This window comes from Dendropsophus ebraccatus, chromosome 13, assembly GCF_027789765.1.
Source record: "Dendropsophus ebraccatus isolate aDenEbr1 chromosome 13, aDenEbr1.pat, whole genome shotgun sequence".
Classification (NCBI taxonomy): domain Eukaryota; kingdom Metazoa; phylum Chordata; class Amphibia; order Anura; family Hylidae; genus Dendropsophus; species Dendropsophus ebraccatus.
Genome location: NC_091466.1, coordinates 35,866,345 through 36,010,523, shown reverse-complemented (window position 1 = coordinate 36,010,523; position 144,179 = coordinate 35,866,345). Strand labels below are relative to the sequence as shown.

At 44.0% G+C, this 144,179-nt stretch overlaps 2 protein-coding genes across 7 annotated transcripts in view; both read right to left on the bottom strand.

Moving 5' to 3' along the window:
- Window positions 1-7,150, bottom strand: part of LOC138770920 (serine/arginine-rich splicing factor 5-like) — a 15,140-nt gene extending 7,990 nt beyond the window's left edge. For all 4 annotated transcript variants that reach the window (XM_069950236.1, XM_069950237.1, XM_069950238.1 and 1 more), the window contains exons 1-3: window positions 7,047-7,150; window positions 1,292-1,422; window positions 45-115 (exon numbers count right to left, since the gene is read on the bottom strand). In XM_069950236.1, coding sequence (XP_069806337.1) covers window positions 45-115; window positions 1,292-1,422; window positions 7,047-7,143 — 299 coding nt within the window. In that variant the 5' untranslated portion in view covers window positions 7,144-7,150. The remainder of the gene's footprint in view (window positions 1-44; window positions 116-1,291; window positions 1,423-7,046) is intronic.
- A 21,735-nt stretch (window positions 7,151-28,885) lies between these two features.
- ACTN1 (actinin alpha 1) lies at window positions 28,886-115,538 on the bottom strand. Of its 3 annotated transcripts, XM_069950545.1 has the most exons (22): window positions 115,290-115,538; window positions 78,458-78,572; window positions 77,996-78,115; window positions 73,877-73,963; window positions 73,576-73,663; window positions 72,124-72,202; window positions 71,143-71,224; window positions 68,614-68,699; window positions 58,441-58,533; window positions 56,445-56,675; window positions 51,252-51,399; window positions 49,072-49,222; window positions 47,971-48,079; window positions 46,584-46,724; window positions 44,273-44,455; window positions 43,365-43,499; window positions 43,080-43,259; window positions 42,315-42,461; window positions 35,407-35,487; window positions 35,026-35,091; window positions 31,590-31,748; window positions 28,886-29,917 (listed from the first exon to the last, which is right to left on the bottom strand). In XM_069950545.1, exons 1-22 carry the CDS (start codon window positions 115,392-115,394, stop codon window positions 29,759-29,761), a joined length of 2,745 nt encoding a protein of 914 aa, XP_069806646.1. In that variant the 5' UTR covers window positions 115,395-115,538; the 3' UTR covers window positions 28,886-29,758. The 3 variants fall into 3 exon arrangements, with proteins under 3 accessions (XP_069806646.1, XP_069806644.1, XP_069806645.1); XM_069950543.1 differs by lacking the exon at window positions 35,026-35,091; XM_069950544.1 differs by lacking the exon at window positions 35,407-35,487.
- Window positions 115,539-144,179: the final 28,641 nt, after the last annotated feature.

The window sequence follows — 144,179 nt, the reverse complement described above, 5'->3', positions numbered from 1 at the left end:
CCTTAAGGATAAATGGGAATTTTTTAAATTACATGAAGTTTTACCTTTCATTACACAACTCTTTTCCATTCAGTTCATACACTGCATCATCTGCATCTCTGTGGTCCTCAAACTCCTATTGCAATGGGGGGAAAAAAGATTATTGAGTGCTCCGGATTGCAACTAAACCACGATCATGAATTAGCAAATGGCAAGCAAGTGGCTATTAGCTCCTTTACACTGTACTTTAGAGAGCTGTGCAGCTCATCTTCCTGCATCTAGCAGACCTCTAGCAGATCTAACATATCCATATACTTAAGACTGATCTATCCGCTTCTCAGGAATATACACTACTAACATCAGGCGTTAGTCACATTTTAATCTAAATGCATAAGTCCACACACCACCTCAAGGTTGAAAGCACAGGGTAAAGGTTTTTATCCACTCTGCTTCTATCCTGTGTGGTGGGGTCCCATGTGGCAGCCATTGCTGTGGTGGCACGGTGTCTGGGGGTGGTGTAGTTCAGAGCAGCTATGTCCGGCAGCACTGAGGTGGCCGTCATGTGGGGCTGCGCCATTTTTTAGTTAGGTACCCACATGTATCAGGAACCTTGAGGTGGTATGTGGGCTTATGCACTTTGGTCAAAATGTGACTAACACCTAATGTTAGTAGTGTATATTGCTGAGAAGCGGAGCAATCAGTGATAAATATATAGGTGTGCAGCCACATCTTTGTTTTCTCAAGTGAATTATATATCGCGGGAATGCACATGTCTTTCCTCGGCTGTTAATCAAATCTGACTTGTTCACTCCATTTCTGTACATGGAGCAAACAAGATGGATTTGACTGACAGCTAGGGATGGACATGCACTCCCCCTTGCCTTAAGTATCTTGGGATCGCAACAAGTCTCAGGAATAAGTCCTGATGTGGTCAGTATCTTTTGATATGTCTGACATACTAAAAATGCAGAGCATGGAGAGCATTATGGATGTGTAAACAAGGTTTTTAAAACCAGCAGAGGAAAAAAAAGACAGTAAAAAACTGTAACAAAGATCTGCACCAGTGTCTGCCTTTTGGCTACAGACACTGACCAAACCACTACATATAAACCCAGTAAAACAATAGGAAAGAGAAAAACTAAGTGGCAGTAAAGGCGAGGCTGTTGTTCTGGTAACAAGTCTATTTCTCCATCTCTCCAGGGTACGAGGACTATCATGGGGGGCAATTATTCTAGAAATACACTTGATAAAAACAAGTAAAGGTAACACAAATGTGTATAACGTAAAAGGTGCAGTCACCAATAACACTTACCACAAAGCCAAATCCACTTTTTAAGTTAATTTCTCTGATTCGTCCATATCCTTTGAAAAACTTCTCTACGTCTCTTTCACGAGCATGAGGACTAAGCCTCCCTATAAATACTCTACAACCACTCATTTTATCTATAGAAAAGGAGGAGAAAAAAAAAAAAAAAAAAGACATAAGTAAATATGCAATATCCTAGAAATAAAGATACAAAGTTCCATCTAACACATGACCCTCGTGGTTACTGGCCCAATATCCTTGGACCTGGTCTTGAGGAAAGATATAGCATATTACAGTATACATCACCTACATCCCTGTCCGTAATGGGTATGTACAGTTACCTGATACTATCCAGTAAAATCTTTTGCATTTTATATACCTTGATAGTTTGTAGGTCTCCAGCGCCAAGCAGAATATTCCATGGCTTGTCCTCTCAGTGTCAGGACCAGGAATAACACAGTGCACTCCCAGTCCTGCCACCGAGGGGCTGAGGAGGAGACACAAACCTCAGGAGCTTTACTTCTACACATACAGTGTAAATGTCAAGTAGTAGATTACAGGCACTTATATGTATTTTTACATTTCCAAGATACAGAGAAGGAACGGTAGCAGCACTCAACAATAAGGAGTAAAACAATGCTTTATTTCAGCAAACAAACAGCAAGTGTGTTCCACTAATAAAGCAATAACCGCTTCATGCTTCTGCACATGGTGAGAGCCGGAAGAAGCGCGGAAGCGTAAAACGGTCGTTGTTCTATTAGGGGAACGAACGTTTGTTTGCTGTACCCTAAAATAAAGCATCGCTTCACCATTTATCAGTGAGTGTCGCTACTGTTCCTCCTCTGTATCTTAAATGTTTAATTGCTAAAGGGGAAAGCACCAGAGAGAGACAGACCCCTACGTATCACCAATGGTCCGCACTATCCAGTTGGGGTATGCACATGGTAGTGCCAGCTTTTTTTTTTTATTTTGTTGGTGTATTTTTACACTGTTAGCACTACTGTGGTTCTTTTCTGAAATATGTATATGATTTGATGGCAGATTATCGGCAAGGAGTGTTGCTAGGAATATTCCTTTCGGCCGATAATCGGCCTGTGTAAAGTGTCAGCGATCAGCCCAGTAGTGGGAAACACATCTTTGCAGCCTCACAACAGGAAGACATTTCATGGGGCGCACAAACACGGCCAAGCCGCAAAATTAATCATCCCTTTTGAGGTCATTGCAAATGAGTGCCAATCTCCCCTGCGTCCTTGCACAGCCCCATATATGTAAGGGCTTGAACAATTAGCTGCCCTAGGCGCCGCCACAAAGTGGCTCTGCACACACCAGCTATCAATGATCACTCCTAGCGGTGCACACCCCTCTATATTAACAACCCTTTGAGGACCAGGCCCAAAATGACCCAGTGGACCGCGCAAATTTTGATCTTTGCGCTTTTGTTTTTCCCTCCTCCCCTTCTAAGAGCTCTAGCACTTTCAGTTTTCTATCTACAGGGCCATGTAATGTCTTGTTTGTTACAGCAGTAGTTGTACTTTGTAATGGCGTCTTTCATTCTACCATAACATGTATGACGGAATCCCAAACATATTATTTATGAAGATATAAATAGGTGAAATCGTAAAAAAGAATGCAATATGGTAACGTTTGGGTGGTCTACGTAATGCACTATATGGTAAAAGCGACATGATACAATTATTCTATAAGTCAGCCCAAACACAACCATATGCAGGTTTACACAGATTATCTAATGTTATATATATTTTTTTAATGAAATCCTTTTTATGGCAATTAAATATTAATAAAATGGGCCTATTGTGACGCTTATAACAGTTATTTTTTCACCTACGGGGCTGTATGGGGTGTCATTTTTTTCCGCCATGATCTCTAGTTTTTATTAATACCATATTTGTGAAGATCGGACATTTTGATCACTTATTAAATTTTTTTTATATGTAATGTAACATAAAATCGGTAATCAGCGCACCTTTTTCCCTCTTTTCGTGTACGCCGTTCACAGTTCGCAATGACGCTTGTTATATTTTACTAGATCAGTCAATTACGCACGCTACGGTATATTATATGTTTATTTATTTATTTTTATATGTTTTATTTATATAATGGGAAATGGGGGTGATTTAGACTTTTATTGGGGGAGGGGCTTTGGGGTAGTGTGTTGGTGTTTTTAACTTTTTTTTTTTTTTACACATTTGAAGTCCCTTTGGGGGACTTGTACATACAGTACTTGGGTCTTTACACTGATCATTGCTATTCCATAGGCATAGCATTGATCAGTGTTATCGGCGCTCTGCTAATTGAGCCTGCCTGTGCAGGCTCAGAGAACAGAGCGCCGATCGGACCGCACGGAGGCAGGTGAGAGACCTCCGGCGGTCCGTTTTACCGATCGGTGTGACTGCGAGGGTCCCAATCGGTAAGTGACAGGGGACGCCCCCTGTCACTTACATTTAAACGCCGCGGCGTTTAAGGAGTTAATGTCACGCTGCATCGTGTCATTAACGGTGAGGTGTCGGCTGCTGATTGCAGCCGACCCCACCTGCTATGAAGCGCGCTTCATAGCTCAGGACGTACCGGTACGTCCAGGGTCGTCTGGGGACAGACTTCCAGGACGTACCGGTACGTCCTAGGTCGCCTAGGGGTTAAAACATGAAGGGGAAGAAAAGGCACAGTATATGGGCAACACACATCCATAATACAGTCTTATGCACAAAGCCTTAGGGTCCTATTCCACCGGACGATTATCGTTTGCATAATCATTAACGATGTCAAACGACCGCTATTGCGAAAGACCTGAAAACGTTCACTCATTTCCATGGAACGATAATTGTTACTTATGATCGTAATTGCGATAGTTTTTTCTTCGCTATTTATTCGCTATTGCGTTCGTATCTATTGCAAACAACCAAACGATGTCTTATTCAATGTGAACAATTTGCGAACGTTTTGCGAACAAGCAACGATAAAAATAGGTCCAGGTCTTATAAAGCGATCAACGATTTCTCGTTCGGTCGTGCATATTTAACGATAATCTGAACGATAATCGTCTGGTGGAATAGGGCCCTTAGGCCATCTGATTTCTAGAGATGAGCGAATCTACCAAAAGTTCTGGTTCGCACAAACCTGAATGATCGGCATTGGAAACCCGCCGCCTGGAGAGGTGGATGCAGCCTGGAAAATTGGAACGGACTTTGTTTAAAGGTACCCAAGGCAGGAATTAATGATCATTAATTCCAGCTGTAGGTAGTGTTAAACAACGGCCGTTCCCATGAAATTGCTGTTATTTCTACAGCATGTGAACATAGCCTATACCTGTACTTTCAGCAGGTTCACTCAATGATATTTATTGCTAAAATGTTATTTCATTTTTATCTGCCCACTCTAACAAAGCCATGTCTGTGATCAAACCCTTAGCCTGCTGTAGGGCTTATGTATAACTGGCAACAATTATCCCAATTGCAATTGTGTTTCAGAAGCTAAAATTGCATAAGCGAAGGGCTAGTTCACTAAACCACCAGTATGTCTTTATGCAGCTGGGTCCTAGTGTCCCATCACGTGTGCCCGATCCACCGATACTGCGTAACGGGTGTACTCTCCTCCACTTCCTTGGTACAACGCAACTGGATATACCATAGATGTAAGTCTTAGGTCTAACACAAACACCTTTCTTTAGAAAGAAGGTCCTGGCCCCTTACAGCGTGGTTGTACTTATCGGATGTGACGGGGAAACCAAAAACAGCCTTTATGGGATATCGTGTGCATAAGGCATACGTTTCCCAGAGTTTAATACTGTGTGGCTATGGTCCCATGTTTTTGTTTTTTTTGTACTTTGTACAGCCACCTTTTTGGATGGGTTTCATTTCTGGAGCCAAAATATGTTCATGGTTTGCATAACACATCTATATATTGGCACCAAACTAAAGCTGTGTGAACAAGGCCAGACTGAAACAAAGGTAGAGCCCAACATGAGGCCCATATGTAATCATATGCTTCTATCTCGCTTCACTAAAACGTATCAAATCAACATACACTCTAATTTACAATAATAGTCTACGTTGCCACCAGCACACAGGAGACAACATCAGCAGTAGAATGACTGAGGAGTATAACAAACATAGCATTAGAACGCTATGGTGAATTAGGGTCCATCGGCCAGGACCCCCCACAGTCCTATCATTTATTATACGGTATAGCACCTTTCACAGTCTTTTCCCGGATGGCTGCTACTCAACTAAACACATTACTTTATCCATACACACACCATGAAGACGCATGGGTAAAATCCCATAACCATACAGTGTGGTACCAGGACCAGAATTTCCACTCTATTAGCTTATATAACTGCAGGCATTGTGGAAGAAACATAATAAAAGCATAATCATAGAGCGTGGCTCTCAGACAGCAACACCCTGCCTAAGAGGAGGTGGTAATGGTGGTGTCCATACACCCCACACTAAAGATGGACGAACCCACCGCCTTTGGCTTACTGTTTAAAGTGTATAGAGATTTTGTTGGTGGAGAGTTGCTGGCGTTCTTTCTGCTATATCATATTGTTCTAGGAAGGATAAGCCGCCACCAGAGAAGTTTGGCTCAAAGCTTTCACCAGAAAATTACTGTAAAGTAGCAAATTTGCAGAACCTGTATTTTTTTTTGCACAATGCTCTCAAATATTTGTGCAAAATCCAGAAAAAGTCACCCATTTCTGAGGCCTCTGTGATGCTGGTTTGCTCACTGCACATGTGCTGCTTTATCACTGGGATCTCCCTTCCAGTTTAAGATGGAGGAGTGGGGAGCTCATGAAGATGGCTCTATGTTCTGCTAATGATCTAACCCTAACATCTTCCATAATCAGATCCTCTCACTCTCACCTCCAAGACTTCTCTCGTGCTGCACCAGTTCTCTGGAACTACCCAAATACCTCAGACTTATACCCAACACACTCTCTGTTGGCGCTATACAAATAAATATTATTATGGATGGGCACCCTAATCTCTAATGTTTGCAAGATGACAAAGAACTGTCTGTAGTTAAAGGGACCACGTGGCGGCACAGCCTACACCTGGACTCAGCATAGCATAAAATAGCATAGCATAACCAGCACAGCATAAAATCTGCAGTGGATTATGTAAGTGTGAACAGACACCTTAAGGAAAGAGGTCACTATCATGTGGATGGGGATTATAATACACCATTATACAACAGACATGGGGGAGTGCTGTTCTTTCCTACCTCTATCTATTACATAGCTACAAGCAGGGGCTGTGTGGGCCTGATGAGAGTAGTAGTTATGTAACAGCTGGAGAGCCACAGGTTGGGGAGCTGTATTGAGGCCTGCACACTCACTTCCTGTATGCAGCCTGCACTCTGCGCATGCTCAGATACAATGATAAACTATGGGGAGGGAATAACTGCAGCAATTATGAGTCACACAGCCATGGGGAACATATGGCATCCTCAATACTGGCTCCACACGGCCTCAGCTCTGCCATACTACAACTCCCAGTGTGCACTGGCAGGAAGGCTAGAAGTTGTCCGGCCGGCACACACCGTCCATCTTCCCAGCACCGTCCGCTCCCCCCTCCTTCCCTGCCGTACTGTGACACCGAGCACATCCATTGCTAGTGCTCATATCTAGCCACAGGACGGAGAGACTACTCAGTCACAATGCACACGCTCCTCCTGTGTGCGGAACCGCCTGCGTCCCGGCGCTCCCACAACCACAGAGACCACTCTCCGCCGAAACACTCACCAACGCCACCGCTGCTTCCCGACAATGAAATGGCGACCGAGAATCTCCGGATATGACTCGCAACAAGATGGCGGCGCGGGGAGCGGCCTGTTGTCATGGAAACACTTACCCTCTGGTGTACTGAGGCTGGTCTGTACGTGAGCGCCGCCTCCTGCCCCGCTCGCGTTACCTCCAGCTGGAAAACCTGCTGTAAATCTGCGGGCTCTGCAAATTCTTTCTATGGGCTTCTATGAATAAATAATAATAATAATAATAATAATAATAATAATAAAGACTTGTTCAGCATCAGCAGGGAACACATCACCTCACGTCTATCCCCTCCAAGGCATGGATACAAAATGGTATCAGCAATGTATATGTCTATATAGACACTAGGTTCTGGTCATTTTCTGAGCATGTACATTTTATGTGGCTCTGACCCAAAAGCATAGCCGATCACAGTCCAAGTAAGACTGGGGTCACACTGCTTTGGAGACTCCATCACTGATTATGCTTAAAAGGGCACTTCCGCCATTTAAGCTTTTTGCTATATTGCTGGGGCTGCATAGAAAATTCCACTCAACTTTTCATATGTTGCTGCAAATGGTGAGACTTACAATTCATTCTATACTTATTATCTATTCAGTCTCCTTCCCCCAGTTCTGAGCTGCTGCTTTCTGCTGAAGACACAAAAACTGTGTGTGAGCTTTTCTTTCCCTATCTGCAACTTTGTAATGCTGGGAGGGATAATGATGGCGAGTTCATCAGCAACTTGACATGAGATTAACCCTTCTACCATTACAAAGAAGCTACAAAATTGCAGATACAGCCTGCCAGGAACTTGTTTACATCAGTGGTCTCAGAAGGGGGGGGGGAGACAGAGAGAAAAGTTCACACGCTGTTTTTTGTGTCTTCAGCAGACAGCAGCAGCAAAGAACTAGGAGAAGGAGACTGAATAGATAATAACAAGTATGGAATGAATTGTAAGTCTCACCATCAACAGCAACATATGAAAAGTTAGGAGCAGAATACCAACGGACCCCAAGAAAACCCATAGATTTTATAGGGTGTGTCATTTCGACAAGAATTTTTTTTTTGTCCCCGTATTTAACCCCTTCGTGCTGCAGCTAGTTTGGGCCTTAATGACCAGGCTAATTTTTCAAAATCTGACCTATCTCACTTTATGCGCTTATAGAATTAATCTAGGGGTATAATGAGCATTTTAACCCTACAGGGGCTGGAGGAAAGTATTCACAATTAGGCAGTAAAAAAATGGAAAATTTTAATTTTCCAATAATATATACGTTTAGATTAAAGTTTCTCATTTTCAAAAGGAATATGAGACAAAAAGTACCCCAAAATTTGTAATGCAGGTTCTCTTGAGTACAACGGTACCCCATATGTGGGCGTAAACCACTGTATGGGCACACAGCAGGGCTCAGAAGGAAGGGAGCGCCAATTAGCTTTTCCAATGCAAATTTTGCTGAAGAAGTTTCTGAGCGCCAGGTGCGTTTGCAGTGCCCCTGTAGTGTCAGCAGATAGAAAAACCCCCATAAGTCACCCCATTTTGGAAAGTGCACCCCTCAAAGAATTCATCTTGGTGTGTGGTGACCATTTTGACCCCACAGGTATTACAGGAAAGTATTCAAAAGAAGACAGTAAAAATGAAAAACTCGAATTCTTCCAATAATATGTTCTTTTAGTTTGAAATTTCTCAATTTTATGAGGAACAAGAGGAAAAAAGTACCCCAAAATTTGTAACGCAGGTTCTCCTAAGTGAAAAGGTACCTCATATGTGGGCATAAACCACTGCATGGCCACACAGAAGGGCTCAGAAGGAAAGGAGCGCCAATTAGCTTTTTCAATGCAGATTTTGCTGAAGAAGTTTCCGAGCGCCAGGTGCGTTTGCAGAGCCCCTGTAGTGTCCGCAGAGTAAAATCTCCCAATAAGTCACCCCATTTTGGAAAGTGCACCCCTCAAAGAATTTATTTTGGGGTGTTGTGAGCATTTTGACCCCACAGGTATTTGAGGAAAGTATTCAAAAGTAGACAGTAAAAATGAAAAACTCGATTTTTTCCAATAATATGTTCCTTTAGTTTGAAATTTCTCAATTTCACGAGGAACAGGAGAGAAATGTCACCCCAATATATGTAAAGCAGGTTCTCCTGAGTAGAACGTTACCCCATATGTGGGCATAAACCACTGCATGGGCACACAGCCGGGCTCAGAAGGGAAGGAGCGCCAATTAGCATTTTCAGTGCAGATTTTTCTGAAGAAGTTTCTGAGCGCCAGGTGCGTTTGCAGAGCCCCTGTAGTGTCAGCAGAATAGATTCCCCCCAAAAGTCACCCCATTTTGGAAAGTGCACCCCTCAAACAATTCATCTTGGGGTGTGGTGACCATTTTTACCCCACAGGTATTAGAGGAAAGTATTCAAAATTGGCCAGTAAAAATGAAAAACTCGAATTTTTCCAATAATATGTTGGTTTAGTTTGAAATTTCTCAATTTGACGAGGAACAGGAGAGAAAACGTACCCCAAAATCTGTAACGCAGGTTCTCCTGAGTACAACGGTACCCCATATGTGGGCATAAACCACTGTATGGGCACACAGCAGGGCTCAGAAGGGAAGGAGCGCCAATTTACAGGAGCAAAACCGCAGCTAGTAATAGTTATTAGAATAGCGCAGTTCCTAAAATAAAATAAAAAAAATGAGATTACAGGTAATGTGGGGTGGTTACGGGCAATTAGGGGTGGTGATGGGCAACCTGAGGTGGTTACAGGTAATCTGGGGTGGTTACGGACAACATGGGGTGGTCACGAGCAACCTGCTGTGGTTACGGCAACGTGGGGTGGTTACAGGCAACGTGGGGTGGTTACGGGCAACGTGGGGTGGTTATGGGCAACATGTGGTGGTCACGGGCAACCTGCTGTGGTTACGGCAACGTGGGGTGGTTACAGGCAACGTGGGCTGGTTACAGGCAACGTGGGCTGGTTACGGGCAACCTGCTGTGCTTACAGACAATCTGGGATGGTTACGGGAAACGTGGGGTGGTTACGGGCAACCTGCAGTGCTTACAGACAATCTGGGGTGGATACGGGCAACGTGGGGTGGTTACGGGCAACCTGCAGTGCTTACAGACAATCTAGGGTGGTTACGGGCAACGTGGGGTGGTTACGGGCAACCTGCAGTGCTTACAGACAATCTGGGGTGGATACGGGCAACGTGGGGTGGTTACGGGCAACCTGCAGTGCTTACTGACAATCTGGGGTGGTTACGGGCAACGTGGGGTGGTTACGGGCAATGTGGGGTGGTTACGGATAAACTGAAGTTCTTATAGGCAATCTGGGGTGGATACCTGTAATCTGGCATGGGCACTGCAATCTGGAGGGGGTCAATGGCAATTTGGGGTGGTCAGAGGCGACGTGTGGTGGTCAGAGGCGACGTGTGGTGGTCAGAGGCGACGTGGGGTGGTCAGAGGCGACGTGCGGTGGTCAGAGGCATCGTGGCGTGGTCAGAGGCATCGTGGCGTGGTCAGAGGCAACGCGCGGTGGTTACGTGCAATCTGGGGGGGTTACATGTAATCTGGCATGATTACGGGGAACCTGGGGGGGTTATGTGCAACCTGGAAGGGTTACAGACAATCTGGGATTGTTACTGATAAACTGAAGTGCTTATAGGTAATCTGGGGTGGGTACATGTAATTTGGGGTGGTTACGGGCAATCGGGAGGGGGTCACTGGCAATTTGCGGTGGTTGCGGGCAACGTGCGGTGGTTACGGGCAACGTGCGGTGGTTACGGGTAATCTGGGGAGGGGTTAGGGGTAATTTGGGAGTAAACTGCAATTATTACTATAATAAAAAGTGTGTGTTTTTTTTTTTGTATGTTTGTCACTTTTTGTACTTTACATATTCATTTTCACTGTATTACTATGATTACTGTGATATTTTCTATCTCAGTAATCATAGTTCAGTGACAGAGACCAAATTGGTCTCTGTCACTTTAAATTTTCAGAGTTGGCTGGTTGTGAAGCGCATGCGCACTTCATAGCCAGCCAGGACGTCGAGGAGGAAGGAGCTCCAGGATCAGGTGAGTATATGGGGAAGGGGGGGTGACTGGGGGACGGGGGTGACAGGGGGGGTGGGGGGCCACTTGGGGGGTGGGGGGACATCACTTTTTATCCCCTGTCACCAATCATTCATGGTGACAGGGGATAAAAAGTGCCAGGAGCACATGGTACAAGCGATCAGCGGTATATAGTATATACCGCTGATCGCTTGTACCGGGACCCAACAGGGGGGTCCCCGATGACTGCCCCATGCTCTCCGCTACCTCCGGTGGCGGAGAGCATGGGGCTTTCATTCATTTTAACTTTTCCATTGCTGTGAACCGACATTAGTCGGTTCACAGCGATGGCGGCGGCCATCTTGGAAATGATGGCCGCCGGGGGAGGGGGGTTAGTGATCGCCCTACTAGGGGGGGCTGATCTGAGGTCTGGGGGACACTTATTTTTTTTTTTTTTTCAGATTTAAAAGAGTTTTATTGTAAATTCAAAGAAAGAAGTACAAGTACAAAGAATCAAAGCAGGAGATACAGCCATGACATAAACATAAACAATGTCCAGGAAGTTGATCCCGCTCCCACAAGGGGAACGGAGTTCGTGGTGAACTAAGGGCCTGCACAACTAAACAGGAAACAACAACCGTAATCAAAATTATGAACCACCGTAACGGCTAAGAAGCATAGACCTATTTGCTTAGGCAGGAGAGATAAAGCCGACAGGCTCAACACAAGTATAAATCACGTGTATAGAGAGCAATACATAGATCAATCATATTGGAAAGGAGAATACAGTGAACCAAACAAGAGCAAGAAAAGAAGGGGGACAAAAAGTAGGAAGGGTGGGAGTAAGAGGGACAAAAGAGAACAAAAGGAGAGGGGGAAGGAATCCGAGTGCTCCGGAGGCCCCTTGGTAGTTAAAGGTCCGGGGGGAGGGGGGGGGGGGAGGAGGGTCGGGTTTCGGTGCACATTCATTCCCCGAAGAGGCGTCCGGGGGAGTCGCAGGTCCCAACAGCGAGGCCGGGGCAGTAATCGAGCGGTATCTAGGGGAAGACAGGAATTCCAGCCAGGGAAACCAGGATTTAGAACATGTCTTGGATGTTTGTGGGGTGGAGGCCAGCAGGTCTTCCATATGATAAACATGGGAAACCTCCGTAAACCACTCCTCTAGGGACGGTGGATCTGGAGATCGCCAGTGTCGCGGGATTACCGTTTTTGCAGCCTGCAGAAGGTGTCGCAGCAAGGATCTTTTGAATTTTTGTTGGGGTATGGGGAACATGAAAAGAAGGACAGCTTCTGGAGTGCTGGGGACGCAGGCACCCGTTATGTCTGATATGAGTTGAAGCACTAACTGCCAGAACGGTTGCACTCTAGGGCAAGACCACCAGATGTGTGTCATAGAACCTACATCGGAGCCACATCTCCAGCACTCCTCTGAAACCTCTGGATACCATCTATGAAGGGCCTGAGGGACCCTATACCATCTGGTCAGGATCTTATAACAGGTCTCCTGGGATCTAGTGGCAATGACAGCCTTATGGGTCAGGAAAAAACACTTGGCCCACTGCTCTTCCGTAAATTTCATGTTTAGTTCCCGTTCCCACTTATTACAATAAGTAGGAAGAGGCTGGGACCCGGAGGCCAATAATAGTCCATAGATGGTAGAGATAGAGTGAGAGGGACAGGAGGGGGCCAGGCAGAGGTGCTCAAAGTCTGTGAGAGGGCGGTGCAAATGTTTACCCCCACGGACCGTGGCGTAGAAATGGCGAAGCTGGAGGTAAGCAAAGGGAGCCCGAGGGATGGGTGTGTCTGCAGGGACAATATCGGAGAGGGGTCGAAGTGCACTGGCAGATAAAGCGTGATGGAAGCGCATAGGGCGGGATTTAGTGAAGCCCAAAAAAGGGGAAGTGGAGGCTCCCGGTGGAAAGTCCGGATGGTCCGTGACTGGGAGCAAAGGGCCAGTTCGGTCGACCAACGAGTCTCTGGCACCGATGAGATGGAGGCTAGCCACTGTGTGTCGCGTGGAGAATGACATGGCAGAGGTGTCAGAGAGAGAGGGGGTCCAGACCCAGGGCATGGACGTCAGGGCTTTGGAGCATAGGTCTTGGGCGATACGGACCCATAGCTTGTTGTGTTCGTTATGGAACATGTCCAGAATCCGGGTATGGACGCAGGAAAGGTAATACAGCCTGCAGTCAGGTAGCCCTGCGCCCCCCGACAACTTGGGACGAGTCAAGGTCTGTCTGTTGAGGCGGGGGCGTCTCGATGCCCACACGAAGGTCCCAAAGCACCTCTGAACCTGCCGAAGGTAGTGGGAGGGGATAGATATGGGAATGGTTTGTAGGAGGTATAGCAGGCGAGGCATAAGGGTCATTTTTACAATGCTAATCCTCCCGAACCAGGAGAACTCAGCGCGATCCCAGCTCTCCAGATCCTTTTGAAACCTGCTTAGGAGAGGGGAAAAGTTAGCAGCAAACAGGGAAGATAGATCGGGGGGGATTTTAATGCCCAGGTAGGTGATGCCTTGCAAGGGCCAGGTGAATGGGAAGGAGGCCTGCAGGGTGTGGACAGTCCGTGTGGGCAGAGAGACGCCAAGCGCCTCGGATTTTGAGAAGTTGATTTTAAAGTTCGACCAAGAGCCAAACTCGGATAAGCGAGCCATCAGAGAGGGGAGCGAGATCTGGGGGTTGGTTAAGTAAACCAGCAGGTCATCTGCGAATGCGGAACACTTGTACACGTTACCCTTAATAGAGATACCCTGTATATCCGGATCCCCGCGGATCGCCGCTAGTAAGTGCTCCATAACGAGGACATATAAGAGTGGGGACAGGGGGCATCCCTGTCTAGTACCGTTTAAAATTGGGAAAGGGTGTGAAAGGGCACCATTGATCTTTAAGTGTGCGGTAGGGGAGGAGTAGAGGGCAAGAATCTTAGATGTGAATATGGGGCCAAGTCCGACATGGCGTAAGGTTTGTGCCAGGGAGGGCCAGGAGATCCTGTCAAAGGCCTTCTCGGCATCAAGTGAAAGGATCATAAGCGGTAGCTTCTGGGATTTAGCATAATGTATGATGTCTAAGGTCTTAATAGTGTTGTCCCTGGCTTCCCTCCCCGGCACAAACCCCACTTGATCAGGATGTATAAGGGAGGGTAAAATGGTGTTCAATCTGTTGGCCAATAATTTGGAGTACAATTTTAAATCAACATTTAGGAGGGAAATGGGTCTATAACTACCACATTGCTGAGGGTCTTTTCCGGGTTTTGGAATGACGACAACATGGGCGGTGGTAGTGTGCCTCGGCAAGGGGGAGTCAGGGGAGACGTCATTAAAAGCAGCGAGCATAATAGGGAGGAGAAGTGTCGAGAGCTCTTTGTAAAACTTCGCCGTGAACCCGTCGGGCCCTGGACTTTTCCCCCCCGGAAGGTCCCCAATTGCCGAGGCCAACTCCACCGAGGAGAATGGTTCCTCCAGGGAAGTAAGAATGTCATCGGGTAGGGGCGGGAAGGGGGAGGGCGGGGGTGTCAGGTTCGTGGGGGGGGTAAATTATATAGTGCCGAGTAAAAGGAATGGAATTGCGCCGAGATGTCCTGAGTGGTGTGGGCCTTAGTCCCCCCTCGCGTCATAATGCAGGGTATGTGGGAGTGAGCTATGCGCGCTCTAAGGGCCCTGGCCAACATACGGCCGCTCTTATTGCCGTACTCATAAAACCGGCTCCGACAAACCTGGAGTATGCGGCCCCAAGATGATTCTAGAAGGCGTTTTACCTCTAATCTGGCTTGTTGGAGGTCTCTCAGTACTGCAACCGAGAGAGCTTGCTTATGGGTTAGCTCGAGTGCGGTTACTTTTTGGAGGGCCTTGGAAAGGGACTGGGCTTTCGCTCGCTTAAGCCGGGAACCGTGTTTAATTAATACCCCCCTTAAAGTGCATTTCAGCGCCTCCCATTTCAAGAAGGGGGCCGTAGGGTCGTTGGCGTGGTCCTGAGCAAAGTTCGCAATGGATTGTTTTAGGTCAGCCATGCAGGCCGTATCCTGCAACAGGGATTCGTTTAGTCTCCAGGACCACGTTGGTCTAGTGAGGTGGGGTAGGCGAAGTGAGCAAAATATGGGGGCGTGGTCTGACCACAAGATGTTGCCGATGTGCGCGAAAACCAGCCACGGGAGCGCGCTATGTTGCAAGAGAATATAATCTATGCGACTGTAGGTGCCGTGCGGGGGGGAGTAGAAGCTATAGTCGCGATCCGAAGGATGAAGCAGCCTCCAAGAGTCGCATAATTGTATTTGAGAGAGGCCCCGTTTCACCTTCTTGATTGAGGAATAGGCGATGCTCGACCTCCCAGACGAATTGTCCAGGGTGGGGTCGAGGGTGAGATTAAAATCCCCGCACAGCAGTACAGTCCCCTTCAGATGTGGGAGGGATATGTCTATGAGGCGCGTGAGGAATTCAGCCTGACCAGCGTTCGGAGCGTAAACGTTGAGGAGGGTGAACTCCTGGCCGCCCACAGAGAGACCCAGGATGATATAGCGGGCTGAGGGATCAATTACCGTGTGCAGGACTTGGTGGGGCAGGGATTTATGGATTGCGATAGCAACCCCTTTAGATCTGGAATCAGGGTTATTAGCAAAAACCCATGTGGTGTAGTGCTTGTGTTTGATATTAGGGGCATGACCGGTTTTAAAGTGGGTTTCCTGGAAACAAGCTATGTGTGTCTTTTTGCGGTGTAAATGGTGTAATACCTGGGCACGTTTCTCAGGGGTGTTCAGGCCCTTGGCGTTGAAGGAGGCGATGTTGAGGTCTGCCATATGTCGGAGGGGAGGGGAGGGGAGGAACGACCGGAGCACTCAGAAACCTAGAAGCTGGAGGAGAGGAGAAATCAGTCCTAAAAGGAGGGAAAGAAAACGTACACGTGAGACAACACAAAGAGAGGGAAAATAAAACAAAACAAGCAGTAGTAGAGCAACTGCAGCTGTATCTAGAGGTAAAACTAGAACTCAGAGTGTCTGGATATTCAAGAGAATCCAGACTAACTCCCACCTATTGGGGGGATTGTGGTAGGAGGGAAGTAATGTAACAATGAATACTCCGGGGTCTGCTCCCAATGAAACATATAACTGATAATCGAGTACATTGGACAGATATGTAGAGGAGGACCGGTGAGAGGGTCCAATTCCGAAATGGAAAATTCTGGCTAGGGGGAAAAAGCAAAGAAACAGCTAACGGTTAGATCATGCTATAAAATGCAAACAATGTGGAAACAACAGTATCAGAGGCGGGGCCGTCAGTCCCCAGGAGGGGGAGAGAGCCCCCCATGCAGAGGAGTACGCTGGGAGGGTATCGACGGTCGAGCGGTTCTTCTCCGGGACGATCTGGGGGACAATCCAGTCTCAGCGGTTGGGGACCGAGTCCGAGCTTGTTGGGGGTTTGTTCTGGGGCGTTTCCCCGCTAGTGGGGCGAGAGTGGGCCACTCTGGTAGAGTCACATGGGGCAAGTCTAGATCCTGAAGAAATTCCGGCAAGTCATCAGGGGTGCGCAAGGTAAAGACCCGCCCACCTCTTCGCACCGTCAGGGCAAATGGGAATCCCCATCTATATGGTATATTGCGGTCCTGAAGCTCCGACAGCAGCGGCTTCAAGGCTGCCCTTTGAGCTAAAGTGTGGCGGGATAGGTCCGAGAACAGGTAGATCTGTGTATGTTTGTAGAGTAATTGTTTCCTGCGTCTGGCTTTCTGCAGGATCTCTTCCTTGGTCGCATAAAAGTGCACCCTGCAAATTACGTCTCTCGGTTTTTGGTCGTCAGAGCTGGGTGGGCGAAGGGCCCTGTGGGCTCTGTCCAGCTCAACATGAGAGCCGGCGGGTCTTTCCAAGATGTCGTTGAAAAGAGAGGTCAGCACCGCAAAGAGATCGCCAGGAGGGACGGTTTCGGGGAGGCCTCGGATGCGGAGGTTATTTCTTCTGCTCCTGTTCTCAACATCATCAAGGTGTTGCTGTAGGGTGAACAACTGATCAGAGTGCTGTTTCACTTGGCTTTGGAGGGCCTGTAAGGTAGTTTCAGAAGAATCTTGTGACGACTCAACCCTGGTCAGTCTGTCGGACAATGAAGATATCTCGGAGCGCATCAGGGCAAACTCATGTTTACATTCTATCACGAGTTGCTTAGCCAAATCAGAAAAGTCCGCCTTGGTAGGTAGAGAAAGGGCTAGTTGTTGGAGATCAGCAATTGTGACCAGTTTCGCTTGAACGGACAAGGTCCCAGCAGGGGATAGGGGGTCTGGCAGCATAGACATGTCATGGAGGCCGCTCGGTAGCAGGGTAGAGGGGAGCGGGCGAAGTATCGGTGGGGTGTGGTCCAGGCTGTTCTGGAGTGCGGACCCAGAGGAGGACGGGGAGACATCCCGTTGTGGCAAGGGCGGCAGGGTGGAAGCGCCCAACACGGCATGGGTGGGCGTACGGTGGGGGGATCCCCCGTCCCAGGAGGAGCCCGTGGACCAATGTGGAGAGGCCTGGGTCCCTATGCATGGAAGGGAGGCGGGGGCAAGTTGTTGGGGGGGGATCGACCAGGTCTCCTGTGGGGATGGTGTGCAGGAGATGGAGGCCCCTCTAGGCAGCAGAGGAGGAGGCTCCAGGGAGAGGAGGGCCTCTGTACTCACAGTGCCCTGAACGTCCATGGTCCGGGCCTCTGAAGGGGTGAGCTGCCGCAGCTGAGAATCTTGCAGCTGATCCACATCCCGACAAGGGGGAAAGGCAGCCGGCATCACATGTCCCGGGGTCTGATGGAGAGCTTTCCCGGGAGGATCGGGGCCTGAGGCGCATGTCCCGAGCAGCGGGCGGCCATCTTGGACGTCACGTGGTAGCCTCATGGCGGCGTCCTCCACCGGCCAGTTCAGAGAGGAGGACTGCCGTTGTGAGGAGTGGAGCGCAGCACCGCAATCTCCGGCGGACTGAAGTGCGGGTCCCGGAGGCCTCCCGCAAGCCGTGGTGAGTGGCGGGGATGTAGCGGAGGTAGGGTAGGCCGCAGGCGAGGCGCTGCAGAGGCGGGGGCCCGCGGAGGCTGCGGCAGGCTCGGGGATATGCCGTGCAGGGTCCCGCTGCGGGCCTCCTGGCGACACGGTGGTGGGCGGCGTGCGCTCCGGAATCGGGGCCAGGGAGGGAGCGGATGGCAAAGGTGAGGCAGTCGGGCCTACCGTATCCATGCCGGCTGGGAAGATGGCGGCTCCTTGCATGGCGCGGTCCTGGTGAGTCTGCTGGGACCGGGTGAAATAACTTTCAATGTCACCCGCAGGAGACGCAGGGCGAGTAGAGGGCTTCCCCTTGCTCTTTTTAGCTGTTTTCCCCATGTGTAGCAGCTTGTCCAGGGCAGATGGGAGCAGATTGAGGTCGGAGCTCAGTAGCTGTGCGTCCTCACACTTCCATGGCTAGCCACGCCCCCCCTGGGGGACACTTATTTCATCTCCCCCCGCCGTATATTCACGGCGGGGGGAGATGAAAGGCGGCGGCAGCATCGGTAATCCCCTTTACCGACGGCCGCCGCTATAACGTTAATAGCGGCGATCGTCGGTTAGGGGGAGGGGGCCGGGACGGACCCCACACACTGCCCCAACCCCTCAGCTCCCTCCGGTAGCCGGGGGGATGGGGTGGGGGCCGTCCCGGCCCCGCAGCCTTATTCTCTGCCATCGCCGTAAAAAGCTGATGGCAGCAGAATAAGGACCCTTAGTGACCGCCGTAAAAAGCCGTATTGGCGGTCACTAAGGGGTTAAAGTGAATGTACCAGCAGGTACATCGCTTTAAGATTTTTACATCAATAGACCAGCGTGGGGATGCCGGTGCCACGGTCCTTTTTTGAACCGCAGCCCGGCTCCAGTGCACAGTGCTTGTGTATTTCCAGTCACTGGCCCAGTATGAAGCACTAGAGGTAGACCAGCCCGCCCCCAGTGTGATGAAACCCCTCCCCTTTGTAAAGTGGCTTCATTGATTCTAACGGAGCTGCATCAGAGGGGAGGGCAGAATGTCACACTGGGGTCGGGTGGGCCCACCTGCAGTGCTTCAGGCCGGACCAGTGACCTAGAATAGACCAGCGCCGTGCACAGTAACCAGGCTGCGGTTCAAAAAAAGGACCACGGCACCGGAATCTCCGCACCAGCACTGGTCTATTAATGTAAAAATCTTAAAGCGATGTACCTGCTGCTTTAAACAGAATCTGCTTTGGAGTTTAATTGAGCCAAAACTCCAGACTGGGACTGAAAATCAGCCTTGGCATTTCAAAGCACACAGGACCATGGGGTCCTGGTGTCAAATTCCACCAAGGGTAACATCTGCAAATAGTTTGTATGTTCTCTCTGTGTTTGCGTAGGTCTCCTCTGGGTACTCTGGTTTCCTCCCACACCCAAAACATACAGATAGGTGAATTGATGCGGAGTCAGTTGGCGCTATACAAATAAAAAGCATTATAAAGGTGAGTATAAAGGGTTCTTTTTGTTTTTTACTGTACAGGGGGCATTGTCCACATGGGAGAGAGGAGGGCTGCCTACCAGAGGGCAATGGCTACCTGAGAGGGGGAGGGGGGCTTAACCCTTAGGGGACACAGCCAGTTTTCATTTTTGCGTTTTCGTTTTCCCCTCCTCGTGTCTATAAGGCCATAGCGCCTGCATTTTTCCACCTAGAGACCCAAATGAGCCCTTATTTTTTGCGCAACTAATTGTACTTTGCTATTCGCAATGAGAAGAAGGGTGAGACGGTCGGCACTATTAGTTCACAGGTGAAACTCTTTGAAGCGCAAGGAAGGTGACTCTAGAGGGACTTGCATACGGGGTGCTACCGTGCACTATGTGAAAACAAGTTCATTCCAATAGTGATACGAAGAAAAGAAAGCGGCAGGGTGCACTCACCATTTTGCAGTAGTGTAGCTTTATTTAGGATTAAAGTTCAATCCATGCGGGTAGTGTAGACGCCAACACCCTCCACTGGGATGACAGCCGTTTCACGCCCTAATTCGGCGCTTCGTCAGATCCCGCCCTCTTCAGCTACGTCACTGAAATACCCGTGTTCCGTGACGTGTCTGGAGTGGGGCGTTACAATACTTCATAAAAACAAAGGTGTGTTATTACACATTAACAGTACACAATATTTTCAAGACGTGCGATTTATAAGAACATGCTTAGGTCAGTGCGTTCATTTAAACCCATTTTACCTTGGGCATTAGTGGCCAGGATCCAGCGCGCTTCACATTGAAGCAGGTACTTATTGGGATCACCTCCCCCTTTACTTTGTACTCGCTGTAGCCCCATAACTTTTAGGTCTTTTATGTTACCTTTATGTTTTGTATTCATGTGCTCTATGAATCTTGGGGCTCCTAGGCCAGTTCGTAATGACCTCACGTGTTCGCTGAAACGTGTGTTTAGTGGTCTGATGGTCTTACCTATGTAGTATAAGCCACACGTACTTTGCTATGGCAGATGTAATTTTTGCCTAAAATGTGCCGGGAAACCAGAAAAAAATTATATGTGTGGTGAAATTGAAGAAAAAAAAATGTTTTTTTTTTTTTTTTTTTGAGGGGGTTTGTTTTTACTCCGTTCGCCCTAGGGTAAAACTGACTTGTTATATATGTTCCTTAAGTTGTTACAATTACAACGATATGTAACATGTATAACTTTTATTTGATTTGATGGCTTGTAAAAAATTAAAACCTTTTAAAGAAAATATATGTTCCTTAAAATCGCACCATTCCCAGGCTTATAGCGCTTTTATCCTTTGGTCTATGGGTCTGTGTGAGGTGTCATTTTTTGCGCCATGATGTGATCTTTCTATCGGTACCTTGATTGCGCATATACGACTTTTTGATCGCTTTTTATTACAATTATTCTGGATTTGCTGCGACCAAAAATGCGCAATTTTGCACTTTGGGATTTTTTTGCGCTGACGCCGTTTACCGTGTGAGATCAGGAATGTGATTAATTAATAGTTCGGGCGATTACGCACGCGGCGATAGCAAACATGTTTGTTTATTTATTTATTTATTTATTTTTATTTATAAAATGAGGAAAGGGGGGTGATTCAGACTTTTATTAGGGGAGGGGATTTTGTGTTATTAAAAATACATTTTTCTTTTACTTTACACATATACTAGAAGCCCCCCTGGGGGACTTCTAGTGTATGCACTCTGATCTCTCATAGAGATCCATGCAGTATAGTTATACTGCATGAATCCATGAGATCGGTGTTCTATTGCTTTTGGCTGCTGCAGCCAAAAGCAATAGAATGCCGAGCCGGGATGGATGCGGGGATCGCCCCCCCGCAATCGCGCCGCAGGGGGGCGATCCCCCCACTAGACCACCAGGGATGGAGATGAGCAAGTATTTAGAAGCAGCTGTCAACTTTGACTTAATTAGCGGGCACGGTCCGATAGCCGCAATCCCGGGCTACATGCGGCAACCGGGATCGCGGCAGTTCAGAGGGGGGTCTCCGCGCGACCCCCCTCTGAACTCCCATAGCGGCACGAGGACGTTCAGTAACGTCCTGGTGCAGCTATGGGTTAATACCAGTGGACAATGGCAGCTGCATACTGCTCCACAACTACAGCCCCCAGCATGTCCTGACAGCTGCATACTGCTCCACAGCTACAACCCCCAGCACAGCATGTCCTGACAGCTGCATACTGCTCCACAACTACACCCCCCAGCATGTCCTGACAGCTGCATACTGCTCCACAACTACAACCCCCAGCATGTCCTGACAGCTGCATACTGCTCCACAACTACAACCTCCAGCATGTCCTGACAGCTGCATACTGCTCCACAACTACTGCAGCCCTCCAGATGTTGAAAAACTACAACTCCCATCAGGCCTGGATATCTAAAGCTTTGTCTGTCCAGGCATGATGGGAATAAAAGTCTTTCAACAGCTGGAGGACTGCAAGCCTGACAGACAATGCTCTGTGAGCTGCAGCTGCTGCCTGTTACATGTTATATATACTGGTACACCGCATACAGCTCAGACTGTACAGCACAGGACTGGATATACATTCTCTATACTAATACACTGTGTACAGGACTGGATATAGGTTCTCTATACTGATACATTGTATACAAGACTGGATGTAGGTTCTCCAGGGGGCCTTACTACCAGGGTACAGTGGCTACATGGGGGGGGGGGGAGTACTTATACACACACACATACATACATGCACACTCACATACATACATACATACATACATACATGCACCCTCACACATACATACACCCTCACTTACTCATACACACATACATGCACCCTCACTCACTCACTCACTCACACATACATACATACATACATACATACATACATACTCATATATACTTAGATACATGCACACTCACTCACTCATACATGCACATACACATGCTCAGTTATACACTTAACTCCTTGATACTGGTCTCCTTACTGGCAGACATCCTGGCTGTGCAGGGTCAGGACCTCAGATAAGGACAGCTGTAGTCAGACAGTGGATACAGCTCTGCAGGGGGCCTTCCTGGTGGCTGTGCAGCGTGTCCTCTCCTGCCCCATCTTTGGACTCGACAGCCAGGGTAACCTCAGGGACAGCAGCAGACAGTGGACGATACACACCATACAGTGTAAGTGATGTTGTGCATCCTCTGCTGTTTGATTTTCTGCCACAAACCCTGCTACCGGGTTCAGGCTTGTGGAGGTCCCTATGTATTGGATAGAATAGCACCCCCTGTATTTCACCACCAGATGGTGCCCTAGGCCATTGCCTACCCCTGCCTACCCTTTGTCTCGGCCCTGATATAGAGTTAGACCCAGCTTTACATAGATTCTATACACCATACAACTGTTTACAGTGCAGTTACATTCAGTGACTCACAGGGGGCATCTTCTCTGATCAGAATTGCTCACTTTATCTTTTCTTCTCCATCCGGCCTGACCATCATGTGGACTTCTCTCAGCTATGACTTTACAAATTCTGCCAAACATATTAGGCTCCTCTCTCTCACATCCTTATTTCTTTACAAACTTCATATCTGTATTGGTCCTTTTGTGTTCTCATATAGTGGGTAGGCCCAACTCTATGCACCTATATAGTATTAGGCCCCTTTGTGTAGTACTCATATAGTAATAGGCCCCTTTGTGCAACAATACTAAAACAAAAAGACTCGAGTTCAGCGTGTGTTGAAAACCGTATCCAGGGCTTTATTTCCAGTGCACACAAAGTGACATGCATGATGGTAATTGTAACTTTACAACAGCTGGAGCTCCCAAGGTTCCCCATCGCTGCTTTTAAGGAAACCTGTCACTGCTTTCATGCTGCCTGAACCAAGAGTAACTGAGTTAGGGCGCTCCCTGGTGGCAGAAAGAAAGTGATAACTGGTTCTCTTTAAATATAAAAGGTGTGATTTACACCAGTGTTTCCCAACCTACGGCTCTCCAGCAAAACTACAATTCTCTTTATGCCTTCACAACATGATGGCGGTATAATTTTGCAATGTCTGGGAATCAAAGCTGTATATTATCACTTTCTATGTATCTAAGTATTCTCCTGTATGAGACCATAGCTGCCCTATTACACCAAAAGATTTCTGACAGATTATCTGACAGATTTTTTTCAGCCAAAGTCAGGAACGGACTATAAACAGAGAACAGGTCGTAAAGATAAGACTGAGATTTCTCCTCTATTCAAATCCATTCCTGGCTTTGTCTGAAAAAATCTGTCAGACATCTTTTAGTGTAATAGGGCCTTAAGTCTCTGTTCAAATTAGATGATAGGTGCTGTTCCCAGTGGGTCAGCCATGGGTCCACTAACACTTGTTGCCACTCACCTGATGTGCTGGAGTGTGTGCTTGCCTATGTATGTGGACGTCTGGCTGAAGATCAAGCGGAGGGCCCTGCGTGCTTGCCTGTGTGTGGGCATCTTGCTGAAAGCAGACCGGGACCCGGACTGTACTTAAGACACTGCCCAGTGAGTTAGCAGTACACAGACACCGTGTGGTTTGTTGACATCGACCCATGGTACTGTAGAGTATATATTTTTCTGAGTAAATCTTTCAGTGTGAATCCCTTTGAGAAAACTGGAACAAGGAGAATTGAAAGTGGCATCAAGGAAGAGACTCCGGCACCACTGTGCTGCATCATTAGAGCGGATACAGCAGGAGAAGGAGCCGGTTGTTTAACAGGAAGAGAGAGGGCGCAGCCATGTTATGCTGCAATAGTAGAATAGCCATGCTGGGAACCAAGAATGGGAGAAGGACAAAGACTGATGTGAGCCAGGCTGGGGATTAGAAGTGAGACTGGTAGCCTTGTTGGGGTACTATTAGGGCCTGTTCACACAGAGTAAAATTGGCAGAATTTCACAGCTAAGCTCTCCTCTGTGGAATCCCGTCTGCCGCCTGTTTCAATGGGGCGGCTCTCCGCTCAAAGAACTGACATGTTCTGTCGATTTTACTCTGTGTAACTTGGCCCTTAAATGGGAAGTGATTCTTCAGTAGGTACAAGGAATGAGAGGGGTGAGGTGGGGTCCAGTCATTTGACACGATAAAAGATTTATCAAGCATACAAACTCTTTGCAGATGTCGCCCTTGGTAGGATGTGAACCCAGGACCCCAAGGCAACAAAATTAAACACTTAAAGGGAACCGATCAGCCCAATTGGGCTGATATGGTTCTCTGGAGTGCTGCACAAAGCTCCTGAATAGCCCGTGGCACATACCGGCCGCAGCTGCAGCCAAAACTTTATACGGCAGAAAAATACGTTTTATTACCTGGGTGCGGCCATGTAAAGCTTCTGCTGCAGCTGATACATGCCGCAGGCTGCTCAGCTTTATACAGCGCTCCAGAGAACTATACCTGTGCAGTAAAGAGGAGGTTTCATTAGTGTTCATCCCCAGCTGGGGAATCAAGAAAGGCAACAGTCGGTTGGCTTCTAATGTGCATATTCTGTTCACATGCAGCAGTGTGTTTTGCCTCTTTGCACAACTATCCCAGGTCAGAGCCTTCCAATATGGTGATATTATATTGGAGGTATATCTGCACTTTGGAGCGGTGTCTTTTCGATGTTTACTGGTGGTATCCACAAGGGAGCTTTCTACTGCTTGGCTGCTTGTAGCAGAGGTTTTCTTTCCCTGCCACTGGTGATGAGTTTACAGAAGGGATGAAGAAGAGGTGGCCCATAGCTTCCACCTTGTCCTGGTACAGAGAATCAGCACCCTCCCCTTATTACTACATCCCCATACCTCCCAACTTTTGCAAAGAGCAAAGAGGGACATGTGCGCCGCGGTTCCAATAGCCACGCCCCCATAGCGACCCTCCATAGCCTCGCCCCCATAGCAACCCTCCATAGCCACTCCCCTACAGTCACCACATGCTGCTGACTGAATAGTGCCCTATACAGTATCCAATCCCGCCAAAAATGCCCTATATAGTATCCAATCCCCCATTATAGTGCCCCACATAGTATCCAATGCCCCCATATAGTGACCAACATAGTATCCAATCCCCACATAGTGCCCCACATAGAATCCAATCCCCACATAGTGCCCCACATAGTATCCAATGCCCCCATATAGAGCCCCACATAGTAGCCAATGCCCCCATATAGTGCCCCACATAGTAGCCAATCCCCTTATAGTGTCCCACATAGTAGCCAATCCCCCATAAAGTGCCCCACATAGTAGCCAATCCCCATATAGTGCCCCACATAGTAGCCAATCCCCATATAGTGCCCCACATAGTAGCCAATCCCTCCATATAGTGCCCCACATAGTAGCCAAACCCCCACAGAGTGCCCACATAGTAGCCAATGCCCCCATATATGCCCCACATAGTAGCCAATCCCCCATATATGTCCGACATAGTAGCCAATGCCCCCATATAGTGCCCCACATAGTAGCCAATCCCCCATATATGCCCCACATAGTAGCCAATCCCCCATATAGTGCCCCACATATTATCCAATCCCCCCATATAGTAGCCAATCCCCTATATAGCGCCCCACAGAGTAGCCAATACCCCCCATTTGTGTGGCCCCAGCGGAAAAAACAATAAACCAGTAACTCACCTGTCCTCCGGTCCCAGCAGCTCCTCTCCCTGCAGAGCGCGCACTCCCGTCATCCTCCGGGGCGGGCAGCGGGGTACAGAGTCACTGACTGTATCGGAAGTGATCTGCAGCCTCCATCATGAATCACTTCCGGTACAGTCAGTGTCTCTGTACTTCGCTGCCTGCCCCGGAGGATGACGGGAGTGCGCGCTCTGCCGGGAGAGGAGCTGCTGGGACCGGAGGACAGGTGAGTTACTGGTTTATTGTTTTTTTCGCTGGGGCCACATATAATGCGGGACACGGGGGGGGGGGGGGGCGTTCCGGGACCGCGGGACAGAACCCCGAAAACGGGACTGTCCCGCGAAATCCGGGACGGTTGGGAGGTATGCATCCCAGGTCCCTACAGTTATCCAGTGGCAGACAGATCACTTGTGCAGCCGGTTTAGTTGCACAGGCCAACAGAGGGGCCCTCCAGGCTCGGACTCTGATCCTCAGCCTAGTGGGCCCCTCCACTGCCCGGGTCCCACCAAATGATATAGGTGGGTGATATGTGTTGTCAATCCACCCATGTACCAGGAGCCTGATCAGATGTCCTGCCACCCACGGCCCGCCAAAGCAGAGATGCCAGCAGCCCCTGCCCTGCCTCAGGATGTGTGCACCAGTGACGTCACCTAGCGGTCATACATTGGCGATTGCAGCATTGGGCTTTCTGATGACCTGGAGGACCACTGGGGGGTCCGGTGGGGTATTGTGTGTTGGAGGGGGGCGGGGCAGCCAGGATGGGTAGTGTGTGTGTGGGGATAAGATTTAGTCAGGGTGTGTGTGTGTGTGTGTGTGTGTGTGTGCGTGCGTGGGGATAGGGGTTATTCAGGATGGGTAGTGTGGGGATAGGGGGCAGCCTGGATGGGTAATGTGAGTGTGGGGTTGGGGGGGGCAGCTAGGATGGATAGTGTATGTGGGGTAGTTTGTGTGTCTGTTTGGATGGAGGAAAGCCAGGATCGGTAGTGTGTGGGAATGGGGGTCAGCCAGGATGGGTAGTGTGTGTGGGGATAGGGGTAAGTCAGTATGGGTAGTGTGTGTGGGGATAGGGGGGGGGGGGGCAGCCAGGATGGGTAGTGTGCATGTGGGCATAGGGGTTAGCCAGGATATTAATGTGTGGGGATGGGGGTCAGCCAGAATGGGTAGTGTGCGTGGGGATGGGGGTCAGCCAGGATAAGTAGTGTGTGTGGGGATGGGGGTCAGCCAGGATGGGTAGTGTGTGTCGGGATGGGGGGCAGCCAGGATGGGTAGTGTGTGTCGGGATGGGGGGCAGCCAGGATGGGTAGTATGTGTGGGGATGGGGGGCAGCCAGGAATGTTGCCAGGGGGCCAGGCAATTGTTTTGCACAGGGGCCCTATGCAGTCTGTGTCCGCCCCTGCTCCAGTCACATTACTGTCGACAGGTTTCTGAGTTTATTTGTACGTAAAATTATAACACAGCCTACAGGCTTTTCTCCAATGTATTATAAATAGAGATAAGAGAACCCCAGCATATGGCATTTGATTACGGGTGGCTGAGGAAGTTGGATGTAGCCCTAGGAAGTACTGGAAAACAGAGTCCTGGAAAACTAGGAATGGGGCGGAGCTGCAGCTCATGTAGTCATGCTGCCTCTGCCCTCTTCTTAGTCGCTCATGCGTGAATGGCAGTGCTGTGCTTTGCATTAAGTTCCCAACACTCAGGCTGCCAATCAAGCTTGAATAGCTGGGAAGAGGGCAGAGGCAGCGTGACTACATGAGCTGCAGCTACACCACATACCTAGTTACTGGGTGCCAGGATGGAGGATTAAAGATTGATAATTTGAAATTGCCGCCCCACCGGAGTCTGCCAGGCACAGTGCAGTGAGCTTAGCTTACCTTAGTACTGGGGCCAATCAGGTTCCCTCATCATTGGTTCTCTTTAAGGTGCTCAAAAAACAGATATTATACGGCTGAAAAATATTCCTTCATATAAGTGGCCTAAAGGGAAACACTAGTCAGCCTGATATCCTTGTGAGATACTTATGATATCACATGGGTAAAGTCTAAACTTGGACCACCACTGACTATTAAACGGTTAATAAGGGAAGGCCATGAGCAACACTTTATTGCACAAAACTTCTTTCCCATGTGTGCTGGGAAAATGAGCACCAGAACATCTAATTCACAATCCTATTAGCTACACGGCACACCAGTAGTGGATTATAATAGGGGCGTTTGGGGCGGCAGCCCGGGGCCCTGAACTCCTGGGGGGCCCATGACCACCCAAAAAGACTTTCAGTGGTGTACTGTCTCCTGGCTACACTTCTGCCATGATTTGCAAAAAATCACAGTTTTTTATGGCAATTTTGCACAAATCAGGACATCATGACATTATCTATCCTGTACTATGAACGCCAGGCTAGTGCTACCATAGTTACAGTGGGATGGGGGGGGCCCAGGCTTGGTGAACAGCCCGGGGCCTATGGTAAAGTTAATCCGCCCCTGCGGCACACTATATTGATGGAGAAATGCCCCTGTAATATATACTGTCCTTTCATAGAGCGGCAAATCTGGTACACATAACTCTATACTGTATAAACAACTGGTTATGAATCCTCACATCATATGAGGTCTATGTGCATAGGCTAAAGCCATTGCTAGTGGATGGAGAGTTAAGGTCCGATGCGTCTTCTAGTACATATTCGCCTTTCAGAAAAATAATGACAAAACCACCAATAGTAACAATTGTATTATTAAATGTCATTTATTTGAAAGTAACCAATAACACAAATGATTAAAATTTAAACAAGAATTTCTTTAATAAGGTTTGTGACAAGCAGATAATGAAGACAAATTATTATTGAAGCTTCATGTCTCAAAACAATCCATGTTTAGCAACATAAAGGGGTTAGAACCTCAATATTAGATCAGTGGGGGTCTAACATCTGGCACCGCTGGGTGCCGGGAGAGGTACCCCCCGAGCCGATCTATTGTTGATGGTCAATTCTAAGGATGGCCCATTCATTTTTAAAGGCTGGATAACACCCTTTAAAAACAAGTTAATGATGGTGACAGGACGCTGCATTCCTTATATTACATTAAATATTGAAAACATATGAAATGTTCTTGCTTAGAAAAATATGGACGCTTTCCATGAAGATGTATTTCCACCTTGACGTTGTTCACTTTAACCCAGTTTGTCAAAATTTGCATTCGGTGGATTGAAAAATATCAGGGTAAGCCATAGCTGCTGACAGCTAAACAGTCATTGCTCCCCTTACATGGTAGCAAAAAGACGACGGGCGAAGGAGCTGGAACCTTCATCTATTCTTGTCAGACAAACTACAAAGAAAAGTTAATTGCTCTTTGTGTTGGCAGAAAAATACATTTAACTTTTTTTTTTCTTTTTTTTACTCTCATAATAAAATATGCATTTAAAGGTCTTTAGTAAAAACTTTATTTGTAAACCATTGCTTTAAGGTCAAAGATGGTTACCCTTCCTGCAGCAGCAGAGCAACAAGGGCTCTGAACCCTAAAGGGGTGAAAGAGTGACTTTTCATCTGGTGAGCTATGGAGACACAGAAAAGGCGTGAAAGCTGAAACCACATTGCGTACAGGAGTGATGGAAAGTCAGCGCTGCAGTGACATCCAGGTGAGTAGCAAAGAGTTAAAGGTCACTTTCACCATACAGCGCTGTAGAGAATGACATATAGTCCAGAGCTCCTGGGACAGCATCGTGCCCCAAGTAAGGTGCCATCCTGGCAATGCAATACTCTGCTTGGTCTGGAGGAAGTTCCCGGCGCAGCTCATCAGCAGTAATGTAGTTCTAGAATTTAAAAAAAAGCTATTATTGACTGGTGCACAAGCATCATTCGTTATCACATGCTTTGCATTTATATGACACGCACAGATGAAAAGCTGCTGAAACACTGATACAATTCTGCTTACAAGGAGAATTTACGTCTAGCAAATGTGAACGTGTTTTCCAAGCAGATCTCAGGTTTACGAGACATAGGCTGACAGATTCAAAATGTAAGGCCATGTTCACACAGCGTAAGTTTTGTATTAATCATGGCCATTGTTGCCGATTTACAACAATGACAGTGATCAATACAAAACTTTTACGTGCATACGCTGTGTAAACCTGGCCTAAGTGTGCGTGCACACTGAGGAAAATTCTTTCAGCGTAGAGCCGAAGAGAGCGAAGGCGCCCTATACTTAACATTGAGACAATGATGCAGGCGGAATTCCTCTGAGTGGAGTTTGCGGTGGGAATTTACATAGTTACATAGTTAATACGGTTGAAAAAAGACACATGTCCATCAAGTTCAACCAAGGAGGGGATGGATACAGGGAAGGGGGAGGGGTGATAGGTTCTATACATATGCATTTATATTATTTTGCTCTAAGAACTTGTCTAGGCCGGTTTTGAAGCCCTCTACTGTTTTTGCTGTGACCACTCGGGATTTCCACCTATTTTATTTTCCTCAGTGTGCAAGCACCCTAAGACCCTAATTCCTAATTCCCTGTATCCCTGCATTGATAAAGAACTCCTACTAAATGGAGCAGATCAGCTAAAAATTAATTATAGGGGAAGATAAAGGAGTATGCAGTATAGAGAACCCCTTTTCAGTTTGCTTTTTTTTTTTTTTTTTTTTTTTTTTTGGTCCTGCTGCATGGTAGGATCCCAACAACTCATGAGAATGAAGGAATAACAGCTCTGTTTGTTGTATTTCCTTTACTGGGAAATTGGAAACAGTTGATGGGAAATTAAAAAATAAAGTGCCATAATGATCTATGTTACTTCCTAGCCATTGGTACTTAGTGAGCTTTTACATACTATATGCTAATGAGAGACTAGGCAGCCCTGTTGAGACCTGGGTAGTAGTAGTAACCATCTCCTGGGCTATCTAGGCCCTCAGTAACATTGGGGAAAGTTATTATCTAGGGAATGGTAGTGACTAAGGTAAAAAAAACAGCAGATCCACATTACAACAGCACAAGATTATTATTATTATTATTATTATTATTATTATTATTATTATTATTATTTTAATTACAGCTCTTAAAAAATAAATGTGTGTTATTTATTTTACTGATTAAGGCTATGTTCACACTACATATATTTTCGTAAAACTATGGCCGTTGTTGTTGATTGCAACAAAAGCCATGATTAATATGAAAATATATGTAACATTGCCGCCTATGGAATCCCGACTGGAATATATACACAGTTTACACTACGGCCGGGATCCCGAGCAGCGCCGCGAGAAACTGACATGTCAGTTTTCTGCGGCCACTTTTCACTGATTTGGCAGATAATTGTTCTATGTAATCGGGCCCTTAGACTAGTTTTAGTCTTGGTGGTCAGAAGAAAAATTGCAAGATTTCTGAATTATTTTAAAATACATAGTAAAATGGAGAATTTGAAAAACAATAGGTAGTTTTCTAATGACACATTCCCTATAAAGATAATTTAGTAGATAAGTGGTACAAACCTTATCACCAGCAAGGACCTTAAATGAAGCCATAACTTGGTCAGCCGTGTCTGTATCTGCGGTTTCACGAGACATGAAGTCAATAAAGGCTTGAAATGTCACCACTCCTAGTCTGTTGGGATCTACAATTCCCATGATGCGGGCAAATTCTGCTTCACCCTAGAAAGCAATGTCATAAGAATTAATAGGTGCTGCAGTCTATAGCAACATAACAGATGTGTCTGTGATCTAAACTGTTTACTTATAAGCTACCCATACACATTAATAACTGCACACATTATGTTGGATGAATAGTAAGTTGAGTTGCAGATGACTGAACAGGCCAATGATCGGCAACTATTTTATGTTATTGTAAAAATAGTAAGTTACCCTTTAAACGCTACTCCTATTGATCTATAGAATTATTTAAAAGGAACGCCAATGTGATGAGCAACAACAAAAAGACTGCATTTTTAACTGCAATTTGTAGAAATTTGCAATTTTTGGGGCAATTATATCTAATGTGTATGAGCAGCTTCAGATTATAAACTTTTACAGGAAGATGGACTATACTGTCAGATTTTATTCTTTGTTCTGTAAAAAGTAACAATATTGTATGTTTACTAGAGATGAGCGAACCGGGTTCGAGTCCATCCGAACCTGAACGTTCGGTATTTGATTAGCTGGGGCTGCTGAACTTGGATAAAGCTCTAAGGTTGTCTGGAAAACATGGATACAGCCAATGACTATATCCATGTTTTCCACATAGCCTTAGGGCTTTATCCAAGTTCAGCAGCCACCGCTAATAAAGTGCCGAAAGTTTGGGTTCGGATGGACTCGAGCATGTTCAAGGTTCGTTCATCTCTAATGTTTACTGTTCCCCTGCTTTCCCACTTCTTATATACCCTTGTACTGGATGAGATCAGACAGTGAAGATAATCAGACCATATAGAACCTGCCCAATGTTCAGATAAACCAGCAAAAATATTTACAGTGAAACCTCTTTGAAACCCAAATTACATTGAGAAGTGGTCTTCACAAGAAAAAGGGTCACCATGCACTGTCACCTTCCAAGAACAAAGTTTCAGATCCAGTGTGCAGATGGAAGTTATAAAGTAAACTTTATAAGTCCTGGCCTAAATCAGACAGCATGGTAGCCTTAGGGGTCTCTGTATTTAGCCAACGTGTTTCTGGTGCATTAAGTACTTACTCATTGCTACTAAAATAACTACTTTTTAGCTTCTGACTGATTTTGACTACATACCTAATGTGCCATTCCATGCATTCAATGATATATATTAGGGTACAGTCACACAGGCAAAACCTCTGTCCCCAAGCCACAGTTAACACAGGGAGGGCCACGCCTGATCTACTATTAATCTCAATTTAAGCTTTATAAAAGTGATGTCACCTGTTTTTGTATGGTTTCCCACCTCCCATTGAAGTCAATGATGGAAGTTTATAAAGTGACACCACATGGCTTATGCACAAATGAACATACTCTTAAATCGCTCATATTGTTGTTATGGAAACTTTCAATCTGTAAATTCTGACTTCAAAATTTGATTTAATATAGCTTCTTCCCCTGAAAGCCTAAAACTGTACATAGCGATGAAATAGAATACTGTAAAAAGCCCAAAGAACCGGTGATATAGTGTCCCCTTCTGTGCCAAGAATAAAGAGTATAAGTACAGCTACTTGGCTTGATGTCAAAGGCTTTTAGAATTGTGGAATTCACCCTTGAAGGATGTGTAAATGTATTGGGCAATGTAAGATCTTTGTGGATAGTTTAGCACAAATAGTTTCAGGTTGTAAGTGTTTCTCTAACTGCAATACCAATAATGTAATATAAGTCCTTGAATGTAAGGAATGCCAGATAAGGGGTGTGGGCAGTGCCAGCAGGAAGAAGAAAAATCCATACCCCAGAAGATCCAGGTACTCATAGTATATTACGGCATTTTGTGAACCAGCATAAAGATACATAAATATAATGGTTAGTTTCTTGTTTCCATCTGCACTCTGGGTGTGATATTTGTTGAAGGTATTTATGTGCAGAGGGCTGGAGTGTGGATGCCCGAGGGGCACTTGGAGGAGGGGGTGAGCTGCCTAATATTTTCTACCATTTTGGATCATTATGTGTGAGGCTGGGTTCACACTACGTATATTTCAGTCAGTATTGTGGTCTTCATATTGCAACCAAAATCAGGAGTGGATTAAAAACACAGAAAGGCTCTGTGCACACAATGGTGAAATTGAGTGGATGGCCGCCATTTAATGGCAAATATTTGCTGTTATTTTAAAACAACAGCTGTTGTATTGAGATAATGGCGGTTATTTACTGTTATATGGCGGCCATCCACTCAATTTCAACATTGTGTGAACAGATCCTTTCTGTGGTTTTAATCCACTCCTGGTTTTGGTTGCAATATGAGGACCACAATACTGACTGAAATATACGTAGTGTGAACCCAGCCTGATGGTGTATAGTGAACTGAAATAGTCCCACAAAGTGATGAGAGCCCTCCCTCGGTAGCGGAATTCGTAGGGAAGGTCAACTGGTTGATCGGCATTGAGAAGTATGCATATGAGAAACGGAAAGCTACCACTAAATTTAAAGAGGACCTTTCACCCCATGTACTGGGCAGACCCCGGCCGACCCCCCGGTGGAGACCCTAATACTTACCCCGTGCATGAAGTCCAGCTCCTGGACCCGCTCCCGTTGCCGAGATATTGCCGTCAGAAGCCCAGTGCGCACTCATCAGAGATGAGTCTGACACTCATAGAGAATGAATGGAGCAGTTATTCTCTATGAGCGTCGGACTCATCTCTGATGAGCGAGCGTTGGGCTTCAGACAGCTATATCTCGGCAATGGGAGCGGTTCCAGAAGTGGGACTTCGTGCACGGGTTAAGTATAAGGGACTCCACCGGGGGGTTGGCCAAGCTCTGCCCCGGCACGGGTGGTGACAGGTCCCTTTAATAAGGAGCAATTGGAGCAAATGGATGAATACTCCTGATCTTGCGCCCTCAGGTCTCCACCTATGAGCCATATTATCTGTATAGTGTGATGATGATTTATTTGCTTCTTCAGTTTTCTGATGGCAGGTACTATTATTGCTTAACTTTTGATACTTTCTTTGTGCAGGCTGAGGAACCAATATAACCTGTGTTAAAAGTTCGGAAACTAAAGTATTGCTACACATGCATTACTATTTAATGTATTGGATGGAAGATTTGGGGGGAGGGTTGGGGAGGGAATGGGATTAGAGGGTATGCCCTCTCTGGGTTTTGTTTGTAATGGGAAAAAATGGGTGCAGTTGTGATCTGATGGGTGCAGTTGTGATCTGATGGGTGCAGTTGTGACCATCAGGATTATCTCAGTCAGACAAAGCCAAGAAAACATCATGATGGGTAAAATATTCCTGCACAGTTTACATCTTAGCGGAGGTTTTACTTTACCATGTTGTACCCCATGGAGATAAGACAGGCTCGGAAATCCTCACCATCCAGCATACCAGTCTTCTTCTGCAGGGTAGTCAGTGAAGAATAGGGCAGAATACAGGAAAGGGGAATGCAGAAACAGGACAGTCAGAAAGACAAAGAAGTAGCGGAAAGTATATAGTAAGCAAGAATACACATTAATATAAAAGAAAGTATTTACAGGGAAATAGTTTACAGGCAGAAACATGTGAGAGGAAAGAAGATAGAAACACACAAACATCAAGAAAAAAGACATTATTCCTTCTGAATATGCAGTAAACCAACACTAGTCCAATGCTCCTGGAAGGCAAAGGCAGGCGGTTATACAGTATATCTGCAACACATGAGATATTTCAGTACCTGAGAATCGTTTCCAATATCGTAACCCAAGCTGATGAGGCAGGCCTTAAACTCCTCTGGGCCAAGTGTGCCGGAGTGCTCCTTGTTACAGAAAGTGATAGTTCAGGTGTCCGGGACATGCCATGCCAGTGGTGGGCGACAGGGTGAAAGCACAGAGAAAGGTGGGAGGGGTGTGAATTTGGGATCATGCAGAAGACATGCACAGGGCAGAGGAGAAAAAAAAGAACATAGTTAATATTAATCTTGGTGATAAGGGTGCATTGTACAGTGACTAATATAGGGGTCATGCACATTGAGTACATTCTTTCTACTATTTGTTTAAAATGGACCTATCAGCAGAAAAAAACAGGGTTGAAATAAACTCATTGCTAGTCACATTTTAGGCATACCTTTAGATCAATGGTCCTTTCTATTGGTCAGGCGAGCCTCATTTGCATAATAACAAAAAGACTTAGGTGCTCATAGGGCGCTCCCTTGCATGGCAAGAGCCAAGGTAAGTCCTCTTTATTACTGTCCACTATGCGACCTGCATCCGTTTGGCTGACAGGCAGTAGATAAAGAGGGCATGGGCTGGACTCACCTGGGGAATACCACCTGGTCACTTAAGCCTCATATGCATAATAAGGAAAAGGTTTATAACTTGCCTCGAGAAGACTATTGCAATAAAAATGTAATGCCCAGAATCCTGACATGAAGCCATAGCTGGCCTTGGACTTATGTATACCCCTGCTTTACTGCTGACAGGTCTGCTTTAAATACCATTACAATATGTGGTCATTGAAGGCAACATCAATACACCTACTAAGCATTTTTTTTAAAGGGGTTATCCAGTGCTACAAAAACATGGCCACTTTCTTTCAGAGACAACACCACTCTTGTCTCCAGTTCAGGTGCGGTTTGCAATTAAGCTACATTCACTTCAGTGGAACGGAGTGGTGCTGTCTCTGGAAGAAAGTGGCAATGTTTTTGGAGCGCTGGATAACCCCTTTAAAATTTAAAGCAAAAAGTTGCAACATGTGGCCCTTTCAGAAAAAGGAGAAAGAAGCATAAGTAAGCTATAGTCTCCATGTATGCCCTGTGTGACTATGACCTAAATGCACTTATCCCTGCATCCTTATTCTCCTACCAGCAAAAGTACCTTTCAAGCTAATTTCTTAAGTTCCCTGTTCACTCTAAATGTAAGATGGTTGTAGACAGTCGGGTCATAGAGGTCCTCAGCAAAATACACATACCCTTAATATAATGAGGTTCACAAGCACTGCCTTAGGGACTTTATTTATAGAGCACCCACATAGCAGATCTCTAAAGGTCAATACTAATGTATGTAGGACAACCTTGACCCAACAAATCCATCACATTTTGAATCCAGAGCACAAACATACCAATATCTGGCCTAATATGAAAGCTTTAGATTGACAAGTAGAATAGAAAAGGGGTAATATTTATCCTTAAGGAGACTGGAATAAGAAATATGTAGACTTTTAGACCACTCATGTTCCACCGGGAATTCTGGGTGAAGCATAGCTCTATGATGTTACCTTAAAGAGGAAATTTTCCCTGCAAATAAATGTTCAACTCCATTAAAAAGCCTTAGGACATGACTAGATACTTAATAATAATAGGCTTCTCTGTACTAGCTCCCAGCTCTGTACTGAAGAGAGGCAGGAACCCTAAAACAGCTGTCTACAGAAGGGCCAACTTTCCTTCTGAGGAGTGTCTGGCTTGGCTGATTAAATCCCCAGTCATGTCCCAAGGCTTCTTAATGGAGTCGAACACAGACTTGTAAGGAAAGCTACCTCCAAAAGGTGGTGGCAGAGAGCTGCGCTGCATAGCCTTCTACCCTAATAATATAGTAGATGAGTCTACAAAACAGCAGACTCAGAAGAATGGATGATCAATCAGCACATTATTCCTTCAAACCCTATGCTTTAGAAGTAAGTATATACCTGGCTATTCACCATCCATTTACAAGAAGCCATAAAGTGTGGTGGATTACAGGGCACCTCAACCCAATCTCTTTGTAGTGAGACATTTAATGTAGACCGTGAAAGGGGTTTAGCGTTTCATCTAGATACAATTACCCTTACAAGTCACTCTCTATCCTGTACGCATGCTGTGAGGAGAGCCTACACACCTTCTAAATTTCCCTGGAAAGAGGCTTTTACTTTAACTACATGTTAACAAAATAACTGGTAATGATTCACTCCATTATACAAGATGGATTCGGCTCTAGAAATCATTAGCAGAAATGTGAACAAGTGAAAGGGTTCTTATTATTTTTACATAAAAGAGGCACATTTTCCTTTATTATTCAATATATAAAATGTAGCAAACCAATATAGCGGGCAGATATAAAAACATATTAGGATATGAAAGAGGGAAAGAGGACAGTGCTATCTGTGTGGAGTGGCATGCATCCTATTCTGCAGACAGCAGTGCTCTGACAGTCAGACTCATGCATCTATGTCCTACAACATCGCCCATAGAGCTTGTTCAGACAAGATTGGTATAAGTGGGTATAAAAGGCCATTTCTTGAGACAAAGACCTCATAGTATTCTGAGCATTCTACATCACTAGAGTAATTTTTAACATGGGTCCACCAATACAATGATGTACACTGCTCATATTAAGCAGGTGATGCAGTTATTGTCCTAAAAAGCAACTTTTAGGCTGGGTTCACACTACATATATTTCAGTCAGTATTGTGGTCCTCATATAGCAACCAAAACCAGGAGTGGATTAAAAACACAGAAAGGCTCTGTCCACACAATGTTGAAATTGAGTGGATGGCCGCCATATAACAGTAAATAACTGCCATTATTTCAATATAACAGCTGTTGTTTTAAAATAACTTCAAATATTTGCCATAATATGGTGGCCATCCACTCAATTTCAACATTGTGTGAACAGAGCCTTTCTGTGTTTTTAATCCACTCTTGGTTTTGGTTGCAATATGAGGACCACAATACTGACTGAAATATACATAGTGTGAACCCAGCCTTAAACTTGAAGCCCTGTGTCAGATTGGCGTGGCCTAGAGTGTCTGTGCCCTTGGCCTACAACGCCTCTCAGTCCCTCCTCATCATTAGGAATGCCCCTAGGAGGATTTCTCCTATTCATCACTTGTCTGAACACTGCACATGTGCTAGATCATTAAGGCTCATGTGCAGTGTTCAGACAAACGGTGATTAGGAGAAATTCTGCCCAGGGACATCGCAGGCCTAGGGCACAGACACTCTAGGTCACGCCAATTTGACACAACACTGCAAGTTTTAAAAGTATTTTTTTTAGGAGAATAACTGCATCACATGCCAAACGGATTCCAGGAAAGATCTTGGATTAAAAGCAGCTGACAGTACAAGCGGTTTGGGAGGGGGAAGGGGGGTGCAGATAGTGGACACAGTCTCGCTTTAAACTGCTAAAGCTTTTTCCTCAAATGCCTCGGCAATTAACCAGAACACAATTTCCAGTATGGACACCAAGGAGGAGATGTTCGATCAGTTTTCCTTTATGCAAGAGTCGTGGAATTATAGAAACCACAAGATAGATATGTTAATGGTATACATATAAAAATAATAATAATAAAAAGCTAATATTTAGAACATCTTGCCTTGACTATCAATAAGATTATTAATGGTTATCTCAGCAATGTTCTGCCATGCTGAATGCACTTGTGCAAAGAAACCATCCAGAACCAGCGTTTCTTTGAATCCGTAAAGAACCAGTGATACGGCCAATTCTCCAAAGTCCCAGGATGGGACCACAGTGTCAGCCTACATGTACCTCTGGTTATTGTTAGCAGTCTGCCTGGACTAAACCTGCTACCATGGACTGCAGCGTGTCTCGACTTGTCTCCTAACGTGCACGCCAGGGACGTCATCCACTGGCAATTACAAAGGGAGCCGCCAGCAGTGGATCGTGATGATTTGTGTGCCCAAGAGAATTCAGCCTGGCAGAAAATTCCTCGAACATTAATAACATGGCAAGGTGTGTAAGCGTATGTATTTCTGAATACAAATTAAGATGCTATGAATATTTTGTTTCCATTTTCCATTATTTGCAAATCATTAAAGTGTCACTGTTGTTTGTAAAAAAAACGTTTAACATGTCATAGAGACATGTCATAAGTTTTGAGTCTGAGTGTTCAAACATGTACCAATCGGGAGAATGAGGAGTCAGGCTCAATTGTTGACTTACGGAGGCTCATAATGTAAGTCTATGGAACAGTACCCTCCCCACTTATTCTCCTGATTGGTTAGGGTCTGAATACTCAGACCTGGACTGATCAAAACTTTTGACATGTCTCTATGACAAACCACAGCGACACTTTAAAGTGTCCAATAGAAGGACGTACCCCATAGACTTTCATTATGAGGCTGTCTTGTCACGTGACACAGAGCCAGGAGAGGAATGTCCTGAGCGTGGCTCGTTCTCACGATTGGTCCCAGTCTGAACACTTAGACCTTGACCAATCACAACTTTCTAACATGTCAAACGTTTTGATCCGTGACAGTATCTCTTTAACGTTCAATGATTTATATAATTCCACAATTTTTCCATCTAAATATTGTAATTTCAGCACTGAGGAGTGTACGGAATTATAATTTTTACAATTCATTGATGGGGTTTGCAAAATATGTCTGCATAATTGTCTGCTGGGTCAAGCCATAGGCTCTACATCTCTGCAGAAAAAGCGGAATTTGGGCAGTTGCTTTTAAAATCACCCAGAACTGTGGCATTGCCTATGTCACAAATGACAATTGTAATTCCCACTTTTTGTAAGCATGACCCCAATTCTGTACATACTAAATGCAGAAAATAAATGGAGCCATACAGGGCCAGGTATGGGCACATGGCTAAAAAATGAGTTGCCTTTATATAAATAATAAAGTAGGAGAAACCCAATAAATCAGGAATCAAGACTGAAGGGCTTACATCATATATGACATCATATACACTTAGCTGTGGTCACTTTAGTACCATAGCTCAAAGATTCAATCTGCAGTCTAACTGGGTATGTCTAAACAGTGTCAATTTTTCTAGGGCCCTATCTACCCTGGGCGGAGATAAAAACACAGACAGTTTAAGGTTGGGTTCACACTACGTATATTTCAGTCAGTATTGTGGTCCTCATATTGCAACCAAAACCAGGAGTGGATTAAAAACACAGAAAGGATCTGTTCACACAATGTTGAAATTGAGTGGATGGCCGCCATATAACAGTAAATACCTGCCATTATTTCAATATAACAGCCGTTGTTTTAAAATAACAGAAAATATTTGCCATTAAATGGCGGCCATCCACTGAATTTCAACATTGTGTCAACAGATCCTTTCTGTGTTTTTAATCCCCTCCTGGTTTTGGTTGCAATATGAGGACCACAATACTGACTGAAATATACGGAGTGTGAACCCAGCCTTATTTTACACTAGACAGTCTAGGAATGCACCAGATTGTTAAAGGAGTATTCCACTCATACATAACTTTTCATATATTGCTGCCCATGATAAGAATAATAATTCCTTTCCTACTTGTTATTATCTTTTCAGTCTTCTTCCCCCAGTTCTGAGCTCCTGCTTTCTGCTAAAAACACAAAAATGTGTGTGTTAGCTGTTCTCTCCGTCTCCCCCCCTTCCTTCTGAGACAGCTGATGTAAACAAGTCCCTAGCTGGCTTTATCTCCACTTTTGTATTTTCTTTGTAATGCTGGGAGGGTTAATCTGAGGTCAAGTTGCTCACTGTAATTAACCCTTCCAGCATTACAAGGAAGCTACAATGTTGCAGATAAAGCCAATCAGGAACTTGTTTACATCAGCTGTCTCAGAAGGAAAGGGTGGGGGGGAGACAGAGAGAACAGCTAACACACAAATTTTTGTGTTTTTAGCAGAAAGCAGCAGCTCAGAACTGGGGGAAGGAGACTGAAAACTTAATAACAAGTATGAAAGGAATTATTAGTATTACCATGGGCAGCAATATATGAAAAGTTAAGACTAATAATTCCTTTCATACTTGTTTTTATTTTTTCAGTCTCCTTCCCCCAGTTTTGAGCTGCTGCTTTCTGTTAAAAACACAAAAATGTGTGTGCTAGCTGTTCTCTCCGTCTCCCCCCCCCCTCTCCTTCTCAGAGTGCTGATGTAAACAAGTCCCTGATTGGCTTTATCTGCAACATTGTAGCTTCCTTGTAATGCTGGAAGGGTTAATTACAGTGAGCAACTTGACCTCAGATTAACCCTCCCAGCATTACAAAGAAAATACAAAAGTGGAGATAAAGCCAGCCAGGGACTTGTTTACATCAGCTGTCTCAGATGGGAGGAGGGAGAGAGAGAGAAATGTTCACACACAGATTTTTGTGTCTTCAGCAGAAAGCAGCAGCTCAGAACTGGGGGAAGTAGACTGAATAGATAATAAAAAGCATGGAATGAATTGTTAGTCTTGCCATGGGCAGCAACATATTAAAAGTTATGTTTGAGTGGAATACCCCTTTAACAGTGGCTCAGACAGACTGCTTTATAAATCCCCCCCCCTTTATGATGAACAAATGCAGTCACAAATAGACTATGCAACCTTATGGGCACACCATTAGTATGCCATAGTATGTTGTACTTTTATGCTCTTACTCCAACATACACAGGTGACTAAGTGTTGAGGAAAGGTGCGGACACACTCTCAAACCTCATTCTCATTTTGTTAACAGAAGAATATACCGAATAACATAACATAAATGTACTTTAATGGCAAAAAGGGGATAAACTGAGATGGTCAGTATGTATGTCTATGTGCTGCTGTTTACGGCACCAAAAGCAACATTTCAAAATATATTGTGTATATTAGAGCCACCTCTGTAAGAGAAAAGTCCCCCCCATACAATATATATATATTATATGTCTACAGAACCGTGTGTTCTTACCCTGTCAAAGTGGTTGAATGAGTTCCTGAATTCATTCATCTGCTCCTGGCTGATGCCTTTGGCGTCTCGTGTGAGAATCTGGTTCTCTACCTCATTGATGGTTCTGGCAATGGTGGTGAGGAGTTGTTCCCATCCCACACGGATGTGCTAGGATAATGAATATACACAACATTACATCAAGTCTCCAGTAACAGAGGTGTAAAATTATTGAGAAAAAAAGAACTAAATAAAACCTTTTGACATGTCACAGGAAAATGTCAAAAGTTTTGACTGGTTAGGGTCTCACTACTGAGACCCCCACTGATCAGGAAAATGAGCAGGAACAAGTGCACAGTGGCACGCTTCACTTCCCCACTGACAATCATTTAGTTCCAGCAGGCCCATAGACATATAATGGAGTTGCTGGATAGAGATCGCTGCAAACAGTGGAGTGAAATGTACTACTGGCGTGCTTCTCTCTGCTTCTTCTGATCAGTGGGGGGTTCAGGAGTGAGACCCTGACCAATCAAAACTTTTTATTAACAACAGCGCCCATTATACTCTAAAATACACTCATCATCCTTCTGTCAGAAAAATCCCCCTAAAATACCCATAAGGCACAACCGCAGTCCCATCTGTAAAAATGGGGCAGACACCTGGAAAACTCCAGGTTATTAACCAATATACCACCCTATTAATACATTATATAGAGACCTTTAACCATTTATAGTAACTTTAGTGATTGATGAACATTAGGGTACTAATGAAATGAAGACCCTGACTTACCTCCATGGTGTAGTTGGTGTGCTTATTATCAAATATAAGTGCCTCCTGTATCTGCTGGTGATCCCCTTCCAACTGGTCAATCTTTGGTTTGTAGTTCACAATGCTCTTCTCATACTGTCGCAGATGATTGATCTGATCTTCTAGTGTGCCATGCATCTCTATAGAAATACGCCCAATTTCCTATGGAAGAACAGCCAAAATGGATTGAAAAAAATTAAGTTTGCCAATTGAAGCAAAGATTTTGCCGGTGGAAATACTCTATATAGAAGTCTGTGAACTCCGTACCTGCATCTTTGTTTGTATCCACGGACCGATGACATTGGCCTGTGCTGCAAATTGCTTCCGCAGCCGCTCGTTCTGCTGCTGCCGTGCATGCTCCTCCATCAGTGCCTGGTCTCGACGGGGAACCAGCTGTCTTACCTGTAATAAACGGATGACCATAAGATAAATTGGGGGGCGCTCTGGAGTGTAGTGGGGAGGGGAAAAAAAAAAAAAGATAAATTATGTGTGGTGCAATAACTGGCTTATCTATGATAAAAACTATTGGTTAGAACCAAGGGAGATTTCTTTGTAACCTATATAAAATTGTATTCCCTTTCACCAGCAATTACTATAAGGGAACACGGTGGGATTGTCAGACTTTTCTCTAATGTATAATGTACAATGAAATTGGAACGTGTCCAACTGAGGTCAAGTAACTATATTTATAGTCATTTTGTATGATTCTTAAAGAGACTCTGTCAGTAGGTTTAGGCTGTCATATCTAAGTTTAGAATAAACTAGAGACATCCTCCTAAAAAACATGGATGATAAGTAGTCCTCTTCATTATGTGCATGAGCTCAGTAGTCCTCAATATTCATGAAAAGCAGAAAACCCCGCCCACCAGCTGCTAATTGGCAGTTATCTATCCATGCTGTGCGTAGGCAGTCAGCTGTCAATCAGCAGCTGGGGGAGGGGGTCTGGCAAGAATACTATTCTCCTGCATATTAGGAGAACGGTAGAATAAAATTATGTAGGTAATACACTGATCTGTTTAGTATTTCTCTCACTAGTTTATGACACCCTCATTTAAGGCAGCATAAACCTAGTCACATATGTCACATATGTTTCATCATATGCCAGTATGCAAATTCTCAATGTCTTTTGAAGATAACAATCACTTTACATGGGAAAAGTAAGTGAAAAAACTCACATGGTCCCACTTGCTATTAATTTCTTGTGGAGAGATAGTGGAGTAGGGGTTGGTTCCAGCCATGTTGACGTGGTAAGTCTGAGCTATCTTCAACACCTCATTATGTATTCCAAGGATTGCTTGTCGTTCCTTATCAGCTTCTGGAAGTGTCGCTTTGAACTGTTCATGTGCCGTGCTCAGTCCCTGGATGGAGAGAGGATTCATTTTGCTTATGTTTTATGCTTTTCATTTACCACAGATTTAAAGCATACCCATTCCTTCAAGTTTTTTTTTTAATGATCTTGGTTATATTTGTAATTACAGTTCTCTGCTGTTACTGAGCCCTTGAGAGTCCCCTCCATGGTGCACAGCTCTTTCTCATTTTATACATTTAAGGGGGAGATAAGACCAGAAATGAACTGTTTGCCAGTAATACATGTACAGTTACTTCCTTCCTAAGTCACTCACAGCACAAGAAAGCAACTCTATGCTAAGTCATTAAAAAGAGCTGGTAAATGTACACTGGATTAAACAGGCTTACATTGTGCTATGAGATGACTGACAACGCAGTACTATAGATGGCATGCGGGGGATTCCTTTCCTTCTACTATAAATTTTCAGATGTTGCTGCCCATGGAGAGACTAACAATTTATTCCATACTTGTTATCTATTCATTCTCTATCTGTTCCCACAGTTCTGAGTTGCTGCTTTCTGCTGAAAACACAGATTTTGTCTGCCTCTTCCTCCTCCATTCTGAGTTGACTAATGTAAACAAGTCCTTGGCAGGCTTTATCTGCAACGTTTTACCTTCTTTGTAATGTTGGAAGGGTCAATCTCAGGTCAAGTTATTGAACTTACTGTGATTATCCCTTCTGGCATTACAAAGTTGCTACAAAGTTGCAGATAGGGACTTGTTAACATCAGCCATCTCGGAAGGGAGGGGGGGAGGAGGAGATGGAAAAAAACCAGCTCACATACTATTTTTTTGTGTCTTCAACAGGAAATCAGCAGCTCAAAACTGGGGGAAGGAGACTGGCATTGGCAGTAGCATATAAAAAGTTATGTTTGAGTGGAATGCCCCTTTAAGGCACTAATAGCAGAATGATCAGCGAAATCATGGAGACCTAATATAACCATGCTGCTCCATACACCAGGCACCGCATTTCTATGTGTATGACCTATTCTGAAGATAAAGACATCAATTTTACTAGCAAGAAAAAAGTCAGAAACTTTCCAATGTTTTCTGCTATTTGGAACATATTTCACAGTTTTTGAGAAGCTTTTGGATAGTTAACACTGTGTGGCCTCCAGTAAAAACTACATCTTAAAAAACAAAAAATTGGGGATGATTATGTCTTAAAGTTTTAAAGGTATTTGGCACATAAAGGACCCATGTCCAAATTGAAAATCAAATCGAGTGAATCTGTCACCAGGTTTATGTAGCCCTATCTGGGGGCAAAAAAAACAAAACAAAAAACAAAGACAGATTCCCTTTTAAAGGCTTGTTTACATGGGCAAAATCCGCACCACACTGATTTGCACATCAAACCATACAGTTTTGCAGCGTCCCAGTTCATCCATGTCTGCCTACACTCTATGCTGAGAGGAAAGCTCAACTCAAGCACCTTATCCTAAACCAGACAGGAAAACTTGGGGAAAGTCAAGAGAGGTATCAGATTATCAAGGACTCTCTTGCGAGTTAAAGGAGAACTCCAGTGACAGTGACCTCACACCACAGCGCCACTGCTCACGGTCACCTCTGCAGTCACTACCTGGCTGAGCAAGTAGTTCCTGTCGGTTCGTAACAACACAGGAACTGGGAGAAAAATGGAGACCAGAGGATAACACTGAACTGGAGGCGCTGAGGCTGCACCGAGACGGGTGGGTAAGCATGACTTCTATTATGTTAAAAGGGTTTAGAAAAACATGCCCACTTTCTTCCAGAGACAGCACCTCTTGTCTCCAGTTTGAGTGGGGTTTTGCAACTCAGTTCCATTGACGTGAATGGAGCTTCAATAGAACTGAGTTGCAAAAACCCACCCAAACTGGAGACAAGAGTGGTGCTGTCTCTGGAAGAAAGTGGCCATGTTTTTCTAACGCTGGAAAACCCCTTTAACAAACACCCCATTTCCCTCTCCACCTCCCCCCTTCACTGGTGGATTTTTACATTTGACTCAAGTTCTCCACTGCTCAATCTGCAACATAACAGTTGCCTCTCCTTGCTTACCACAGTTTTAATACAAAAAAAACTAAAATCAATTGTAGCTTTAAAAAACGCATGAAAAGCCACAAAGAAAACCGCATCAAAAAGCCGCATAACACTGGGAATACCTGGATCTCCTCAATGGTATGAACAATGAAGGTGTCCTGCAAATCTTCCATGGCTCCTTCCATCCAGTTGTTAAATGGTGCAGCTCTTTTGGCATATTCCAGGTAAAGCTGATCAATGGTTTCCAACAACTTCTCTGTTCTCTGTGTTATAATCAGACATTAAAGACGACCATTATATATTAAGATTTCACACTATAGAATTGAAGGGATTATCCAGGCTTAGAAAATTATGTCTGTTTTCTTCCAGAAACAGCACCTCTCCTGTGGTTGGTTAGATGGTTGGTGTGGATTTTGCAGCGCAGGTCCTCTGAAGTAAATGGAGCTGTTATGTAATACCACACACAACCTGAAGTCTGGGGTGGTGCTGTTTTTGCAAGAAAATACCTGTGTTTCTTCTCATTCTGGATAATCCCTTTAAAACTTTTTTTTTTTTTTAAGAACAAAGCCTCTAGAGCAGCGTCCCTCACTCAGCCTTTGGAGCAATCACATAAGGGAATTGCAGAAATAGCAGGTATCAGCAACTATCAGCAACAAATAATATGAAGCCTGATAACTTTCTACCAAGGAAAACATTTATTATTAGATTTTAAATAGGACGGTGGTGTGTGGGAAATCCTATTCTCCCTAAGATATAGCACTAATGTGTTCCAAAATATACCATGGTGAAGGCGCATTGATTCTAATACACACAGTCAACTGGCCTAAAAAATGAACTTACACGTGAGTGCAATAGACTAAATGTAGTCAGCCAGTTAAACTTTTATTTTTTTCAAATCAACTAGTGCAATAAAATTACACACAGATTTGTAAATTACTTTAATAAAAAAAAAAATGTTCTTCCAGTCTGTGTCAGATGTCCTGCAAGAAGTGGTATATGCTTGCTAATCTGACACAGTGCTCTCTGCTGTCAGGAACTGTCCAAAGCAGTAGCAAATCCCCATAGAAAACATCTGCTGCTCTGGACACTTCCAGATATAGACAGAGCTGTGTCAGACTGAAAAGAGTACACCACTTGCTGCAGTACATACAGCAGCTGATAAGTACTGAAGAACTGAGATTTTAAAATATAAGTAATTTACAGATCTGTATAACTTTTTGACACCAGTTGATTAAAAAACTTTTTTTTTCCTCCAGAGTACCAAAGTACACCAAAGTATACGTTGGCATGTCTTTTTGGCAGATTGTCTATGTATTCTGGGGGCAAACTGGTTAAACACAATGTGAATCTATGGTAAAAAAATAAAAATAAAACGCTAAAAGAATGAAACCTGTGTCTACCCTTTAATAAGCAAGAATAATATTGTATTTGGTGTGCCCATAAGCCATAATATATCAGACATCCCTATATAACTATATAGCAGTGTTATAGAAAAGAATGAATTGATACCTCCAGAGCCTCTCTACGTTTCTGGGTGAGTGCACCAAGGTTATCCCACTGGTCGCAGATTTTTTGGCACCTAGCATTCACACTTGGAGAGTCGTAGTAATCCAGCTCACTACACGGAAAAAAGGAAGCAGAGTTCAGTGAGCGCATAGTAAAATCAATAATGTGTCCAATACAACATCAAACCACATGAGTCCCGATACAAGAGAGCCGACAAGCTGAGCAGATTACTTGGATTGTGTATTGACTTTTCCATTCACACATTTCTCATCTGTTAAAACAATTCAATGAGTGCAGCAAGATAATGGACATAAATAACCCTATACATACAGTGCACACACAGCATTCTAGTTATCAGCAAGTATCTGATTATAATCTAGCATAATGGGGAAATGTAATGTTTGGAACAAGTGCTATTATTTTACAGAACTAGATCAGCATTACAAATAACTTCATACGGACGTGTCAAAAATTTTCTCTAATATATATATATATATATATATATATATATATTCCTTGAAGGAGAAGTCTGGCCAAATCGATCTTTTTAAGCTCCAGCGCTGGTGGGTGTGTACTTCAGCTCCAGTCTTCGTGTCCCCGGCTGCTTCTTAGAGTGGGGACCCGGGTCATGATGTGTGCGGTCCACTCAGTCAGTCAGTGGCCATAGCGGGTCCCGCCTCAGCCACTGACTGGCTGAACAGACTGCACACGTCAAGACCGAGGTCCAGCTCAGACCAGGAAGCAGCCCTCCCCAGCCCTTGTTAAAAAAAATCTATTGGCCCATACTTCTCCTTTGATAAATAAGCCCATTTCCTGCCACAAGAATAAGAGAGCAGTGAGCCACAGAGAGAGAAGTGCTCAGCCATGTGCTTCTCCCAGCTTGTTCTATCAATTTTGGGGGGTCTGAGTGTCCACACCCCGACCAATAAAAACTGTTAACATGTCGTACGTTTTTTTCAATTGATAGTAACACTTTAGGAAAATACACATATAAATAAGTGAAACACAGGGGCATCACAATATTTTTCTGTGTGCTACCAACTCGTCACTTTATAACCTCTACAAAGAGGACCAGTAAAATGGTAAAGCCAGTGCCAGACATACTTGAGTTCCTGGGCGATGGCTGCTATCTGCTCTACTCGGTCCTGATGTGCTGCCAAATCACTTTCAAAGGCCTCATGTTTCTTCAGCAGCGCCTTGATTTCTGACAGACTCGCCGTTTCATAGTCTCTCTTCTGCAGCATGCTTTCCTTTCCTGTGAAGAAAGTGGAGAACATTTAGTGCTTGCACCGGAACGTGTCATGACCGTGTAACAGTCAGAAGGGAATCTGCTATTTTCTATTCCCATATCCACTATAACATTCCCACTGTAAGGCTGGGTTCACACTGCGTTTTCAGCATACGTCATTACACATACCTCATTTCAGCATACGTCATTACACAGAACCGTTTTTTTTAACAGACAAAAAAATAGTGTCAGCAACGTTTTTGTGTCAGTCAAAAAAAAACGGATCCGTTTTGATCCGTTTTTTTTAATAATGGAAGTCAATGGAAAAACGGATCAAGACGGATGCACACAAATGCATCCGTTTTTTGCAATCTGTTTTTCATCCGTTTTTTGCAAAAAATGGATGAAAAAAAACTGATTGCAAAAACGCAGTGTGAACCCAGCCTAACACTGAAAGATATTGCAATCTTCTGAACAAACCCATAGAGCTCTGAGGTTCTACAGAACATCGCTTGGACTTATACTGGGCCTATGTAAAAAAGATGAATAACACTACATAGATACTATTTATCTCTTTTGTCAGTAGTAGCCATTGCTGATAGAGCTTCCCAAGTGGACCATGTACTACTGTACAAAGAGCTTCTCCAACAGCTACCATGTATGTGCCTGAGCTGCTTCCAAACAGCATAGTACACACCCAAGATGTCCTGCAGCAGCTGAGGCGGGTATGATAAGAAAAAATGGGCTTACTACTAATAATTATTAAGAAGATTAAAATGTCCCCATGGAGTTCTGTGACCTATATAACCGCACATATCTTGAGGCTTCCTACTTTAATACAGTATTAGGCCATGTTTACATTTAGTAAAACACCGTCCGTTCTGTGACCCGGCCAGGTTACAGAACAGATGGTGTCACTGAAGATCATCTCGGACGGTAGTGCAGTACTGGCCGGATGATCTTCCCCACTGCTGAATTCGGATGCTGCTGCATCAGTGCGCGCCCGCATCCGCATTCCCGGCTGCACACAATGGAGCGTGCGGCTGAAGCTGCAAGCTCCATTGTGTGAACTGACAGGTTCTCTGTGGTCGCTATTCAATGAACAGCAGACGCAGAAAACTGACATGTCAGTTTTTTGCGGCGCCACTAGCGATCCCGGATGGAGTGTATACTATGTGTATACACTCTGGCCGGAATTCCCTCTAACTGCACTGCACATATGGATGGATATCTGGCCTTGGTTTTCCCCTTGTCATTACACTGACTTATAGGGCCACTTGGTGTGGTGGTTTCCTTACAGGAGCCACCCCTTGGCTGGGTCCTTCCCGGAGGGATGTCTGGCTGGTCCTGTGTTTCGAAACTCTTCGATGAAGCTCCACAGGCTCTTCTTTTGCACTGCACATAGGTTGTGTATTAATCACGGCCGTGATTAATACACAACTTACGTTGTGTGAACATAGTCTTACTGTATATTACATAATTTTACATGAAAAATTAAATTTACCCTGTCACTTAAAAAAAAAAAAACTTTTGATCTATCCTAGAGACAAGTCAAAAGTTTTAAAGAGTCGGGATATCAGCACCATCGATTATTAGATTTGGCCAGGAGAAGTGTTTCAGGCTAAGTGCTTCACTTCACTTTTTTCATATTGTTGTTTTTTAACACTGTATACTGCCTATCCAAGGTGTATGGCAGCTGTATATCACATGATATACACCTTCAACATATATCTTATAATACACATGTTAAAAAAAAGGCTTCCATGTGGTGTACATTTTTTGTCTTTTACTGTATACTGCTCTATACCACCTATCCATACCACCAAAAAATAGGGAACCTCTATGGGGTAATAAAGGAGTCCATGGTTACATTTACGATATAAGCGACAGCATTCCTGATGCATAGAGTAAGTGGGTACTGTGTAAATAACTTAGTGATCATCATATAGGTACATTTATCCACACTTCTATATCTCTCTGTAGTATTTTCATCATCATACTGAGAACAAGTGACAAGTCAGATCTAGTACAGAGCGTATGGGCGCGATCACATTACCATCAGTCCAGGCTTCATGAATAGAAGCCTTTTGGCGAAACTTTTCAGCCAAGTGGTCTAGTCTTTCCAACCTCCGGATCTCATTCAGCAGCCACTCCTCATAGCCCTTCTCTGCTTGTTCCAAACCACCCCATGCATTGTTTATATCCTGGGAAGGAATAGAGAAACACGATCAATCTTGTAGCTAGAGAACAAAGTCACCAAGAAAACGCAGCGAGGCAGCAATGAGCTGGATATAGTAATGCTTCCCAGGACATGAGAATATACAGACAGACATCCTAAACCTTGCATTGGTCCAACTACTTATTGGAGAGGGTGGATTTTTTTCCTTGCAGATGGTTGTTATTATTGGACTGTGGTATGTAAATGACAAGCTGCTAATATTTTTTAGGTCTTTCCAGTATTGTTACAATTTTACCCAGTACTAAGTCATCCGGTGATTTTCCGCATTCCAAATTACTTTGGCTAATTTTCTGTGGCAAATAGAGTGTTAAAGGAGACCTATAGTTTGATATATAATATGCAACCAACTGATCATATACCATTACTTTTTTGTTTCCAGGTTTTCAGACCTAAAAGCAGGGCTGTGGAGTCGTACAGTCGGAGCTAGTTTTGGCTGGAGTCGGAGTCGGAGCTAGTTTTTGCTGGAGTCGCAGTTGGAGTCGGAGAAAAATGTACAGACTCCGACTCGGACTCCAGCTTTAAAAAAAAAATCTTTTAAAAATTTTGAATTGAGTTTTGACATGAATTTTATAAGTTTTGCTCATCAATATATTTTACGAGCAACATTCTAATAGGACACTGCCCCTATTAGATAAGGGTGGTCGGGGAAAAGTTGTCAGCCACTATTTGGCAGTTTGTTTCTGAGCTGAAAGAGTCCATTGTGTGGGGGGAGATCTGTGCTGGTCTCTTCCTGGATGCTGGATGACTGTATATGAGCAGCAGTGTAATATGGAGATATCCTGTGTAATATAGAGTAGTAGGAGAAAATATAAGTAGTGTAGCAGTAACCTCTGTCCTCAGTGTGGTGTTTCCTCTCTGGGAGAAGATTGTGTGTTTTTCTTCAGTGTTCTGTGTGTGTGTGTGTGTATGTATGTGTGTTCTGCGTGTGTGTGTGCTATGGCTGAAGCAGGCTGTGTGCGTATGCTTTGGCTGCAGCTGGCTGTGTGTGTGCGCACGTGCTATGGCTGCAGCAGGCTGACCGCTATATTACAGGGATCTGGCATTGTTAGCAGTGTTTCTTTAAGTATGGTGAATATTTAGTTAGAAACATAGAAGTCTGTCAGCAGGAAAAATCACCTGCTCCATCTAGTCTAGTTCTGAGTTGTTCAGGACATGGAGGCTGGAGACTGGCTGAATCCTCTGCACACGCAGGAGAATCTGCTTTATATACAGTATTCCTTTATTCACTCAGAAGTTGCACCAGGATCATGTAGGACATTAGGGAGAAGCTGCTGAGCCAGTGTCATAAATAACTCCCCTGGTATATGACTGGCCATTTATGAAGGAGCAGGAGTCGGAGTCGATCCTGAAAAAATTCAGGAGTCGGAGTCGGTCCTGATAAAATTCAGGAGTCGGAGCTGCGGCTTACCGACTTCACAGCCCTGCCTAAAAGGAACCGCGTAACGTTCCCTGAGCTCCGTATCACAATAGAGTCTTTATGCCTAATGGTAAATGTAAATAAACTTCAGTTTGGAAGTTGATGCATCATTGGATTGTGTACACACGATCCGCTTTATGTGTTTGTGATTTTAAGAAGTCACCTACGCCCAGGGAACGTGGAGTGGTTACTTTTAGCTCTGGTCTAGGTCGCTTTCTTGGAATATTGTGTATGTCAGGGAGTAAGGAAATCCTCTAGATGATCCACAGTGACAAATCATCCAAGCCATCTATAGAGTTAGGGTACCTTTACACGGGCTGATGAAGGCCCAATAATAAATGTAAACGAGCGCCGATCTGCTAGATTGGCGCTTGTTTACTAGGCCTATTACACCGCCCGATAATCGTTTAACAAGGGCTGCAGGGACATAGTTACCGATGTCCTTTCAGCACTTGTTTAAACTTTATACATTACCTGTACAGGCTGCAGGGCTCCTCTTGTTCTGTTCTTCTCCCTGGGTCCGCGCTCTCCAGCTTCACAGCGGCCTGCTTCAGCTGACAGGCTGCTCAGCCAATCACTGGTCACGGCGGTTCCGGCCTGTGATTGGCTGAGCGGCCTGTCAGCTGAGACAGGCCGCTCTGAAGCTGGAGCGCGCGGACCCGGGGAGAAGCACAGAAGAGGAGCCCTGCATCCTGGATAGGTAATGTACTCTTCTTTGCATATCGTCAGCGTCGGCTGCGCACCGCTATTACACGTAGCGGTGCACGGTCGACGCCCGACAATTATAGGTCAGAACCTATATCAACAATCAGCTGATGATCGTTGTATAGGTTCTGACCTATAATTGTTGTATTTATTACACGGAACGATAATTGGACGGATAGGGCCGATAGGAGCTATTTTTTAGCATAACCACCAAAGGTGAGTATTTCTATCCAAGTATATACTCACCCTCATCTATCAAGGTTTTGTTACACTGTATTTTTTCCTGTAGTATATAGATCTTTGCACAATGATGGGCTGCCGAACTTCAAGTTATTAAATATAGGAGAAACTAACTATAATGAGGTCACATGGTGATGTCATTACACATCAACACACCAAAATCTCCTCACCAGTGTAACACAAAGAATAACACAGTGGTTCAAAGAGAAGTGAATTGTAAGGTTTGTTACTCTAAAAACAAAAATTATAAGTCTTTGAATAAAAGGTAGTTGTACAGGCATTCAGAAACACATCTGCTGTCTTGCAGCACTGGGGTACAAGGATCAAATCCCACCAAGGACAATATCTGCATGGAGATTGTATGTTCCCCCCAATGTTTGCCGGGGTTTCTTTTGGGTACTCAAATTTCCTCCCATATTCCATAAACATGATGAATAGTGAATTTGGAATTTAGTTTGTGAGCTGATACAGAGGCCGATCTGAGTGATGAATATCTCTGTACAGTGCTGCAGAATATGTTGGCGCTATATAAATAAATATAGTAATGTTATTACTGCAGCACACAGTGCCTGCAAATAGGATTATTATTAATACAGCTTCATGGTGTGACACAAAGCATGGCATGCTATAACAGGCACATTAACAATCAGGGGGTTTGTTACTTAGCCTTTGGAAGCTCTTCAGAGGGATTTCCTATTGCTGGAAACCTCCTTTAGGCTGAGTTCACACTATGTATATTTGAGACTGTATTTGGTCCTCATGTCAGGTCCTCATAGCAACCAAAACCAGGAGTGGATTGAAAACACAGAAAGGCTCTGTTCACACAATGTTGAAATTGAGTGGATGGCAGTCATATAACGGTAAATAACTGCCATTATTTCAATATAACAGCCGTTGTTTTAAAATAACAGCAAATATTTGCCATTAAATGACGACCATCCACTCAATTTCAACATTATGTGAACAGAGCCTTTTTGTGTTTTCAATCCACTCCTTGTTTTGGTTGCTATACAGCCTCAAATATACAGCCTCAAATATACGTAGTGTGAACCCAGCCTTAAAGGGCATCTGTCCCTTAGATTACGTCTAACCGATTAGAGGCAGAAACATGGTCATTCTTTCTAATTTGTTTCTATTTTATATTTTTTGTCCATTATTATGGGGGCAGCCATATTGCTTGATTTTTCAACGCAGCAGGGACACACTTTACAGCATGAACCATGCACAAAGAAAACAATTGACAATGTCCAATTAAAAGGGTTATCCAGGCTTACAAGAACACGGCTGCTTTCTTCCAGAAACAGCACCTCTCCTGACTCCAGGTTGGGTGTGGTTTTTGCAGCTCAACATTGACATAAATGGAGCTGAATTGCAATACAACCTTGGGACAGGGATGGGGCTGTTTTTTGCAAGAAAGTAGCTATGTGTTTTTTTAATCTGCTCAATTCTCTTCAATGGAACTGAGCTGCAAATTCACATCTAAACCTTGGACAGGAGAGCTGCTGTTTCTGAATGAAAGTCAGGATAAACAGAGTATAGAGTGAGTGAACCCTTCTTTGGTGTTTACCTATGGTACGGCATAGTTTAGCTAAATTTTACAGGCCTCTCAAATACCTTTTATTACTTTGGCCTGTCAAATCTTACCTGCTTCAAAAAAAGAAAGAGAAACAACTCCACCTTGAACAATTACATCTAAACAGAATATTGCAGCACTTTCTATAGAAACACTGGTTTCACCCTTTTGTGTTACATGATCATTTCATTGAAAATTGTGTAAAAATTTTAAATTGCTCTGGTTTTCTGAGAGTAGAAATATATGGTTTAAAGCTGTATTCTGAATTTTTTTTTTTATTTCTTTCTGAATTATATACCTTTCTTATTGATTAGCAGACGCAAGGGGCGAAAAAGCCCCTTTGTTGCCACCAATGACTGTGTTGGGAACTGCAGGGCTGCACAAGCCTCCCCTAAAGTCTGTTCTAATGTATGTTAGAATTAGAACTGACATTAGACTTGGTAAAAGTAGTCTGCGTCTCTAATGCTGAAGTCGCAACAAAGTGTTGCATAGCGACTGAAGACAACAGTGAATCACTACTCGCCCTGCTTCACTGTGCGGAGTCTGCATCGCTACTGATACAGACAGATTTCCCAAGTGTAGTGTCTATTTTAATGCTAACATTCATTATAACAAACATTAGGGGAAGATCTGTATTGCTAGTGCTGCATGCAGCAGTATTAGCAATATGTAACTGTGCTTGTGCAACCCTGCACTTCCTGGCACTAAACAAATTTAATCAATAATGTTATATTACAAGTTTGCACAGCAGGATTGAGCAATTCACCGGTTTACCACAAAATGTATACCATATGTATATGTTATATATGTTAAAGGGAACCTGTCATCACTTTTATGCTACCTGAACCACAAGTCATCGGGGGTCCTCTGGGTGATCTATCAATCTAGCCTGGTGGGGCAAGTAGTCGTCACTGGGGATCACCCTGATGACTAATGGCCCAGGCAGCATAAAAGTGATGACAGGTTCCCTTTAGTTGCGAAGAGAATTCAGAAAATCATGAAAAACTTGTAAAGTTTCTTGAAATCATTCATCTATTTTGATATATGATTCATAGGTATAGTTATCAGTACTCACCGACACCATCTTGCCCTCAGAAGGCATAAACGCTGGCCTGTTGCTGAGCCTGAGCTTAGTCTGGAGAGTGTTAAAGTTGATCTCTAGCTGGCACTTTTCTTGGACCTTGGGGGGCTTGTGAAGACGTCTGTAATCTCTGAAGTCCTCCAGCTTCTGTTGCATGGCCTGCATGGTATTCTCAGGTGCACGGTTCTCCAGCCAAGGAATGGTCCGTCTGATCCATTCTAACAGCTACCAAAACATAAAGAAGATCATGCACGGCACGCTGGATATATGTAATAATCACAAGACACATCTGCTTGTTCCCTGAATTGTTATCACAGAAAATCATGAAGTTAACACATCCAAATAAAACTGCTTCTATGTTATAGTAATATTTTTCAGTTTTATTGGACACTGCACTCCCCATAATTATGTAACCTTTCTCAATTCTGTTTCTGCATTTAGCTTCCCTTTAACTTTCTCTTAACTATACATTATTACATCTATTATTTACATTCAGAATTTTAAAGGAGCAGAGATGTTCATGTGCCCAATAACAGCCCCCAAGAAAAGATAGTCCAATGATGCGTCTGTGATGTGCATATCTGATACAGGCCCCAAAACCTGCTGGGCTGATCTAAATATTTCAAATTGACAATTATGCCTGTAGGGTTTTTTTTACCATAATTTGGTCCAGGGATGTGGGTTATACCCATAGGGATCTGTGCACATATAGAGGTGCTCTGGCAGTTACTGACCTAAAAAACTACTTTTAAACTTGCAGCCCTGTGTCAAATTGGTGTGGCCTAGAGTGTCTATTGTCCTAGTCCTGTACCGTCTTTCTGTCCCTCCTCATCATTAGGAATGCCCCAGGCAGGATTTCTCCTATTCATCACTTGTCTGAACACTGCATATGTGTTGGATAGTTAAGGCCCATGCGCAGTGTTCAGAAAAGTGATGATTAGGAGAAATCCTGCCTGAGGCTTTCCTAATGGTGAGGAGGGACGGAGAGGCGTTGCAAGTATAGGGCATAGACACTCTAGGCCACGCCAATTTGACACAGGGCTTTAAAAATTGCTTTTTAGAATAATAACTGCATCACCTGCTGAACGGACCCCAGGACAGATCTTGGGTTAAAAGCCGCTATCTGATGGTACAAGTGGTTTGGGGGCGCAGATTATGGGTACAGAGTTTTAGTTAGTATTCCTAGAAAGACTCATGCAGTAGATAATTAGCCACTGATAAAGAGCCAGTGATCAGGCAATGAGCAAGCTAAAAGCCCACTCGCTCGCCGATTTGATCTTTTGTGCCGTAAAATCATTGGTTTTGGCTGCACTTCTCCGGAGAGGTGTGGTCAATAACAATCTATTTTAATGGCCCGATGTTTAATCTTGTCTTGTAAAGACATTGCAAACGAGTGCCAGTCCCGCTTAATGGCACTGTTTTGTGGCTGCATATTGGGCCATTTGAAAGGGCCCCTAGACAAAACTCAGACAAACCCACCTAACTTAAGTGTGTGTGTGTGGGGGGAGGGGGCACAACAAACTTTATAAATTCTGTAGGGACTTCCCTAAGTTAGAAAGTGTCTGGGTATGAGGATTTTATGCCTGATACTTTGTTTCTATAAATACTGCAAGAACAGTAATTTATGAGTAATATCTATCGGACAGACCACAAAAAAGAAAACTAAAACCTTGCCTGACTTATCATAGGGGCATTTTTATGGCTTTTTATGTGCACCAAAATTTGGTGTACATGGTATATTTAAGCCATGCCCTTTAAATGTAAACATGCCCACTTCCTACTAAGCCACTCCCCTTTCACAGATAAGGGGCAAAAGGATCTAAAACTCATCAAAAATTTGTAAGTCAGTTTTCGTTGCCTAAAGTTTTATTTATATTTCGTAATATTTTTTCTTTCACACAATTACAAGGGGACATGAAAGTAAAGCAAGAAGGTCATATAACTTCACCATTCACCAGAGCTTTAGGGGATGGAACCATTTAACACTTACATCACTTGCTAGCTTCTCATAGTCTTCCATTAGCTGTTCATTCTCCTGATTGACAGCCAGCACTTTACAGATACGATTGGCCGCCGTCTCCGCCTGAATATAAAAGAATAGTTAGGACTGCAGAACATAGAGTACATAGAGCGTTCTTCATATACCAGTGGAAGAGGTTTACAAGCCACAATATGAATTAGTTATAGTTTGTGAGTAAGGTAATCTCTGTGGAGATGAATGACACAAAGAAACATACATGCCATATAGAAAGTCCCCATCTACTCTGCGGTTACTGGCCCGCATATAACCATGTAGCCTATGGTTCTCTTCTCCCCAAACACAACTACAATCATGCACGGTATGGGGGATTTACAAGATAAATAAAACATTTTTTTAAAAGCTTTTGGGTTTTGGAAATAAACTTGCAAGGACGTTTTGACATTCCAAAAGTTGCACCCATTCTCTACACCGATGCCCCTGGACCTAAAGGTACCCACACACCTTAGACTGCCCCTTGTTACTGGCAATGGTTTATTCCCCAATCCCCATGGAAATTAACATGCATGTTATAAGTAGGAGAGTGATCATGGTCAGGCTATAGTTATTCAATGTGTATGGGCAGCTTAGGATTGCCAAGGGTCTTTTCAGAACATGACAGTCTGGTGGCCCAAATAGCAAGGGTTTATTATATACCCTTTGATCTACATATATAATTTCTCCCTCTAAAGAGTATGCATTAGTGTGTATTTATACAGAGACAGGTAGATGAGGCTACTACACTAAAAGCAATGAATACTGAACGGAATAAGACTGGATCAATCCGAAGGTAAGGAAAGGCCAATAAAAAAATCTAAAAAGTCAATTATTGCTTAAACAATCCAAAATAGTATTGCATTGCAGGAACAGTCCCTCGATTTCAGTGGACTAGTACTTCACATCAGTAAGTACAACAAGTGATCTCCGACATCTTCATAGAGGTTGTATGATACCAACACCAAACCCAATTCTATTGACCTGAACTAGCCTCTCATATGGATTGAAATGGGCCAAGTCATGCTTGGGCTGCTTTATAGTAAAGTTGTAATCCGCTTAATGTTATCAATAGTCCCTGTATAAGTATTCTAGTAAAACACAGACTGCAAACCACACACACATATTAGTTAGGATTAGTTTCAGATATTTATATGTAAAAAAAGAGACAAGAATTAGTATACACAGGTCTTGCAGGACTTAACCTATACCTTTAATACTTAGAAGAGAGAGAGTTGATCAAGAGCCTGTAAGCAGCATGAGAAAACACACAAATGAAAACAAATAGTATCTGACTATGCAAAGGGTGTGAAAATAAAGCGCAAAAAAGAAAAAAAATATATATATATTTCACATACATGCCAGGATAGGTTTGTCTGTAGTACCAACCCTGCCGGACACTTCTGTGCCCTCTACTAATTCAGATCTGAGATGGACCAGCTGTTACATCATACATTTTTGGGGTGTTTTTGACAAAAACTGGCACTGACACAAAACATAAACCCAAAGTAAGACACCCCCCAAGAAATAGGCATTGTAATTATAGCATTTTATATATCCCACATTCACTGACAAGGAGTGTACATGTAACCCTAAAAAAAAACGTCATGACAACCCAACCAGTCACGTCTGGTCTCAGTGTTCAGGTTCCAACTGCAGGGCTGAGCACTTCTCCCGTAGACTTAGATTAGGAGTCCGTCTCGGTCGCAACGCACAGAACTCCTTTTAAAGCATGTATATATTTTACTAAGAGAATAAGGACTCATTATGGTCCGGACTCTGTTCTGCACATTGTCATGAAAAAAAAAAAAAAAAAAAAACTTGCCAAACTCGAATGTTTGGTATTTGACTCCTGGCGGCTGGAGAAGTTGGATGCAGCCCTAGACAGGAAAATGTGGATGCTGCCTATGGTTGTGTCTATGTTTTCCAAGACTCCCAAGGATGGCATCCAACTTCTCCAGTCACCAGGAGTCAAATGCCGAATGTTGGGGTAAGTTTACTCCACACTACTCACTATGTTACAAATACATGAGAAATGTCTTAAGCACTGGCACGTATCTAGACATCCTTACACCTTCATTGTCACAAACTACTGAGAACTAGAGTCCTCTCCAAACTATTGTTTGATCTTGGAAGAGATCTTACATTTACAGAGACTTATTACTTCATACTTTTTTATAAAAAGACAGAGAAGGGCTACAAAAGAAAAAAAAATGTAAGGCTTGAACGCAATGTGAATGGAGCCTAACAAAGACATCAGCAATCCAGGGGGATAACAATAGCCTATTAATGTATTGTTTGATAAAAGAGGAATGATATTTATTCCTCTGTGCATTAAGGTGTGACCTACTTTACAGTAAGTGTGCGCCAATATACGGGAAAAGTCACTGCAGTTGCTTGGCAACTATCACCTAAAATACACAAGATCTCACATTACAACTTCATATAATAGAAGCTGATAAACTATGCCAATAAATTCTAACAGGGTTAACTATTACCATTAAAAGTTCTAAGGCAGATGTATCTCAGGATCAAATATTCTGCATAATACATGTAAACTAGGCATAGAGGAGCATAAGAACAGGAAAATAATATCATTTTCAAGAGATTCTATACAGTAAAATAAAAACTGGAATTATGCAGCGTATTATGTGCCCTTATTTATTATATAAAAGGGAAGAACATCCCCCCCACAAAGAGTGATCTAAGGGGCCGAGGCTGCAAGAAGGGGTCATGTATACAGGTGTGAAAATTTATATCCACACTGACATATAGATAAGGAATTGTATGGCTGATGGGAAGCAGGAGAATGTATGGAATGCACTAAAGCAGGAACAAAGGGAAGAGTCCTCACAACACAATACAGTCTTGGTAGTAGCCCAGCTCAATGAAACATTTATTACTCTGAAATGTATCAAGGTGGTGTCTACTGAAACAATATAGGTTTAGAATCCGTCCCGGTTCCATTGAACATGTAACAGCCCTCAACTCGGGAACGTCAGTGGAGAATCTAGAGCATGGGTCTCAAAACTGCGGCCCTCCAGCTGTTGCAGAACCACAATTCCCATCATGCCCAGACAGCTAAAGCTTTGGATTTGGCTGTCCTGGCATGATGGGAAATGTAGTATCGCAACAGCTGGAGGGCCGCAGTTTGGAGACCCATGATCTAGATGAGGGTTGTCAAATGCAGGCCCTCCAGCTGTTGCAAAACTACAAGCCCCATCATGCCTGGACAGCCAAAGCTTTAGCTGTCCAGGCATGATGGGAATTGTAGTTTTAAAAAAGCTGGAGGGCCTGAGTTTGACACGTCTGATCTAGATGGTAAGACTATTCACAGTAACACCACTAAAATACAATGTAATATAAATCTTTTCTGCCCTGCATCACCTTCCATCTATTAACGCCGCTGTCAGATCTTAGCGCCGATCTTGTCTGTCTCTACCCTTTGTGTATTGTCCAATTACATTCAAATTATAAATTTGTGTTAATAGACATTATATAACAAATACAAAAAAAAATCGGAGATCATACATTTTTAAATTACAAAAGATAAAGGGGTTCTCCAGGAGTATATAAATAAGGTTGAACTCACTGAATGCCTTAATATCTTTACATTGGTTTTCTGAGCTACTGACATTGCTAACAAGCCATAAGAGTCAGGAGTAGGTGTTCCGCCCCAGTGATGGTAAGGACCTGCCATTGACTATACTGACACAGTTACTTCCTCACTGCTATGGTAGTACGCTCAGATATAGGTTTGTGGAATTCACATGAATTTATTATTTGAGGTTGGATACAGAGGACAGTCAGCAAGCTCTCAACTATGGCCGGTCTCCAGGCATATGTAATATTATCCAAGGGAGGATGAAACCTATCCAGGTACCAGCACTCCAACACAATAAAAATAAATATTCAGCTTACTGACCTTATAGTTAAAACATGTTTTCTGCATGTTTCAGATCAAAATGCCCCCTCACCCCCGACTCTTATGACATGCTGGACAAGTAATTTGACGATAAGGGATCACAGTCCCCTGAAATTTACATCTGCCTGGATAAATCCTTCATTACCATGAGCAATAATGAACATAAGCTAGCATGTAGTCCCAGTCCGCCAAATCATACCGAGATGGAAGCTTTATGGGAATAGAAGATGATAAAATAACACTACATTAGGCTGTCAAATTTACAAGGCTGTGGTTGTACAAAAATCAGGGATACTGGGACTAGTAGCTACTTGGAGGGATACAAATTTGCCACTCTGGAAATAGATGGATAGTGATGGTGCATGCCTATTCAACTGGAGGAGATATTAATGTACAGGTGGGTGGCACACACGTAACACTTAAATGGCATGTGAACGATAAGTAGGGGACATATGTACCATTTATAGAGAGATGTAAAGCACTTTTGCATTCACTCGGCGAGACAAGACATAAGGTCCTTTGCCAAGGATGCAAATTTGTGCATAGTCAGATTTATTACGTATTATATCTCACCTTCTGGGCACCTGAGAAGGCGTGGTAATAACATGACACATAAGTCATTAAAGCCTTCATATCCGGCCTTAGCGTCCCTATAATATCTGTACAGGAAAGGAAAAGAAGAGGTTTGAAAGGATAAAGAGAAGCAAAGAGCAAAGAACAGTCACATGGAATGAGGAGAGCAGGGTTAAAGTGGAGAAGGATTCACAGCATGCACTGCCGCAATGACCAAGAAAATTTAAGTTACACTGAACAGTAGATAAAGAATACGACTCTTTGCTGGTCACAGACCTAGACATCTCAAAGGTTCTGATTGGTTGGGGTCAGGGTGCTAAGACCTTTACTGATGATAGCCTGTCCCCTACAGTGAGGAGAGAGACAGGGAGAAAACTATTCTACCATTCTAGCGATTGGTGGGGGTCTCTGCACAGGCTACAACTTATGACATGTCTCTAAGACACTGAAATATTTTTAAAATTACAATTTAAAACACGGTGTGGGCAGGGGGGTGCATGAACATGATAAAGAAGATATACTTACCAATATCTGTGCCCCGTGCAGCATTGTGTCAACAGGTCACAGATCACCACTGGACATTATTTTCTCCCAGTTTCCTGGTACATCATGACCCATTGAAAAGTAGCTGCCCAGCCAATCAGTGGCTTCAGCGGTGTCCCGTCTCAGTCACTAACTGGTTGAGCGGGCATTCTATCATTCGGGCCATGTTGTTGCAGGAACAGGAGCTTCAGGAGGCCAGTGGGGGTCGGTGATTGTGATGCAGCACTGCAGGGGCACGGGGACTGGTAAGTATACATTCGTTATTATGTTCCCGCACCTTCCTGCTTGCTCTGCATTTGTGTTCTGCTTCAAACTGTAAAACACAAAACTCAAAATTATGCACGACCACTTTCATACTCTACTGTAATAAAGCTTGCCACAGACCACTACTTAATCTATTCGCTGCCCATCCAATGTCTTTTATGGACATACACAAAATTAACATCAGATGCTACCAAAACAGGTGGCATCTGCCAGTGATCCACTTATAATATCTTATGACTAAGGCTCTGGAAGGGTTTTCTCTGCGGGAGAATATTGCCTGCCCTTACCTGGTAACTTATGTGTAACATGTAAACTTAAAGGGAACCAGTCCCACTGAAAATGTAGTCCAGTCTACGGACATCCCGTTACAAAGTAAGAGGAGCTGAGCAGATTCACATACATAGTTTAGTGGGAAAAGTTCCAGGATAACTTTCACTTATAAGAGTAAATCTTTTCTCATTCAGGGCTAAGTAGTCACGTAGGCTTTGCTTACTGATTATCCCTAGAATCTGACTGGTGGGGACAGAAGAGAGTGGAAGAATCTCATTTTACCTATGATGGCACAGCTGAGCTCCGTTCAGGTGCAGCCCGACGTATACTGCCTATAGGGCTTGGCACATGCCTACCCTTCCCAAAGTAAGCGGCTTATTTCCCATCTGTACAGCATTCATTCAAGAGAGAGAGTCCTCAGGTTTATGCCCTGCTCGGCATCTGAGTCCTGGTGGCTGGAGAGGATGAATGCAGCCACAGGACTGCCAGGAAAACATGGATACTGACTATGGCTGTATCCAAGTTTTCCAGGCAACCCTGGGCTGCATCCATCCTCTCCAGCCACCAAGAGTCACATGCTGAGCGCTTAACGTTTGCGAAACTGAACTTACTGTAAGTTCGCTCACTCCAACTACTGAGGTGTTATATACTGTATACACAAGGAACATATGCATTTATACAAATATAACATCTAAAAAGAGCACAAATCAGGTTCCTAGAAAAACCAGACCAGTGTGGACATGGTCAAATGATACAAAATGTATAATGGGTAATACAACTAAATGGATGCAGCAAAATTAATTCTTGGGACCCAGATAGGGACTGAACTTTACAAAGAGCTGATAGAGGTGAGACTTGTGAGACTCCTAGCAGTCAGATCTTACAAAATAAGTAATGTCTACAACAGAAATAAAGGATGAGAGACTAGACAGAAGTGCAATGTTATATTGATGTTGATTGAACAACAGATGATGTGCGACCTGCGGGACACAACACTCACTTCCGCCCCCAGACACTGTCACGCCATATACTCCTGTGTAAAAGAATTACAGCCTGGTTCTGACATCCATATTTGACTGCACACAGTAGTGGAAACAGCCAATATCTAGGCTGAACCTAGAAATGAGAAATGTTCATGAATGTGATAGCAAGTAATTAATCTAGCAGAGTGGGAATTCGAGGAGAGATTAGAGGGAAAAAAGGTCTGCAATCTGAACATAAACATCCAAAAAATTGGTTAAAGGGAATCGTTCAGCTCTTGATCATTCTCAGAGCTCAAGCGTTGAAGAGTCTGTACTTCTACTCCCTCCCTGTGAGACCAATTGATGTTCTCAGTGCTGGAAGACAGGTAAAAGGGGGAGGGGAGAAGGGAGGCATGAATGCTGCAGCTCAGCATGGCCTCTTTGACACTTGAGCCCTGAGCATGATCCAGAACTCACAAATTCCCTTTATAACACACAAAGAAAGAGAAAAAGAATACGTCATATATAATACCTGGCACTCCACAGTAAGCAATCAATTGTAATCGCTTTATTGAGTTATGATAAAATACACAAACACGCCTAAAACTAGTTTCAAAACATATGACACTAAACAGGACCATTTGCATGTTTTTTTTTATACTATCATAACTCAATAAAGCAAATGTTAATTTATTGCTTACACTGGAGTGCCAGTTATTATATATGACCTATTCTTTGTGTGTGTCATAATGGGAATCTGTGAGCTTGCCAGGACCCCAGCACATAAGCACAAATGTCCGCCTCCTATGTAACAGTTGTAAGTATAGGCAATAAATATAGACAATAAATGTGCCCTGCAAGTAATTGTGCTATACAACCTAAAGAGATGTGCAAAGCACTAGTTTTAAGTACTGTATGTGCAACTTAAAAAATATGGTAGAGGTAAAAAGATCAATATAAAATGTGCAAAACAGGCAGGAATGGAGACAAAAAGAAAAATATCACCCAATAAATCAGAATTGGGGCAGACAATGTTGGGGTCCACCGATCCCCAGGTGTTCCATCCCTCTGGGGGGCAGAGCACATACAAGTACTGTACTCTAATGCTTTATAAACAAATAATAACAAAATAAAAAAAATAATAATAACAAAAAACACACAGACAATATAACTGGGTGTAAAAAACAATTACAGAATCCAAGAAAGTGGTTATGCTATAGGATAATGTGTTTGCTCCATTCCCTCACTAGAGTGAATGGAGTGGAGGACAAGCATGCTGTCTTGAAAAAAAAACAAAAAAAAAAAACTTGGTTTTCCTCACTAAAAGAAATTATTACATATCCACAAGATGAGAAGACCTCTGAGAAATACATGGTTGGAGGAGCAATACTGCACCTGAGCCCCATGCTTAAGCGCAGTGTGCAGCTATGGAGGAGGCACAGTGACATGTATCATCACATCTCCTCTGTAGGAAATGTGCACAGTTCTGCATAAAGGGACTCTGGGGTGGAACAACATGATTATATAGACCAGGGCTGCAAGGAACACATACTATGACAGTAAGGCTTTGTTTATTCTTTTCTTATGCTAATAAAAAGGTGCCAACCCCTTTAAAGGGAATGTGTAGTCTAATTTTTTTTTCCCGATGAGAGTCCAATACTACAACATGTTATTTTTGTCTGATCTGTTTTTATTTTGTACATTGTAATGGGGGCTGGCATCTTGCCTGAGTGTTTTTTAACAGCATTTAGTGACATGCCTTATGGCAAGCCTCATGGACATAGACGACAATAGACAGAGTCTGTTCCCTTGAGATGACTGTGTAACATTATTGTGTACTCTGTGACCTTTGAAGAGGTCATTTCACAGGGAGCTGCTATTTTCTTATACTGGTGCTATCTACTTATGTCATATGTTGCTGTAATGCTGTAGAGATCACTTTACAGCAGCCTCCTTTTTATCTCCACAGACAGAGCAGGAAGTCACAGCTTAGCTTTAGACCCAGTGGTGAGAATAAAAACTGCAAAATTTCAGGATTTTATAATATAGATAGTAAAAATGTAAATTCATAAAAACCTGATTTAAACCGTAGGTCATCTTCTGATGACACATTCCCTTTAAAAAACAAGTGCCATGAAAAACTTTTTCCCAGTAATTGAAGCACATTACAAAGTTATATAACTCTGTAATGTGCTTCAATCACCTATCTGCCTCCCTTCCCTGTCTTTTCCCCCCTCCACCCCCCACCAGGAAGTGTCCAAACTCACACAGACCTCACCAGGCAGCTCCTTCTTGTGAGGATGAATCATCAGCAGGAGGGCTGGTCTAGGTCCTGTTACACCAGCTCCCCCTCCCCAGTCCAAGTGATGGCTTGCAGTTGTTCAGCCAATGGGAGCTGAGCAAGCTGAGTCACCTGACAAGGCAGGGGAGGAGGGGGGCTGCTGTAACAGGAGAAGGAGCTGAGAGAAGGGCTTGGCGACGGTGACGACAGTCATTAGGTCTGTGTGAGTTAGTGCACTTCCTGGTGGGGGAGTGGAGGGAGGAAAAGACAGGGAAGGGAGGCAGATAGGTGATTGAAGCACATTACAGAGTTATATAACTTTGTAATGTGCTTCAATTACTGGGAAAAAGTTTTTTATGGCACTTGTCCTTTAAGTACCCTGTTTTTGGAGCCCTGCCACTTCTGGTCCTTATCCTAGATATAAGTGTGAGTCCCAGTGGTATTGATAGGCCATAAATGTTTGGGATACCTTTAACTTTAACACTTCCCTTTCCTAGGATTCTTGCCCAACGTAAAGTACAAGTGACAATATACACTTAATGGCCTAAAATTATACATATTTTTTAGTGGCTGTCCAGTATCCCATAAATATAAGTAGACAGAACCTGTTAAACCTAAGTAGAAGAAATCTATTAAAAAAAAACAAAAAAGAAGCACATATCAAAATGTAGTAGAGAAGAATCTTCTATGATAAAAGTACACACATACTATTCTCTGCGGTTGTAAATCCAACCACTATCACTATTAAATTATCGACTTCCATGGCCGTCTCTCTAGAAGATGCATGGAAGGGAAAGTATCTCACGACCTTTCAACCTAAGTAATTGCTTCTAAAGCAACATCAGAACAAACCATGGTGCATTGTAAGTTAAAACTTGGTGGTAATTCCATTGAAATCTAGTAAGTGGAATGTCAATGCTGACTGAATATCACTTCTGTACAATGCTATACATTGCCACCAGTGCAAAAATAATATGATGGTGGCAAGTAGTGTCAGCCATATGGTGTTCATATAAAAATATACTATAAACTACTAATAGAAATAATAGGGTTCCTGTTGGCGCCCCCTTTAGCAGGGTCAGTGGATACACAAGTCACACACCCCTAAGGCCAGTCTTGCTTGGCATTGCCTGAATGGGCTTATTCTAAAATGACAGGAACTAGAATATACTAAAAGAAAGAACATTTGTACTTCGAGACTATCCTAAATATCCCTAAGAAACAAAAGGATGGATATCCCGGTGCTAAAACAGAGAAAGGGAGAAAGATTTGCACATTAGCCACAGGAAGAATGTGTGGACTGAAGAGAGAGAGATACTGGAACCCTGGGATACCTTCTGGGCTCCTGAAAAGGCGTGATAGAAGCTAGAAACGTAGGTCATGATGGCCTTCTCATCAGGGCGAGCTGTCCCAACAATGTCTGTCAAGAAAAGGGTTAAATCATGTTGATTCAGTAAATGAGATGGAAACACGGTCAAATGTAAAACAATGACATATATGATGTAGCAGATGTATACAGTGATTGGGAATGAACATTAAACCAATGTCTGACATAGAACAGGCACTCATCTTTTCTAATACTGTATTTGATATAGAGCACTATAAACCATGACACTGTAGAAATCGGACGCGGCAGCTACACCATGAATATGAACGGTAAGGCTGGTACCGATGGCTTTCCACCAACACAAAAGGGATGCCAATGTATATGACGGCACAGCGGGCCCATTCACTGTAATGTAGCTAGCGTCCACATTCGGGCCACTTTCCACACTTATACTTTTATATAGCAGGGCACAATGCACAGCAAACCATGCATTTGAGTGACACTAAACATACATATACGTGTGGTGAGCGTCCCAGACCTAGTCACTAGCTAACTACACTTGGGCAATGAAAGTCAATGGGCCTGCTGCAGTGCATCACAGTATATGTCAGCATCCCTTCCCCATCCCAGATGCCAGTATATACCTAGGATAGAACGATATAACTTGCAATCGGAATATAAGCCTCTCTGTCGTCCTGTGTGTGCAGAGCTTTCTGTTCTACATCATCCAACCCATACTGGTTGTTACCAAGCTTTTAACAGATCATTACTAGCATATACATTGTTAGGCAAATACATTTTATATTATTTCAGTAAAGGATCCTGGGTAAAAATACTATGAACTAAGTCATGGTATTCTACTGTAAGAACCCTATACTGTTGTCATTATGGTTAAAATGGTTTATCAGGATAGGTCCGATCCTCAGGATAGGCAATCGATCACCAACTGGTGAGGTGCTGACATCTGCTGATCAGATGTTTGGTACTACCATGGCACCCACATGTATATAGGGGCAGAAAGCTCCCTTCACAAGTGAATTGTAAAAAACATTCACGCAATTAAAAATGCGGGCCAAACTGCAAAATAGCCTAATGCATAGGATATTTTATGTTAACATGCTCAAAGTTCTTTCTTCTCTAATAAGAAACAAAAAATCCGACCATTCTCTTATATGCAAACTTTATTTTCACGCTTTAACTACTGAACAATTTTTCTTAGGAAAAAGATCATAAAAAGAAAAAGAACAAAAGAGATCATGCGAAATTGTCACCAAAGTTAAATATAATAAAGAGCCGTAAAATTCAACGTTCTATAAATGAAATACATTTAAAAGTGTGTTAATGGGTTACTCTGACCCAGTAAAGCATTTAATATATGTTGCTTCCCTGGTCAGGAACATAAAATGCTATTCTTACCCCTCCGTGCTCCCCCAGCGTCCTACTACAGCATCTCTGTGTCTCCCCAGCTGAGCGATCCCGACTCCACTTTCAAGACGGAAATGTCTCTTCAGTGGCAACCTGCTCAGTCAATCACTGACTGAGACGGCACAGTGCCGCGGCCAGTGACTGACTGTGCGGGCTGTCACTGCTGAGACAAGTCTGTTTAAACAGTAGAGGTGGACTGTTCAGTGGGGGACACGATGATGCCATATGAGGAAACCGGGGGAGAACGGGAAGGTAAGAATAGCATGATTGTCATGTTCTCCGCCAGGGCAACATCATATCAAAAGTGGTACAGGACGACTGGAGTACTCCTATAACCGTGGCTTTTAATAAATAGTGTATACTTAGAAAATAAAAAGAATTGTTTACCTAGGCACAGCGCACCCGTATATGCATACACTGGGTGTATGGGTGCATATGTCTTGTATAAACAGCTCAGGACAATGACTGAGTGGGATTGAGCTGCAGTACCAGCCACTACCACACCAGTATGTATGGCACTGTGGTCACGGCCCTGAATACATGATGGCTCAACTTTAAATTAAAAGTGAATTCATTTTCTCTACTCCATAGTACTCCAGGGGATGAAAGTCTCTAAATATACCTTAAGTTAACTGCTACGTCACACGTCTCTCCTAGCCTGGGACTATTTCCTCTGTATAAGTTGGACGAGTCATCATATAGTTCACATTATGCAATCCTTTCTAGTACAGTATCTTTATGGATGTTCATCGTAGACCATTCCATATATTAATGCACTTTATTTTCCTCTATTTTTTATTCTGGTATATCCACCTATTAGATCTGAGGATGCAATGTTCTCTAATATACCATAATAGTGCTTTTCTCCTTGCGTGTAGTTATGTAGTGGTGAATCATGCTATTTATTCTATTCTGAAAATCCAATAAAGAAATTTTATAGCTAAATTGAAAGGAAAAAGCCAAGCACTCAAACTGGTTATGTCATGTGCCATAAACCATGGCACGACTATCTGCATCACACTGAAAGTGTCATAGGTCTATACAGGAAAATGTACGCTATATATTCCATGCAAGAGGAGAGGCCTCCAGATTATATCAGGGATAGCGTTACCTTCAGCATCCAACATCTTTGGGATGTCCAGGAACCTCTCCGCAACATCAAATGCAGTGTTCAGGTTTGTGTAGGGATCATCCTAAAGAATACGACAAAAAATAATTTCAGTGAATGTTTTCTAAAAATTATTTTCCACAATCCAAATATGTGCAGAGCTTTAAAACCAACAAAATGAACCATTAATGGTGATCCATTGGGTGCTGTTGGTATCCATCATGCAATGAATATGACACTGTGCAAGCCACAATGCACACAAGAACAGAACCTGACCTGTTACTTAAAGGGATTTTATAAAGTGATGACATATGATTAGGGTGGTCCATCACTTTATGATTAGTGGAGGTCCAACCTCAGAGACCCCCACCAATCATGAGAAGAAATATAGCCTGTGCTGGTTTAGTGTTGCATCCTCTTCCGTGCCACCTGGCTATGGAGAAAACTGCAGATGGCCCAGTTCACTTAAATAGGAGTCAGGTAGTTGGGAGGAATAAATGGAGCACAGCTCTGTTGTAGTGCTGCATCCTCTTCACTTTATTTAAATCAATGGGACCCAAAGGTCCCAGCAATATGCCATCATTTTATGAGATGAGAATACCTCTTTCATCACTTTCATGCTGCCCAAGTCACTGTCAGCGCTAAACAGGGACAGACTCTCTTATTACAGTGGTGCATAATTCACCCTGGAATGCTGTTTGGGTATAAGGAGAGATCAATCAGGCCACCGAGTGCAGGAAGAGCTAACAGGGACCACCCCAAGGACTCGGAACCCCATTCCTGGGCTTGTTTTATTGCTTTGAAAAAGATTAATTCTGAACCATACATCAGTGTAAAAACGCAGCGTATTCCAGTTTCATACTGCCCATGGCTCAGGCAGCATGAATGTGATGAAGGGAGAAAGAACTCTGTAGTCACTCTGCAACATTTAAAAAAAAAAAACACTAAAAAGTGTCACAGTTTATTAAATAAAAATTTAGGTACCTTCCGTAATTTGCCGTAATCAATAAGCTCTGGACGATGCCTGTGGATAAGAGCGCAGAAGCCAAGACCATCTTTCCAGCTGTAATAAAACATATAGGTCACTTACTATTTCATGGAGTAAAGAGAATGTTTCATCAGAAAATTACCTATTGTTTAAAATACGCTTCTATGTCAGTGAAGCGATAATTTGCGGAATCAGCTGATCGCGTCTTTAGGTCAGGACCTAAACTCATCAGCCACTAGGCGCGAAACGCTAAGTGTAATTGTGATGTGCAGCTGACAGCTGATGAATATGTAAAGGAAATAATAAACTATATTCACTCCCTCTGCATGCTCCCCGGTGTTCTCTTCGCTTCTCCACGTTCCCCGCAGCCGCCGGTACAACTTTAGAGGCAGTCTCTGAAGTGACAGGCTGCTAAGCCAATCACTGGCTGGGACAGGACTTGGCTGAGCGGCCTGTCACTTCAGAGACGGCCTCTGAAGTTGTACAGGTGACTGCGGGGAGCATGGAGAAGCCAGTACGACGACACCAGGAGCGTTCAGAGGTAACATATGCAGTTTACTATTTACTATATACAGCAAGGGCTGCACAATATTCGAGCCATGTACTCATTTACTAAAGTGATCAGGCGGCCCTTAGGGTGGATGCCGTAGGTGTGAAGGCACCCTTAAAGTGAATGTACCATCAGGTACTTTTTTTTTTTTTTATACCCCTACCGTGACAATATCTCCTCCCCCCTGTGACGCGGCTCCATTAGAATTAATGGTGGTGATGTCTCTGGGTTTTACTTTTCTATCTGTATTATAAAATAAACCTGATGCCTTAAAATTCACCTCACCACCAAGCCTAAAACTAAGAGTCCTTTAACACAAGACGATCGTTGGGAAAATGATCACTCCATGTAAAAGCACCAGCAACCAGCCAATGAATGATTAGATGTTTTGTGTAGCCCATTTAATACATCAGTGAAGGTTGCACGTCACCCTGGGTAAACAAGTGATGTCTGGCCAACAATGGTGCACTGAATGGGTCACATGTAGACCATATACTAATAAGAAATGGACAATGTAGACTCTAACATCAAAGGGGTACGCAAGGCGGAAGTTGTTTTTTTTTTTAAACGATCGCCAGAGAGGGGGTGGATAAAAACAATGACATCCACTTACCTCCCCGACTCCAGCGCGGAGGCTGACATCCAGCTGCTCTAGTCCCTTGTCCCCCCGCTGCTTACTTATCTGAGACTGGGCTTTAGACGTTTCAGGCCTGCTCAGCAGGTCAATGGCTGTAGCGGGGTGCCTCTGACTGGCCGAGGGAGCCTAAGTAAACGTCATTGTTTTTATTCACCCGCTCCCTGGCCATAGCTTAAAAAAGTCTCCTGCCCATAGTACCCCTTTAAGATTGTCTTATAGTTAGATTCTTATAAATATGGATGGGGAATTCCAAAGCATTACCTGATGTGGAAATTTTGTATGTTCACATTCTTATAGGGTGCAGTTTTTCTCTGACACCAAAGTAGTAGTCCTTCTTTGGCAGAGGTTTCTGTGAAGGAAAGTAGATCAATATGGTGAGAATACAGCTTAGTAAAGCTGATGTATTACGACCAGTAGATACTCTATGATTTGGTTTATAACGCTGCATTTATAATACTGGACCCATCCAAATAAAACTATAAACTTTGCAGCCCCCTAAGCCTATGCCCCTAGCAACCTGGAGGCAGCAACATAAAATGTACGGGGGAAGGGGACACATTACCTTCAACGGAAATGTCTTGAATAGCAAAACGGAGGATAATTGTCCAAATCATTCCAAGGGTCATTTTTGCGTTGCCGTCGACAATTTCTGAAAATAAAGCACAAAAGAATTGAGGGACCAACAATGGAATATTTTAATGCAAGAGACTAAAGGGTAAGACCTGACCTTTAATCATGATACTATAACGACAACGTACATCAGGGAATTATGTTACCACACAGGCCCTATACTCTGGCTCCAGCAATTTACTTCCAGCCGGAGCCTGATTAGTCTGACATTACCTCACAAGAAGCTCCGCTCTACGCTCATGGCTTCATGGCTATAAGGAGAGGAAGTCTTCCATGGAGTAGGAGAACTATCTACTACCCCAGCATATCCCCACTGCAGAGTGACCTGTCAGTGGAAATCAGTTCATACCATGTAGACAAACTGTTCCAGCAAAACTACCATTGCCCATAGTAACTTTTTTCGTCACTATGGGCAACCAAATCTGCTCTAAAAAAGTTGAAAAGATGGAATTTCATTGGTAAAATTATATTAGTGTAATTAATTTCTACAAAGCCTAAAGGATGTCCATCTTTTTCTGACACTTTACTGCCTATAGGGCTGTATATTGTCCAATTACACAACATGTCTATTTGCCTGAAAGTCCTAGTCTATAGTTGGTGTAAATGGTGACTGTCATTTCAAATAACTTCCCTCTATTTGATACATCGCTATATTTGTAAAACACTTCTTAAATGAAAAAGGACTCCTTAACCCCAGAAAATAATCTCTGCAGAGATGCAAGACAAGCTCCCTATTTTGAAGGGAAATGTCTCTAGTAATAGCTAGACCATGAGAGAACATAGAAAATGGAGTCGTGGCTTAGCATGTGCTATGTTCAAGAAATGCAGAAAGCCTGGGCTGTGTACCTGCAAGCACACATTGATCCTGAAAAGTAAATCAGGGCTTCCATCTCATCTGTCACCACCTGAAGTGTTAATCTAACCATTCAGGTTTTTAAAATTCTTTTGAAACGACTAGTATGCTTTAAAGGAGTAGTCTCAACAAGAACAATATAGGGAAAATGGGCACTGTTATTGTTGTGATCATATCATGTCAATTGTAACTGTAGACAGCCAGTCAGAAATTGGAAACATTTAACCAAGGCTTTTCCAAACAGTTCAGTACCAAGCATATGAAATTATTTCACGTGTTCTTTATTGTACTTATAATCCTGATATATGTCACAAATACACATTCAGGCCATGTTCACATAGGGTATGAACATTGCTGTTGTTTGACTAGGCCGATGTCTTACATGTTCACCCGGCTGATACTGCAGTATTGGCTGGATGAACATCATTTGATTTTCATTGGAATGCGGGTACATTTGAGTGTGCCTGTGCTCCAATTTGCCATGTACTTTACACTGTGAGCACAGACTATTCTGTACGGCCGCTGTTTACCAAACTGAAAAAAAATAATGTTTTTTTATTAATAAAAAAACCTTCCTCCCCTAATAAAAGTTTGAATCACCCCCCTTTTCCCACTTTCTAAATAAAAATAAATATAAACAAACATGTTTGGTATCACCACGTAATCACCTGAACTATTAAATTATCATATTCCTGAGCTCGCATGGTAAACGGCGTAGGCGACGAAAAATTCCAAAGTGCAAAATTGTGCATTTTTTGTCACATCAAATCTAGAAACATTGTAATAAAAAGTCAAAAAGTCACAAAAATGCAAACAAGCTACCGATAGAAAGAACACATCATGGCGCAAAAAATGACACCTCACACAGCCCCATAGACCAAAGGATAAAAGCGTTATAAGCATGGGAATGGAGCGATTTTAAGGAACATATTTTTTTAAAGCCATTAAATAAAATAAAAGTTATACAAGTTACATATCATCGTAATCATACTGACTTGAGGAACATATATAAAAAGTCAGTTTTACCCTATGCCGAATGGCATAAAAGCAATCCCCCCCCCCCAATAAAAAAAAATTTATATTTTTTTTTCAATTTTACCACACATATAATTTTTTTTTCTGGTTTCACAGCATATTTTAGGCAAAAATTACATCTGCCACTACAAATTAAAATTAGTGGCGCAAAAAATAAGGGCTCATCTGGGTCTCTAGGTCGAAAAATGCATGCGCTATGGCCTTACATTCACAAAGAGGAAAAAAGGAAAGCTGGCTGTGTTCCCTAAGGGTTAAACCAAGTCACAATTTTGAAAAACTGTGATCTCTTCTTGCAAAACGCTCACAATCCACGTTACTCTTAAACCAAGCTATATATGATGTAGGCTTTTTTTGATGCATTATGGGATGTGTAGTTCACTCACTAGCAGGAGTTTGTGTTTTCGTGGGGAATAAAATAAATTCAGTCGTGAATAAAATAAATTCAGTCGGTAAGCAGTAAACGGAAGACAGATCAAAACAATAAAGTGAGGACAGATCAAAGGGGATGCCACATTTCGCAGGGTATGTTTGTTGTTATCTGTTACTGGAGAGGCATGTAGTCTGCACAGCAGCTATAGACACAAAGAATTGGGATATCTCTAATCAATACTGTAACACTGTTTCATCTTTTAAAGGCGTGATTTCATGTCTGTCCAGCTTGTGTTTTCTAGAGTAATTATATACGTAACCAGATAAAGGCGTTGTAAGGTACACAAACTTCAAGGACAAAGAAATAACTTATATAACATATTAGTAACAAATCAAGTGACAAATCAAACTTAAACACATTGAACCAGGAAACAAAATGATCATAAAGGATGAGATGAACTACAGTCCTGATACTGAATATACTTTGCACTTCCACAACTCATGATAGGTTTGTTACAAGAAGAATTCAGATTGCCAAGAACATGAAGAATTCCTTACTGGATAAGATCACGATAGTCATGAGTACACACAAGCTGACAGCAGAATTAAAAGGTTATCTCTCTAACGTGTATGGTGACCTCTCAACTCTCCCCCTGACAGATAATGTTGGTGGAGACAAAGGACGGGCGTGGAAGATTTTAACAATCCCACCCTATTGTTCTGAGAGGGATAAGCTCCCACCAAAGCTGTTTGACTGCAGCTTACTACACAGCAGTGTGTCTGGCCCTGAGGTTAAAGGGTTTTTTTGAGACTTTTCAATAGCCTGTCCTTAGGCAAATAATATCTGATCAATGGGACGTCAACACCCAACATGGAGATGACCAGCAGCTTACCAGATGATACAAAAAAATTGAGCTAAAAATTGAATGGGAAGTGAACTGCAGTAACCCAGCATGGCCACTGCCCATTGTACAGTACTGTCTGCTCCTGGTACTGTTCTGTTTCTATAATGTGCTGTGCTTCTGGCAAACTGGTGATTCACAGGGGTGGTGGATGTTGGACCCCCACAGTCAGATAACAAAAAAAAAAGTGCATAAATTCCCATTATTCAACTAGAACCCTACTACACAGAGTGATTATCTGATTTTGGCAGATATAGCTCTGTGTAAGGCCCCGTTCCCACTGAGCAAAGGTAGCGGAATTCCGCGACGGAATTGTCCGCCGCAGAATGCCGTTAGCCTCCCGCTCATAATGGGAGTCTATGGGAGGCGCGCGCTCCTGCTCTGTACGCGCTGAAGAATGAACATGTTCATTCTTCAGCGCGGACAGGGCAGGATCGCGCGCCTCCCATAGACTCCCATTATGAGCGGGAGGCTAACGGCATTTCGCGGCGGACAATTCCGTCGCGGAATTCCGCTACCTTTGCTCAGTGGGAACGGGGCCTAATAAAGCCCACGGTCAGCCAGGGAGACGATCGGCTGATCGCTTTCACTCAACATGTTTGAAAATCATTGACCACGCATGCCTCCGGTAATGTTAACAATGTCCGTGCAGCCCTTGCCGCACAATAATCGAGCTGTGTAATAGGCTCTGTAGGTGAGCAGAGATCTAGCAGAGCTTACACAGCTTATCAGGCCATCTAACATGGCCCTTACTGTTTCAGAAGAAACAATGTAGATTGTTACATGCAAAGTCATTTAAATTCTAGTGAGATAGGACTGCACCTAACGTATTTGTGGAGAAGGTGCTGCAATCACTATCACCAATTTAACAGTATGATTATACATGTCTTACCTTCTGCACCTATGGACACCAGTTTTACCCCTTTACTGGCAATAAAGTCCAGAGCTTTGTTGACGTTGGAGATCTTGTGCACTCGCATTTTGCCTCGCTCAGGTTTAGGTAAACGTTCCCCTGTCATGAGGTAAAAAAAGTGATATATTTAGTAAGTGTTGCATAAACCTAGTAAACCTAAAAAGTTGTATGGCTTCACATTGATCTGTCAATTTATTTATAAGGTCTCCAATGTGGACCAGGGTGGACCTAGCGTCATCATTTAATGTCAATTACAATAGACATAAAAAATAATAAACAATGCTGTAGTTAAACTTTAGCAGTACTGCTCAATAGACACCCTGTTCACATCCGCCAGAGAACGGCACCTGTATTATATTGACCAGAAGTAACTAGTAGTAAGCTAGCCCATACGGGACCGAGTATTACAACATGGTGTGGTTTATGAAAAAAATTTCTTACCTGAAATGACTTCAAGTAATAACATGAGTTTAAGGCCATCTCGGAAGTCCTCGTCTATGTTCTCGATCTGTGTCCCAGCCTTCCGGAGATGTGAATTACACCATGCTGTGAAGGTCTATGGATAAGATAATACAATTTGTCAATTGTTGGAGATCAAAATTCATATTCAGTCATGTCTGCTAAATGATTAGTGGTTAATGACAATAGCTCTCATAAAATTATATATATATATATATATATATATATATATATATATATATATATATATATATATATATATATATAGAAAATCACCAAAAAAAAAAAGGTTCAATTTCCTTTACAGTAGCTGTAAATGACATCTCTGTGTGTTCCTATGAAAAATAACTCATCCTGTATCACATTACAGGGCAGCATGTGGCTACAATTATCACAGTGGTCTCCAAGGAGTATTCAAGTGATGCATCAAATCTACTGATATTTGAAAAAAATCGGCTAATCCTGCTCTAATATCAATGGCTTAAGCCCCTATTACACCGCTTGACGCTGCTTCCGCTATTGCATGCATCAGCAGCGAGAGGGTGAGTGCAGAGGGGGCTGCGGGGATGGAGGTGGGGCGGACGGAGCTGCTCGGATGATCGCTTGATCGTCCAGGCAGCCCATAGCATATAGCAGCGGTCTGCTGCTGCCGCTCCTTTTCCGCAGATAGATGGCAGCATATCGCTGCCATGTTAGTCGTTTGTCTTTCAACATTTTGAAGGACAAACGAAAGCAACGATCAGCCGACATTGTTTATGTCGGCAGTTCGTTGCCTTCTATTACGCAAGATGATTATTGGCCCATATAGGCCTTACTGGCATAACCTATCATCACAATTTGTGCCAAAAGTTCAAATTTTCGGTCTTCTTTATATTCAATGTCCTAAAACATTTGTTTCCAGGCTGTGACCATGCATACCAAGAAATGTACAAAACTTTGAACCCCACTTTGTAAAGGTGCTTTGCTCTTTGTAGTCCTCCTTACCCATTAATTGAGCACTGTGCTTTATATCATTACAATGGATTCTGAGAAATATTCTGTATCAAAGAAGGAGACACTGTGACCTCAAAGGTCAATGTAATAAATCGGCTATTCTTTTAGCTGTAGCTCAGCTACACACACACTTATGGCACCTATACAATGCAAAGAACAATCAGTTCTCTGTGCTTGTCTCAACAAAGTGATAAACAGGTCACAGTCGGAGGCGTTTAGAAGCTGTCGCAGTCGGTGGCTACTACCGGGCGCTGTCACTCACCACGCTTCCTATGTGAAACACAAACATGTTTATGAGAGAAGTGAACTGCCTGCGCTTCCTGTACCAGACATAAGAAGCTACCTGCACATTCCAAGATGCCACTAACCTGCTGCGTGAAGCCACCATAAAAAGGAGTGCCTCAAAACAATATTAGTACTAATGGGATACCAGAACCACAGTTAGTATTACATACAGATAGGGTGGATTATAGATTTTATTGCAAATATTGACCTTTCCATTAAAGTCAATAGGGAATATCCCCCAAAAATCCTGAAGGTATCTGCATAAATTCATATGCTGCAGATGGAAAAATCTAAAAATAAAACCTATTCAGGTATCATCCACATGGCTGATATTGTATTTTCTGTGTGCAAGTCAACCTATGTACATGTACCCTAATAGTTACATGTGTTAATATTTGCCCATATCATAACTTACTAGCAGTACCCCCACAGTGTCATCTAATTCATCCCAACTCTGCTGCGTCCCTAAATTCATTACTGCAGCAGGGTCATGTGACCACCACTCTGACAATCAGTGGGGCTGAGAAATATCCCCAGTGCTCCTAACGAGCACATATGCATATTTGATATTAATCAAACTAAACTTATGCTGCGTTTACACAGAACGACTATCGTTCACATTTTCCCGATAATGATCGCATTTGAGCGATAATCGGCTCGTGTAACCACAGCGAACAATCAAGCGATGAGCGAGAAATCGTTCATTTTGATCTTTCAACATGTTCTCAAATCATAGTTGGTTGTTTGCTAAAAATTCGCAGATCACTTCGTGTAAACAGTCTTTCACCAATTTACCCTATGTGTGAGATATGCTTAAGCGATCTTAAAACGATCGCACTAACAATTTTTTAAACAATTTATTTGTCTAAACGCTGATAGTTATAAAACCAAATGGCTGCTTCCAAATCATTAAATGACCATTTGGGCGAATTATCGCTCTGTGTAAACGCAGCATAATACGGCGGAGCCCACTTAGCCAAGGAGCACAGCGATTGTCAGGTGTGGAGCTGCAGGGGGATATCAGCAGGTTTGTGTGTACAAACTTGCTAATAGTTCTCTTTTAAAAGAAAAGTCCCACCAAAGTGAAAAATCTTAGGACGGCAGAGGGGTGCGGGAACATAATAAAAAAAAGTATACATACCCATCCCCATGCACGCATCATTCTGCTCTTACCTGCTGCCGGATGTCATTTTTGGGCCAGCAGCAAGCTGAAATGTCATGGCCTGGCTTAGGGATTGCCCGCTCAACCAGTCAGTAGATGACTAGCGGTGTAAGACGCGAGTGACTCATTGGCTGAGCGGGCAGTCCATCGGCAGGGTATGTGACTTTGGTGTGGCTTCTCCTTTAACCCTGCTGTTCTGTTTGAATTTGAAATTTTTTTAAATATTCATTATGCAGTTCTGAAACTTGTGGTTCATTGACTTTTCCTCATTTGAGGGATTCTTACTAATAGTAGTTTTTATTTATTTATTTTTTGTTTACACATTTGTTTTTTTACACTTGTACTGTTCGGTCACAAATGACTGATAGCCGATGGACTCATACACTGTAAATGCTCAGGTATACATAGGAAAAAACCATGGAGAAAGAAAAAAAAAAATCAAGGTATACCAGTAGTTTTGGATTTGACACATGGGCTCAAAGGACAAAATGTTACATGTGACAATTTTTTTACATCACACCAACTGGGGCAGATGTTGCTGAAAAGAAAAATGACCATGCTGGGTACTGTTACAAAAAATAAGCCAGAACTGCTGCAAGGTATCCTTAGTAAGAGAGGCGTAGCCAATGGTTGTTTTTTTTATAACATTCTTGATGTGTTGGCGTACAATGTATTTTGTGTTATGGCGTAAAACAGACCAAATTTTTTTTTTGCAAATGTGCAATATGCATGAATAATGCAATAAGGCCATGTGACATTTTTTGACACAAAAAGTAAAAACTAAGTTTTTTGATTTCATTTTTAATTTGTTTATTAACAACCATGTTCACACACAGTATAATAATGCAAAAGAATTTCAAATAAAACACTTAAATGAGTTAAAAATCCAGACTTTAATAGGCCCGGTCAAAAATGACCGGAACATTATATGTGTATAGTAGAACAGAACAGCAGGGTTAAATAAGATATAAAGCAAGTGCAGTGATCAAACTCCACTATGTTTAAAAGCCATCATGGGAAACCTAGACTACTTCTGGAAACCAAATAAGAGGTGAAACTGTAATCAAGGTGGCAGACAACCCTTGCATGTCACATCACTTGAAACGGGTATATACTTGGCTGTACGTTATTAATGATAGCCAGGGTCGTATTTGCCACTAGGCACCCTTGGTCCGGTGCCTAGGGCGGCGCCCTGCGGGGGGCAGCACCAGCAGGGAACACATTTTTTTTTTTACTTTTTTTTTTTTTAACCCCCTCCGCCGCCATAGGCACCGGCCTACGGGTGCCTAGTCCGTGCGGGGGGGGGGGGGTATCTGGGGGTATTGATTGCCGGGGTCCGGGGTGAGTTTCCCCCCTCTCAATGCAGCGCCGGGGTCCGCAGGTCGCCGGGGACGGGGTGAGCTTCTGGCACACACAGCCTTACAGAGGCCGGAAGCTCACAGCTGCAGCCCTGCGGTCCCGGACTTCTTCCCTGCTCGGCGATGACGTCACATCACGTGACCGCCGCAGAGCAGGGAAGAAGTCCGGGACCGCAGGGCTGCAGCTGTGAGCTTCCGGCCTCTGTCAGGCTGTGTGTGCCAGAAGCTCACCCCGTCCCCGGCGACCTGCGGACCCCGGAGCTGCATTAAGAAGGGGGGGGGAACTCACCCCGGACCCCGGCAATCAATACCCCCACCCCAGACCTGCATTTGGGGGGGGGGAAACCAGCCTGCCTCTGCTCCCCTGCCCTCCGGCTGCCCCCAGCCACTCCGTCTCCCCCTGACCGCCAGCCTGACCCCACAGCCTCTCCCCCTGACCCCCAGCCTCTCCCCCTTCCCCCCAGCCTGACTTCCCAGCCTCTTCCCCTGACCCCCAGCCTCTCCCCCTGACCCCCAGCCTCTCCCCCTGACCCCCCAGCCTCTCCCCCTGACCCCCCAGCCTCTCCCCCTGACCCCCAGCCTCTCCCTCTGAACCCCAGCTTCTCCCCTGCTCCCCCTGACCCCCAGTGTCTCTCTACTGCCCCACAGCCTGCCTCTGCTCCCCCTGCCCTCCGGCTGCTCTGTCTTCCCCCCAAGCCTTTGTCTCTTCCCTGCCCCCCAGCTTCTCTCCTGATCCCCAGCTGCTCCCCTGCCCCCCTGCTGCACACCAGCCTCTCCCCTGCCCACCAGCCTCTCCCCCTGTAGGGGGTACTTGCCCTGCACCCCCCAGCTTCTCCCCTGTCCCCCTGCCCCCCAGCCTCTCCCCCTGCTTTCCCCCTGCCCCCCAGGTGCTTCCCCCTGCCCCCAGCTTCTCCCCTGTCACCCCAGCTTCTCCTCCTGCCCCCCATCTTCTCACCCTGCCACCCTAGCTGCCCCCTATCTGCTCCCCCTGCCTGTCACCCCATCTGCCCCCATCTTCTCCCCCTGTCACCCCAGCTGCCCCCCATCTTCTCCCCTGCCACCCTAACTGCCCTCCCTGCTGCTCCCCCTGTCACCCCAGCTGTTTCCCCTGTCACCCCCAGCTGCCTCTCTTCCCTAGTCACCCCAGCTGCCTCCCTTCCCCAGTCACCCCCAGCTGCCTCCCTTCCATTGTCACCCCAGCTGCTCCCCTTCCCCCAGTTACCCCCAGCTGCCTCCCTTCCCCAGTCACCCCCAGCTGCCCACCTGCAGACGAGTTGTGGTCGGAGAAGTCTTCATGATGCTGCACCAGATGGAGAAGAAAGCAAAAAGTGAGCGACGACAATCGGAGAAGACGTCACCTGTGAGTCATTAGTAACAGCACTGTAATCACTTCTATAGTGTGCAGAGCCTGTGTACCATTGGGGTCTAAATGGGTCAGTGTATGGTTTGCGGTAGTGTACTGACACAGCCCCGCGGACACTACACTACACTAGCGCAAACTTTTAAACTGGAACCCAACTACAAGAGCTGCAGGCACTACAACTCCCAGCATATGATGAGGGCTGCAGACTGTCAGTACATGCTGGGAGTTGTAGTTTGATCTCCCACAAATCATCCAGTGTATAGGATCCGAGTACATAGATCTGGGGGGTGGGGAAGTAACCCCAGAACAGCACTAATAGGGGATAGAACAAAAACATCTCCCCCTATATCTTATTAGTGATGTTCTGGGGTTACTTCCCTGCACTGAGCCCCCACAGATCTATGTATTCTTATATGCCACAAAGCATCCAGTGTATAGGACCCAACTACAACAGCAGCAGGCACTACAACTCCCAGCATGTACTGACAGTCTGCAGCCCTCAGGATATGCTGGGAGTTGTAGTACAGTGTAGACAGATGTATTGCTGGACCTTCAGGGCTGATGGTTGTCACCCACAGATTGCAGCCACCAGGAGCCTCTGCACACAGTGATTTACAGTGTCCACTCAGACTACAACTCCCAGCATACCCTGAATAAATGGAGGGGGTCCTGAGAGTTTTAGTTCGACTGAAAATGTTATTCCCAAGGGATTTGTCACAGATACAGATGAATCCAGGAGAGGAGCGGGTCAGCATGTCGTGTCTCACTGGTTCTATGTCGGTGGACCCCAAGGATCATTTCCTCTGGTGGGCCCTAGGTACCCAAGTCCGACACTGGACAGAAGTGGTCCCAAACTAAGATATTTCCAGCCTCCTTCCTATCTCCATCACGTCTGTTTGATGAGAAGAGCGGGCGGCACCCAAGTGCCTGGGTATATACCATGCATGTAACCTGCTAGTGCCGGGGGGGGGGGGGCGCCTCAGCATGCAAAGTGCCTAGGGCAGCATGAACCCTAAATACAGGCCTGATAATAGCCTATGCTGCACTATGGAAGCAACACATTATTTTTCTGGAGTGCTCCTGTAACATGCTGTGTGCTGCTACAGAAGGTTACAATGTATATGGCTCCACTATAATTCCTCCATAATAATAATACCTTGTCATGGCCATGTGGCCAGTAGAGAGCGGCTTCCCTTGAGAAGACATGTCAAACCCAGCCTCCTGAATCATAGAGAGTCCTATTGAATATATGTTATAATGCCTGGCACCTTATGGCCTCAATGAAGCAACAGAAACAATGTAATCTAGTAGGAAGTGCAGTTGATACAGTCATGTATATGTAGCATCCCTAACCTAGATACAACTGTATCAATATGACAGTCTAAGCATCTACTGTGATGGGTAGCAAGCACTTCAAGCTGCCAGTTCTCTATTTTATATAGTTCCCATAAACTACATGTAGGTTATTAGAATAATAGAATACTACTATTAGAATAATACGTATATTTTGCTATTTTTAGTAGAGATTAGCAAATTTACAATACAAATCACTTTGTTTGTCTTACACGCCAACTGTCTTTGATCTCTGTGCCACTCTAACCAGTGTGCCTGGAAAAGCTGGATCCAATCCTGGGAGACTTCTACCAGTTTGCCAGGACTGGATCTAGCTTTTCCAGGTACCTGGGGTGGAGTGGCACTTGGCTGGGGGTCATTGCTTGTTAAAAAGGGGAAAGACATGGTGCCCTAAAATAGACCAAAAATTTGAACTTTTGTCACAAATTTTACATCCTGCTAAGGAATAAGCCATCCATATTGTTTTCCTTTCACTTACCTCTCTGTCATCACCTATAAACTGAATTAGTACTGAACCAATGAGAGCCTGCTAAACCAGGTGTGGACCATTATAGGGTTATCAATCTGCAGATCCTTATGCCACAAGTTTATTACTTCATTCTGAGCAGCCACACCAGGGCACAAAACAAGCAACGGCCCGCCATGTTACCATTTGGAGAAGAGGGAATACAGTTATAGAAGGCTATTATTTCTAGTTCTAGCCTTCTATAATATATAGACCACATGGCGGCTCAGTAATTAAATCTCCTAGCAATGAATGGGCTAATGTCATCTGGTTATGCTCCAGGTTGTTGTCTACATGACGGGTCAGTTTATAAATTGCCTTTAGAATAGATAGATAAATAGATAGATATAGAGAGAGATAAATACATATACACATACATATATAGAGTCATCAATGCAGACTCCCTAAACAGAGGAGTCTACAAAGTATTATATTCAGGGACTGCCAATTTAGGTTTTACCAAGATCCCTGTAATGGAGCCCTGTAATCTACAACCTAAGAAGATAGGATCCATACAACCCTTTTAGTGACTACGAGGCATTACATTTCTGACAAAAAGACCAAAGCCATCAGTGAATGTGGTACGAGACGAGTCCCTCATCCTTTATCTAGATTATTCGATTTGTACCATAAACTGCCTTATGACAGAGGTCCAAGTGTTTCAGGGATTGAATTTTAACTTAAAGGGGTATTCCATATGCAACTAGAATGGAACTAAAAAGCACTGATAACCCAAGCAATCTTCGAAGGTGCAAAGAAAGAAAAAGGTCAGCACTTTACCAACTCAAAGTGTCAGGCTTCATACAGGAACAACAGGAGGGGTGCTTGCAACAAAGGAAACAGTCTCTTTAGCACAATGTATCTACGTAGGTACAATAGACAAGCTGCACTTACCATCCAGTAGATTTCTGAAGCTTTATTTTTGAATCGTACAAAATAGAACAAAGGTGCAGACATATTAAAGGCAGATGCCAAGTGGCAACAAGTAAGAGTCTGTTTCACGATATGCGCTTCTACGGACCGCCCGTAGAAGCACGTAGCATGAAACAGACTGTTACCTGCACCTTGTTTGTCCTATTTTGTATAACGGAAAAATTAAATTTCTGATATCTACTGGATGGTGAGTGCGGCTTGTCTATTGCACCTACATGGATACACTGCGCTAAAGAGACTGTTTCCTTTGTAGCAAGCACCCCTCCTGTTGTTCCTGCATGGAGCCTGACACTGAGTTGGTTAAGTGCTGACCTTTTTCTTTCTTTGCACCTTTGAAGATCGTTTGGGTTATTAGTGCATATTCTAGTTGCATATGGACTACCCCTTTAAGTTAAAATTCAATCCCTTAAGCACTTAGACATCTATTATAAGGCGGTTTACAGTAAATCTAATATTCTACGTGGATACATAACCCAAGCAATCTGTCTGCATGACTAGCTAAAAATATTATAACTAATGTAGTGTATATACATATCTACTCATGTGAGCAAAAGAAGCAACAAAACCATGAACACATTTCCTCTAATCCAGATTGTCACTGCTGTAGAAGAATCTCAGGAAAGCCGTAAGTTTAACAGATTTCTCTTCTCTCCTGCCCACATGCTGCTTTTTCTGAAGCGTTCTGAAGACATAGGATTATACCATGGAAAAGAGACAGACAAATATAGAACTAGTACCTAAATAGCATGCAGGTGTTGCCAGAGTGACGGCCTCCTGCGACCATCTCCTGAGCACTGCGGAAATAATTCATCAAATAGGCGACGAGATTTAGGAACTGCTGGGTAACAGGTTTACTTTTATGGAAGAGTGGAGAATAATAAAGTGTCAGGACGCATCTGAATAGATGTGATTATAAAGGCAGCAAGACATGCCGGGGAGGACTGAAGCCCAACTCCTCTGCAGTAACTGTAGTTTCAAGTATACACCACTGGAGGAGCTAGTTTCTTCTTATGCAGCCTCCCTCTGTAGATATGAATTGCTTAGGGTGCCTAGAAGCCATGTCTTCCTACTATTAGGGGGCTTTCACACAGGACGAAAACAGGATTATTGGCAGACTATTACAATGAGATATGCTGATACTCTGCAGATTTATTACAGAATTTCCCTATTGACCTCAATGAGAAAAGTCACAATCTCTACCAAATCCACAGCGTTGCTGGTGGAGCTATAAAAACACTGCTGATTTACATACAAGTCTGCAACTCTGAATTTCAGATACACTTACACCTAAAGGTGTTTTTCTGGCACGATTATAAAAACCCATCCACATGCATTGTACTGTAAGCTGCCATAAATTTACTGAACTGTCATCACCAAGTTTACTGACTATTGTTTTACATGTATTTTGTTCTGTCTGCAACCTGAATAGCTAAATGGAACTGAAGAAGCATAAGAGAAAATGATAACTTCATGGGCACATAGGCGATCTTCTCATCTACCTAATGAAAGACACCCCACAGCATAACGCAGCCATATGAACAGGGCCATCCAGCTGCACTGATCCCTTTTTTTTTGGCATTTTGAGCCGTGGTATCACAGTGTGTGTATCTATTTTAGTTTTTTGTTGCAGATATTTGGTGGCCATAGTTTGGTTGTAATGCAGCTGTTTAGATACCTCACAGAATGTACCTCCTGGGTGGCTGTACCAATATCTGATTGTTTTTAGGTAGTTTTATTTTTTTGGATTCAAATAAAGATGAACTTTTTGCTTATATTGTTGTTGCTCTTTGCAATCTTTTGGGGTGTTATTGGCTTGTTGGCACAATGGAGCAGGCATACTGGAGATTTGTAATGTACTTCTATTTAAAAAAAATCTCAAGTCTCCCAGTACTTATCAGCTGCTGTATGTCCTACATATCCATGTCTGCTGATAAGTACTGGAAGGCTTGAGAATTTTTGATAGAAATAAATTACAAATCTCTGGCACTTTCTGACACCAGTTGATTTAAAACAAGAAAAAAAAAATCACTGGAGTTGCCCTTTAAAGGGGTACTCTGGCCCGGGGGTATTTTTCAGTTATGGCGGGAGAGGGGGTGGTTATGGACGGCGTAGACCACTTACCTACCCTGTTGCAGCGCCAGGTCCCAGATCGCACCGCCCAGTACACTTGTCCCACGGCCGCTTCCTGGTGTGAGCTGCCGCATGAGACGTGACGTCTCAAGGCAGCTCGGCCATTTTGCGGCCGTAGTAAAGGCCCGCCTCGGCCGCTGAATGGCTGAGCTGCCTTGAGACGTCAGGTCACGTCAAGTCTTCCAGTACTTATCAGCTGCTTATGTCCTGCAGGAAGTGGTGGATTCTTTCCAGTCTGAGACGGTGCTCTCCGCTGCCACCTCTGTCCATGTCAGGAACTGTCCAGAGCAGTAGCAAATCCCCATATAGAACCTCTCTTGATCTGGGCAGTACCTGTCATGGACAGAGGTGGCAGCAGGGAGCACTGTACTGATAAGTGCTAAAAAGCTTGTGTGTTTTTTAATACTTGTTATTTAAAAATCTATATAAAACTTTCTGAAACCAGTTGGTAAAAAAAAATAATAATAATAATTTCCCCAAGGAGTACCCCTTTAAAACAGTTATTCAATATATAACTTATCTTCTGTATCTTGTTTACAGCCCTGACTTTGTAACCACCTAATTCAGAGACATCCACATCTATAGACGGCGATTCTGGATAGGTTAGCTACATTTTGTATAACAATAGATAAAACTACAGAATGAAAATAAATATATAAATAAAATATTTTCAGGACAGATGATGGTAATAATAAATGTGGAAACTCCCTTAGAATGAAGATATACCAGACCCATGTAGGGAAATATTATAAAGAGTATAAAAGCTATTACAGCTCCTAGTGAAACGAATCTGACACTGAGGCCATCTTGGCACTGCACGCTTGCGGCATGGTGGGATCGGATCCAAGAGTGAGTAAGAACAAAAAGCTTTCCTTTATACTTCTGTCATTGGGAGCCACAGATCTCAGTCTCTCTGCAGCAGATTTTGCACCCCATTGATCATCGGTGGCACTTTCACACATTTCCGAGCATATGTGTTTCTGTATATATAGAGACGCACGCAACAAGAACAATCACCATCTGGAGGGGCTTTGCCTGTTTCCTACCACTTATCATTATAATCTTCTCATAATCCAGGAATGACCAGAATGCCGTCCACCTGTAAGACGCAATACCCACATATAACAAACTGCAGGGAAAAGTCATACTCTTACTAGATTTTTCTTAAAAGCCGACAGCTTTCTGGTTGCCAAGCAACTGCTTAACATAAGGATTAAAAAGGTAAAAAAAACTGCGGGTGTCGTAATGTGTAACGGCATAGGTTTAAGGAAATGTAACAGCATTTTAAGCGTGGTAATGTTTATGTAATATAGAAGCTATAAAACAATGGCAGATCCTAATACTGCATTATACTGCAGATATAACAGACTGCTGTGCAAAACGTGGGTATGAAATGGCTAGTAAACACAAAGTAATCGCAGCAAATAGGGCATTAATTTACTGCATCTGAACAGGTAAGGCCAGGCCTTCAGCATCACTGCCAAAATATGCACTGAAAATACCCGCATTGAGCACCCCACTATATTTTATTGATTTAAGTAACTTCATAAAACCTTTTTTTTTAATTTTTCATTATTTTATGTTATATTATTAAAATAAATTAAAAAAACACACACACACACACACACACACACACACACACACACACATATATATATATATATTTTTTTTAGTCATTGAATAATTCCTTGGGGAAAGGGCAGGGTGCAGATTAGCTCCAGTAAAAAAAAAAAAAAAAGTCAAATACTTCACAGAAATATGAGGCTACCCTTAAAATCCCTGACACAGATTTACCATACAATGACTTGTGTAATACATGTATTTCTGGCCAAGGCTGGGCCTAATGGAAGTATAGATCCATCCCACAAGTATAGGACATCCCATAGGCACTGTGTGATCATGTTACAGATGGGTCAATGGGGTTACAGAAGGATCCCTCTCTATCTATGTAACCTTAGATGCTTCTATCCCTGAAATATCCATGAAAACAGATGTCAGTATAGACAAGGCATTCATTTAAAGCATCCATTACCCATAGGCTATAATGACACCCATTTAATGGATAGGTCATAAAAAGCTATTGAGACGCCACTATATGAATGCCTGTGTCGGGACCATACAGTAGCATCCATTTAATGGATAAGTTTTTGTACTGGATCTATCAACTACACTATTCTTACAGGCCAAATGGACAACCCTTTTGTGTCTGTCTGATTAATGGACGTCTATAGAGATATTCAGATGGTGTGTTAGGAGCTTTTCTAATATACAGGTGAAAAATTGTGTAAAAATCAGCATGAGCCCAGCCCCAATATATATAAAGAATGCCTCTGTCTCCACTTATCAGACAACATTGTCCCCACTGCCACCTCTGCCTTCTTCACTCTCCCAGACATCATCGATAAAATCTGTACAGCCGAAAAGAGAAGGAATTTCAGCTGAGAGATCTGCTATGATGTCTCCCATACACAGCAGACAAGAGGAGATCCAGATTACCCATGTCTCTGGAGCAGTATGGAAGCCATTATACAGCAGCCACAAGCTGTGCATCTATAAATCAATCAATGGGACAGGACTAGCCATATTTACATGCTGGATTTGTAATCCACAAATAAATGCATAAATCCGAGGATTGGCCCCAATGATGAAAGTGTAAACTGTATATCTATGGCAAGGCCTTGATTTCTGCTACTGAAATACTTATTAATTTATTACATATGAATATACCCTTACTAAAGTCATCAGGATCCCTGTGTGTATTGTGCCTCTTTTCTACTGTTGCTTTCTCTTCTCTCTACATAGATGCCTGTGGGCAGCTGTAACTTGATCTTAAGCGCCTCTTAGGGCTGCGGATTCCACTTGAATCTCTGCCAGTTCCATAGACTCCATTCTATGCTCAGGTGGATTCCGCCGTCCGCCCAACAGGAGATGGGTGGCCGATGACGATAAACAGAAACTGACAGCACAGATATGTATATATCCATGCTGTCAGTTTCCAGATCTCAAGCAGTGAAAACTTACCATCACCACTGCTTGCGATCCAGCATTCAACTCTTCTGTCTAGCTCCGGCCACCACCTCCTCTAAAATCATGGCCAGAGGACTGGAGAGCCGGATGCCGGATCATAAGCAGTGTGGATGGTAAGTATGCACTGCTGCTTGTGACTGGGAAACTGACAGCACAAATATATACATATCTGTGCTGTCAGTTTCCCTGGCTACACAAACGATACAAGAATTATTTGTGCAGCCCAGTCACTCAATTTGTAAGATGTATAAAAGGCACTGCAAATGAGCGCTGATATCGCAGATTGGTGCACATTTGCGGCTGCACTGTCCAATAAATCCTCAAGTGTAAAAGGACCCTAAGTGACGCTGCAAATTTATTGCACACATTTTATCCATGAATTCTAAGTGAATGAAAAGTCACTTCACTAGCAGAGCAGCGGAGCTGTTGTGGCCACTTCCCTAGCAGAGCAGCGGAGCTGTTGTGGCCACTTGTGCAGTAAGATTGGACCATGTGGCTTTCTGAGGGATCCCACTCATGTCTTTATCATGTCGGGTCAGACACTGCGCTCATCCTGAGTGATGTCAGCATAGTCAAGCCTGTTGTGCATGTAAAGCCCATCCATTTAGTGTACACTATATAATGACTTCAACCGATATCTCATGGTGAAAACTCTAGCAGCTCCAGCCTAACCTAACCGGAGTCACCATGCAGACTGTGTCTTTAATTTTCTTGATGGCTGCGGCCCAAGGACTGATGTCACTCCTCACACTCTTAGTTGGTTTACGCTTGTGTGTAATCACATAAAGGTCACAATTAGCTGAAACTACATGAGGTCTTCTGAGACACGACAGTCTATGGAGAGCCTAGTCTCGGATTTATCCAAGCTTAAGCAGTTATCTCCATCCTCATGAGTCACTTTATACTCAGAGTCCAAACGTTTTCAGATTAGCCACCTAACGGTTAATCAGCTTGTATATAATGCTATCGCTGACACCAGGAAGCAGGGTCATATAGGCACCACTTCTCATAGCAGTCTGTTCTCCTTTATATAGAGATGTACGTCTAGCATACATATGCTACACAGGCCCAGAGGGCACCATGCCCAATGTCTCCTTGAATTGCCATCTGGAGCAAAGTTGCCTTTAAAGGAGTCCAGCCTCAGCAACCTTCTGCAAGTGGCAGAGGCAGGGGAGAAAATAACAATCATGTATTGCTTCACTCCTATTACGTGGGGCATCAAGAGGAAGCGAACAAGCGCTGAGCTGTCAGGTCAGTGCTCGCTTGCTCCTCGTTCCCTGCTCGCTGTCGGCGCTAGTACATGCGTCAGCAGCAAGCAGGTAAGAGCGGGGGGGGGGGGGTGCGCCACGGGGAGCTGCCCGGGTGATCGCTAGATTGGCAGGGCAGCCCATAGACGATATTGGCGGTCTGCTGCTTCCGCTCCTGTTTCATGGAGTGTCGGCAGCATATTGCTGCTATTGTTCATCGTTGAAGTTTCAACATGTTGAGAGACAATGATCAGCCAACATTGTGCATGTCAGACGATAGACAGCCCGCTCAGCCAATTAATGACAAAAGCAGCTTCCCGGGTGGGGGTCCGGCGAGATAGTATTGTTTGTTCTGTTCCGTCTGCCCTGAGATGCCTGTGGCCACACTTGTCCTTTAAGAAGCCTTAGGGCCCTATTCCACCGGATGATTATCGTTCAGATTATCGTTAAATCGTTCGAATCTAAAAGATAATCGTTCGGTTGAAATGCAGTTAACGATTAACGACCAAACGAGAAATCGTTGATCGCTTTATAAGACCTGGACCTATTTTTATCGTTGCTCGTTCGCAAATCGTTCGCATTGAATAAGACATTGGTCGGTCGTTCGCAATTGATACGATCGCAATAGCGAATAAATAGCGAAGAAAAAACAATCGCAATTACGATCATAAGTAACGATTATCGTTCCATGGAAATGAGTAAACGTTTTCAGGTCTTTCGCAATAGCGGTCGTTTGAGATCGTTAACGATTATGCAAATGATAATCGTCCGGTGGAATAGGGCCCTTAGAACATGGCCAGGGATTTAACAAACCAACCAGAAACCATTAAACAGAAGTCAATGTATATGTTGTGGAAGACTGTAACAATGGTGGGACGCTGAGGAAATAGCCATGTAATATGATATTATGTCATTCATTACCAATACACTGAATACTTTAGCAGCTGTAGCAGGAACTCTGATCGCCTCACAGGGTACAAGCGTCTCAGGACTAACTTGATGCATATCACCACAGACATTGCAACTTTTATCGACAAAACGTAACAGAATATTAACAATCCCAGTGAAGATGTTTGGCTTTAAGATAATGTATTCAAGTTTATATATCAATACAAATCCAGTTTATTGAGAAGGAAACCTCCACGCCCCCCCCCACCACCATTGCCTGGATATGCAATGTATGAAATGCCTTTTCCAGCTGGAACTAAGAGGATTTTGCGTCCATGAAGACAGCACCCTGTATTTATAGCTCTTATACACTAAACATATCCGGTCCTCGTAATGTGTAATACAGCTCTACTATAAAGTATTACAGCCATTGCCTGCAGTATGCTAAATGCATCTATAACCTGACAAGCTGGAAAACAAATGTGTAAATTCTTCTACCAGGGGACTGTTAAGTGGTCAACAAGAAAACCATAGTCTGGATGGTAAGCGAAATACAACGTATCACAAACAACATAAACCTATTGTTACTATAGAAACACATACTGTACATCCATCTAATGGGCACGTACAGAAAGCGTCTTTCATTGCATCTGCATTCATAGAGCGCTGTCTAGGAATACCCAGAGAGCAGATTTATAAAGACTGTCACATAGAGGGGTTCTGCTCAAAGTCTACTATAATAAAGGGGGATGGTGCTTGCACACTGATCAGAAGTGACCTTCACAATGAATAGGTCAGGGTCATCATTAGGTTATAGGTCAACCATTTTATACCAATGACTTAAAGGGAATCTGTCACCTTAAAAATGATATCTCAAGGGGTTCATTGGGGCTCTTACATTCTTGACATGAAAAATCCTAGATAAATCCTAGATACGTGAAAAATCCTAGATAAGCCGGACAAAGGCTCTCAATGCCAGTGTGAACAGAGTAAATAAAGGGCGAGTACCATCAGATCATGGCTGGTATTTGGTAGAAGAGGAATTGCATTAAATTCATGGTAAAATCTAGTTCTCAAGAACTGTTCTCAGTCAGTTGATCATAGTCTTTCAACATGTTAAATGTGAACATTGCCGATAGCAGCAACATGCTGCCGTCGCTCTGTGTAATAGAAATGGCGGCAGCAGACCGCCACTATCTTCTATCTTCGATAGTGAACACCCGGGCAGCTCCCCGTGACACTCCCCCCCCCTTATCGCCCGTTATGGCCAATAATCATCCCGTGTGATGATCAGCTGACATCGTTCACTCTGCTGTCGTCTGTCTTTCAACGTGTTGAAAGACAAACGACTGTGATAGCAGCGATCTGCTGCTGTCGCTCCATGGAATAGGAGTGGAAGCAGCAGACCGCCTCTATCCTCTATGGGCTTCCCGGACGATCTAGCGATCACCCAGGCAGCCCCCTGCAGCTCCCCTGCACTTACCCGCTCGCTGCCGTCGCCGGCATTGTGTGGGGAATGGGGAGCAAGCGAGCGCTGACCTGACAGGGCGGCGCTTGCCTCGTTTGCTCCCTCTTGTTGCCCTGTGTAATAAGGGCTTAAGGTGAATGGTATCTTGCATCTCAACTACGAGTGCACAATACATGGAGAGGTTAATGTGCAATTGTATCCAAACAGCCCCCACATGACTACCAAGATCTAGTTAAAAAGTTGGCCCCCTCCACAAAAACAGAGCGCTGCATTTGTAGGGTTTTCGATTTTATTTTAATGCTTGGTAGAATGACTTTTGCAACATAACCCTAGATTCCCTATTCCATGCGCAAAGCTTCACATTTTATACATCAGCTGTCTCATGTAAAGAAAATTTTATTTGCATTTAAACCTAAACACATAAGGGGAATAAGGTTAACAGGGAATTAATTAAAAAAAACACAGGACCAACGCAACCTGTTTATCTTATACTAAATCTTGTCTTCCAATAGCGTAAACTTACATTTGGATATGTTTAAATTACGTGGTCAACAGCTATAAACAATGCTTTCCTAAGACACATGCCGGTCTATAAGTAGTATCTGTCTTGCCATAAATGGACAAAAAAAAGTCACATATAGTTTATTGTTTGCAGAGAATTCTCATTCATCATTTGGCATGTTAGATGTTTTGTATTTCCTGTTTAGACTCAGAAACACGGGGCAGTAGCCAATTGTTTGAAAAATCTAAGTATAGAAAAGAAGATCCTGATACTGTGAGCTATAGGAGATGGATAATGTAAGTTACTGAAGATGATATAGGGGCTTTACCCACTTGCTGCCAAGGCGTGTAATAGTGCCGGCAACGAGCGGGGAACGAGGAGCAAGCGAGTGCTGACCTGACCGGCCAGCGCTCGCTTGCTCCCTCTTGTTGCCCCATGTTACTGAAGATGAAAGCTTCTATAATGGAAAAAAAATTCTACAGATAAGATAGCTGTCTTTCCGATTCCCCACATACACATGAATGCATGGCCGAGCATTCCTGTGTTCTCTATGGGGAGGGGAGGGTTAAAGTGTACCTGTCGTTATAACTTTCAAAATCTAAATCAACAGTAGATGTGAAATAAAGCAAGTTTGCAATATACATTCATTATTATTATTATTTTAGATATCACGCTGTAAAACAAAGCTATACTTACCAGAAATCCAGGTATAGTCTCCTAAATGCAGCTCTTGTGTTGGTTAAAAAAAACAAAAAACTAAACACATGAAGCCCTGGCCAGAAGAGACATGACTTCCTGTGTTTAGTCTCTTCAGGGGAAAAAAAACACAGGAAGTCCTGTGTTTCCCAGGTCATCTGCGCTCACAGAGAAGGCAATCATGTGACTGACGGACATACTGAGCCATGACTCTCTGTACTGGCCAGGACTTCATGTGTTTAGTCTCTTTTTTTTCAACCAGCATAGGGCTAGAAATCTGCCTTCAAGGGACTGGACCTGTATTTCTAGTAAGTATAGCTTTGTTTTACAGCATGATAAAAAAAAAAGTGAATTTAAATAGCAAATTTGCTTTATTTCACATATACTGTTGATTTAGATTTTTAAAAAGTGAAGGGGTATTCTGCTCAAACACAACTTTTCATATGTTGCTGCCCATGGGGAAACTAATAATTCATTCCATACTTGCTATTATCTATTCAGTCTCCTTTCCACAGTTCAGAAGACACAAAAATCTATGTGTAAGCTTTTCTCTCTGTCTCCCCCTCCTCCCTCCTCCCTTTTGAGACAGCTGATGTAAACAAGTCTCTGGCAGGCTTTATTTGCAATTTTGTAGCTTCTTTGTAATGCTTGGAGAGTTAATCTCAGGTCAAGCTGCTGATTAACTCCTGGCATTACAAAGTTGCTGCAAAGTTGCAGATAGGGACTTCTACCAATCACAAGAACAGGGTTTCCTTTGTCCTAAGTGAATGCTTGGCTATCATCTCATTCTTTCACAATTGGAAATCAGAAAATAACCAAATGCTGTACTATATTCTAAACTCCCATAGGGTAAATGGCGCAGTGGCTGAACACATATGCTGTCGCTATATTCACTCGAGAAGGGAGCAAGGGATCTCTTATGGTCAGTGGAGGGTCCCAGCAGTTAGACCCTAACCAATTATATAAATATTCACTATCCTGAGCATAGGAGATAACTTTTAAAGGGGTTATCCAGCGCTACAAAAACATGGCCACTTTTCCCCCTCTCTTGTCTCCAGTTCAGGTGTGTTTTGCAATTAAGCTCCATTTACTTCAATGGAACTGAGTTTGAAACCCCACCCAATCTGGAGACAAGAGAGGGGGAAAAGTGGCCATGTTTTTGTAGCACTGGATATCCCCTTTAAACTTTGGATGACCCCTATAAAGGAAACTCAGCCGAACGAATTATCTTATGGGTCTTGCTGTGACTTTTCTGAATATGCATTAAAATGCTACAGTTTAATCACTTTCTCCTCATGACAGTATTTCTCTATTTCAAAAACAAAAGAAGTCCAACAGCACCTTGGAGATTCTCCGATAATGGCCAGCAATAGAATAAAGGATGCTTGACAAAGGCCAGCAGGCCGAAACGTTGCATTTTTTTGTGTACCCTGATGTGTGAATAAACACACTATTTTCATCCTGGATGCTGTGGGAAACCTTTTCTTTTGGAGTATTTCTCTATTTGTCTGCATCCGTTTCGATCCTTTTTTCCACTGACTTCCATTCTGAAAAAAAAAAAAAAAAACTGATCACAACGGATCCGTTTTTTTTTTTTTTTTTTTTTGACGGACACAAAATTAGTGGGGCAGAGGAAACTATACTGTGCCTCACATGCAGGATAACACCATCTGATCAGGTTTCTCTACCCAGTCTGTACAGGGAGCTCTAGGGAGGTCAGGGGTAAATGTGTAGCCAAAACGATAAGCGGAGGAAATCTCTATTCAGTGCTTCACAGCTTGTTCTCCTACTGTCAGATTATATGTACATACTACCATAAATGTTGATATCATTCAGACGGGGAAGTGCTGTTCCCATATACAAAGAAGCATACCATTAGGATTAGATCTGACGACTAAATATAACAATCAGTGAAACGTGCGGCATTGTTCTAAAAATTATCGGCAGAATAAAAATCCTGTCTGTTGGACCATATAAGTATTCAGCTTTCTAGATTAAGACAACTTTGCCCTCGAGCAAGAACCAACAGCATCCAGTTTTAGCAAAAAATCTCTCATCTTCATTGCATAGCCAAGAAAAGAGAAAGATGGACGTGCAATAAAGTTTGAAGATTTTTTTACTCCAATTGGATGCTGATGAACTTCCTTGTTGCTGTAAATTGAACCAGAGCTTTCATTTGGGACTGTTGGCGGCACGTTCCAGCATGCAGAATACCCCATTCTCTAATGTGGCCTATTATATTTTACTATGGTGCTGTTGGACTTTGCTTTTTACAACTTTATCCATTAGTTATGTTCTGGAGGAAGAATATTTAAAAAAAAAAGAGTGGTGATCCCTTCTCTGGCCACAATATGGAACCTTCACTTTTAGCCTATAGTTGTCCATTAGGACACATACTGACCAAAACACACCGGATAGGCTTTGTCCAACCACTTAGGCTTTGCCCACATCTGCATCCAAGGATCTGTTAGCATTAGAGATGAGCGAACCTCGAGCATGCTCGAGTCGATCCGAACCCGAACTTTCGGCATTTGATTAGCGGTGGCTGCTGAACTTGGATAAAGCCCTAAGGCTATAGTGGAAATCATGGATATAGTCATTGGCTGTATCCATGTTTTCCAGACAACCTTAGAGCTTTATCCAAGTTCAGCAGCCCCAGCTAATCAAATACCGAACGTTCGGGTTCAGATTGACTTGAACCGGAAACCGGTTCGCTCATCTCTAGTTAGCATGTTATACTATACTGTCGGACGACATTATTGCAGAAACGTTAACACCTAAACCCAGAAACTTCTATCCCAAATTACACGATAGGTGCAATACCAATATCACCACATAGGGGTCCCATGTTGCACACCCCATAGTAATGACATATACACATATGGGGGAGATTTATCAAACGTGGTGTAAAGTGAAACTGGCTCAGTTGCCCCTAGCAACCATAGTACACTTTTCACCCCTTACAGACTCTTTAGAGAATGAAAGGTGGAATCTGGTTGCTAGGTTTCACTTAACATAATGTTTGATAAATCTCCCCCATAATATCTAAATTCCATCACCTCAGTCCATATATTACATGAATATTTATAAAAAGCTGGTGCATTATCAAAAGGTGACATAAGGCCAATGCGTAACAATCAGAGCACTATGGCTTCCCATACCAGGCTATAATCACATATCATTACCAGTCATGTCATGAATTAGGGTGCAGACTGGTACACCACCGCAGACCCTGCCAAGCTCTTTGCCTCTGTGGCTTCCTCGTAAGAAAGAACAGACGACACCTTCCTCAACTGAGGACAACTGGACCTTGCTGGATAACTAGAATTAGACTCTTCACATCTGTGGTGGCTTCCACAGACCACAATACTCTGCTAAGTCTTCCACCAGCTGTGCTCAATGATGTCCACTAATGGTGCATTTACACAGAACAATTATCGTTAAAATTTTCGCGATAACGATCACACTTGAGCGATAATCGGCTCGTGTAAACACAGCGAACGATCAAGCGACAAATCTTTCAACATGTTCTCAAATCGTCGTTGGTCGTTCGCTAAAAATTTGCAGATCGCTTTGTGTAAACACCGATTCACACTATGTGTCAGATAGGCTTAAGCAATCTTAAAACAATCGCAATACCAATTTTTCCAAAGGATATATCGTTTCGTCTAAACGCTAATCGTTATAAAAAACACTGTTACCTCAAAATCGTTAATCGTTCAATTGGGTGAATTATCGCTCTGTGTAAATGCAGCATAACTTTAAAGTGGGGCTTAGCAATTCCACCAAAGTACCTTAGAATTACAAGCACATGTGAATTTAGCCTTATCTGTAATTAGTGTATTCTGATTGCATTGCAAATGGTTAAAGGGGTTATCCAGCGCTACAAAAACATGGCCACTTTCTTCCAGAGACAGCCCCACTCTTGTCTCCAGCTTGGGTCGGGTTTTGCTGCTCAGTTCCATTGAAGTTAATGGAGCTTAATTTTTGTAGCAGTGGATAACTCCTTTAATATCTCCCATCAAAGTATTTTCAGCAAGCGGTAAAATAAGAACTAGAGCAATATGTACTTGTTTAATGTCCATTTGTGTCTAGAATGCTGTATAACATTGGACTGACATATTTATGGGTAAAATGTAGAAGGCCAATGTCTCTAGCCAGTGACTATCCCGATAAAGTAACATGGCCGACATACAGTATGTGCTCATCTCTGCATGTTGTAGGAGTTAAAAAGCTCTCATATTAAGGGATCAGATCTTCACCTCTCGGAATCCAAAGAATGGTTTCGGCATATGTTATTCTGTCCCAGGACATCACATTAAACAATTCCCAGTAGGGATCAAATTATTAAATACATTTTAATTGTAAAGTTTCGTGGCTCCTCTTAGCTGCCAGTACCCATCTATTAACTTTATGGACTACAAATCTCAGCATGTCCTGTCAAATAGATATGCAGTATGACACAAAAGTAATGCAGAGACCAGCTCCATATATAATGACTGCCACATTTGGTGATTCTCAGCAGCAGAGTAAGAATGAATGAAATGAATGGTTTCATATTGTGACTAACACTACATCATGGCTGGGTTCTGAATTCCAGAGAGTGATCTAATGCAGGATTTCTTTGGCTTTGTAATTCAAAGAAAACTCCTCCTCAGCTCCGTCCCCTTCAGTTTAATAGGAATAAAAAAAAAAAGATGAACATTTCCATTTTTGGACATGAGGGAGCTCTGCCTAAACCACAAGCTCAGACAGGGACATAAACCAAGGCTGGCTGTGATCAGCTGAGAGGAAATGATGGGAGGTAAAGCCTACCCCGCCGGCCGCCGCAGGCAATAGGATTTAAAGGAACATTCACCTCTAGAACATTACATACTTGTAAGGCAGGAAACTGGTAGAACAAACAAAACCAAATATAATCACATACAGAATAGAAGGAACATAATAACGATGCAGATGCAGATCGGGGGAAGACAGTAATCGCTAAATACTTCTAGACTCCATTAGAAATAAACGTAATTTGGAAAGGTTATAGTAAATTAGTGCTTTATGTACAGAAAGGATATTCTGTAAGTACTATGGCAATCAGCTGACCACCTAGATCCAGTAGCTGACACCCCCATCAATCCTTGTATGTCATATCAGGGATATGAGGTGCATGCAGTAGTACCAGGCACTACTAGGCTAAACTCTGGAGCCCAGTATATTTATGAGCGGCTTTCTGATCATTTCTGTTTCCATTTACTAATACCCCCCCTATTACAGGTATCATAACTATTGGTAGAAATCTCTCCTACTTACTCCCTGCAAACATAGTTGCTGACAACTGCAAATAGCTGGCCAAAGAAGTCCTGCACATATTAGGACTGGATCCCATCCAAAACCTATAAAATGACTGCAGGATTTATAGTTTGAGGAAAATTAAAGGGAAAAGCTGGATTTATTAATTGTAATAATTAAGGCTCGCTAACAGTGGCGTAGCTATAGCGGCCCACCAGCGACGGGGGCCTGCAGGGCCCCCCCCTTGCCACCTCATTGCCCCTTGCCCCCCACCTCGAGAGGGGCCCCCCCCTAGCGCCGCGCAGGTAGCGGTATGGCGCCGGGGGGCAGGGGGTGTGAAACCCTCAGGCACCTCAAGGGAGCGCAGCGGCGTGCTTTCCTTGAGGCCTCTGAGGGCGCCCGCCCCGGCGCCGTACCGCTACCCATGCGGTGCTTGGGGGGGGGGGGGGGGGGGGACTCCCTTTCTCTAATTGTTGCCCTCCGCCCGCCTACCTGAGGGACCCCCTCTGTCCCTAAACACACTGCCAGAGGCTGGGGCCACAAGAGAGAAGACAAGCTGCCATCCCTGGATTAGGCGAGTATAATGTTTTTGGGTTTTTTTTTCCCAGGGACATTATTAGTATATGCAGGGCACAGGGGGCTCTATTACTATATGCAGGGAACAGCAGGGACATTATTAGTATATGCAAGGCACAGGGGGCTCTATTACTATATGCAGGGCACAGTAGGGGGCATTATTACTATATGCAGGGCACATGGGACCATTATTATTATATGCAGGGCACAAGGGGCAGCATTACTATATGCAGGGCACCGGGCATTATTACTATATGCAGGGCACCGGGCATTATTACTATATGCAGGGCACAGGGGGCATTATTTCTATATGGGGGCACAGCAGGGGATCCTACATACAGGGGGCGACCCACATACCTACTCGCTTTACTGCACATGACACCTTAAGTGGAATTTGTGTAGAATCTTACGGGTTGGAAAAAAGTAAGTTGCTGGATAAGTGCGGAGCCTAAGATGTTTGTCTCACAGGTTCAGAAGAGATGAATTGTAGCTGCAAGAAATCATCATGGAGGCCTGGTCTGGATGGAGAGGAAAAGGAAAGTGACGCCTCAGATGAAAAAAGATGTCACCTGTGAGTCCCTCTTTGAGTTTTTTGTATTTTGTAGAACATTATTGGGTAGGAGTTCCCAAAGGTTAAAAAAAGAAGGGGGTGGGAAACAATAGTATGGGGGGGGGGGCAGTATAAAGGGATTATTATATGTAAGGTAAGACAAGGGGCCATAGGGAGATATGTATATATTCACTCCAGAATTCAAATGGAAAGCTCTGTGTTTATTTTCCCATAAAGCTATTCACTTTATGGGAAAATAAGTTTTTCATTTAAATTCTGGAGTGCTGCAGCATTTGTGGACATTTATATAAATTTACACCAGTGGATCCTGGTGCAGCTACTGGCCCCAGTTAACACTGAAAAATGCAGTGAGTTTTTTGCATATATATATATATATATATATATATATATATATATATATATATGTATGTGTGTGTACCAAAAGCATTGCTTGGTCGAGGGGAGGGGGGGGGGGGAGGCCAAGTTGACCTCCTGCACCAGGGCCCAGGGGACATTAGCTATGTCCCTGCTCGCTAATTGATTATTTATTAGACTGTCTATACACTACTTCTGAAAAAGATACTAAAGCCAATTCTTTGGAAGGCCTTTATTACCATGTTCCATGCACAGTCTGTATATATGGAGGATGTGCAGAGGAAGAGATTATTGGAACTTCCAACATCATGTAGCATTATAATGACGGAGCCCCGCAACAGTTTAAAAGGAACCAATCACCGCCATGATCTTCCAACAGCTGTCACTACTTGGCTGAAGAGGACTGCCCTGATGACTAAATGCAGCGCAGTTAATTTAAAAAAAATTGGGGGGGTTAGGAGGAGAGCAGGTAGCAATATGGTCGGAATCAGGGCTGGGGGCTCTATAGCACTGTATGTAAGGCTACAGGGCCATTTTGGCTGTGATTGGTTCCATTTAAATGATCTTGGTACTGTACTGTACTGATACAGCAGCATGGCGTGAGCGGTGATCATCCAATCCTGGACCAGAAAGTGAGATGTTATACACATACAAGGAACCATCCCATCTGGTTTGAGCTACCAAACAAGATGGCAGCTATGCCCCTGCAGCAGAATACAAATTGCTTAGTGGCATGGTGTAGTAAGTGACAGCACATAACACCTTGCAAACCCAGTGCATCAGCAACCCCTACTCTATTATTAGACCAGGACAGTGCCAGCCTGTTTAGTCCAACACACATTCTCTAGAGGAGTATGTGCTGTGACTGGCTAAGCATCTAAGGGAAGAATTGCCTGTGTGTAGGACTTAGATTGGCCTTCTGCACATCACAAGCAGCAGTGTATACTTACCCTCCATGCTGCTTGAGATCCGTCATCCGGGGACAACCAGAGGAGTTGAAGATATAGGAAGCAGCTGTGGGAAGGGGCAGTGGTTGGTACACGCACACCATGCATTGTCTATTGGACCACTGGAGGTACCCGAGTACCCCCTTAATGCATCTAATATCCCAATTTCTGTCAGTTTAGAGGATAGTTTTAGAGCTTCCATTGTTCACATTTCAATGTGTTATACTTCTGGCACTACTTTTAAAAAACAGAAAAGGGGAAGGACCAGACCCATTAAAAGGGCTCCACAATGCTATATAACGCTTGCTCAGGGAATAAAAAGATGAATAATGAGACTCTTGTTCCTATACTGCATTGTTACCCAGTGAATGAGGGCAGCGGTGTAACAAACATTGTTTTCATTCTGGTTGCTATGGAGACATCCAGGTAACAAAAGAGAATTTCCCCACAATAGAGATGTAGACCTGTCCCTGGCCTGGATGTAATACATAGTGTGTATTTGGCTGAGTACTAGATAACAGTGCAAACTAGAAATAGGGTTTATATGACTGTTTACCTTATCCACCAAGAAAGCTACAGAAATAATTCTATAGGCCCCCCATTCACCTGAGGGAGACTAAAAGAGAGTCCTTTTGGACCATGTTGGGGTTGATAGCCTTTTATTTTTTTCTGTATGGAATATTGCAGCATGCAGTGCTACGGGAAATCATCAGCAAGTTAAGGCAGATTACCATACAAATGAGGCTGTTTGGTGCACTGGGGTCGTTCCTTTACCCCTTGGTGCACCAAATTACACCGACGCAGAGGGGCAGGACAGTATTCATGAGGAGGCATAGTGGCCGGCAGTACCGATACACCAAAGGGTAGAGGAACGTCCTCAGTCCCCTAAACAGCCTAATTTATATACAAATCAAAAGGGTATTACAATGAAACAGCGCAGAGGTCCTAAGATATGAAAGCATAACCTTCAATGTAAACTCCCTTATTAGCCACTATCAGCAGGCTAGGATGCCCTGACCATGCTGATAATATCCCTTTCACATGTATGTATGTATGTATGTATGCCATTTGTTGGGTGCACGTACCATGATTCTTTCATATGGTTCACTTACTCTAGAAAGTCACAGACCAAGTTCAGTTTAAATAGTATAACTTTTACTTTTCTTACAATACTCCAAGGTGGCAGCAAACCTTTGAAGCTCGAATATAGGGTGTCTGCTACCACCCCTAGAACTGTACCCACTAAATCCTAGGAGTTAGCATCTTTTACTCTAGACCCAATGTTGACATCCACATGAACATTTGAAAAAAATGCCAAATGTTCATGTGCTAAGCTGCAGACAGACAGTTCTGGCGGCAGCTAATCTCTCCCAGAACAATAGGGTCTTAAAAGAAACAGATTGCTGAACTCAGGGAGAACAGCCAAACAACAACACTGCCGGCTGCTAATGAAAGCGCTCAATGCAGTGAAGTCCTAGGTGCATTGCCCCCTGGGAAACATGAGTATGCAAAAGAGGAGTCCGGACTCCTCTTTTGCATACTCATGTTTCCCAGGGGGCAATGCACCTAGGACTTCACTGCATTGAGCGCTTTCATTAGCAGCCGGCAGTGTTGTTGTTTGGCTGTTCTCCCTGAGTTCAGCAATCTGTTTCTCTTATGGCTCTACTAGGCATTGCTCCCACCTAGCCAGAATCCTGCTCCACACTGATGAGGGGCAACACCCCGAAACAGCTGTCTGTGGATGGTTACCTAGCCTTGGTTTATCTCTTGTCATTACACTGACTTATAGGGCCACTTAATATGGTGGATTTGGTGGTTTCCTAACAGGAACTGCCACTTGGCTGGGTCCTTCCCGGAGGGATATCTGGCTAGTCCTGTGTTTTGAGACTCTTCAATGAGGCTCCACGGACTCCTCTTTTGCAGAACAATAGGGTCTGGAAGACGAAATCCAAAATGCCTGACCCTTCTCTCTCCTCCATGATCTTCTGTCAAGGAAGCTGGATCCTGCCAACTTTTGTCTAAAATGTATGGGCACCTTTGGAGGTTAAACAGCCAACATCTTGTCCATTGCAGAACATAGTGGCAAAGCTAAATGTATAGGGACTTCTACCATGTACATTCACATAGTGAGAAATGTGGAAGCTGCCTGACCTCCAGTCCCCCAAATAATAAATTACTATCTGTAAAAAAAAAAAAATAAAGTCATTAAAAGTGAACTTTGGAATATAAGTAACAGGGTCTTCTCCCCTCTCATGCTGCTCACACCACACACAGGCCATGGTGCAAGGAATTTAAGAGGGATTAAAGGCTCTGGGGTCTGCTCATGTGGTCACGAGCCAGGCTGCAGCATATCTTTCCAGGAGTGTCGCCAAACAATAAAAGCTCTATAGAAATGTCCAAGTCCAAACAAGGACAGTGTTACCTCCAAGGCCACTCGCTAATTTTCCACCCCCTCCCTGCTGTGTAGATTTAATATCCAGCAGATTGCGCTTCCGCTTTCCCTCGAAGCACAGAGGTAAGCTTTATATCGGAAGGGGGCTGCACGTGTGCTAGCCGCAGCCGGCTCTATTCATTTGGTTCCTGCCAAATATGTATCTATTTCAGTCTTTGGGTCCAATCGTTAAATGAATGGATTACTACTAAAACATGTGATGGGCCTGTAGAGCACACTATACGCCCTACGGGATCAATCCTGAAGACCAGCCAGGAGCCGTCTAAATACGCATCATTAATAGGCATCTGAAAGGCCGCCAGTCTCCTAACACTTCCTGCTGTTCAGGGGGCTAGAAATGTAATTTAAAAGTGATGACTCCAGTCTAAAGTCTAATACAAGGTCTAATGGCTGCCGAAAGAACAGAAATAGTATGCTAGTCTACTAAACTGTGTCAGTTCCTCACTAGTTCAAGAGCAGTACAGAAAGGAGAGCTGAATGTATCCAACACTTCTGGTAGCTGACGGTTTACTACAATGTATATAGTCCTCTGGGCAATGAGCAAAGAACCAGTTTAAACATCAGTATTTTTCATCCGTTTTCATGGACCTGGAAATACTGAATCCGTTACAACCCATTAATTTCAATGGGTCTATTCATACATCCAGTAAATTTGCGGATCCACAATCCGTGACAAAAAATTAGGACATGTTGTAAAATGGTCTGTGATTACGGAACAGACACCTTCATAGAAGTCTATAGAAAGTGTAAAATTTGCATTAGTACATTTCAATCAGCACAACCGTCCGCAAAGCCATCCGTATCACAGTTCCGTTTTTTATAACCAAGCTCCTCCTGCCAGAAATATTCTGTCTGATAGAAATGACTGTAAAATAACTCTCAGATGACCATGTGACCTTTTTCGGGGGGTTGGGACAGCTAATGACATCAATTTTGCCATCCCCTCTTTTTTTTTCTTCTTTACACTTTCTGCGGATCCGCAAAAACGGATTACAATACGGAAGACACTACGGATGCAATATGGACTTTTTTGGTGGATTGCAGATAAAAATTAGAGGATCCAGATTTTCATTCTTCAAAACAAACGGACGTGTGAATGTAGCCTAACACTGTAACAAACCATTCTGACGTGTAACGGGTGACAACAGGTTAATAGCTTCTTAATGCAAAAAAATAGGAAAAAATTTAATGTGTTAATAAAAAAAAAAAAAAAGCATCAGTCTGAGAATGGCCCCTTCCTTGCTTTCAACCCATTTAACTTTGCAGGTTCCATTGGTCCAATATCAGTAAAATATATGGTACACTATGTTCTGTAAATAGGGAGGAGTCTCAGATTGGTACTTTATGTGTCTGAAAAATATGAATGTTCATTAGACCGTGCACGGATTGGCATATGGCAAATGATTATAACACTGGGTCTGGTGCTTGCCGGTAGTATGCCAATCACATAGAGCAATGGTATCCTGGAAAAGGAACCATGGTGATTGATGGATATAATACTGGAATTCCCAATTATAGGGAAAAAAGATGGCAAGTGCTGTTCCTTAGAAACCAGCCACAAAGAGGGCACAGGTAAAGGCAATGGCACATGTGTCCCCCACACTCTTATAGGTGACCAGTCTCTGCCACAATTATGGTAGAAGATCTCATCTACTAGTAGACTATATACTCTGTTATTCCAATATTCTATTATTTTAGGTATGCAAGACAGAGCTGTACCAGTACCAGATCCTGCCCCATCCAGACAAGCCTGGAACATAGGTCAACATACCATGCAAGCCTTTGAGAAGCTGTACATGAGCCAACTTGTAAGTGAGCTCCAGCCAACCCTGCTAATGATACTGATGAGGAGGACGCTCCTCACTCTATCTACATATGCTTCCTAGTAATATGTGGCAGATGGAAGGAGAGAGAGAGGAGGATATGTTGGATGTGAAGCGGAAATACTGCAGAGATGAAAAATAAGCGGACGACTGTTAGGTCATGGGATGCTAGTGGGAATTTAAAGGGAAGGCTATACAGAATATGGTACCATATAGGACTAAAGGATTGTTAGGGATAAAAACACAGCACCGTATTCATTCAAGTGCAACTGACATGAATAGTCATTCAAAAATCTCTTACACATTTTTACAATTGTACTGTATTGTATTAGCATTCTCATACTATTGCATCCGTGGGGGTCCGAGTACTGAGACCCCCACCCATGACAAAAACAGTAGTTAATAGTCCCCTGGGTGAACGAAGCCTCAGCACATACGCACAAGTGTCTCGCTCTTCATTCATGTCTCCTGGACATTGCCAACTGTGAAACTCTCCTATGTCTAAAAGTCTCATAGAGGATGGAGCAGTGGCCAAGTATGTGCACTGCCATTGTATTAGCTTCTCTTTATTGACATGTGTTCAGCGGACTTGAGGAAACTGTCTGAGTTTGGTGATTTTTACAAACCATATTATGAAGATAAGGAATGTTAAAGGTGGAACAACCTCTTTACAACCTAACCGTCATTTAGAAAATCTTTGACATGTCACCTCCATGCTGTCAATCACCTCCGTTCAGCAGCCCTATGGACTACAGTCTACAGCCCTGCAATCTATACACTTACCCATTTCTTGTGGTATAAAGTGTATGGGGTTGTCCCGAACAAACACTGACTGATGATGTTGGTTGTAATAGGATACGAGCTTAATGGAAAATCACTGTCCAACCCCTTTGTTCTGGGAGAGATAAGCCACAGTCAGTTATTGAGGGTGTATAATAGAGCCACTGGAACCTAATAGCTGCAAGACAGGGAGTGAAAACACTACAATGCATTTCTCACAGCTCATTCTGATCTGATCAGTAGAGGTCTTAGCAGTGAGGCCCCAACAGATCAAAAATTTTGTCCTGGTTACATGACAAGTTTTTCTAATGGCATTTAAAAGAATACACCATTTCCTGCAGGACTGCAGCTGCTGATAAGTACTGAAATACCTGAGATTTTTTTAAGAAGTAAATTACAATTCCCTGACACCAGTTGATTTAAAAGAAAAAAAATCATTGGAGTACTCTTTTAAGGGGCCATTGGCTTGTAACCTGTCCTCACGGCTGCACTTTGATCCGGGTGTGGGTTGGTAGCCAAAAGCTGACTATCATCCAACCCTCCTGACAGATTTCTGGGCTTCTACAAACTCCACTGACTCTCAGCCTACATGAAGATTATGGCACAATCCACATACTGTTCCACCACCAGGGCCAGTAAGTGACTGTAAAGCGACAAAATGGTAAAAGAAAAATCCCATGTTTTCTGCATGGAAAATGTCCACAGCATGTGAAATAAAACTGATAACCCCTGAAAGAGTTGATCTTTGGGTCTGTAAGGTTGGGTTCACACTGTAAGGGTACTATTACACGGAACGATAATCGTCCCGATTCGGCCGATTATCGCTCAGTGTAATAAATACAAAGTTCAGCCTATGACCACGATCATCGGCTGATCATTGATATAGGTTTGAACCTATAATTGTCGGGCGCCGACTGCGCATCGCTACGTGTAATAGCGGTGCGCGGGCTGGCGACTGATGATATACATTACCTGTCCAGGCTGCAGGGTTCCTCTTATGGTCTTCTTCTCCCGAGTCCAGCTTCAGAGCGGCCTGTCTGAGCTGACAGGCCGCTCAACCAATCACTGGCCGGGACCGCCACGGCCAGTGATTGGCTGAGCGGCCTGTTAGTAGAGACAGGCCGCTCTTAAGGTGGAGCATTCGGGACCCAGGTAGAATACGGCAAGAGGAGCCCTGCAGCCTAGACAGGTAATGTATAAAGTAAAAGCAAGGGCCTTTGTTAAACCATAATCGGGCCATGTAATCGGTCCAGTAAATGAGCGCCGATCTAGCAGATCGGCGCTCGTTTACAGTTATTATCGGGCCCGTGTAATACTATCCTAAGGCTGGGTTCACATTTATTACGGGAAATGCACACAAAGTGCTTATTCCCCCTGCACTTATTACTGCATCAATTCTTCCCTTCCTGGATAAAATGGTGATGTCACGACCCGACTCCCAGAGCTGTGCGGGCTGTGGCTGCTGGAGAGGATGATGGCAATATAATACTATAATAAAAATTTTCACTTGACTTTTCCTTTAATAAGTGGGGACAGGGTGTAAGATGTTTGTTATAGCTGACACATGCTCAACTTCAAGGAGTCAGGGGCAGGGAGGAACATAATAAACAAGCTGTACGTATCTATCTATACTCCAAATAAAAAAAATCTAACAAAGCAGAAAAGCGTAAAAGATCCACTATAATGCAAGCTGTGAAAGGTGTTAGGGCCCTATTAGAGGGGTCGATATGCTGGGTAAGCAAGCACCAATCTGCTAGATCGGCACTCACTTATGCTGGGTTTACACGGAGCGATAATTTGCCCGATCGTACGATTAACAACTTCTAAGTAACGATTTTTCACAACTGTTTACATGGAACGATCAGCGAATATTTTGCGAACGACGATTTAAGAACATGTTCAAAGATCAAAATGAACGATTTCTCGCTTGTCGTTCGATCGTTCATTGCGTTTACACGTAGGATTATCATTCGAATTTGATTGTTATCGTGCAAATTCGCACGATAATCGTTCTGTGTAAACGCAGCATTACAAAGCTCAATTATCATGCAGGAAGGGCTGCACGGACATCATTACCAATGGCTGTATTGTTGTTTTTATTACACAAAGTGATATCTGCCTAATTTGACAGATAATCGCTCCATCTAATAGGGTCCTTATATAATAAATATAGGACACATACCCACACCAAGATCTATAAATCAACTTCCTTCTAAACAAGCCCTTTTCTTTTTAAGGACAACAGAACAACAATAGGGCCAGGTGGGCTGTATGGTAAGTCAATATCTCAGGCCTTATCTACAAAGCAAACACTAAAGAGACAAAGAGGAGAAAGCTGTGCAGACCAAACAGTGCTATAAAGAGCAGGAGTGAGAACCAAAGGCAAATATCTAACAGTGGTCACACTTCTAGATACAGTGGTGCACTGCAGCACCCAGCGATCTGTGGCTCTCCACAGGTGGTGTAGTGTTACACATACATTGTGTAAAATAGGTGCTACTATAGGTCACCACGAGCAAACTAGGCGCTATTATCTCCCGTCTATATATATCACTACTACACACCTATACAGTGCTGATAAGTAAGTCTATTATGTCTTCACATTAACCATTCGCTGACTTCTGCTCCTCCTCTACCATACACATACTGTTAATATTTCTCTAGAACACACCTAGAAATAATACAGCTATCATAATTTTCCAGCAGATAGACTTTTTGAAGCACAGCAGCCATGGCTGAAGTCCCTGAGACATGAATGTAAAAAGATCTTAAAAATAAAGTGGAATGACCTCTTTAAAAGGTCAAAGAGTATGTCCACTAATGTTTCACATTCTTTTCAATGGGCCAGGTCCTGTTGATTGTTAACTATGTCTATGGAGCTTACCGTAAAACTTCTATCTAAATGTCAAGATGTCTTCCCACATAATAATGTACTGAAAATTATATTTAAAAAATTACAATAAAAAAAATAGAAACATCACTTTTAGTTCTCATGCACAAAAATGTAGGCTCTTACCATGCAATCACCGTGGTGTAATAGTGATTTATATAGCACTTACAATGCCCTTGTAGTATTGTTATCTTGTTAATAAGGCCATGTTCACACGAAGTAAAAAATCAATAAACAACGGCCGTTGTTTCAGATTGCAGCAACAGCCGTTGTTTATTGACAGTGACCAGCTGCATTTCTTTCTATGGAACACCAGCCGCACTGTAAACTTCACTGAATTGCGGCCACTCAAAATAGTCTGTACACACAATGGATAGTACGACCCCCGGCCATTGTGTGCTATGGTTAATTGGACTGTGGGCACAGCCGAATGCGCCCACATTCTAATTAAAGAGGATGTACCACCAGGTACATCCTCTTTAATCTGAACCGACGGATCGAACGGCACCGTCACGGGGAAGCCGGTGCCGCGGTCCGTTTTTTCCGGTTCCCGTGCACGGCGCCGTTCTACGCACCGGAACTGGCCGGTGCTCAAGCAATGGAGGCCGGCCGGCCGGGCCGCCCCCAGTGGGAGGGACTTCCCTCCCCTGTATGACACGGCTCCATTCATTCTAATGGAATGTGCATGAGAACTAAAAGTGAAGTTTCTATTTTTTTATTGTAATTTTTTTATCCGTCGGTTCAGATTAAGTGGTACATCCTCTTTAAAAGAAAGTGATGTTCACCCGGCCATCTGGGTGTCAAACACCGGCCGCTCTCACCCACATGTGAACGTGGCGTAAAGGTGTAGTAAGGGGTCGTACCTATCATTTTAACAAACTTCTGACATGTGATAGCAACATGTCAGGGGTTTGTATTGGTCGGGGACCGGTTGCTGAGAACCACGCCGAGCGGAGGACAGAGTTAACACGGGAGCCTATGGAACTTCTGGTAGACGTGCTTATCCTAATTTATAAAGGGCTAAATTATAATTCCGGCCCCCCCTACGCGAGACAGAAATAAAGAGGCAGAGCACATGCTGCTGAGAGCGTCTACCCTTTTGCTCAACTGTTCGGCAGGGTTCTCAGCACCCGGACCCCAAATGATACAAACCTCTAACATGTTGCTATGTCATGTCAGAAATGATACGAACACCAATTTTATATTTTTGCACCTTCTAGAGACCAGTAAGCTTTTATTTTTCAGTCAACAGAGCCATATGGGGGTTTGTTTTTTTGTGGAAGCAGTTCTACTTTTTAAAGGTATCTTTCATTTTACTATATAATGTATTGTAGTACGCTTGTATGAAGAAGATGCAGGCTGAGGGTTAGGAAAGAACATCTTAAGTCTCTGTGAGTTTAGAAGAAGGGGACCAGGGAAGGAGAAGATGGGCCGCCACTATGTTGACACAGGATGCCAGTGGTAAGATGACTTGCCACTTGCTCAGCCAGGAAGCCACAGGGAAAATAAAAAAACACAACAGAGGACGGACCCTAACTCAGGGGACCAATGGGGAATTCACCTATGGGTCACAAGTAATAGGTTCCCCACTCAGATGTCAATATGCCCTAATGATCCTTTAACTAAGCTTCTGTCAAATGCTGTAAAAAAGTAAATAATATGGACGTCTGATGAGAGTAACATACCAGTTATATCATTCAACACTGAAGAACATCCGTGAATAAAGGAGGTATACCGGCAGCCTACAATCTGTCATTGTGCTGCTTACATAGACCACTGGACATGGCTGCAACCATAACTAGATAGTGAGAAATCCTATGGTGATACTCATCAATATAGGTCGCTGCTATTCATAAAATAAAGTCTAAGTATTTCTGCCCATCATCAATAACTAACCAGCCTACCATATATTTACATGAGACCATGACAAGTCCTTAATAATAGATAAAGTCTGTGGTCTCAGTGTCAGCTCTGCCCGCAGACCAGCTGCTTGGTAGCACAGGCCTTAGCTGGGGACCTGCAGCCTATAATACACCACAGCCAATGGCTGGGCTACTAGATGCTAGTGCATGTAGTCCTTCAGCCCCATCATGTCCTAATGTCCATCCAGCCTGATGTATTCAGAGGTCTGCATGAAGCATACAGTATCTGCCCTATGACCAGGGGACCAGACAGGATTTCTCATTGCTGGTTTCTTCTTATTAGATGTAACCAATCGGATTCATTGCAGCAATGTCAACAACAACACATCTACACTGACCGTCTACAGCAGGGCTACTCAACCTGTGCAAGGACTGGCCAGGCATAATGGGAGTTGTAGTTCTGCAATAGATGTAACCAATCGTTTTATTGCAGCAATGTCAACAACAACACATCTACATTGACCGTCTACAGCTGAGCTACCCCATCCTTTGGCTCTCCAGCTGTTGCAAAGACTGGCCAGGCATGATGGGAGTTGTAGCTCTGCAATAGGTTAGGAAAAACAAAAACACCACATCTCAGTAACGTTTCACTCATCGATCACGTAAACATGTCACCATTATTAATAAACTTTACAACAAGCTTCGTAAAGTCTCCCCCAGGGATATGAGCTTCGGTTACTTTGGTAGCTTGGGGGGGGGTCATACATTACAGCTGTTGAGCATATCCCAAACCAGATGACCCTAAAAAGTTTACGCCGTATCGGTCCACCTGTAGGGATGTTATTCTGGTTCTGTGCGGCAGATGGTCCACAGTTACACTATAGGGGGTAGCTCCTCGCCATAGATGTTACGCCAGGAGACATAAGCGGTGGAGAGGGCTAGGTGTAGGGAGGAAGGAGCGGTGACATCACAGGCAGGTTCCGGTATAACAGCCTGTATCTACCTGTATTACAGTCCAGGGCTGCACTCTGGATGTCTATATTAGGACTGGATTACTGTAACAGTGGAGCTGCCCTGCAGACTGACTGTAACCCTCTCCAAGCTGTGTACAGTACAGGCCATCCACATGGTGAGGACCCAGGGCAGTGCCTGACCACAGCTGATCATTACAGATGGCACCCTGGCACTATCCCTGGCACTGCAGCAAGACATTAGAGGAAACTTAGCCCACACAGAGAGGATCTCTGCCCACTGTCTGGCTTCATGCAATGATCTCCATGTAATAAGCAGCCTATAATAAGTATATATACTGTAGTATATAGTAGCCAGGCTGTGGTAGGAGGCCAGTCAGGGGCATGGCAGGGCTCACCTTCCTCTGCTGCTTCTCCCAGGCTGGATCTAATAGCAGGTCCCTGTCCCAGTCCTCCTCCGGCTGCATATAGTCATTGGTGTGATGAGAGTCATAGTGATCCATGGCTGGCGGCTGGGCTTATTCTGCAATGCTTGGACTTGTGGTGCTCCTGGGGTCCCCCTGTACACAACCAGGCGGCGGCAGCAGCAGAGCGGAGCGTGGAGCCAGCGCTGCAATGTAACCGAGTGAGAGCAGAGTCCTGCCCGGGAGAGGGAGGGGGCGGCGCGGCCCGGCCCTCAGCTACAGCCCCGCCGATTGGTCTCTGCCCCTGCCCGAGGCTGCGAGTTCTGCTAGTGGCGGCAGAGCCCATCAATCAGGGCCGCGGCGGGGGGACACGGCGCTGTACCCGGCTCACTGCCGCCCGACGTCCGGGCCACGGGGCTGAGGGAAGCATCACCTGGATGAGAGGGCTGAGGGGGGCATTACAGGATAACAGGGGGGCTGAGAGGGGGGCATTACAGGATAACAGGGGGGCTGAGAGGGGCATTACAGGGGGGCTGAGGGAAGCATCACCTGGATGAGAGGGCTGAGGGGGGCATTACAGGATAACAGGGGGGCTGAGAGGGGCATTACAGGGGGGCTGAGGGAAGCATCACCTGGATGAGAGGGCTGAGGGGGGCATTACAGGATAACAGGGGGGCTGAGAGGGGCATTACAGGATAACAGGGGGGCAATACAGGATAACAGGGGGGGCTGAGAGGGGCATTACAGGATAACAGGGGGGCTGAGGGGGGCATTACAGGATAACAGGGGGGCTGAGAGGGGCATTACAGGATAACAGGGGGGCTGAGGGAAGCATCACCTGGATGAGAGGGCTGAGGGGGGCATTACAGGGATACCAGGTGGGCTGAGAGGGGCATTACAGGATAACAGGGGGGCTGAGAGGGGCATTACAGGATAACAGGGGGGCTGGGGGGAGCATCACCTGGATGAGAGGGCTGAGGGGGGCATTACAGGGATACCAGGTGGGCTGAGAGGGGCATTACAGGATAACGGGGGCAATACAGCATAACAGGGGGGCTGAGAGGGGCATTACAGGATAACAGGGGGGCTGAGGGAAGCATCACCTGGATGAGAGGGCTGAGGGGGGCATTACTGGGGGGCTGAGAGGGGCATTACAGGGTAACGGGGGCTGAGGGAAGCATCACCTGGATGAGAGGGCTGAGGGGGGCAATACAGAGATACCAGGTGGGCTGAGAGGGGCATTACAGGATAACAGGGGGGCACAATACAGGGATACCAGGGGGGCATTACAGGATAACAGGGGGGGCTGAGAGGGGCATTACAGGATAACAGGGGGGCTGAGGGGGGGCATTACAGGATAACAGGGGGGCTGAGGGGGGCATTACAGGATAACAGGGGGGCTGAGAGGGGCATTACAGGATAACAGGGGGGCAATACAGGGATACCAGGGGAGCATTACAGGATAACAGGGGGGCAATACAGGGATACCAGGGCTGAGGGGGGCATTACAGGGATACCAGGACTGAGAGGGGCATTACAGGATAACAGGTGGAGTTAAAAGGGGCATTACAGGGATACCAGGGAGGCATTACAGGATAACAGGGGGGATGAGAGGGGCATTACAGGATAACAGGGGTGCTGAGAGGGGCATAACAGGGGGGCAATACAGGGATACCAGGGTGGCATTACAGGATAACAGGGGGGGCAATACAGGGATACCAGGGCTGAGGGGGGCATTACAGGGATACCAGGGGGGGGAGGCATTACAGGATAACAAGGGGGCAATACAGGGATACCAGGACTGAGAGGGGCATTACAGGATAACAGGGGGGCTGAGAGGGGCATTACAGGGATACCAGGGGGGCATTACAGGATAAAAGGGGGGCTGAGAGGGGCATTACAGGACAACAGGGGGGCAATACAGGGATACCAGGGCTGAGAGGGGCATTACAGGGATACCAGGGCTGAGGGGGGCATTACAGGGATACCAGGGCTGAGGGGGGCATTACAGGGATACCAGGGGGGCATTACAGGATAACAGGGGGGCTGAGAGGGGCATTACAGGGAGAAGAGGGCTGAGAGGGGCAATACATGGATAACGGGGCTAAGAGGGGCATTACAGGATAACAGAGTGGCATTACAGGGAGAAGAGGGCTGAGAGGGGCATCACCTGGATAAGAGGGCTAAAAGGGGCATTACATGGATAACAGGAGGGCTGAGAGGGGCATTACAGGGAGAAGAGGGCTGAGAGGGGCATATACATTGTGTGTCAATGTATATAGTGTCTACATATTCTGCAGCACTATAGAGAGATTGGTAACATTCACATCCATCTGTATCCCCGGGGCCTTCACAAGGGTCATAGAACTAACATGACTAGAATATTCATCCCGATCATTGTCCAGTGTAATCATCCCAGTGATCAGCTGACTAACACACAAGCGCTCGCCTATCAGCTGATCACGTCTTTTACGTTAAGATCGCTCAGATTTACAGCTGGCGCTGCCCCAGGCACTCGGACTGAATACGCCCCATTAAAGTGATTCCACTTGCACTGTCACAGATAGGCAGTAAACACAAGTTACATGCACGCTTTGTTGCAGATTCTCAGAAAATAGTGAAACCAGTAACAAATCCACAACACAATGAGTGGCTGCAAATCTCACAGGGGTTTTTATCAATGTGGATTCAACCACAACTATGTCAGAAGGATTTCTAACTTTTTTGTTTACTCAGTTAAAGTGTTAAGCCCCTATTCCACGGGGCGACTGGAAGAGCAAACAAGCGCTATCAGCCCTCGTTTGCTTCTCGTTCCCCGCTCGCTGCCGTCGCTATTGCACATGGAGGGGGGTAAGTGCAGGCGGCTGCTCGGGTGATCACTAGATCCTCCGGGCAGCCCATAGAGGGCTATTCCGGAGAGGCGACATCTCACAGATGTCGAAAGTTCTGATCAGTGGGGGGTTGGGGTCTGGGTGCTGAGACCCTTGCCAATCACTAGACTTGGAAGAAGCAAGCTACTGACTTGCCTGATCCCTAGGGCCGATCACAACTGTAATAGAGCGCCGATCTGCTAGATCAGCTCTCTCCCACTGAGCCTATTACACGGCTCGACCATTGTGCAGAAAGACTGTTAGCGATGCCTATGCAGTCCTTGCTTTAAAAGCGTAAAAAAAAGTATATACATTACCTGTCCACACTCCCTGGTGTCTCCCTGACATCTCCCCGTTCTCCGCAGATTTTTGGTCAGGACCTTAAGACACAATCGGCCAATGATCATTGTCATCAGCTGACAACATCTTTGTCTATATTAGACAGAGTGATAATCTGCCATATCGTCCTGATTTGGCAGATTATCCATCCGTGTAATAGGGCCCTTAGTCAATGGAGACCTGGTCTCCCTCAGCAAGTTGGATGAAACAGTGAGTCAACTGCATGCTTCTCCCAGTTCCATCTGGCAATAAATGAGCCCCAAGACCCCAACTGTTCAAAACTTTTGATGTGTCTATGACATCAAAAGTTTTGTTAAATGACGGTAAAATGACAGTGACTTCTTACAGTGAATCCGGGGCTATAACTCTTATTTCAATCTGTCACTTTTATCTCAGCTCTAGAGGGACAGATTGAAACTAGATTTGCATTTCCAGGGAAATACATAGTGCTTGAAAAGAGTGCCCTGTTAACAGTGACTTCCATTTAAGAGAAACTTTAACCTTTAATACCCTCCCTTTAAGAGCGACTTTGGTACAGTCCCTTTAAGAGCGACTTTGGTACAGTCCCTTTAAGGGCAACTTTGGTACAGTTCCTGATCGCAATGACGCTTGTTATATTTTAATAGATCGGACAATTACGCACGCTACGGTATATTATATGTTTATCTATTTATTCATTTTTATATGTTTTATTTATATAATGGGAAAGGGGGGTGATTTAGACTTATTGGGGGAGGGGTTTTGGGGTAGTGTAATAGTGTTTTGAACTTTTTTTTTTTGACACATTGAAGTACCTTTGGGGGACTTGTACATACATTACTTTGATTCTACACTGATGATTGCTATGCCATAGACATAGCATTGATCAGTGTTATCGGCGATCTGCTCATTGAGCCTGCCTGTGGCAGGCTCAGTGTAGCAGATCGCCGATCGGAACCGCACGGAGGCAGGTAAGAGACCTCCGGCAGTCCGTTTCAACGATCGGACCACCCGCAGTCACACTGCGGGGGTCCCGATCGGTAAGTGACAGGGGACTCCCCCTGTCACTTACACTTAAACGCCGCGGTCGCGCCGCGATCGGGCGTTTAAGGGGTTAAGAGCAACTTTGGTACAGTCCCTTAAGGAGCGACTTTGGTGCCAACGCTTTGAGTGACCTCTATACTGTCTCTTACAGAGCAGCTTAAGTATTGTCCCTTTAAAAGAGACTTAGTTAACATCCTTTGAAGACCAGCTTAAGTACTGACCCTTTAAGAGCGACATGGGTAACACTTCTTTAAAAGCAACTTGGGCCCGTCCAAAAGTGGCTTGGGTACCGTCCCTTTAAGAGCGTCTTTGGTACAGTCCCTTTAACCCCTTAAGGACCGGGCCTGAAATGGCCTTAAGGACCGGAGTAAATTTTATGAATATGACCAGTGTCACTTTATTTATTAATAACTTCGGGATGCTTTTACCTATCCGGCTGATTCTGAGATTGTTTTCTCGTGATATATTGTACTTCACATTTCTAGTAAATTGGAGTCGATACTTATAACAAATCTTTATGAAAAAAAACAAAATAGCGTGAAAAATTGTGAAAAAATGCATTTTTCCAACTTTAAAACTTTTCTGCTTATAAAGAAAATGGTTATATCACATAAATTATATATTAAATAGCATTAGCAACATGTCTATTTTATGTTGGCGGCATTTATTAAACTATCTTTCATTTTTTTTAAACAATAGAAAGCGTAAAACATTAGCAGCAGATTTCCAAATTTTCGGTAAAATTTCAAAATCAGATATTTTTAGGGACCTGTTCAGGTTTAAAGTGTATTTGAGGGGACTGTGTGTTAGAAAGCCAAACAAAGCACCCCATTTCAGAAACTGCACCCCACAAACTCTGCAAAAGCACATCCAGAAAGTTTTTTAACCCTTTAGGGGAGTCACAGAAATAAAAGCTAAGTGTGTAAGAAATTTGAAATTTTAATTTTCTGTGCAGAGATTTTATTGTAATCCAATATTTTTCATAATTATGACCCTATTACCAGAGAAATGCGCCCCAATAATTATTGCCCCGTTTCTGCAGTTTATAGAAATACCCCATATGTGGCCCTATTGCGCTAGTTGACGCAACCACAAGCCTCAGATACAAAGGAGCGCCTAGTGAATTTCAATGGCTCCATTATATTTGGTCATTTCTGACTGTACCACTTCAGGTTGGCAGAGGCTCTGGGGTGCCAAAACATAGGAAACACCCCTAAAGGGACACCATTTAAAAAACTAAACCCCTCAAGGAATGTAACAAGGGGTGCGGTGAGCATTTGGACCCCACAGGTGCTTCACAGATTTTCCGAACAATGTGGCGTGAAAAAAGACAAAAGTATTTTTTACACTAAAACGTTGTTCTAGCCTTAAATTTTTCATTTTCACAAAGGGATAAAAGGAAAAAAAAAAACACAAAAAGTGTAGCGCAGTTTCTCCCGAGTACAGAAATACCCCACATGTGGACATAAAGTGCCAAGCGGGCGCAGGACGAGCCTCCAAAGGGAAGGAGCGTTTGGAAGCTGGATTTCACTGGAATGGATTTCAAGGGCCACATCGCATTTACAGAGCCCTCGTGCTGCCAAAACACTGGAAACCCCCCACAAGTGACCCCATTCTGGAAACTACACCCCTCAAAGAATCTAACAAGGGGGGCAGTGAGCATATGGACCCCACTGGTGACGGGCACAAATGTGGAACAATGTGACGTGAAAGTGAAAAATTTAATTTTTTCACTTTCACGGCACAAATGTGCCCGTCATCAAGGGGTCCATATCCTCATTGCACTCCTTGTTAGATTCCATGAGGGGTGTAGTTTCCATAATGGGGTCACTTGTGGGGGGTTTCCACTGTCTTGGCAGCACAAGGGCTCTGTAAATGCGACATGGCGTTCATAATCCATTCTAGCCAAATCCAACCTCCAAAATCCAAATGGCGCTCCTTCCCTTCGGAGGCTTGCCCTGCGCCCACATGGCGCTTTATGTCCACATGTGGGGTATTTACGGACTCGGGGGAAATTGCTCTACACATTTTGTGTTTTTTTTTTCTCTTTTAACCCCTTGTGAAAATGATAAATTCAAGGCTAGACCAACATTATAGTGTAAAAAATGTAATATTTCATTTTCACGCCACCTTGTTCCACATTTGTGCCCGTCACCAGTGGGGTCCATATGCTCACTACACCCCTTGTTACATTCCTTGAGGGGTGTAGTTTCCATAATGGGGTCACTTGAGGGGGGTTTCAACTGTCTTGGCAACACAATGGCCTTTTAAATGCAACATGGCCCCTCGAAATCCAATCCAGCCAAATCCAGCCTCAAAAAACCAAATGGCGCTCCTTCCCTTCGGAGGCTTACCCTGCACCCGCATGGCGCTTTATGTCCACATGTGGGGTATTTCCGTACTCAGGAGAAATTGCGCTACACATTTAGTGTTTTTTTTTACCTTTTAGCCCCTTGTGAAAATGAAAAAGTCATGACAAGATTAATGATTTAGAGTAAAAATTTTAAAAAAATTACACTAAATGTTGGTCTAGCCTTGATTTTTTTTCCATTTCCACAAGGGGTTAAAAAAGAAAATGAACACAAAACGTGAAGGGTAATTTCCCCTGAGTACGAAAATACCCCACATGTGGACATAATGTGCCATATGGGCACAGGGCAAGCCACCAAAGGGACAGAGCGCCATTTAGAGGCTTGAATGGAGGATGGAGGCCACGTCGCAATTACAAAGCTCCTGTGCTGCCAGGACAGTAGAAACCCCCGACAAGTGACCCCATTCTGGAAATTACACCCCATAAGGAATCTAACGAGGGGTGCAGTGAGCATATGGACCCCACTGGTGACGGGCACATGTGTAGAACATGTGCCGTGAAAATAAAAAATACAATTTTTTTCATTTTCACGTCCCAAATGTGGCCGTCACCAGGGGGCCATATACCCGCTGCCCCCCTTGTTAGATTCCTTATGGGGTGTAATTTCCAGAATGGGGTCACTTGTGGGGGGTTTCTACTGCCCTGGCAGCACAGAGGGTTTATAATTGCATCATGGCCTCCTCTAATGGGAATGGCGGCCATATCTACTTAGCTGGGGAAAAGGGACAATTCTAATTTATTTGGGGGTATTAGGCCAATTATTAGTTTATAAGGTTGGAAATGACAGGTGTCCATCAAACTCAACCTGTGTTGATCCAGAGGAAGGCAAAAAACCCTCGTGAGGCACACGACAGTAGCCTCATCACTGGGAAAAAATTACTTCCTGACTCCATAATGGCGATCAGAATAATCCCTGGATCAACGTGACCCCTGAAATAGGAATAAGGGACAGAATTTAGATAATGTAGAACCCCAATGACGTGTGGTGCGCCTTGAAGCGATCTAGTATGCAGAGCCGGGGTGATCAGGACAGGCGTCACACTGGAAAATGGTGTCCTTCCTGATCCCTCTGTTACACCACACTCTGCACTTTTTCTGGGGTCTCCCGTTCGCCAGTGTGCGGGACGTCATTTGGAAAATGTTGCCCTGGTGCGATACGGGGTCCCTCACATCCAGAAGCGCTGGGTCCGCTTCATGGCTGCTAAATATTAGGGCCCTATTACTACTTCTGATATGTTCGGATCGTGCCGCAATCTACAGTAGCTCGGGCAGCGAGGGAGCGGAAGAAGGGGGTGCTGGTATAAGAGTTATCCCCGTACAGGTGGTAACCTTTATCCAGCAGTGGGAAGATCAGTTCCCGGACGATCTTCCCACTTGTTCCGAGGATGGGGGGGGGGCATCTGGGGGCTGGATTCGGGTGTCCCTTCCTTCATACACTCTAAGGGTACGTGCACACTGCGGAATGGCGAAGGATAACCCTTCGTGCATTCCGCAGTTGGCACCCACCGGCGGACTGATGCGAGCGCCCGTCTCCGTCCGTGTCATAGACTCCATTCTATGCACCGGCGGATTCCGCTCTCTGTCCAACGTATTCATTCTTTGGACGGACGATGGAATCCGCCTGTGCATAAAATGGAGTCTATGACACGGGTGGAGACGCGCGCCTGCATCAGTCCGCCGGTGGGTGCCAGCTGCGGAATGCGCAAAATGCACTAAATCTGTAAGAGTACCATGAGTACCATAGAATTTCACACCATACCGTCATCTCTTATTGGGATGGTACTGGCGGAAAAGATGTGTCTGGGAGGCAGCATACACTACGCTATCCCCCAGACACGTCATTGGAGGATGAGGATGAATGGAGGAACAAAGGATCCCCCCATTTATCCTCACTTGCTGTTTCCGTGTCGGAGGCAATAATAACGTATCCCTATGACGCCGAAAACACCCTGGGGGTCATCTTTATACGGGGACTAGTATATGGGGTATGTAGTGGTGTAGTGTCAAACTTTATTCAATGTAGTGTAGTGTGGTGTAATGTAGTGTTTTTTACGTGTTTTTTTACAGTAAGTATAAAAAAAAAAAACCTACGCCAAAAATGGTGTTGCTGATAAATGCCGCACTTATGTGCAGCACTTATCAGCAGACCGTGGCAGTAGGATAGAGAAAAAAAACACCCTACGCTAAAAAGGAGGAGTTGCTGATTAGCAGCGCACTTTCGTGCGATGCTGATCAACACTCAGCGGCGATAGGGTGCGGAAAATAGAAAAAAAAAAAATTTGAAAAAAAACCCAAAAAAACTTTATTACATACTGAACATCCCTGTAGCTGCTGATAAGTGTATTACACATATCAGCCGCTAGAGGGCAGCAGAGCGGAAAATCCCGAAAACCCGACGCTGGAGACGAAAATAGCCGAACGTGACGTCACGGAAGAAGCCGAAGACCCGAACGAGACCACGAGGACGCCGCGAACCCGGAAGACGCTGATCAGGACCCCGGGACAGGTGAGTAATGTACGAATACCTGCTCTGGACCCCTCAGCTACCTAGCTGAGGGGTCCGGAGTAGGTATTTATAACTTTTGGGGACTTTGATCGCCGTTCACGGCGATCGGGCCGGTGGCACCTGGCCACCATTACTTTTTACAGTAATGGCGGTCGGTGCCGTCCTCGGACAGCACCGACCACCATTTTTTCCGATCCAAGGTTCCGATCGCCGCTATTGGCTGATCTGAACTGATAAGCCAATAGCGGCGATCGTCGGCATGGAGGGGGTTAACAACCCCCCATGCCGACAGGGAGAGATGGCCTGCAGTGTATTTCTGCAGGCCATCTCTCCCGATCGCATGCGGCCGGTCCGCGGCGCCCTCTTAAAGGACCCGCGTACCGGTACGTCATGGGTCCTTAAGTGACAGTGATCCATGACGTACCGGTACGACATGGGTCCTTAAGAGGTTAAGAGCGACTTGAGTACCGTCCCTTTCAAAGAAACTTGGGTACCGTCCCTTTAAGATCGGCTCGGGTACCGTCCCTTTGAGAGTGGCTTGGGTACCGTCCCTTTAAGAGCGACTTGGGAGCGACTCGGGTACCTTCCCTTTAACTGCGACTCAGGTACTGTCCCTTTCAGAGCGACTTGGGTACCATCCCTTAAAGAGCGACTCGGGTACCGCACTTTAAGAGCAACTTGGGTTCCGTCCCTTTAGGAGCGACTCGGGTAACGTCCCTTTAAGAGCGACTTTGGTGCCGTCCCTTTAAGAGCGACTTGGGTACCGTTCCTTTAAGAGCGACTTGGGTACTGTTGCTACAAGAGCTACTGACTGAACTCTGCTACTTATAATTGTAAAGATCATTGTTAGGTTATTATGACAATCTTACTCATGTCAGTGAGACCAAATCGTTAAGGACCTTCCATCTTCTACATCTTCTATTGGCCAAAAGTAGACATGTGACTGTGTGGATGTTGTGATACATTGACTGACAAGATCTTGGAAATTCTATTGGCTGCTATATTTCAGCTATTTGCATATGTGCTGTGATTGGCTTTTAGCGTTTAAGAGTGTGGCCATTATTTCCAATGGGCCATTAATTTCTATGGGAAATTAGGGGTCTTTAAACGTAAATTTCTTAAAAACGACAAATCCCATCGGAACCAAAAATAGATAGCACACCTGTCACTGCCGAGGTCTTCGAAACACAGTTTCAACGGAGTCTGTGCGCAAAGCGGTTCGGGCTGTATTAATCGCAGAAGAATTTCTGGAAGAAGAAAGGGAAGAAGAATACGGATTACAATATAGTGCTTTTTCTAGCACTATAATAAGAGTTGTAGCCCCAACCCTGCTGCACACCCCCTTTACTTACTCAGCAAAAGTCTACTGACAGGTCCGCTTTTTTTATGTCAAATTCATACATAATCCAACAGTATCACTGTAATAAAGTGCTGCAGGGACGCCTGAGTAAGGCCCCGTTCACACAGAACAAGAACGGCGGAATTGTCCGCCATAGAATGCCGCCAGCCCCCATGTCATAATGACACTTTATAGGAGGCTTGCGCGGCTCCTCTCTCTGCGCTAAAGAATGAACATGTTCTTTCTTCAGCGCCGAGAGATGCAGCGCATGAGCCTCCCATAGACTAAGGGATCTGTATGCTTCTGTATGGCAGGGTGTGTACAACTCTGTCTTGTGAATTAGCCTTTAAAGGGATATTCCCATCTCAAGATGTCATCCCCTATTCATAGGATAACAAGCTGGTTGGTGGTGGTTAATCTACTGGGACCACTGATCCCAAAGACAGGAACAAAACTATCCCTGAAATGAATAGTGCACACAGCACATATGCGGTAAGTGCCCAATTCTCTATGGGGCCTAGAAAGAAGCTACAAAGTTGCAGATAAAGCCTGCCAGGGACTTGTTTACATCAGCTGTCTCAGAAGGGAGGGGGAAAGAGGGAGTGAATATATCAGGGGCATCAGGGGGGGTTAATTACAATACTCGGGGCTTCATGGGGGGGCAGTCTTTTGCCTACATTCACATTATAAATGTCATAATTAAATGGTACAGTGTGTGCTAAACTCCACCCCCTCCATATCCATACAAGCAAAGCTCCATGGAAAAATTTCTTGTCTGAAGTCGGTGGAAAAAAGGTTGGGGATCTGTCGGGATCATGCAGTAACCTGGTGTGAACTGGGCCTGGTTTTTCCAGACCGGGCACTTGGTAAGCATAAAACTAAGCTGAAGGAGTTTCTCAGAGCTGGCAATTAGGTTAATACCCAGCTCCCCTGTGTCTATTCCTGCAATTCCCTCCCTAACTCCCTCTGCTTGCTTGACTTGTTATCCGACCTCCTGCCTGACCTTTGACTATCCAATTGTTTGCTGACTTGGTACTGCGCTTCTCGTTTGGTTCTGACTTGGCTTGTTTACTATCCGACATTGTGTTTGTCTGTCTGCCTCGTTTTGTGTTCCACATACTCAGTATAGGGAATGTCTTTGTGGTTGTCCGTGGCCGCCCAGGGTCGACTGAGGCAAGTAGGTAGGGACATTGGGTGGGTTTAGACCTAGGGGCCACTGTCTTGTCCTGCTCGTACCTCCCTGTCCTAACAGAATAGCCAGCCCACTGGTTTTGCCTCACGGACAACATGAACCCCATGATCACCATATTGGACCACATGCAGCAGCTCAACACCATGGTGCAGGAGCTGGCTGAAAGGGTCCATGAGCAGGAGACTGCCCCCGACAGTTTAACATGACCTCTCCGGTACCTCCTGAGCCTCCAGTCCAGCTCCCAGAGAAATTCAAGGGGGACAGGAGAAGCTTCCGCACCTTCCGGGAGGGTTGTAAACAGTTTTTTAAGCTGCGTCCTTGCTCCTCTGGAGACGAGGCTCAGAGAGTGGGCATAGTAATGTCCCTTCTCCAGGGCACCCCTCAGGAATGGGCATTCTCCCTGTCACCTGACTCCCCCGACTTGCCAACAGTCGACAGGTTTTTCTCCGCATTGGACCTGCTGTATGATGATCCGGATTGTGCAGCAGCGACAACTAACCAGATTACAGCAAGGTGAACGTCAGTAGAGGACTATTGTTCAGAGTTCTGGCTGTGGAGCGGCCCTTCCACTTGGGCCGGGCTGAGTGACCGACTGAAAGACATGCTAGTGGCCTACCTGATTCCTGACACCCTCAAAGAGAGTATGACCTTGGCCATTCAGGTGGATCGGCGGTTGAGGGACCAACAGAGGGAAAGGGGTTACCCAGACCTAACTTTGTCTCCAACCTCCTTCCCTTGCCCCTCCTGTTGCACCCCCTCAGGAGGAGCCGATGCAAGGGAACGCCACAGACGCCAAGACCAGACGGGCACACCGTCTACAGAACAAACTTTGCCTGTACTGTGGAAAAGCGGGACATAGAATACGGCAATGTCCCTCCAGGCCTGAACCATCGCCAGAAAGCTCCAGGCGCCTGAGTGACTATCGAGGGGGTCTCTTAGGCGCACAGGTAACCTTCATTCGAGAGAATAAGTTACTTTTGCCTATTTCTCTAGTGTTTGGGGGAAAAAGGTATTTCTGGGTATGCTCAGATTGATTCTGGGTCCTCGTCTAATTTTTTTAACCCAATGTTTTTCTTTGGTTTAGAGGTATGTCCCCTATAGCTCAGGTGTCCAATAAATGTCACGGAAGCAAATTTTGCCCCCTTTGCCCAAGGGGATGTACGGTATATGACTCCCTGCCTAGAAGTCCAGGTGGGGTCTGTTCATGTTGACAACCTTGAATTTCTTATCATGCATAATTTGTCTTCTGATGTGATTCTGGGATTACCCTGGCTGGAAGCTCACTACCCAGTATTTGATTGGTCCAGCAGGGAACTGGTTCAGTGGGGGCCTAAGTGTGCTTCGCACTGTATTGCTGTACCTCTTGCAGAATCCTCCCCTGCGGAGGGGCAGATTCCTGAATTTTTGTCTTACTGTGCGGATGTATTCGATGAAAAGGCAGTGGATGGATTACCTCCCCACAGACCATATGACTGTTCGATTGATTTAATTCCCGGTGTCAAGTATCCCAGGTGATGTATATTCAACTTGTCCGGTCCTAAGAGGGGGGGCCATGCGGGAATACATAAAGGATAGTCTACGTAAGGGCCATATTCGCCCCTCCTCCTCTCCTTTGGGACGGGATTATTTTTCGTGGGCAAAAAGGACAGTGTGCTTTGGCCCTGTATTGACTAAAGAGAATTAAACAAAATCACGGTTAAGAATCAGCACCCGCTACCTCTTATCCTGGATTTGTTTAACCAGATAGTGGGAGCTAATTTTTTTTCAAAGGTCGATTTACGGGGAGCGCATAATTTAATCATATTCAGGGAAGGTGACAAATGGAAGTCCGCCTTTAACCTCTTAGGGACATATGCCGTACCCGTACTTCATATGTCCCCAAGAGTTGTTCAGAGGGGGGCCGCGCCGCAACCCCGCTCTGAACTGCTGCGATCCTGACTGCTATCTGCAGCACGGGACCACGGCTATTAGCGGGAGCTCCTGCTAATTAACACCGTTAAATGTCTAAGGGTTAACCGTTAAATGTCTTATGTTTTCATTAATAAAAAGCCCCCTCCCCTAATAAAAGTCTGAATCACCCCCCTTTTCCCATTTTATAAATAAAAATAAATAAACATAGTTGGTATTGCCGTGTGCGTAATCGCGCGAACTTTTAATTTATCATATTCCTGATCTCACACGGTAACCGGCGTAAGCGCAAAGATCCACCAAAGTGCAAAAATTGGGAATTTTTTGTCGCATCAAATCCAGAAACATTGTAATGAAAAGCGATCAAAAAGTCGCATATACGCAATCAAGATACCGATAGAAAGAACACATCATGGCGCAAAAAATGACACCTCAATCAGCCCCATATACCAAAGAATAAAAGCGTTGGGAATAAGCATGGGAATAGAGCAATTTTAGGGAACATTTTTTTGCTGCAGAAGGTTATATTTTTTTTAAAAGCCATCAAATAACATAAAAGTTATGCAAGTTGCATATCGTTTTAATAGTTTTTTTTATTTCACCGCGCATATAATTTTTTTTTGGTTTCGCAGCATATTTTATGCAAAAATTAAGCCTGCCATTGCAAAGTACAATTAGTAACACAAAAAATAAGGGCTCTTGTGGGTTTCTAGGTGAAAAAATGCAAGTGCTACGGCCTTTTAAACACAAGGAGGAAAAAACGAAACCGCAAGAAAGAAAATTGGCTCCATCCTTAAAAGGTGAATACCCCACAGAGGGCCATTTTGAATACCTTGTCATGCCTTTTGGGTTATGCAATACCCCGACGGTCTTCCAACATTTTGTTAATGATATTTTTCGTGAGCATTTAGGTAGTTTCCTTGTGGTATATCTTGACGAGATTTTAATTTTCTGAGCTTCTGAGACAAAATAATCTCTGTGCCAAGTTGTCGAAATGCCATTCGGTATCCAGGAGGTGTCATTTCTAGGGTATTGTATAACTCCAAACTCGTTCGGTATGGATCCGCTTAAGTTTGTAGCCATTGAAACTGGGAGTGACCCAATAACCTGAAGGCCCTGCAGAGGTTTTTGGGATTCGCCAATTACTATAGGAAGTTTATCAAGGGGTTCTCGCTTATAGCCAAACCCTTACTGATTTGACTAAGAAGGGGCGGATCTGGTGAACTGGACCCAGGAAGCTATCAAGGCATTCGGCAAACTTCTGCGTTGTTTCTCAGAAGCTCCAGTACTGGCACAGCCGGACTTTAAGCCTCCTTTTGTTGTGGAGGTGGACACATCCAAGGTGGGAGTGGGAGCGGTCTTATCTCAAGGATCAGCCACTCTTACCAACCTCCATCCTGTTGCATACCTTTCTAGGAAGTTCTCACAAGCAGAATGTAACTACGATATTGGCAACAGGGAGTTACTAGCGATGAAGATGGCCTTCGATGAATGGAGGCACTTCCTAGAGGATGCAAAACATTAGGTGGTTGTGCTTACAGATCATAGGAATCTGGTGTACCTATACAGTGCTAAACGTCTCACTCCACGTCAGGCTAGATGGGCCTTGTTTTTCACTCGGTTCAACTTTAAAATCACTTATTGGCCTAGTTCAAAAAATGTCAAAGCTGATGCCTTGTCTCGCAGCTTCGACATCGAGAACTCACCTAGGAACCAGCCCGATACAATTCTGAACCCCCGTGTTGTTGTGTCAGTCTTACAACCAGACTCGGTAACTCAGATTGCGGAGTCTCAGGCTCTGGCACCCCGTAATACTCTGGAATCTCTCCTGTTTGTACCTCCAAACCTTCGCCTCCGGGTCTTGGAAGAGATTCTTAGTTCAGTTTTAGCTGGTCACCCGGGGGCGGCAGGAACTAAGTATTTGCTCTTGCGCCACTACTGGTGGCCATCCTGGGCCCGAGACGTCAAGTTCTTTGTTGATGCTTGTGAGACTTGTGCTCGGTCCAAGGTTCCTCGTAGGCCACATGAGGGTCTCTTACATCCTCTGTCGGTGCCTTGAGACCTTGGTCGCACATTTCTATGGATTTTATTACTGACCTGCCACTGTCTAAGGTAAAAACGGTAATTTGGATCGTTGCAGATAGGTTTTCGAAGATGTGCCATCTCATCCTGCTGTGCAAACTTCCTAGTGCTTGTACCCTAACCACGCTGTTTATCAACCACATTTTACGCTTGCATGGTGTCCCAAAAAAATTGTCTCCGACAGGGGTGTTCAGTTTGTGCCAAAATTCTGAAGAGAGTTCTGTGGTAGGTTGAGTATTTCTTTGTCCTTCTTGTCTGCCTTCCATCCACAGACTAATGGGCAGACTGAGAGGATCAATCAGTCTCTCGAACAGTTTCTAAGGTGTTTTGTGGCTGATGCCCAAGATTAATGGAGGCACTTTATTTCTTTGGCAGAATTTGCCTTAAACAATCAGGAGCAACGTTTTATTAAAATGTCACCGTTCTTTTGCAATTACGGCTTTAACCCTAGGTATTCTTCCACTCGCTCTGCCGAATCAGTTAACCCCTCAGCCCAACCTCTGTTCTCGAAACTGTGCATAGTTTGGACCGAAATGTATCGGTCCCTATACCATTGTAGAAATTATTAATCCTGTGACTTTTAGATTAAAATTGCCTGCATCACTCCAAATTCACAATGTGTTCGATAAGGCTCTCCTAAAAAAGTATGTTCCTCCGGTGTCTCCGTCGTCTCCCCCTGCTCCACTCATCATCCAGGGTGAGTTGGACTATGAGGTGGAGAAGATTCTGAATTCTTGTTGGGTACAGGGTTCATTGCAGTATCTAGTCGACTGGAAGTACTTCGGGCCAGAGGAGCGTACATGGGTTTCTGCTAAGGATATGCATGCTCCTCGCCTGGTTCGGTGTTGCCATGCACTAAAACCTTCTAAGCCTTGTCCAGTGGATAAGGGTCCTGAGGCCCCTCATAAGAGGGGGTACTGTCAGGATCATGCAGTAACCTGGTGTGAACTGGGCCTGGTTTTTGCATTTATGTGACACACCCGACTGATTCTCTGCATCCGGCAATGCAGGAGTTAACCAGAGCCCTGCAAAGACCTGATTACTGCAGCTGAGTGGGCTTCTTGACTGACTTGTTCCTCTGCCTGTCTGGAGACTGAGAGATCAGAGCGCGGGTCCAATGAGGATCCGGACCGGGCTCTTGGTCAGCATAAAACTAGGCTGAAGGAGTTTCTCAGAGCTGGCTATTAGGTTAATACCCTGGTCCCAGCTCCACTGTGTCTATTCCTGCAATTCCCTCCCTAACTCCCTCTGCTTGCTTGACTTGTTATCCAACCTCCCGCCTTAACTTTTGACTATCCGATTGTTTGCTGACTTGGTACTGTGTTGCTCGTTTGGTTCTGACTTGGCTTGTTTACTATCCGATATTGTGTTTGTCTGTCCGTCTCGTTTTGTGTTCCACATATTCAGTATAAGGAACGTCTTTGTGGTTGTCCACGGCCGCCTAGGGCCGATTGAGGCAAGTAGGTAGGAACAGTGGGTGGGTTCAGACCTAGGGCCCACTGCCTTGTCCTGCCCGTACCTCCCTGTCCTGACAGGATCACTGCTGTATACAATGGATAGGGGATAACATCTTGAGGAGGGAATACCCAAGGCACAGTCACAGCTGGTGATCCAGCGTTATTAAAGGTAGCCTTTAGGGCGTATTGCTAGGTTACCGTGTACATCGATTTTGGGGATACTACCTACTGGGGAGTCTACCTAAAGGAGGTATATTACCTATAATGTGGGCTACTATCTATAGGGTGAATGCTACCTACAGGGGAGATTATAACCTACTAGGGATCTGCCTACAGGGGGTTGGGAGATACTACCTAGTTTATTTAAAGCGACAGTGCCCCTTTAAGATAGGGCTGCACAGCAACTTTAGATGTACAACATAATACACAGTATACAAAGTCTCGTCATTGTTGCTTGCATAGGAATGCACAGAGTATCATGAACTTTGATCGATTGGTTTCTGTGCTGTCTACTACTGTGTCGGGACTTCACACTAATGTATAAAGCAGAGACATAACAAGTATGTGTACACCATCTAGTATCAAACAAACACATAATGTATTACAATGAGTGACAAGTGACTAGCAATTACCCTCCACTAATCACAGAATACTTGTAGATGTGAAATAGCTGCATGGTAAGCAGACGTGCCCTGTGGCAAATTTCTTGTGCCTGACTGACATCTTAATGCTTCCTGGCATTACGCCAAAATCCAGTTTTACTACAGAAGCTATTGGATATATCTTATATTTTACTTATGCATGATAAGAAAATAAAATGAAATGAAAAGGTTGTTATGATTTCCCAGAAAGGTTTTTATTATTTTTCCTTTGTTGTCCGACCCATACATACATACATACACATATACTTTACTTTATATTACTTTCCTTGCATTAACATGCAGGATACATAAGCATGTGAGGCTATGTACTAGGAGGCTTTGTGCACATATAGCATATATATATATAAACAAAAGTGCAAAAAATTAACTTGGGTTGGTCATTGAAGGGTTAACTCATTTATTACCTCAGTACAGAAGATGTGCAGTTTCCGGCTTCTCCATAATCGAAGTCTTAGATGGACTATATTGTGAAAATATTTAGGACCCTCTAGTGCATGTTATTTAGTTTGAGAGGTGCGTAGGCTGTCCTATGAGCAATGAGATCTGTGATGGCCCTAGAGAGACCCAAGAAGGAAAGCCCTATCAGGGGCTCATGCAGCCAATGGTGTTATAGCAGAGCTGTAAAAGAAAGCTCGTAAAGATGCAAGGGGCCTTTGCTGTACCTTCATATGGCCATGATTTCTTGCACAAAATTCATACAGAAGACATTGTGAAAGAATTCATTGTAATATCTTTAAGGCTTGGTTCACATCTGCTAACTTAATGTACGTTTTCCTCCTCTGTCATAGGAGCAGAACCCCAAAAGTGACAGCAATGCTGGATAAGGGACCCAAGTGACTAAATGGGGTCTGTTGGATTTTTCCATGGTGCCCACCATTTTATTGAACAAAATAGTGCTGTATGGTGTGTTATTGACAGAATCTGCAACCAAAGCTCCTAATGGAGTCTCCAATGTAGATGTGAACAAAGCTTGAATTCCCCCCAACAATCCACTTTTAGAGCTTGTTGTCAATGAAAGGGAAAACTCTTATTTACATCCAGAGGTTGTGGATTCAGAACAGACCATAATTATTCCAGATGTGGAATCCTTTGTCAGTCTAAACAGCTAGCCCAAAAATACACTAGTTTGGCTTCAAGACATTCCAGTGATAGACCATTGTAGTTTTACTTTATTCACTTAACCTGCCTGTACCTTATAGTTTTAGCTTAGGCGTTTTAGTACTGGCTGTACTTATACTTCTTATACTGTTGGCTTTACTACCTTCCACAGTAAAAACAGTCAGATGGGTATGAACTTCATTTTTAAAAGTGGGTGATGATCAGGTAATGGGTGTAATTACACAATCAGGGGTATGTACTGTATTAGGGCCCTATTCCACCGGACGATTATCGTTTGCATAATCGTTAACGCTTAACGATCTCAAACGACCGCTATTGCGAAAGACCTGAAAACGTTCACTCATTTCCATAGAACGATAATCGTTACTTATGATCGTAATTGCGATTGTTTTTCTTCGCTATTTATTCGCTATTGCGTTCGTATCTATTGCGAACAACCGAACGATGTCTTATTCAATGCGAACGATTTTCGAACGAGCAACGATAAAAATAGGTCCAGGTCTTATAAAGCGATCAACGATTTCTCGTTCAGTCGTTAATCGTTAACTGCATTTCAACCGAACGATTATCGTTTAGATTCGAACGATTTAACGATAATCTGAACGATAATCGTCCGGTGGAATAGGGCCCTTAGGCAAATACTCCCCCCACTATAAAACATTCATACCCCTTGACTGTATTACCACACCCATCACCTGATTCAATCCCATTATTAAAATTAAGCCCATACCCATCTGACTATTAACTATATTGTCAGACAAATTTATAACCTACATATCTTGGGAACAGGAGGGCATATTAAAAAACTGTAACATGGTGTGTAATCAGGATACCCTAAGCTATACAAGGACAATTTTCTAAAGCTAGTACAAAGGAAAAGTTGAGCCAGTGCTCACATCAACCAATAACTAGCGCTTATTTTTGTACCTACCATATAGAAACATAAATTATTTTTTTTTGAATGGTTTCCTTATGAATCCATGAGGAAAACAACATTGCATGCTCCACCAGATGCTATATCTTCACAGCTCTATTCTCACCTGGAAGCATTTTCTTACAAGATTTTATTCTAGTGAGATGCCACATACTAAAGAAGAACTATACATCTGGTTCATATCATACAAAGAACATGCTTACAAGTACATCAAAGGTATAAGGGGTACTGACCAGGTACAGATGACAAATGGTGGCATACATGCTGGAACAGATCTATCAAACACCACAAGGTCCACTGACGCAATCAGGTATTTTACATAATTATTACAATCATCATTTAAAACACATAACAAATAAGAAACAATAACTTGACGCGCCACCTCAGCATAAACTAAGGCCCCTATTACAGGGGACAAATATTGTGGAAAAAATCGCTATATTGTTCGAATTTGAACAATAATCGTTTCTTGTAAATGCAGGCAACAATTTAACGACCAACAAGAAATTGTTCATGGTTCATTTGGTGCTGACACCAAAATCATTGTTAGGGTACAAACACACACGGCATATACGCTGCGTATTTACTGCTGCGATACGCAGCAGATACGCAGCAGATTAGATCTAAATAACTGAACACAGCATCAAATCTGCTGCATATCTGCTGTGTGTGTTTGTACCCTTAAAGGGAATCTCTCAGCTCCCGGGCTCTACCTGAGGTGCTGACAGCGTGCTGCAGCTGGCAGTACCCTAGGAAGCATGGTACCTTTTGGTAATGTGTCCATGCAGTGGATTATGCGCAATCCTACTGTAATGAACCAAAAAATGAGCTGCTGGCAGGTCTCTAGACAGGTGAGTTACCCCTAGACCACAGTTTCAATACATTTGGGCTCAGAGATTGAACTATATCTGAGTGTTTCTTTCAGACCTAACCTACATACAGAGGACTGATCTACAATCAGAGACACTGGCTGACAGCTGAGTGAGCAGGAGGCTGTGTAGTATTGATTATTCTTGAAGAAGAGGGAGGAGGATGGAGTGGTGAGGTGTGCCAGAGTGTGGCACAAACAACAGTTTGACACTTCATTACAGTAGGATTGCGCATAATCCACTACACCGACATATTACCAAAAGATACCATGCTTACGAGGGGGACAGTCAGCTACATCGTAGGTTGGGCCTGGGAGCTGACTGATTCCCTTTAATCGTTCGCTAATTGTTCTCTGTAATTCCACATTCGTTAACTGATCGTTCACTAATTGTTCTGTGTAGTGCTGCATTTACACGGAATGATTATCGCTCGAATTTTCGCAATAATGATCGCATTTGAGCGATAATCGTTCTGTGTAAACACAGCGAACGATCAAGCGATGAGCAAAAAATCGTTCATTTTGATCTTTCAACATGTTCTCAAATCGTCGTTCATCGTTCGCTAAAAATTCGCAGATCGTTTCGTGTAAACAGTCTTTTAAAGATTCACCCTATGTAAAAGATAGGCTTAAGCGATCTTAAAAATGATCGCATTAACGATTTTTCTTACGAATTTTCTTACGATTTTTCTAACAATTTATTTGCCTAAACGCTGATCGTTATAAAAACCAAATTGTTGCTTTAAAATTGTTAAACGATCGATTGGGCGAATTATCGCTCCGTGTAAACGTAGCATTAGGGTGTGTTTACACAGAGAGATTTATCTGACAGATCTTTGAAGCCAAAGCCAGGAACAGCCTATAAACAGGGAACGGGTCATAAAGGAAAGACAGATTGGCTTTGGCTTCAAAAATCTGTCAGATAAATCTCTCTGTGTAAACACACCATATTTCCACATCGTTTCTTCATTTGCTGAGATCAGACAGAGTCATGCTGGGTTTACACGAAGCGATAATTCACCCAGTCGATCATTTAACGATTTTGAAGCAAAGATTTGGTTTTTATAATGATCAGCATTTAGACGACTAAATCGTTAGAAAAACCGTTAGAAAATTCGTAAGAAAAATCGTTATTGCGATCGTTTTTAAGATCGCTTAAGCCCATCTTTTACATAGGGTGAATCTTTGAAAGACTGTTTACACGAAGCGATCTGCGAATTTTTAGCAAACGATGAGCGACGATTTGAGAACATGCTGAAAGATCAAAATGAACGATTTTCCGCTCGTCACTTGATCGTTTGCTGTGTTTACATGGAACGATTATCGCTCAAATGCAATCGTTTTTACGAAAATTCGAACGATAATTGTTCCGTGTAAACGCAGCATAAGGGTCCATTTACACAGAAAAATTATTTGACAGATTATCTGCCAAAGATTTGAAGCGAAAGCCAGAAACAGACTATAAACAGAGATCAGGGCCTGAGATTTCTCCTCTTTTCAAATCCATTCCTGACTTTGGCTTCAAATCTTTGGCAGATAATCTGTCAGATAATCTTTCTGTGTAAATGGACCCTAAATGATGGTAGTAACAATCATAACTAACGACTATTGTTCTGTGTAATATGGTGAATGATTTCAGGTTAACAATAAACAATTCCGTTTTTGATAGTTTATCATAAAAAAATCACTTTGTCTAATAGGACCCTAAATGTATAATAGCTGATACACTTGATATGGAGATTGATATGAAGATTTTGAAAAATAGTGGGGGAGAAATTAAAAAATACCCAAAAAGGAATTTGGGATGGATGCAAAAGTTGTAATATTGGTTGAATTAACAGATTTAAAATATACAAGTTTACAAAAAGGGGTGGTGGGTAAGAGTTTTGTTTGCAGCAAGAAATTGTATATTTAAAAAAATGGATTGCAACTAGAGATGAGCGAACCTGGAACATGCTCGAGTCGATCCGAACCCGATCGTTCGGCATTTGATTAGCGGTGGCTGCTGAAGTTGGATAAAGCCCTAAGGCTATGTGGAAATCATGGATATAGTCATTGGCTGTATCCATGTTTTCCAGACAACCTTAGAGCTTTATCCAACTTCAGCAGCCCCAGCTAATCAAATGCCGAACATTCGGGTTCGGATCGACTCGAACCCGAACCCGGTTCGCTCATCTCTAATTGCAACCCAAAAACCAACAGTGGAAGAGTAAAGAATAGAAATAAATAACTTAAAGAGGATGGAATATGTTATAGCGGTACAAAAAAATAGGGTTCAGGAATATGAAAATAAGTGGAAGATGTGGGATAGTAAATGAAAGATCGAGAAGAGGTAGGGGGGGGAGAGGAGTGGTGTTTTTTTTGTCTTGTTTGGTTTTTCTTTAGTTTTGTTGGGGGTGGGGGGTTAAGAGTAAGAGAATGGCACAGGAAACCCAACCTGAATGTAGAAAGCCAACACTGGTAGATACAAAGCAGAAATAAAATATATATTAAAAAAAAAAAAAAAGATATATATATCTTTGTGACTTTCCATGTCAACCATGTCTATGATTTATTGTAACGTAGAGGTTTGTTGTTATAATAACCAGTTTTGTAATAAACAGAGTACTAATAGAGTGTGGCGTGCTCCTCTTATACCAACCACACTAGATGTTTCCCCATCAGGATCTGTCAGTATAAAATAAAAATTATACAGTTTACAGGGTGTAAGGGAACCTCAAGCTTTCATATCCTTTGTATATAGCTTTGTACTCGCTCATTGGCTGAGGAGGCTCAATGACAATCACCCCATTTTAACTTGTCTGACAACTTTTTTTTAATCAGATCTTTTATATTGAGAAATTTTTCAATTGGTTTCATAACAATAAACCAGACAAATAAAATTATATGTTAACAGAAACAATAAAATGAAAGAAAAACAAAGAGTGGCTCTGTAGTTCCTTTGTTACGACTTGGCATTCCATATAGAATCTGCAAGCAACATCCAGGCAGGCAAGAAAAAAAAAACATATAGCAAATAGTATACAGAAAATAGCATACACAACTGGGGTTACATATTTCAAGTAAAAGCAAATTAACATCAGTACAAGTGCATAAATATAACCTAGGAACAAAAAGCACAAAAAATCCTAGGGTCAAAATAGAGTCTTTACAGGTTAGAAAATACCATTGTGGTAAATAGCATCTCTAGATGCTGTTACTGGTGAATAATAGGAGCCAGAACCTCTGCATAAGGTTCACACCAGTTCAGCTCAAGTTCATGGAGTTGAATTAAGTGGATAATAATTGCATGTCCAATAAATTAACAGTATAATTGTGCGTTTACACAGGCAGTTTTATCTGACCATAAACAGGGAACGGGTCATAAAGGAAAGACTGAGCTTTCTCCTTTTTTCAAATCCATTCCTGGCTTTGGCTTCCAAAATCTGTCAGATAAATCTGCCTGTGTAAACGCACCATAAAGCACAAAGTTTAATTTGTTGGAACAATGACTGGAAATGGTTTAATTTGTTGAAACAATTGTTACCATGGAGACACAAATCACTAATTTAGGTGTACAGACAACACTTGGCTCTCTCTTCCTTCACTATCTTCGCTACGTTCCTTCATAGCATAAGCAATAAATGTGATCCATTGATAATGCACTTGTCTTCCTGCCAGAAGAAAACAGAGCTGTACAGACTGGTTAACTAGAGACATAGCCATAGGTGACCGAATCACAATAGTTAAGGTCCTTATAGACCTAAAAATCTTCGGCCATCCGTGGCTGCAAGTAAGAGTCGATCAGCGATTTGCAGTGGCTTTAGAAGACATGATGAATCGAGCATCTGGGCGGCACGAATGATCACTGTAACCTTTGTGTGGTCATTTAAATGTATTGCTATTGTCCGCACGTCCCCTGTTCACACAGTGAGATGAACAGCCTATAGCGATATTCTTTGAAGCAGTACAAAAGATGCAATCAGATACTCATCTGATAGCTGTCACTTTTACACAGGCCGATTATTGCCCGAAGGAGTGTTTCTAGCAATGCTCCTGGGCGATAAACAGCCCATGTAAAAGGTCCTTTAGAAATATAGATAATACATGAAGCCAATATTTAGATCACCTAGGTCATTGTGTTCTGCCACTGTATGATGAATTACTGGATGGTATACTAAAAAGGTTCTATTCCATCTGATTAGCTCCACATTTTTAGTCTTCAGCAGGACAATGGCCCCAAGCATCCAGCCAATGTCATTAAAGGAGAGATTCGGTGACCTGGGACTCCAGCCAGGCTCCAGGATCCCTGGCTCCAGCAAAGTCACAACTTGGCTTATGGTTTGCCAACTCAGTGACCGGGGCTGGACACTGCTGCAGTCACTGATTGGCCGATGGGGCAATCCATCCGCTAGGTTGGGCATTTTCCCCAGAGTGGTGATGACATCGCAACTCGGGGGGAAACTGAGTTTTGGCCGGGATCCAGGAGCCTGTTACTTCTCCTTCAACTATTGCCAGCCAAAAGAAGAACAAAACGTTCTGCAAGGGATGACATGGCCTCCATTTTTTTCCATACCTGCTTTAAACATTTTGCATAGTATTGTGTAAGTGTCGTAAAATGTATGATCACTCACAGCTTCTCTAATCAGCATCCCACAGGTGATCACTATGTTTTCCTCAGAAGTTATTGTGGAACAGCCCCTTCAAAGGGAAACTATCAGAAGGTTAGACAAATCTAACTTGCTGATAGCTTCCTAGTAGGCATGGGGTGCTAAGGATGAAGGTATGTCTCTTACCTTCATCCTCAGTGCCATTTCCTTTCTGTTGTTGTTCCCAGTAAGCTGTTAGGAGCACTGGGGGCCTAGGTACCACACCTCCTAGCACCTATCCGATTGGCTCCTCCATTGATAATCATTAGGGGGCAGATAGCCGTATGGGGACAAGGCTACGACATCCCGGCTATCCCACCTCTTTAGGCCCTCCAGGCTCATTTGAAGTTCACCAATAAACAACTGGATGATCAGAGGAGGCATGTGGTCAGATGAGACAATAATATAACTTATAACAAGTACAACCCCAAGAACACAGTCCCAATCGTGAAGCATGGGGGTGGAAACATTGCTTTGGGGGTGCTTTTCTGCAAAGGGGGACAGGATGAGTGCACCATGTCGAAGGGAAGATGGATGGGCCATGTGTCATGAGATTTTGGCCAACAACCTCCTTCCCTCAGTAAGAGCATTGAAGATGGATCATGGCTGGATCTTCCAGCATGACAATGACCTAAAACACACAGCCAGGACAACTAAGGAGTGGCTCCGTAAGAAGCATTTCAAGGTCCTGGAGTGACCTAGGCCTTCTCCGAACCTGAACCCAATAGTTAGGAAGGAAGCTGAAACTCACTGTTGCCTAGTGACAGCCCCGAAACCTGAAAGATCTGTACAAGATCTGTATGGAGGAGTGAGACAAAATTCCTGTTGCAGTGAGTGCAAACGTGGTCAAGAAATACAGGAAACGTCTGACCTCTGTAACTGCAAGCTAAGGTTTCTGTACTAATAAATAATTCTGTTTTTCGATTGTATCATACTATGTGATGTTTTTTTTTTTTTTCAAATAGATTCTGTGTCTCACAGTTGAAAAGCATTGCAGACCTCTCCATTCCTTGTAGGTGGGAAAACGTCATCAGTGTATTAAAGGAGAAGTCTGTCGGATTATATAATCAAACAGCTGGCAGGGACAGGGGGATACTGGGGTACTAATTTACCTCTCCCCGTGCCCCCGAGCCAATCAGTGACTGGAGCAGGGTCTTGCCCCAGTCACTGATTGGCTGAGTGGCCAGTCCATCAGCCGGGTCGTGACGTGTCAGCTCCAGAGATCCCGAAGCCTAGCGGGGTCCCGTGGCTGGTCCTGCCACTCGCCGGGAATACGGGGAGAGGTAAGTTAGTACTTATTATCAATTTCCCCCCAATTTTACTGGACTTCTCCTTCAAATACTTATATTCCCCACTTAAGTCAAACATGAGGACTCTGCTCGCAAAGCTTACAATCTATGAAAACTAACTGAAACCTTTATCAGTTAAAATAAAAGTCAAACTTTTGAAATGACATATTTCTAGATACATCCACAGACTGATTTACATCACAAGATACCTACTTAAAAAAAAACAATGGCCGTTTGCTTATGGAGCTAATGAGTTAAAGTAAAGTCTGAATGGTCTCATGGGTTGTGAATATTTCTTATAGAGAATTGTTGGGAATATGAGTGAGCAGGAAGGAAGCCTGAGCTCACATAAAATAATGCTCACCAGTAAAAGTTGTCTCAAGCCAACCTTGCGGAAAGGGAAGTTAGGAACACATTTGGCTGCAAAAGGGCAGAGAGACAGTTTGTAAAAGGAAAAGTGTGTTTTCCTATTTAACTGCTTTTGGTGCAGAGACTATTTTGCTAATAACATAAAGTATTCTGCCCTGGTTTGCAAGAGTTGCCTGATTTTGTGGAATTTACTGATCCCTCGGGGAGAATATAATGAGAGGTTTCTATAAGCTTAATAGGTGGTAAAATAAAACCGAAGAAGAGAGTGCCAGCAATTGTGTTCTTTTAGATGCCTTTAGCTTATATTCTGATGAACAGGACTGTTCCAAAAATACCATCTCAAATGTAAGCTTCCAATGGAACATACACATGGGTATATACATCGGAGTCTTAGAACCTTTCACATACAGAACATATGTTACTAGCTTCCTCGAGGAGCTGCAGAGCTAGCGCTCACACACGTCTCTTCTGCCACATAAAAAGACACAAGTATTGCACAAGGTGGGGGCTGTTATAGATTTTGCATGAGGGTCCAGTTCTGCCTCTGTTTTCACTTATCCCAAGTTATAGGTTCTCTGCCACTGGTTTTAGCCCTATTTGGTAATAATTATTTCCATTTCCACTAAACGCACTAATATATCATGTATGGCACTAATCATAAACATCACGTGTACTCGTGAACATGGGCATCAAACCCTTAAACAAAATAACACATCAAAGCAAAATTTTTACCTGAATCAACAAAAACCAAAAATGTAGAAGTGACTGCACATCTAGCCTATAAAATTTATGGTTTACCTTCCAGATATGCCAGCAATATTATATCCACATCCCAGTACCACTGCAGATCAGTGGTTTGAAAGTGGTTTGTGAGTGATGGATGTCCCACTCAGCCAGCCAGTAAACTAGTGGGGAGACAATGCTGCAGTCTACGTTCCTCTGGGCCGTGACATGCCATGTTTCCCCCAAAATAAAACACCCTCCTAAAATAAGACACCCCACCTACTCTACTCTCTAGCCCAGGGGTGGGGAACCTCCGGCCCGCGGGCCGCATCCGGCCCCTGAGACCTCCCGATGCGGCCCGCGGCCCGCAGCTCCCCTGTGATGCGCGCCGCTCTGCTGGGGAAGAAGCCGGCATACACCGCATCCTCCGGTGTCTGTGACAGCTGGCGGACACCGGAGGATGCTGTCTATGCCGGCTGCTTCCCCAGCAGAGCGGCGCGTGTCTTCAGTCTCTTGCGGGCCGCGCGCGATGACGTCATTTCATCGCGCGCCGCCTGCAGGAGAAGACCGGCACAGAGGACCTGGGAGAGAAGAGGACATGGGCAGCGTGGGAGCGGAGGTAAGGTGAGTGGGATGTTTATTTTTTTATTTGGGGGTTAACTAGGATCCCAGGGACATGATTGATGGGGGGGGGGGGGACAACTAGGCTACCAGGGACATGACTGATGGGGGGGACAACTAGGCTACCAGGGACATGACTGATGGGGGGGACAACTAGGCTACCAGGGACATGACTGATGGGGGGGACAACTAGGCTACCAGGGACATGACTGATGGGGGGGGGGACAACTAGGCTACCAGAGACATGACTGATGGTGGGGGGGGAATAACTAGGCTACCAGGGACATAACTGATGGGGGGGGAATAACTAGGCTACCAGGGACATAACTGATGGGGGGGGGACAACTAGGCTACCAGGGACATGACTGATGGGGGGGGGGGACAACTAGGCTACCAAGGACATGACTGATGGGGGGGACAACTAGGCTACCAGGGACATGACTGATGGGGGGGACAACTAGGCTACCAGGGACATGCCTGATGGGGGGGGGGAATAACTAGGCTACCAGAGACATGACTGATGGGGGGGGGGGGAATAACTAGGCTACCAGAGACATGACTGATGGGGGGGGGGGGGAATAACT

Bases quoted from the DNA above. Each gene is read 5' to 3' on its own strand.
- ACTN1 (XM_069950545.1), bottom strand. From the start codon at position 115,394: ATGGATCACTATGACTCTCATCACACCAATGACTATATGCAGCCGGAG. The intron at 73,664-73,876 runs GTAATGTGTCCC...TTTCCTTCACAG, and splicing joins TCAAGACATTTCCGTTGAAG to AAACCTCTGCCAAAGAAGGA. The intron at 43,500-44,272 runs GTGAGTTTTTTC...CGTTTATTACAG, and splicing joins TTAATAGCAAGTGGGACCAT to GTAAGACAGCTGGTTCCCCG.